The sequence below is a fragment of the Moschus berezovskii genome, chromosome 22, assembly GCF_049115385.1.
Source record: "Moschus berezovskii isolate FMDL1 chromosome 22, NW_MosBer_1.0, whole genome shotgun sequence".
Lineage (NCBI taxonomy): Eukaryota > Metazoa > Chordata > Mammalia > Artiodactyla > Moschidae > Moschus > Moschus berezovskii.
This window is the reverse complement of record NC_142481.1, coordinates 46,747,537-46,891,715: the sequence shown is the minus strand read 5'-3', so window position 1 is coordinate 46,891,715 and position 144,179 is coordinate 46,747,537. Positions and strand designations below refer to the sequence as shown.

At 44.0% G+C, this 144,179-nt stretch overlaps 1 protein-coding gene and 1 non-coding gene across 3 annotated transcripts; one reads left to right on the top strand and one right to left on the bottom strand.

Moving 5' to 3' along the window:
- Positions 1-33,098: 33,098 nt before the first annotated feature.
- On the bottom strand, positions 33,099-96,902 carry N4BP1 (NEDD4 binding protein 1). 2 transcript variants are annotated; one of them, XM_055412820.2, is made up of 7 exons: positions 96,529-96,902; positions 53,184-54,877; positions 46,349-46,479; positions 44,693-44,789; positions 41,829-41,936; positions 39,845-39,952; positions 33,099-37,951 (listed from the first exon to the last, which is right to left on the bottom strand). In XM_055412820.2, exons 1-7 carry the CDS (start codon positions 96,724-96,726, stop codon positions 37,594-37,596), a joined length of 2,694 nt encoding a protein of 897 aa, XP_055268795.1. In that variant the 5' UTR covers positions 96,727-96,902; the 3' UTR covers positions 33,099-37,593. The 2 variants fall into 2 exon arrangements, with proteins under 2 accessions (XP_055268795.1, XP_055268796.1); XM_055412821.2 differs by lacking the exon at positions 96,529-96,902 and adding an exon at positions 95,096-95,272.
- On the top strand, positions 66,964-67,036 carry TRNAV-CAC (transfer RNA valine (anticodon CAC)). The gene has a single exon. It is a non-coding gene; the product is annotated as a tRNA-Val (tRNA).
- Positions 96,903-144,179: the final 47,277 nt, after the last annotated feature.

Genomic DNA, 144,179 nt, shown 5'->3' with positions numbered 1-144,179 from the left:
AAGGAGATCCAACCAGTCCATTCTAGAGGAGATCAGTCCTGAATATTCACTGGAAGGACAGATGCTGAAACTGAAACTCCAATACTTTGGCCACCTGATGGGAAGAGCTGACTCATTTGAAATGACCCTGATGCTGGGAAAGATTGAAGGCAGGATGAGAAGGGGACGACAGAGGGTGAGATGGTTGGATGGCAACACCGACTCAATGGACATGAGTTTGGGTAGGCTCCGGCAGTTGGTGGTGGACAGGGAGGGCTGGCATGCTGCGGTTCACGGGGTCGCAAAGAGTCAGACACGACTGAGCGACTGAACTGAACTGAGTGAAATTTAAATTTGGACTGTAGTTTCGATGATAGTAAAGTTTCGATATCAAATTCCCTTAGTTAGTATTTAAATTGTGATTACATAAGAGAATTTCTGCTCTCAGTAGATACAGCTGAAGTATTTCAGGATGGTGGGTCATGATGGCTCTAACTTCCTCTCCAACGGTTCAGCAAATACTAGTAGTATCTGAGATAATACTACTATAATACATATATAATACATATAATACTATAATACATGTAGAGATAAAGCAAAGAGGCAAAATGTTAGCGGTTGGTGAATTTAGATGAAAGGTATAAGGGTATTCACTGTACTCTTCTTGCCACTTTTCTGTAGACTTGAAATTCTTCCAAATGAAAAGTTAAAGAAAAGAAGGGGGAATAGCAAGAGGAGGCAGCAAAGGAGGAGAGCAGCAGGGCGAGGGCCAGCTCCTGGCAGCCAAGAGGGGATGTGAGTCCACAAAGGCAGCAGACGCTGCAGGAAGGTGGGAAGGTGGGGGGCAACTGAAGAGCAGTCCGAGGGACTGTGGAAAGGATGCTGCAGTCTCGGAGCTTAGGGAATGTAGGAGAACCGGAGGTGCCAGGAGTCGGGAGCATGTTCTCAAGGGTTTCTCCAGAGATGGGATGGTGGATGGCTGGGCAGGCAGGATTGGGCAAAGAACTTCTTAGATTGGGAGAGTCTTAAGACATTTGTTCAGGAGAGGCTAAAGGGCTGATGGGGAGAGAAGTGATGAAGAGCCAAAGGAGTCCACGTTTTATTGCCTTCAGAGCTTTTATCAGTGTGGAATTATTTCATTTTAGGATTGTATTATCTTCCTGTGTAAGCCTCGTGAAATGTAAGCCCCTTTTGTTATCTATCATCTGCCCCTTATGTTAATCCTCACTGCTTGATCCCCTGCACACGGCAGCGGCTCAGTGTTTTTGAATAAATGAATGACAAGGTGTCTTTGTGTTCTGGGGTTACCATAACAAGGACAACAGACTGGGAGCTTAAACAGCAAAAATATATTCCACTCCTGGAGGCTGGAAGCCTGAGATCAAGTCTGAGTCGGAGGGTTGGTTCCTTCTAAGGCCAGTGAGGAAGCACTGCTCTGGGCCTCTCTCCTTGGCTCACAGATTGGCATCTTCCTCCTGTGAATCTTCGCAGCCCCTTTCGTCTATGTGTGTTCTCCTCTGGGTCCAAATCTCCCCTTTATATAAGGGCACCAGTCATATTGGATTAGGACCACCCTAATGATTTTGCCTTAACTCACTTTATCTGCTACCACCCTATTCCCAAATAAGGTCACGCTCTGAGGTACTGGTGGTTGGGACATCACTGTATCAGTTATGTGTTAGTCGCTCAGTCATGTCTGACTCTTTGTGACCCCATGGACTGTAGCCCGCCAGGCTCCTCTGTCCGTGGAATTCCCCAGGCAAGAACACTGGAGTGGGTTGCCATTCCTTTCTCCAGGGGATCTTCCTGACCCAGGGAATGAGCTGGGACCTCCCGTATTGCAGGCAGATTCTTTACTGTTTGAGCCACCTGGGGAGCCCAAACAGCTAACAGAGGATGGTTATGGGAGGATGCAATTCAACCTCTAAAGGGGAACGGGAAGGAGTAGGGAGGGAGGTGGAAGTGCGATAGGGTGAGGACGTGGGAAGGCGGGGCCTGGAGGGGAGGTGGGGCCTGGGGCGGGGCCTGGAGGGGAAGCCAGGGAAGCTGAGGGTGAGGCTAGGGCACCCACCTGAGCGTTAAAAGAAAAGACCTTTTTGTTGTGTGTGGCTCCAGAAAGTTGAACTAAAGCCAAAGGGAGGGTGTTTGGGTTCACTTAAAGGGAAATCTGTAAGTTAAGAGGTGTGTGTGTGTGAGCTCAGTCGTGCCCGACTCTGCTACTCCAAGGACTGTAGTCCGCCAGGCTCCCCTGCCCATGGAATTTTCCAGGCAAGAATACTGGAGCTGCTGGCTACTTCCTTCTCCAAGGATGTTCCCGACCCAGGAATCAATGTCTCTTATGTCTCCTGCATTGGCAGGTGGGTTCTTTACCACTAGCGCCACCTGGGAAGCCCAAGTTAAGAGAGAGGACCGTGCAAACAGAGGCAGGTGCTCTGAGAGTGGGAAGCGAGCACCCCATCTCTGAGAAGGAGGGACTGGTGGCACACCGGGGCCAGTGAGGCTGGCATTCCAGCCTGCAGGCAGTGGACTGACTTGCTCACACCTCAGTACTGTGTGAGCACTGCTTTGTGCTAGGCTTGGGCTGTGCTGAGGGAGCAACTGTGGACTGATGCCCCCAGGCTCTCCGGGGTCTGGGGAGAGGTGACTGCAAAGGTCCTTTCTGGTTCCTTTGCTGCTGAGGTGTGGCTGGGAACGCTGACCACACTTGGGCAGCTCTGCAGGGAGCAGAGGGACAGGACCACCAACCTAATGAGGCTCCACTCCCACATGCCTTGCCCATGAATGCCACCTGGTGGGCCGCTTGCCAGTTGCCCCTCAGACCACACCCTAGGGCCCCAACGCTGACCCTGGGTGGATCAGGACACCTGGACTCTGTCCAGGTGCATTGGTAAGGCTGGTCTGGGCCACTGTGAGCCTGGGTTTCTTCATCTGTATACATGAGACCAGTGGTTGTAAGTTAATATGCATAGGGGGCTGTGTAATAGAGAAAGCCTGGAACTGAGTCAGATCAGGTCTGGATTCTGAATCTCCATTTTCTCACTTCTCAACCTTGTGACTGCACGAGTCACTTAGCGTCAGTAAGCCTGTTTCTCATCTGTGAAATGGGCATGTATTGGCCTGCTCCAGGGCTACTCACAATAGCTGCTTGACTTCAGTCCTGGGCTCTGGGGCAGCTTTTCTAGTGATTCATTTTGTTATTAATAAGAATCCTTTGTAAGCTCTGAAGGGCTGCACACATGCCATTCATCATTATTAATAATCAACTTAAGGTCATGAACTTGAGTTGCTTGGGAAGGAAGTGTAGGGGGCAGACGTTGCCCTGGGGGACCTCCAGTCTGGCTGCATCCTTTTTCCTCTTCTCTGCTGGTCTGGGAACTCAGCCGGTACCAGGAGTGTCAATAGGAACCAGACAAGCTCCTCTTAAAGGAAATCCCAGTTCTTGGTTTTCCTCTACCTACTAGATGCTGCCTCTTCCAGAGGGGCTCAACCCCCACCCCATAGCCTCAGACTCATCGTGAGAAAAACTTGAGGCAAATCCCAGCTGATGGACATTGTATAATAAATACGGCCAGTTCTCAGAACTCTCAAGTTAATTAAAAACAAGGGAAGTCTTGAGAAACTATCATAGCCAAGAGGGCCTAAGGAAACATGGCAGGTAAATCCTGGATAGGATCCTAGAATGAAAAAGACGTTAGGGAAAACTAATGTGAATCTGAGGGAAGTATAGGCTTTAGTTAATGATGCATTGGCTCGTTAGTTGTAACAAATGTGTCAAACATACCTTCAGTCAGTTAGTCAGTTCAGTCACTCAGTCCTGTCCGACTCTTTGCAACCCCATGAATCACAGCACGCCAGGCCTCCCTGTCCATCACCAACTCCCGGAGTTCACTCAAACTCATGTCCATCGAGTCAGTGATGCCATCCAGCCATCTCATTCTCTGTCGTCCCCTTCTCCTCCCACCCCCAACCTTTCCCAGCATCAGAGTCTTTTCCAGTGAGTCAACTCGTTGCATGAGGTGGCCAAAGTATTGGAGTTTCAGCTTTAGCATCAATCCCTTAGATGTTAACAATAATAGGAGAAATTGCTTGTGGGGTGTATGGACTGAATATTTGTGTCCTCCCCAGATGGGATGATATTAGAAGGTGGGGCCTTTGAGGGGATTAGGTCATGGGGGTGGAGCCCTCCTGAAGAGGATTAGTGCCTCATAAGAAGACACAACTTGTTTATGGTCTCTGCTCTCCTCCAGGGGAGGCTACAAGGGGAAGACAGCTGTCTGCAACCTGGAAGAGGGCCCTCGCCAAGACACTAGATCTGCCAGTACCTTGCTCTCGAACTCTTCAGCCTCTGGAACTGTAAGATATAAATGTTTATTCATTAAGCCATTGGTCTATTGTATTTTTGTTATACCATCCCAAAATAAGACAGGGGCAATATATAGGAACTCTCTGGATTATCATTGCGGACTTTCTGAATATCTAAATCCATTTTTGAACCATTTACTTAAAAAATGCTGGTTTTTAAAAGAATAAGACATCACCAGAATGGTAATTATCTCAGGGAGGGTGGGTGTTAAGAGATTTTTATTTTCTTCCTTATTCTTTTGGGTATTTTTCTTTTTTTTTTGTATTTGTTATACTAAAGTTTTAAAATTTAAAGAAACGGAGGGAGGGAGAAAGAGAGCAAGGGAAGCAGAGGGAGAGAAAGAGAGGAGGCGGGAAGGAAGAAAGAGAAGGAGGGGGCGGATGAAGGAAGACAGAAGGGAGGAGGGAAATCTAAAGTAAATGCAGTAGCAGACACCAGCTAGCTCAGCCATCAGCTGTCTCAGGTGAGAGGCAGGGAGGAGGCCTGGGTCCCTTCCTGCCAGATGAGTCCTCAGAGATTCAGAGGTGCCCCAGCTGTCCTGATCCTGGGCTCACACCCCAGTGTGGGTTTTCTCAGGGGCCTGATGAGGCCTTAACTCAGTATGTCCATCCTAACTACAGCAGCATCTGGGCATTCTCCTTCACCTTGCCTGGGAAAGCTGCACCCCCAGTGCCCAGGGGGCTGGGGGTCCAGCCAGTGCAGGTAGATGACTCAGGAGTGCTGAGAGGACCAAACACTCCATCACTCTGGCCCCAGGGCTTTTCAAGTTTCCCTCAATCCCTCTCCCAGCCAGTGACTCACCCTCAACCCCCACCTACCGACAGGTAGCTCAGAGCTGTGTCATGGACAGTGAGCGGGGAGGGGCATCGACCTCCGAGGTCCAGACAGGCCAGCTCACACCCCCACCGTGCTCTGGGGAGTCCAGTGTTCTTGAGTTTGGGGCAGATTCCCAGAGGCCTCACTTTCTTGTGCTTGGTTTTGGCTTTGGCTGTCCCTTCTGTCTGCTGTCTCTGTTCTGCACTTTGGGGACCTCAGAGAGAAGCCCTTTGTCAGTTTTTGTGTGAAAAGATAAAAGGACAGTCTTACCCAGAGCTCAGGAGTGAGAGCTTGTCTGAGACATCAAGAGAAAGGATCACACATGGGCCACAGACCAAGCCCTTAAAGTGATCAAGGGCCTTTTGGGCCCTCTCCCTGCTCCTCCCCTTCGCCTCCTCCAGGTCTGCCCTCTTCGTGCTCTGATGTCTTCCCCTCGCTCTGCTGGTCTGGGGCTCTCCTGCACCCCACTTCTCCTATTACTGTCCCATCCTCTCAAAGCACACTGCAGACAGCCTGGCTGCTGTTGAGCTCACACCATGCGCCCCTTTACAGGTTTTGTCCTCCATACTGTTTGAGGAACAACACTGCATTTGCAGTGGCTGGTGTGGTCTGGCCCTGCCTCGCCTCACATCGGGCAGTCCCAGCTCTGCCTGTGGCTGCCATGTCCCTCTTCTATGGCCCCTCCTGTCACAGGGTGTTTCTTTATGCTGCAGCCATCTTCACTTCTCTACTTCCTGGTGAATCCTCTCACCCTTCAGATTGCTGCGTCTGTGTGGTTTCCTCAGAAACCGTCCATCGTCCACCCTCTGGGCACATTTGTACTTCTCACTTCCGTGCGTGCTTTTCTCATTGTTTCTTGTCTCCACCAGACCGGAAGCTTCAGGAGGGAAGGGGCTGCATGCAGTTCTACTTTGTTTTATCTCCAGTGCAGAGTCCTAAGTCTGGTGCGTAAATGGCTCTCATGTCAACTAGGATTGGGTTTAACAGTGAGTGTCACAAAATCCAGAATAATAGTGACTTAAAGAAATACACACCATTCTTGTCTCATGTGATCAAAGGCTGCTGGTAAGGAGTCCCATTGCTTACACCACGATTGTGGAATGGTGACCCCATGATGGTCAGGAACCCAGGCACCTTCTCCCTTGACTTCAGTGCCATGGTTCATGATGGCCACTCTAGCTATCGCTGCCAAATTCTAGCCAGCAAGGAGGAGGGAATGCAAATCATGCTCTCTTGTCAGGCTTCTCAGAAGTTTACACCACTTCCACTTACCTTCCTAAGTCTCATCACCACACATGCAAGGGAAATGTAATCTATGCCAGGTGGCTGTGTTCTAGCTAAAAGAGGGGTTCTGTTTCCAATAAGGGAGAATAACTAGCAGAATCTGCCATAGCCCTCAGTAAATACTTATTGAATGGAGGAATCATTTAATACAGCAGTCCTCTACGGTAGGTATTATTATTCCCATCTTATAGATAAGTGCACTGAGGCTCAGAGAGTTTAGGGCAACCTTCTAAAGATAGTAAGTGGGTGGCCCTGGTGTCCTGGGACATTGGTCCCAGGCTCAGATCACCTGCTGCCTTCCTATGGCACCCTGGACATTGTCTTACTCACTCGAGGCCCGTTTTCGCATCTATACATTAAGCCTGTGGGTCTCTGGGCTTCTGTGTTGCCACAACAAATCTGAGGTCTCATACATGGGAAGAGCCAGAACCTTGCAGTCCATAGCATGGGGCTCCATCCATGGGCTGGCAGAAGTCTAAGACTAGCTCCATGAGAGCCTGGCCTCCATTACTCCCACTGAGGGCTCTGACCACCCAAGGAGGACCTGTTCCTGACATCAGCCTCCCCCACCAGGATCCTAAGGCTCCCATGAGCCTTCATCATCCTATTAACGTTTGTTTCCTACAGCCAACTAGGATATGAAACTCCCCACCAAAGCAGGGCCCCAGGCGCTGGGTTTGGAGGGCCCATTTCTCCCCCTTGCCTAGAGGCTGCCCATGAGTCAGTGGCTGCTGGGAACACTGACTGGTTTCTCGGTGTTTGGTCCCAACAAGCTTTCTTCCCACCCGGGCTTACCTGCTCTCCCCCTGCCTGCCTTTGACATGAGCTGCAGACTGGGATAAAATACTTCCTTTCTCCACCACCCCAACACATCCACCAGAAAATGCTTTTGCATAATCCACAAGGTATTTGGCCTCCAGGTGCAAGCTTGTCTTGCTGACAGTCTCCCCAGAACACCAGTGAGTTCATCCCCAAACAGGGCTTTCCCACTCCTGCATGTTTGTGACATCGCCTCCCAAACACGTTTAAACCCCTCTGTTCAGTGAGGGCTCAGTTTATCTCTCATCATTTATCCACCCATCCATTCATGAACTATTTGTTGATTAACTACTATTAATACATACCACATTGGGCTAAATGTAGGGAGTTCAATGATGAAAAAATAAATCCTCATGGCCTAAAGGGAAAGATGGACATTATATATAATAACCTCAATGAATGTTTGATTACAGCAGGAACTACACCCACTGAAGGAAGGAAACACAGTTCTATGCACTCATTTCTACCGCAAAGAATTTCTTTTAATATTTATTTATTTAGGCTGTGTCAGGTCTTAGTTGAGCTTTCCTAGTAGTTCAACTGGTAAAGAATCTGCCTGCAATATGGGAGGTCCAAGTTCAATTCCTGGGCTATGAAGAACCCCTGGAGAAGGGATAGGCTACCCACTCCAGTATTCTTGGGTTTCCCTGGTGGTTCAGATGATAAAGGATCCAACCGCAATGTGGGAGACCTGGGTTCAAAAGATCTCTTGGAGGAGGGTATGGCAACCCACTCCAGTACTCTTGTCTGGAGAATCCCTTGGACAGAGGAGCGTGGCGGGCTATGGGGTTGCAAAGAGGTGGACATGACTGAGCGACAGCACAGCACAGCAGGTCTCAGTTGCGGTACATGGGATCTTCATTGTGGCAGGCGGGCTCCAGAGCGCATGGGCTCTGTAGTTTGAGACACATGGATTCTCATGCTGAGGCCTGGGCTCAGAAGTTGTGGTACGTGGACTTACTTACCCTTCCACAAGTGGAATCTTAGTTCCCCGACCAGAGATCGAACCCATGTTCCTTGCATTGCAAAGTGGATTCTTAACCACTGGACCACCAGTGAAGTCCCTCTGCCACAAAGATTTATTGAAGGCCTTCTACAGTCAGGCTTTGTTCCCTGACAGTGTATCAGAAAATCCCAAACTAGACTGGGGCCCAATCTGAGTTATTCTGGAGGCTGAGTCAGAGCTAATTAGGAAAGTTAGGAGGGAGCCTGGGGTGGGTGAGTGTGTGTGGAGAGTACTTTAAACTGAGCATGCACAGGTCCTGGAACTTAGTTACCTCCCAGAGGAAGGCAGTGGGGCCCAAGGATGGAGAGTGGACTGGAACTGGGCGTGGTTCTTCTTCTGTGTACCACCTGCTGGTCCATCTCCCTGGTCAAAAGTCATCTCCCCAGCAAGTGCTCTTCTCTTTTACCCTTGATGCCCCAAAGATTCACCTGCCTGGGCCTGTCCATGTGTGGGGAGGAGTTGATGGAGGGCAGGCATTGGAAAATTCTGAAAGAGATGGGAATACCAGACCACCTGACCTGCCTCCTGAGAAACCTGTGTGCATTTCAAGAAGCAGCAGTTAGAATCAGACATGGAACAATGGACTGGTTCAAAATTGGGAAAGGAGTACGTCAAAGCCATATATTGTCACCCAGCTTATTTAACTTATATGCAGAGTACATCATGCAAAATACCAGGCTGGATGAAGCTCAAGCTGGAATCCAGATTGCTGGGAGAAATATCAATAACCTCAGATATGCAGATTAAACCACTCTAATGGCAGAAAGTGAAGAGGAACTAAAGAGCCTCTTGTTGAAGGTAAAAGAGAGGAGTGAAAAGGCTGGCTTAAAGCTCAACATTCAAAAAACTAAGATAATGTCATCTGGTCCCACTCCTTCATGGCAAATAGATGGGGAAACAACAGAAACAGTGACAGACTTTATTTTCTTGGGCTCCAAAATCACCACAGAGGGCATCTGCAGCCATGAAATTAAAAGATGCTTGCCCCTTTGAAGAAAAGCTATGACAAACTTAGACAGGATGTTAAAAAGCAGAGGCATTACTTTGCCAACAAAGGTCTTTGCCAGCAAAAGTCAAAACTATGGTTTTTCCAGTAGTCATGCATGGATGTTAGAGTTGGACCATAAAGAAGTCTGAGTACCAAGGAACTGATGCTTTCAAATTGTGCTGGAGAAGACTGTTGAGAGTCCCTTGGATGGCAAGGAGATCAAACCAGTCCATCCTAAAAAAAAAATGAACCCTGAATATTCATTTGAAGGACTGATGCTGAAGCTGAAGCACCAATATTTTGGCCACCTGATGTGAAGAACTGACTCATTGGGAAAGATCCTGATGCTGGGAAAGATTGAGGGCAGGAGGAGAAGGGGGTGACAGAGGATGAGATGGTTGGATGGCAGAATTGACTCAATGGACATGAATTTGAGCAAACTCTAGGAGATAGTGAAGGACAGGGAGCCTGGTGCGATGGGGTTGCAAAAAGTTGGACATGACTGAGTGACTGAACAGCAACAAAAGCACTGGAAAGCAGAGGAAGGAACTTTGGGTTTCTAGTCCGGCACAGAAGGAGCTTGGAAGTTGCCACTATGTCCTAACAACAAGTTAAACTAAACAAACTGAAAAGTCAGCAACTCTTCTTAAGACTATCAGAGAAGTGAGGTTGCAAAACTGGAGACTCATTTAGGTTGGATACAGAGAATTACAACTTATTAGAGCAGAAGTGTCTGCAAGAACCAGTGGCAAGGTAAGGAAACCTGAACTGAAATTAGTGAATTGTTGGAGGCTCAATGTGAACAACTCTGAGGGTTAAAAACTCCAGGGGGACCCTGTCATGGGGGTTCTACCACACTTTCGTGAATTTTATCTCCAGGAGCTCTATCAGGGTCTCACAGTGAATATTGGAGATAAAAATCCCCTTGTGCTTCTGGCAGGGGGAAGGGAAAAGACATCATTTTGAAACATACCACAGCACTCTGTTCTCAGCAGGCAAGGAGACTCTATTTGCCAGACCCTAAATTTGGGGTTTTATCAGAGCCTAAAGCCTTTGACTACATGGATCACAATAAACTGTGGAAAATTCTTCAAGAGATGGGAATACCAGACAACCTGAACTGCCTCTTGAGAAACCTGTATGCAGATCAGGAAGCAACAGTTAGAACTGGACATGGAACAAAAGACTGGTTCCAAATAGGAAAAGGAGTACGTCAAGGCTGTATATTGTCACTGTGCTTATTTAACTTCTATGCAGAGTACATCATGAGAAACGCTGGGCTGGAAGAAGCACAAGCTGGAATCAAGATTGCTGGCAGAAATATCAATAACCTCAGATATGCAGATGACCCCACCATTATGGCAGAAAGTGAAGAGGAACTCAAAAGCCTCTTGATGAAAGTGAAAGAGGAGAGTGAAAAGGTTGGCTTGAAGCTCAACATTCAGAAAACTAAGGTCATGGCATCTGGTCCCATCACTTCATGGGAAATTATGGGGAAACAGTGGAAACAGTGTCAGACTATTTTTTTGGGCTCCAAAATCACTGCAGATGCTGATTGCAGCCATGAAATTAAAAGACACTTACTCCTTGGAAGGAAAGTGATGACTAACCTAGATAGCATATTAAAAAGCAGAGACATTACTTTGCCAACCAAGATCCATCTAGTCAAGGCTATGGTTTTTCCTGTGGTCATGTATGGATGTGAGAGTTGGACTGTGAAGAAAGCTGATCGCCAAAGAATTGATGCTTTTGAACTGTGGTGCTGGAGAAGACTCTTGAGAGTCCCTTGGACTACAAGGAGGTCAACCAGTCCATTCTAAAGGAGATCAGTCCTGGGTGTTCATTGGAAGGACTGATGCTAAAGCTGAAACTCCAATAGTTTGGCCACCTCATGCGACTAGTTGACTCACTGGCAAAGACTGTGCTGCTGGGAGGGATTGGGGCAGGAGGAGAAGGGGACGACAGAGAATGAGATGGCTGGATGGCATCACCAACTCAATGGACTTGAGTTTGAGTGAACTCCGGGAGTTGGTGATGGACAGGGAGGTCTGGTGTGCTGTGATTCATGGGGTCGCAAAGAGTCGGACAGAACTGAGCAACTGAACTGTACTGAACTGAATCAACCTAATCAATCTATCCAGGAGATAGTGGAGGACGGAGAAGCCTGGTATGCTACAGTCCATGGTGTTGCAAAGAGTTGGACATGACTTAGCAACTGAACAACAACCACCAACCTGGGGGAAGGGAAATACCTATCTCTGGCCCACTCTAGCCTTCCATACGGGGGAAAGGAAACACACAATTCCAGCCCCTTCCAGCCATTGTGCCCCACCTAAGGCAGGAGGTGGGGGACAAATGAGAAGCACTGATAGTTCATAATTCAGGGCACAGGGTCACCAAAATCACAGGACTACAGAATGCTTCCCCTCCTGCATCTCACTGCTACATTACTAAAGGCCTATTTACCACGGTTCCTTTTACCCAATATATCATATCTGCCTTTCAACAAAGAAAATACAAGACACATTAACAGGCAGGAAGCACAGTTTGAAGATACTGACAAGCCTCGGAACCAGAGTCAGATATGGCAGGAATGTTAGAATTACTAGAACAGGAGGAATTAAAAAAAAAAAAAAAAAACTATGGTAAATATGGGAAAAGTAGACAACATGCCAGAACAGGTGGATAAAGTAAGCAGAAACATGTAGTTTTTAAGAAAGAACCAAAAAGAAATGCTAGAAGAAAAAAAAAAGTAACAGAAATGCTAAATGCCTTTGATGGGCTTGTAAGTTAAGGAAAGAATCTCTGAGCTAGAGAGCATGATAATGGAAACTTTCAAAATTAAAAAGCAAAGAGAAAAAAGACTGAAAAAAAAAACCCACAGAACAAAACATCCAAGAATTGTGGAACAACGTAAAAAGTGCAACGGGACCAGCAGGAGAGGAAACAGAGACAGGAGCAGAAGCAATATATGAAACAGCAGTGTCTGAGAATTTTCCAAAATTAATGTTAGACAATAAGCCATGGATCCAAGAAGCTCACAGAACAGCAAGCGTGATAAACGCCAAAGCAACACAAAAAAACTGCACCTAGGCTTGTCATATTTAATCTTCAGATAGTCAAAGATAAACACAAAATCTTGAAAGACACCAGAGGAAAAAAATCCTACTTACAGAAGAGCAATGATAAGAATTAATCTGACTTCTCTCCACGCAATCTAAAAGAAAGTAGAGTTAAATATTTAAAGTGTTGAGAGAGAAAAGACTCCAACCTAGAATTCTGTGTCCTGCAAAATTATTCTTCAAAAGTGAAAAAGAGATTAAGACTTTCTCAGATAAATAAAAATTGAGGAAACTAGTTATCATAGAACTGTCTTAAATATTAAAAGAAGTTTGTCATAAGAAGGAAAATGACATAGGTCAGAAGTTCTGACTTAACATAAATCAAGAGCATTAGAGAATGAGGAGGTGGAGGTAAAGAAACTTACTATTTAATTGATCTAAGAGACAACAACTTTCTCAAAATAATAACAACAATGCATTTGTATATATATATACACACACACACATATATTTTTGACAGCAATGGGGCTTCTCTGGTGGCTCAGTGGTAAAGAATCTGCCTACAACGCAGGAGACCCACTCCAGTATTCTTGCCTAGAGAATCCCAAGGACAGAGGAGCCTGGCTGGCTGCAGTCCATGGGGTTGCAAAGCATTGGACGTGACTGAGTGACTAGCAGAAGCAGCATGACAGCAATGATACAAGGGATGGAGAGAGAAATCAAAAACATTGTAATGCCCTTGCACTACCTTAGGTGAGGTGGTGTAGTGTTGTGGACTTGGATTAATTGTAATTAATTGTAAATATATGTTGCAAGCCCTAGGCCACCCATTAAAAAAAGAAGTATAATTGATATGCTAAGCAAGGAGAAAAAATAGAACTATCTAAAATGCTCAATTAAAACCACAAAAGGTAGAAAAAGTATAGAAGACAAAGACAGAAACAAAGAGCAAAGCAACAGAAATCAGTAACAAATATGGTAGATATTAATCCAATTATATCAGTAATCACTTTAAATATCAATGACTTAAATATAACACATCAATTATAAGACAGATTCTCAGAGTGAAGTGAAAAAACAAGACCCAACTATATGTTGTCTACAACAAACCCACATTAAATATAAAAATACATGTAAATTATAAGTAAAAGAATGGAGAATGTTATACCCTTCTAAAAGATGCTTACTCCTTGGGAGGAAAGTTATGACCAATCTAGATAGTATATTAAAAAGCAGAGACATTACTTTGCCAACAAAGGTCTGTCTAGTCAAGGCTATGGTTTTTCCAGTGGTCATGTATGGATGTGAGAGTTGGACTGTGAAGAAAGTTGATTGCCGAAGAATTGATGCTTTTGAACTGTGGTGTTGGAGAAGACTCTTGAGAGAGTCCCTTGGACTGCATGGATATCCAATCAGTCCATCCTAAAGGAGATCAGTCCTGGGAGTTCATTGGAAGGACTAATGTTGAAGCTGAAACTCCAATCCACCTGATGCAAAGAGCTGACTCATTTGAAAAGACCCTGATGCTGGGAAAGATTGAGGGCAGGAGGAGAAGGGGATGACAGAGGATGAGATGGTTGGATGGCATCACCGATTTGATGGACATGAGTTTGAGTGAACTCCGGGAGTTGGTGATGGACAGGGAGGCCTGGCATGCTGCAGTCCTTGGGGTTGCAAAGAGAGATGACAGAGCAAAAAAACTGAACTGAACAGTAATCAAAAGAAAGATTAGCTATATTAATTTCAGAAGGAGCACACTTCGGAGCAAGGAAAATTATCATGGATAGAGAGTATCACATAATGATAGAGGTCAGTTCTCCAAGAAGACACAGCTATCTTCTGGTGTATGAATCTAACAACAGATCACTGAAACATGTGAGGCAAAAACTGATAGAATTACAAGGAGCAAAGGATTATCCACTACTATAGTTGGAGACATTGCCACTCCCTAAGAGAAATATGCAGATTCAGCAGGAGGAAAATCAGTAAGGACATAGTTGAACTCAACAGCACCATCAGTCAACTGGATATAATTGACATCTATAGACTAATTCATCCAACAACAGCAGATTTTACATTCTTCTCAAGGTCACATGAGACATTAATCAAGATAGACCACATTCTGGGCCATAAAACACAACTTAACAAATTTAAAGGAGTATAAATCATGCAATGTTGGCTCTCAGACCATAATAGAATTAAACTAAAAATTAGTAACAGAAAGATAGTTGGAAAATCCCAAAGTATTTGGAGATTTAACAACACACTTCTAAATAGCACATGGGGCAAAAAGGAAATCTCAAGAGGAATTTTAAAACATTTTGGACTAAATGAAAATGAAGCCACAATTTATCACAATTTATGGGATGTAGCAAAGGTAGTATTTAGAGGAAAATTTATAGCATTGAATGTATGTTTTAAGAAAGAATAAAGATTTAAAATCAATAAGATAATCTTCCAACTCTTTGCCACCCTGTGGACTGTAGCCTTCCAGGCTCCTGTGTCCATGGGATTCTCCAAAGGCAAGAATACCGAATTGGGTTGCCATGCCCTCCTCCAGGGGATCTTCCCAACCCAGGGATCAAACCTGCATCTCTTATGTCTCCTGTCTTGGCAGGCAAGTTCTTTATAATTAATGCTTCCTGGCAACCCCAACAAGTCATTATATACTTGTCCAAACCCATGGAATGTCCAACAGCAAGAGTGAACTATGGACTTTGGTGATAATTTAGCGTCACTGATTGTAATAAATGTACGTCTCTGGTGGGGGCATAGGTAGGTGTGTAGGGAATGGGAGTATATGGGAAATCTCTGTGCTTCCTGCTCAGTTTTGCCTTGAACATAAGCTGCTCTAAGAAATGAAGTTTATTCATTGATAGAAGGAGGAAGAGGGGTCGGGGAGAGGGGAAAGGTGCAGGAGGAGAGAACAGGCAGTATTGTTCCCGTCTCAGGGCACTAGCAGCAGCCACCCCAACTCCCTGGACTGTGGGGGTCACCTCATTCATCCAATCAACGCTGAATGAGACTGAAGAGCTAGCCCTGGGACAGATCAATATGGATCAGCTCCAGTGCGCTGTAGCGGCTCTCAGTCCTGGCTGTATACTCTAGTCGTCTGAAGAGCTTTGAAGCTGCCCATGCCCAGGCCACACTCCTGAACAATTGGATCAGAATCTCTGGGGGTGGGATCTGAATATTTAAAGTTCCTCAGGTGTAATTGGGCTTCCCTGGTGGCTCAGATGGTAAAGCGTCTGCCTGCAATGCAGGAGACCCGGGTTCAATCCCTGGGTTGGGAAGATCCCCTGGAGAAGGAAATGGCAACCCACTCCAGTACTCTTGCCTGGAAAATTCCATGGACGGAGGATCCTGGTGGGCTACAGTCCATGGGGTTGCAAAGAGTTGGACACGACTGAGCGACTTCACTTTCACTTTCAGGTGTAATGACAGAAATGAACTTATTTACAGAACAGAGACAGGAAAGAGGCTTCGAAAACAAACACGGTTACCAAAGGGGAAACATGGGGGTGGGTTGGGGATAAATTAGGAGTTTGGGGTTAACATATACACGATATACACGTTCAGTTCAGTTCAGTTCAGTCGCTCAGTCGTGTCCGACTCTCCACGACCCTATACACGTTACGATATATAAAATGGGGCTTCCCAGGTGGCTAAGTGGTAAAGAATCCACCTGCCAGTGCAAGAGATGCAGGAGACTCGGGTTTGACCCCGGGTCAGGACCTCTCCATTATTCTTGCCCAGAGAATCCCATGGACAGAAGAGCTTGGTGGGCTACAGTACATGGGGTTGCAAAGAGTCAGACATGATTGCACGACTGAGCACGCACTCATAAATATATAAAATGGATAATCAACAAGGACCTTCTGTATAGCACGGGAGCCTCTACTCAATACTCTGTAAAAACCTATATAGGAAAAGAATCTCAAAAAGGATATATGTATATATGTAACTGAATCAGCTTGCTCTACACTCGAAACTAACACAACATTGTAAATCAACTATATTTCAATATAAAGTAAAAACTAAATTTAAAAAAAGAGATAAAAAAAAAAAGTAACAGGGACCCGGCAGGAAACTGGTTTCCAAATTTGAGGAAGGGAAGTCAGGAACAGAGTTTCGTGATGTACAAGGAATGAAGTGGGAGTCCGTTCCCCCTACACCAGCCTTTCCCAGGGGCAGGAAGGCAGGGCCCAGCAGCAGAGGGAACCAGAGCACATAGTGGAAAAGTCACTTGGAAGCCAGCAGGGCCTGGTGGCTGTAGATTATCTGGCTGACCGCTCTTCCTGGAGCCCTGTCCTAACCTACAGGGACACTGCTTTCTCCAAAGGAGGCACCTGGCCACTGCAGTAGCCAGGCTGGGGTGCAGAGGGCTAGGACTCAGGCTGGGGTGGGTTGAAGTGAGGAAAGTCTGTGCAGTAGAGAGAGGGAGAGGGAGCATGGCCTTTGGGGGTCAGACAGACCTGACCTGAATTCCCATTGTGTCTTCCTGGGAGAGACACTTAACCCCCCGAGCCAGGCTTTTTTCCCTGGTGAAACAAGAATTCGTAAGACATAAGTGGTCATCACTTTGATGATCATCAGACACATGAGAGGCACCTGAGACATGAGGAGCTGTTATTTGGTCCCAGGAGAGGGTTTGAGGGTGCTGGCATTGCCCTGAAAGCCAGGAGCACTTCCAAGGTCCCCAGTTGGAAAGACACCAGGGCTCCAGGCAGCAGCACTGGGTGGGAGGGTGACTTTTGGTTGAGGGTGGAGTGGGAGTTACATAGAGGGGCGATCAGTCCATCAAAGGAGAGGTGACAAGGATGAATGAAAGGTCAAGGGGAGAGAGGAGCCTTGGGCTCTAAATTGTTCAGAAGCTCGGAGCAGCTCAGGGCTCTGGGAGATCAGTCCTAGCAGTGAGGCTTGGCTAGGAGTCCAGAGCAGAACTCCAGCTCAGGGCCCGCCATGCTGAAGACAGACTGAGCCCTGGGAGGGTAGCCCCCGGGTCCTGGCTGTGGACTAAGCTCTCCTCTGTCTTAGGCAGGGAAATATTCAGGTAACCTTTGCTGCCAGGCTTCACCCAGCTTCAGGGATGCTGTTGGCTGGCCTGACTCCCACCAGCTTGGAGCCCTGACTCCCTGCTCCAGAGCAGCCTGACTGGATGCAGGTCTGCTGGGATCCCTAGGGACTCCAGGGAAGGCCGCCTTTTCTGGCATTCAGACAGGTGACTTGCAGGGGCAACCAGGTGGCTGGAAAGAGCGTGTTGGGTTTTGTTTTGGGATCGAGTGTGGGAAGACAAGAAAAGGCAGCCTTTGTTGGGGAGGCGAACCCTCCCTGGGCGGCGGCTGTCTGAGCTTTGGGAGCCTCTGGGGGGACTGTCTGCGGCCCTGCCCAGAGGCCTATAGGAGGGGCTCCCTCTGATGCCATGGCTGCTGCATGTGGCTCTATTGTCCCGGAATCTCAGAGCAGCTGGGCTGGAGGGGATCTCTGAGATCAGCTGGGCCAACAATTCCCTCCACCCTTGGAAAACTGAGGTCCCACCACGCTGTCCTCTTAAGGGCAAAGCAGCAGGAGGATTTACGTAAACATGCAGCCTGGGGTCTGCTCTCCACTGCTGTCAACACTGGAGGATGTCCAAGCATCCCCAGAATGCAGAGGTCAGGTCTGTGACTCACCTGAAGCCCAGGGGAGGAAATGAGTGGCTGTCTGATTTCCAGGCAGAGCTCCTCAGAGAGGCTTCATGGATGAATAGGGGGCTGTTTGGCAGGACTGCACTAGACAGCCAAGTAGGGGAGGGGCTGGACTGTGGGCTTTGAAGTAGGAGGAGGAGGGAGGGGTCCCAGAACAGGAAGTTGGACTTCTGGAGAACGGCGTATTCCCCGCCCCCCCATCCCGGAAAACCATCTCCAGGAAGCTGCTGGTCCTCTGTGGCCCTGCTGCGGGGCCACACTGTTTTTGGCATGCAGACCGGGGTCTAGAGATGTGGGTCTGTCTTTGAATGGCCCTCATCTTCCTAAACCAGGGCCCCCAGCAGGGAACACCCCAGCTGGGTAGTGGGACCTTGTCCCTGTGGATCCAGATGGCAACATTCTGCAGTTTTTGCACAACCAGAGGCAGGGGAAGACACCTTGAGTCATGGCAGATAATCTGGTCTCTGCAACCTTAGCAAATGAGGCCCCAAAAGGATTTTAAAAAGACCAAGAGATGTCATCACGAAGTGCCAAGAAATACAGTATTCCTTTTACCCAGGGGGCCTCGGGGGATTTGCACCTGTCAGAGGGATTTTACCAGGTTCTTTACCAGGTCCAGGTCAGGAGGTTTGTCAGGGCAGCTCTTAGCTCACTCTTAGCTTAGGTTCCCTTCTGGGATCTCCCTCTTTGCCTGGCACCACCTTGCCCGTCCCACCCCCTTCCTTCTCGGGGGCCTTTTTCACACCCCTGGGTGGGCTCGGTCCTCACCCCACTGCCTCTAGGCAGGTGGTTCTCAGACCAAGGGCCACTGATGCTTCTGTCTCCCTTCATCCACTCTTGCCCCATCCAGCCCATCTCCACTCAGCAGCAGATGAAGCCTGTTGGAACATCTGTTTGATTGGGTCACTTCCTGGCTTCACAGTGCCCTCAGGCTCAGAGCCCAAACCCGCACACATGACCCCAGAACCCCGTGTTCTCTGCCCCACCCACCTTCCTGGCCTCACTTTCTGACCCCGCACACCCTCGTTCTAGGAGCACAGGGCTTCTCCTTGGTGCTCACAGGCACTCGACTCCTTTCCACCTCAGGGTTGTCCCTATGCTCTCTCTCTGCCTGGAGTGTTCCTTCCTGGAATCTGGCTGACTCCAGAGCATCCTGCAAGGCTTGCTTCTGGTATGTATTGACTATTTTCCAAAGACGGCTGCGTCTATATATCATATATATATATCATATATATACATATACATATATATATAATAGGCTTCCCTGATGGCTCAGCTGGTAAAGAATCTGCCTTCTATGCAGGAGACACATTTTCAGTCCCTTGGTTGGGAAGATTTCCTGGAGGAGGAAAATGGCAACCCACTCCAGTCCTCTTGCCTGAAAAGTCGCATGGACAGGGAGCCAGGCAGGCTACTGTTCAAAGGGTTGCAAAGAGTCAGACTGAATAGCTAGGCATGAGCGTGATATATGTATTATCCCATCACTCGGGTTCTTACCAGATGCCACTGATGCTTCTTTTCCAAGGGGTCAGAGTCTCTGTCTCCTACACTTGGACCTGGCTCCATCTTTATAACTGCTTCAACCAGAAGAAAATGTCAAAGTGACACTCTATGATTTCTGAAGTCCTTTCAAAGCCATGCGGTTTCCTCCTGGCTCTTTCTCTCTTGGGCTGCTTGTTCTTAGAACTCAGGTATCATGCTGTAAGGAAGCCCAGGCCTCAGAGAAAGACCAGAGGAGTGTCCTAACCAACAAGACAGGCTCACATAGGAGTGAGTGAGCTTTCAGGTAGTTCCAGCACCCAGGCTTCAAGCCCTCCAGCTGAGTCCCCAGGCGTCATAGAGATAGGCCACCCCTACTGGGTCCTTTCTTTCTACATTTCTGATCCAAAGAAACCATGAAAGATAGTAAAAGATCATTGCTGTTTAAGCCACTGCATTTGAGGGTAATTTGTTACGTAGTAACAGATGCATTGCCCAACTCCGTGGTCCTGCCCTCCCCATGATATGCACACAGCAGCACTGTCATGTCTATTTGCATGTTTTTGTGAGCGATGTTTCATTTTCCCACTGGAATGTAGACTCCATGAGGCCAGCACCCTGTCTTCTTTGCCTGTTTAGTCCCTGCAGTGAGCATAGTGCTTGGCTCTGTGTTCACAGCATGATTCTTGAACGAAGCTGGTGAGAGGCAGGGGCCTGCTCCAGCAACCTCAGGGCAGAATTTGGATGCTTCCAGGAATTTCCTGGGCACTGGCAGGTGACAGTGAGTGAGGAGGTGCACCAGGATGGCTGGGGACCCTTGGGCGGCAGCAGACGGCAGACCCTGATGCCACTGGAGCTGATAGACTTCAGACTCTGGTCCACTTGGCAGCTCCCCTTCATGGCTGAGGATCCTTTGGTCTCTTCCCAGGGCATTGCACACAACTTTCTGATTTCTGCAGGGGCCTTGGTGCCCCCTCACCCTGGAGTGCTCTGTCCCTCTGCACGCTCCCACCGTCCGTGGCTGTCACAGCCTGGCCCATCCCACGTGTGTCTCCTCCAGGAAGCCTCCCACCATGGAGTCCCTTATATTTTGGATCACCCTTGTCACTTGTCACAGGATGGTTCACGCACCCAGTGGCCCCTGGTCAACACTAGGGGAAGACTGTGTAAAGTCCTCAGACCATTGTTGGGTACACAACAGAACAAGAAAATAGCCTCCCCCAGCATCTTCCCTTGAGAACTTTCCTCAGTCTCCTCTGCTCATTGGACCTTGCATGCACCCATCACCATGGCAACCTGCATCTCATGACAAGCAACAGCGGCATCGCAGGAGGCCTGGGAGTCACAGGCCTTTGCCTCCATCTTTCCTCAGAGGTTTTTGCCCCATCTCTTACCTCCAAGGTCTTCCGAATGGTTGGATGCCTGCTTGACATTTGTTTGGGACCAGGGAGAGCACGGTGACCCCTTCTCCTGCGTAGTCCCCATTTTCTTTCTTCTACTTTCCTAGCTTGATGAAGGCCACAGGAAAAAACAAACTTGAGATTTACTTTTCGTGATCGTTGCGACAGCTTTTGTGTCCTTTGGATATTTGAGGAGGAGTCATGGTCCCCACCCCACCCTGCTGCCGCCCACTGCCCATCGGGAAGCCAGCTAATCCTTCTATTCTGTTCTTTCAAGGCTGTGCTTATACAGACTTGACTGAATCACCAGCCTGGGAGAGACGGAGGCAGAGTGTTCTGAGAACCTTGGGGGCTTTGTCCATGAATGAAAAAACACAGGAGAGTGTTTGTTGGGGGGCTGTGTCAGGGACTGATCTGGGTAGATTAGCCAAAGCAGTGTAAAACTCAGCCCCTCTTAAATGGGGAGCCCAGCACCCTCTACCTAACTTTGGTTCCATAGGACCCTTTTGCTCTTCCCTGCACAAACGGTGACACTTGCTTGGCTCACGAGTTGTTCTCTTCAGTTACTTGAGTCCTCCCGTCTCCTGGGCCCTGCATCGCTCTTGCACACAGACCTGCTGCTGAATTCACTCCGCCCAGAGGCCCCTGGGAGCCGGCTGGCAGTGGTGACTCAGGGCTGCACTGCCTATTTCCCCAGAGCATCTTCTTAGAAAGGGCTGGCCCTGCTCTTCCCGGGTAGCTTTCTGTGCCATCCCCGCCCCAGCTCTAACCCCTGTCTCTGGGTCGCTTCCCAGCCTTTTCAGTGGGGTGTCCGGCAGCTGCAGCTCGCCTGAGCTTGCAGCGCAGCAGGAGTAAGGGCCTGGGGGAGGACCATGGGATCCCTGGCCTGTGTCCCTCTCCAGGGAACCTCAGAATGAGGGCACAAAGGGACTTAGGCACAGAGAAGTGTCTTTCTAATGAGACTGTCACAGCGTCTGCATCATCCAGTGTCCCTCCCGCGGCCCCACTGGAAGGGGGCAGTGGTTGGCTGAGCTCAAGGGTGGAAACTGAAAGAACTAGGGTGGCACTGAGCCAGGACTGTGCATCCATAGGTTGGTCAGTCACCTACGACGCAGCAAAGAACTCTGACCTGTCGGGGTGGTGTTAGCTAAACCGATCAGATTTGGACTAGATTAGAGAAAGCAGAAGGACTGGGCAGCTGGGAGCAAGAGGAGACCAGAGATGCCCCCAGAGAGACCCCAGGGCCGAAGCTGCTGCTATTCATGCCACCTGGGCAGCTCTGGACCTTGAGTCCTAGTGGGTCACAACTGTGCCTCCCTCCATCACTGCCTCTGCCCTGCCCTGTGGCTCCTACCTTGGCCACTGTCTGACCAAATATACCCGTGTTCAGTGTTTATCTGGAGGTTTTATGCTTTTGCATTGAGAGTTGACTTTTGTATATGATATGAGATTTAGGTAGAGGTTTTGTTTTTAAAAATGTATTTATCTTTGGCCATGCTGGGTCTTCACTGCTGCGCATGGGCTTTCTCTAGCTGCGGTGAGCAGGGGCCACTCTTCGTTGCGGTGAGCGAGCCTCTCATCGTGGTGGATTCTCTTGTTGCAGAGCGCAGGTTGAGGCACGCAGCTTCAGCAGTTGCAGCGTGTGGGCTCCGTAGTTATGGTTATGGGCTTAGCTGTTCTAAAACATGCTGGATCTTCCCAGACCAGGGACGGAACCCACGTCTTCAGCATTGGCAGGTAGATTCTTCACCACTGGACCACCAGGGAAGTCCAGAGGTTTTATTTTTTGGCTTATGGATTTTCTGTGTTGCATCATAAATTATCACAAACTTAGAGGCTTAAAACAAAACTCACTTATTCTCTCACAGTTTCTGTGGGTCAGGAGTCTGAGCACGGCTTAGCTGGGTCATCTTAGGGTCTCCTTGGGCTGTGTTCTCATCTGGAGGCTTGACTGGAAAGAATATGCTTCCACGCTCATCCAGATTGTTGGGGGAATTCATCTTGCTGGTGACTTTCAGCTCCTAAAGGCCACTTAGTTCCTAGAAGTCTCTCTCCTGCAGTTCCTTGCTTTGTGGGCTTTCCAAACACAGCTGCCTACTCCATCAAGTCACCAGGGAGAGTCTCTGGAGCCAGTGGCCAGCAAGGTGGAGCCTCATACAGCATGATGTAGCCATGGGAATGACATCCCATCACTTTGCCATTTTCCATTGGTTAGAAGCAAGTCACAGGTCCCACCTATGCTCAAGAGGATGGGTTTACACAGAGGTGTGAAGATGAGAAGGCAGGAGTCATGAGGGGCCACCTAAGAGTCCATCTGTCACACTGTCGTATCATTTAATGAAAAGCTGATCCTTTCTTCATTGGATTTTGTTTGCACTTTTGTCAAAAATCAGTTGACCATATTTGTGTGAGTCTATTTCTGGACACTCTTCTATTCCATTGATCTACACGTCTGTCTTTTGGCCAGAAACATAATGTCCTGAGACTGTAGATTTCTACTAAATCTGGAAATCAGGTAGCGAGATTCTTCCAACTTTGTTGTTCTTTTCCAAGATTGTTTTTGGATATTCTAGGTTCTTTTGCTTTTCAACATGTTTTAAAATCAGCTTGCAAATTTTTACCAAAAATATCCCGCTGGAAGTTTGATTGGAGCTGCTTTGAAGTGATTTATAGAAGTGATAAATCTATAAAAGTTATTTAAAAATGTGACACGAGTTGAAAACTGATTTGAGTTTACACTGAAAAAACTCCAGATTTCTAGGTTTTCTTGAAAAACAAAAATAGGAAGATGGGAGCACACCAGGCCTGTAACGATTGTCGCACGGCAGTGATGGCCTCTGCTTTGTCCCATGCTCTGCTCCTCCAGCAGTGCTGCTGCCTGCCTGGCCCCTTTGGCCTGGGGTCTGTGGTTCCTGCCTTAGGTTCTGGCTTTGGGGAAACATGCCCTCTTCGGTACTCTTCATCTGGTTAATATCTTGCAGTTGTTCAGAACTCAGCTCTAAGCTCAGGGTTCCTGAGTGACTTTTCTGGACCTGAACAGGGGGAGGACTCCAGGCTGGTAATCTGGGAGCTCCCTGTGCTTTCTCTCAGTCTCCAGTCCAGGGTGAGGGGCTTGTTGGTGTGATTCACGTGGTTCAAGGTCGCTTTCACTCACAGAGCTCCCTGAGGGCAGGGACCATGTCTTCTGGTCATGTCTTCAGTGCCCACCATGCTGTCTGCACAGCGGAGAGCTCAGTGAACGTCCAATTCAAGGGCAGATGAGCCCTTCTCCTGGGCTGCAGCTAATGAAACTTTAAGCTGCTCCTCATGCCCCTGCTTCCCCTGCACCGCCACCCTCTTGGTCTCACTTGGTGACGTTGTGCCTGTGACAATGGCCCACCAGGATCCTTGTGTCTCCAGCCTGTAAACTGTTAACTTCTAACAAGACAAACTGGACTCCCAGCCTCCCTGCCTGACCTAAAGGTTTTAGCTGCTTTTCCTTCTTTTCTTGTCCTGTTTTAATTAATTTTTAAATTAAGGCAATATTTATGTACATTAAAACGTAAAAAATCTTAATTGTTTAGTCAGTGTTTTGACAGTAGTATACACCCATATACCCACCACTCAAAACAAGATATAAAACCACTTCAGGGGACTTCCCTGGTGGTCCAGTGGCTTAGACTCCGAGCTCCCAATACAGGAGGCCTGGGTTCTACCCCTAGCCAGATCCTGCATGCCACAACTAAGATCCGGTGCAGCCAAAGAAATATTAATATTAAAAAAAGAGTTTCATTGCCCCAGAAAGTTCCCTCAGGGCTTCCCTTCACCACTACTTTCTGATTGCTACTCTCATAGAGTAGTCTTGCCTGTTCTAGAACTTTCTACACATAATTCATGCAGCATGTATGCTTCATCTGGCTTTCCTCACTCAGTGTACGACTGTGGGATTCACACATCCTGTTGCATCATCTGTACAGCCAGAATGGTGTTGTCTGAGTATCTGCTGGGTAATATTCTATCGTCCAGATGTTCCACAATTGGTTTGTCATGGCACCTCTTGGACACTTGAACTGCTTCCTGTTTGGGCGACTAGGAATCAGGCTGCTATAGGTGTTCTTGTACAAGTCTTTTTGTGGGCATATGTGTTCATTCTCTTCAGAAAATACCTAGGAGTGGAATTGCTGGGCCATCGGGTAGTTATTCATCTAGCTTTTAAGAAACTTCTGCTTGCTTTCTAAGAAGTCTCAAGTTTATTCTTCCTGCTCTCGGCCTCCTGTTCTCTGGACGAGAAAAACAGATTCCAAGAATCAGCAAAGATCAGAACTGGACGAGTTTTCAGAGGTCAGCACCCCACCCCTCACCCGGAAGTGGGGGAGGGGTGAAGTTTGTCCAGGGAAGCCTGGTGAGACCTGGAAGAGCCAGAACTGGACTGGTGCTTGCTTGCTAAGTAGCTTCAGTCATGTCCAACTCTTTGCGAAGCTATGCACTGTAGCCCTCTAGGCTCCTCTGTCCATGGGATTCTCCAGGCAAGAATACTTGAGTGGGTTGCTATGCCCTCCTCCAGAGGATCTTCTGGACCCAGCGGTTGAACCCAGGTCTCCTTAATCTCCTGCATTGGCATGTGGGTTCTTTACCACTAGTGCCAGCTGGGACTGGTGGCTCCTGCAAAATTTGCTCCTATTTTCAGCCAGGTTATGACCAACCTAGATAGCATATTAAAAAGCAGAGACGTTACTTTGCCAACCAAGGTCCATCTAGTCAAGTCCCATAGCCTTGGATGTGAGAGTTGGACTGTGAAGAAAGCTGATCGCCAAAGAATTGATGGTTTTGAACTGTGGTGCTGGAGAAGACTCTTGAGAGTCCCTTGGACTGCATGGAGATCCAACCAGTCCATCCTAAAGGAGATCAGTCCTGGGTGTTCATTGGAAGGACTGATGCTAAGGCTGAAACTCCAATACTTTGGCCACCTCATGAGAAGAGTTGACTCGCTGGAAAAGACTCTGATGCTGGGAGGGATTGGGGGTGGGAGGAGAAGGGGACGACAGAGAATGAGATGGCTGGATGGCATCACCGACTCGATGGAGGTGAGTTTGAGTGAACTCCGGGAGTTGGTGATGGACAGGGAGGCCTGGCGTGCTGTGATTCATGGGGTCGCAAAGAGTCGGACTGAGCGACTGAACTGAACTGAACTGAGTGCCTCTGTTCTTGGAACCAGGTTTCTTGAGAGAAATATATGAAGAGAATTGCAAGCTCAAGCCCCGGCCTACTACTCACATAACACTCACCCTGAAGGAGTAATGGGAGATGCCAGCCAGGTAAGAGACCCAAGTCACAGCTCAGTAGGACAGATGCCACACCGCCTTGTGCAGAGTTGCGTGCCCCTGCAGTGCATGCAGACCTGCTGAACACACGGGACTGGCTGCCAGACGCTGATGTGCTGGGGGACAGGGGCCTTCCTGGGAGACTTCCTGGGAGAGTGGGTGGGGAGCTGATGCCTGAACTATCCCTCCCAAATCTTGCAGCAGTCTTACTTCCGTGGGTCTGTCTCACAGAAGGTCAGTCCAATAGCAGGATGGGGGCTCACTTGTTTTACATATGGGGATATTGATACTCCAAGAGGGAAAGGGACAAGCCTGAGGGAGTTCACAGAAGAGCTGGAACCAGAACTGGTGGTGGTGGTGGGGGGAGTTCCTTGACCTGAGAGGAGATGGGCTTTGGGGTGGCAGGGGACTTCCGCCCTCACAGTCACCCAGAGAGCAGCCTGCATGGACCTGGAAGTGTGAATTTCCGCTCTGGACAGCTGGTTGCAATTAGCAACTGCAGGACGACAGGCAGGCGAGGGGCGCCCTGCCTTCAGAGAAGGGTGAGGGAAGGCAGGGTGCTGACAAAATGCCCTGGAATGTAAGCCAGCTGGACGGCTCTTCCTTGAATGTTCCAGCTTTTAAAAAAATGAAACTTTGCTACTTTTCTCTGGTCCACACCAACTAGGCAAGTGATTCTGAAGACCTCATACAATTTTTAAAGACAAGAAAAAAAGTTCTCTTTTTCTTGGAAAGCAACGGACAAGTGTTTTTCTGTAGATTCGCTTGCCAGAGGGTACTCCTGGGTACTCCTGGGCACGGCTGGCTGGAAAAGCCCCAGAGTCCATGAGGCCCCAACCAGCTCCAGGGCATGAGAGTGCACAGGAATCCTGGAAGCCGCCTTTCTGCTCTTTCTCTCCCCTTCTTTTTAAGGGTCCTGGTCCACCCTGTACAGAGGAAGAGGGTGATGCCTTCTTAAAGCCCATTGGAATTCACGGTCGTGTGGAATTCACGGTCGTGGTTACCTTGGTGGGGTACCTTGGTGGGGTGGGGAGGGCACTGGGGGCTCCTGGGAGCTCACATGTTCTGTTTTTTGTCTGCATGCTGGTGGCATGGTATGATGGTTTTGAGAACACTCAGTGAAGTGCCTGTTTATGACTTGTGTGCTTTTCTATATGTCAACCACACTTCAAACAGTTAAAAAAAGAAATAAAAAAAAAAACAAGGCCTGAGTTAAATCAATAAATGTTAGCTTCATTTAAAAGAAGTAAGAAAGTTTCTACATGAAAAAAATCAGATTTAAAATATTTTAACAATAGCTTATCTGAAATCACTTGGTTTGCAGATTTTGCAATGAAACTTTTATGAATTAGCGTGATCGCTTTCTTGAGCTTTTTATTTGTCTCATGAATTATATTGAATTTAGCAAAACATGCTGCTTGGCACATAATAAAAACCCAATAACTTAATAAACAAATGAATTTGGTTAAAACAAAAAAGTTTAAAAAAAGGACAAAGGAATTAAGTCTGTTTGATTAATCTAAGGCAGACAGCAGGCACTATCTTGTGAAACAGGGGTGACCAAAACTGAGGCTTGCAGGAGTTAGGGAGGTTATACACTGTCGTGATTAGGAACGAATCTCTGCCCCTGGAAAAGTCAACTTGCCCTTTTCCAAGAGAGGAGCCAGAGTGCCTTTCTTATACCAGGGAAGGCCCTGCAACTCTGCGGTCACAGGTGACTGGACAGCACACCCCTCGGTCCTGGCTCTTCAGGGAAGTGACATATGGAGGGCCCAAGGTGTTGCTGCCCAGCTGTCTTGGGGAAGATCTAGGGGTGACCATTTGGTCAAAGGCCACCACATGCTGCTAACAGGTGGGGCTCCCAGGGTGTCTCCTGGGAGCCCAGCTGGGATTCCTTGGGTGGAGCCCATCCTTAGCCACCCCCTCTACCCAGGAGCAGAGCTGGGTTAGCCAGAAACTTAGGCCGCCTTTATGTTCCAAGAGCCAGGAAGGGCTGGAGCAAGGGCTGTCTGCAAGGTGCGGGAACAGGCTTGGGAAAGGCTTTTCCAAAGAGCGGACTGTGTACCCCAGATGGCCCCCAATTCAGAGAAATAAGAAGGCAGAACACATCCCTTAGGACGAAGCAAGCCCTCTTCCCTGACGTCTCCAGCCTCCGCTATGGCCTTCCTCTCCAGCTCCTGTTCCTCTGCCCTGAACACTCTCTCATCCACTGCCCCACCCCCTCCACCAGGCTGACCCCCATCCACCACACTCACACTTCTGTCCCTGGTCTCCTTGCCCAGGTAGGCGGTCAGCCCCCTATCGTTGCCCATCCCAGCAGAAAAGTCGTACTCAGAAGGGACTAGAGACTGACATCAGTGAGTGGATGCATGGACACCCCGCTGTGGCTTCTGGAGTCATTCACTGGACAGAGTCATTCACTGGACAGTCATTCACAGGCGTATGGACACAAGGGTTCAAGTCTTGGCCCTGCAGGTCTCATCTCAGAACAGCCCTGCCTCTGTTTTCACATCTGTAGAATAGGGGAATCATTCTTGCCTGCCCCACCTGCCCAAGTAGGAAGATGGTGAATAGCTGTGGGTGGGACTGTGAAGGATGCCTGGAAAGACCAGACAAATGGGGTCCAGGTTCAGTCTGGATGGGGTGATGGGGAAGGGAGAGGGTCGAGGCTCATGTTGTCAAGTTATTTCCTGTTTGGAGGGCTCTCAACCCCAGGCCTCAGACTTTCCTGGAGTCACCTTGACAGTGATGGCGGATATGGAGGCCCCAAAGGTGGGTGAAGCTGGGACAGTAATTCTGACAGTAATTCTCAGATGGCAGCGACAGACAGCTTCGAGCTGGATGCTGAGACTTCTGAGGCAGGAAGCCCCTTGATGCCACCAGCACTGTGGTGGATGAGGGCCTCTTCCCACCAGTTGGCTTGTGCCATCAGCCAGTCACCTTCCACTATCCTCACACAGCACAACTTCCATCTGCTGGTGATGCTCAGGCTGATCCTCAATGCTCACGTTCAGGCCCTGGGCCAAGAAAGTTGCAAGTGTCAGATGACTAGAAACACTCTGAGGGAAGACACCGCCTCTCCCAGCGGGGCAGGAGATGAGATCTGGATGAAGGCTTGCTTCACCTAAAGGCTGGGGGCTGCCAGAGCCCAAGCCCACTGGCCTCTGCCTGTTGAAATAGGAGTCTTCATGTGGCAGACTCCTCCTGTCTTCAAGGCATGCACTGACCCCGCTGGGCTCCCAGGCCCTGTCAGCATGTGTGGGGCAGTGACAGGGATCTACAGTGTGGGTAACGGGTGGCAGGAAGGCCCTTGCTTGGTAGAAAAGAGGCCGATGTGCTAGGAGGTCACCAGGAGCTCCACGCTGTCCTTGTTCAAAACCGTCCCCAGGTGTGAGTAGAGCCGGGAAGCGAGGACACACAGCTGGGCTGGTGGGGGAGAAATGACCAAGCCAGCTCCAGCCACCGGTCACAGGAGAGAGGGCCCCATCCCTCCACCCCCTCTGCTCTCCTCCTGCCCTGAGTCTTGCCTCTGCGGGGCTGAGGATTTGTAAAACACCAGAAGTTGGATAAGACATTGAGGACAAGCCCTTACTGGAGCCACATGTGGGATGCAAGGTGGGTGTCAGGAAAGGGAAGGACTGTCAGGGGCCAGGCCCTTGTCTTGGGATTTCATCCCGGTGGGACCAACTCTTCATGGGATGTCGGTTTTCAGTCAGGGGCTCGCTGGGATCCCTGGGCTTCCAGTCACCCATCTCCCCAGTCTGGGGTGAGGCCTGGGCGCCAGCATATTTACAGCCCTTCCTCCAGGTGGCTCTGATGCACATCAGGGTTGAAAACCACCCGTTGTGAGGGTGGCACCTTCACTTTCACTCAGATATGAGGGGACTGGCCTCATCTGAGAGGGTAACTTCCTCTAGATCACACAGCGAGAAGGGCCAGAGCAGGGTCCACACTTTCACTGCCAGGGCTGGGGGAGCACGAGGCGCTTTGGAAAGGGCCCTTCTGGCTTTCTCCCCTCCCCTAGCACTGTCCCAGGCATGCAGTGGCTGCTCCGAACAGCTGGGGGATGGGGGAGAGGGGCTGGCAAGCAGAGCACACAGAGGATTTGGTGCTGGGGCTCCAGCCCTCCCCCCACCACTTACCACTGGGCCTCAGGTTCCTTAGCCTTAAAATGGGAGTAGGCACCAGGGCCCTGACCACCTCAGTGGGAAGGGGCTGAAAGTGGGTGGGGGGGACCTGCTGGTCTGGGAGGCCATGTGAGCCAGTGTCCGCAGCTTCTCCAGGCCAGCTGCAGGAGGCCCTCTCCTTCCTGCAGCCTTTTTTGGTGGCTGAAACCCTAGACTGATCCCGGAGCCAGACAGGCGGGCAGACAAGCGCATTCTTTTCAGGGGAGGCCCCCTCCTCCTCTCTCTGGGAGCCATGAGGGGAGAGGGCAGGGCCTGCCCAGGCCTGACCCCAGACTGGGTTTCAGGCTATGAGGCCAAGTCGGGCTCCCTGGGGACCTGTGGAGGGAGTGGGAAGGAAAGCCCCAAAGGCCACCATCTGCGGCGCGGAGTCATGTGGGAGGAGGTGGCAGGGGGCTGATTCCTGCAGCTCCAGGGCTTGCTCTGCGCACTGATGACCAGTTTCTGGGCAAACCCCCTGCCTGCCCAGGCTCCGTTTCCCCGATGACTGTCACCAGCCCTGGAACCACATATGACACGAGACTGGAACCCGAGGTGTAAAAAAGACTGCTTTCAGTTTCAAAAACAATCAAAGGTCATTCTACAGCTCTGCGTCCCCGTAAAGGAAAGGAAAGGAGGGTATGACGCACACAGAGGCGTACTCCGGATGGCGCTTCTACAGTGCTGGTCAACTTGAAAAACAAACAAACAAAAAACAACAATGTGCTCCCAGCACCTCCCACAGGAACCAGGCTGGACATGGGCCCCACTCCTCAGGAACGTGGGAGGCGGCTTCCTTCCACAGCCTCCCTCTGGCCAGGGGCTGACCACCCTGACCCTCCATCCTGTTCACTAGATGCAGGGAGGCAGCCCATCTCGGGTGCCCTTCTGGCTGCCAAGTCACCTTGGCGGGGTCTGCCTCTTAGGGAGGTGAAATGGCCTGTAGGAATTCAAGTCATGCATCCTGAACAAACACACACACACACACACACGTGCACTGAGACACACACACCAGCCTCCAAGATGGAGGCTTCAAAGAAGCGGTGGGAGGAGCGGATGAGTCACCCCAGCCTGGAGGGGGCTGTGTCAGCCAGGGGATCAGTGTTCCCTCACTGCGGCCAAGCAGTAGCTCTGCTGGCATCCCCCTGGGTCCCTCTCTGCCGTGATCCTGACAGGCACTCAAGGGCACCGAGCTTGTCAGAGGAGTGACGTCCTGCCCGGGGGACAGCAGGACCTCTGCGGCCCTGAGGAGGGTCTGGACCACCCTCAGGGTGAGTCGGCAGGAACAGAGAATATTCAGCATCCGGAAGACAAGGTCTCTGCCTCTGGGATGACCTACAGCGTGTGAACAGTTTCGTTAACTGGCCGCTGGGCTGCGGGGCAGAGCTGGTCGTGGCCATCACCGAGCAGGTTCTGTCAGGCACTGCTCTAGGCCTGTTTCTTCCTCATGACAGCCCTGGACTAGCAAGGCTGACCCCGTCATGACTGTCTTACCAGGGAGGACATGGCAGAATATGGAAGGTCTAACTCCCAAGAAGCTGGCCTGGCCTCTGTCTGGCTAGGGAACAGAGCAAGGAAACCCACATGAAGGCATTTGTAAGACACAACCTCAGGAGGATGAAGACGCCATGGAGGAAACAGCCTGTGTGAGGGTGGGGGTGGAGCCTCCTTAGAAACTGACTAGGGGGCCCTCCTGCAGCTCTGATGCACTGGTCTTGGTGTGTGTGTGGTCAGTCTCTCAGTTGTGTCTGACTCTTTCTGACCCCCATGGACGGTTGCCCGCCAGGTTCCTATGTCCATGGAATTTTCCAGGCAAGAATACTGGAGTGGGTGGCCATTTCCTCCCCCAGGGTATCTTCCCCACCCAGGATCAAACCCGGGTCTCCTGCTTGGCAAGCGGATTCGTTACCACTGAGCCACCTGGGGAGCACCGGTCTTTGGGATCTCCCTAAAGATGTGACGAGCCTCCCTTATTTAATCTGCCAAGTGTATGGACAGTGATATGTAATTCACTTAAGAGTCTCTGATTTCAAGGGATGTAAGCCCAACGTCGGAGAAGGCAATGGCAAGCCACTCCAGTACTCTCGCCTAGAAAATCCCATGGACGGAGGAGCCTGGTAGGCTGCAGTCCATGTGGTCACTAAGAGTCAGGCACGACTGAGTGACTTCACTTTTCACTTTCACACATTGGAGAAGGAAATGGAAACCCACTCCAGTGTTCTTGCCTGGAGAATCCCAGGGATGGGTGAGCCTAGTGTGCTGCCATCTATGGGGTCGCACAGAGTCAGACATGATTGAAGCAACTTAGCAGCAGCAAACCCAACGTAAACAAAAAGTGAAGCGTGTCAGGGTAATAGGCATCTGGGGAAGAGTGTGAATGCCATCAGGTTTCCATGACAAAGGAATCACACTGTCATGCTTCGACTTCTCTCCACCCCGCCTCCCACCCAGGGCAGAAAACAGCCTCCATCAGGTCTGAGCATGACACGTCTTAGCCCCCACCACCAGAGGGGGCAATCGCAAGGCGTACACTGACTGGCCTAGACTGGCTATCTCGTGGGCAGCGAGTCAGAGAGCACACTGCTTGGCTCAGCCGGGGGCAGGTGCCCATTCCCGGACCTGGTGGTGTTAGAGACCTGACAAGAAGGAAAAATGGAGAGTAGTGGGTTCCAGGGAGCAACTGCTGAGAATCTGATACTTGTAGGCCTTTCTGGCTGCTAGATGCCGCTGTCAAGAAGGCACCATCCTCCAGTTCAATTGAGCAGACTTTATTGAGCACCTATTAAGTGCAAGGCACTGTGCTAGGTGCTGTGGGAAATACAGAGAGTGAACACAGAAAGCCCTGCCCACGAGGAGCTCACAGTCTAGAAAAAGAGGTAAGACAGAGTACACAATCAGCCGCAGTGACACCAACCAGAGTGGCAAGTGCCAAAAGCAAGACACAAGTGCTGTGGGGCCACAGAACACCATGAGGCTGCTTCTGGTCAGAAGCTTTAGGCAAGGGTAGAGAGGACACAGGGCCGGGCCTCTGAGGGGGAAGCCATCTGGGAGGAAGGGCGTTTTCAGCAGAGAGTCACTCGGAGTGGGAGCCCACAGGTCTGAGGAAACTGTGCGGCTGCAGTGAGTGGGCAGATGGGCTATACAGAGTGGCCATCACGCACGACTGGGAGGCAGACAGCCAAGATACTAAGCTCAGGAAGTCTAAACTGACTCTGGTCAAGAGAGCCACTGGTCACTGAACAAGAAGAGGGGTGTGCAGAAGCGTATCTTCAGAAGACAAACCTAGCAGCTGTGCAGTCTCAGGGGGGTAGTTAGAGGGGGAAAGCTGTGAGGTGGGCTGACAGGTCAGAGGCTGATGCCCTCAGGGAGGCCCTGAGCACAAGATGCAGGGCGGGGGCAATGGCCACAAAGGGACAATGGTGGATGCGGGGGCCTTGCGGCAGGGTGGCTGGGAAAAGACAAGGCAGATGCAGGCAGATGGTCTGGGGATGTCTCAGGGCTTCTAGGTAGAGCTAAATATGCACTCATAAGGGGCAGGGCGGGAGCTGGGAGTCACTTCAGCCAAGAGGGGCGGTTCAAGTCAAGTAAGTGTACTGATCTCTAAGGGTGAGCGCGTCTCAAAATGTGGTCCACAGACCACCTGTGTGGGAACCATCCAGGGAATTTGCTGAAATGGCAGATTTCCAGGCTTTACGCCAGAGCTACTGAATAAACCTCTCTGGGGGTAGTGCCCAGTCATCTGCATTTTTATTAAGAACTGCCCTCCCCATCATGCGTCCCACAGCTGGTCCGAAGTATGGAAACCACCTGATGAGTTGGTCTTTCTGTTGAACTGGCCTTTAGGTAAAAGAAGGAAAAGGAATGAAGACTGTTTAGGAGTGAGGGAAATCTCAGAAAATGGACATGAATTTGAATGAACTCTGGGAGTTGGTGATGGACAGGGAGGTCTGGCGTGCTGTGATTCATGGGGTTGCAAAGAGTCAGACACGACTGAGTGACTGAACTGAAGGGTCAACAATGTCATGCTATAGTTACTGAACGTGGACATGGACATTCAGAACTGGGAAACGGCTTCCGAATTTGGAAACTGAGTGGTCTCCAATGACTTCCCTCGATTAATCCCATGTGATGGGATGGAGGCCCAGTTTGCAGACACAGACGTGAGAAGTGGGAAGGGGAAGGAAAGGAGCAGTGAACAGAGATCCTTAGGGAAATCAGGTTGTTTTAATCTCAGGATCTGAAATATGTGGGGAATAATGAGAGAAGAAATGGGGTGAGTCAGAGTAACCAACCAACCAAAGTACAGCTGGGAGATAAGAGGAGATGGACTGAGGACACAGGATGGAAGGGAGGACAGGTGGGGACGTAGAAGGGCTGCTGGGGAGGCAAAGGTGGGGAGAGATTCCTTAAGGAAGGCCGTGTCTCAGAGATGTGTGGGAGGCAAGCTGGGCCTGAGGTGGGAGTGGTGCCAAGGCCCAACTCCAGGGGGCCCAGTGCCACTTCCCATGGTGGGGGGAAGGGCGTGAGACTCAGTGGGGGTGGGGGTTCAGAGCATCATGGTTTCCAATGTGCGGATCATATTCCACAAATGCCACAATAAGCCTAAGCAATAAAGCAAGATTATCCCTCCTCTCACTGATACCAAAAGCTACAACAGGTCAACAGAGTCCCTGGTGACAGTCACGCCCTGCTAAGCCTGAAAGAATAATGCTGACCCTTCATCCAGGACGGCTGAGGCCTTCTTACTGTTTTTCTAGCCACCGGACTATAGGGTCTCAAACACTGGCTACTTGACAGAAAGACCAAACCAGTGTTTCTTCTCCCAGGTGGCAGTCTGGGGGGGAAGAATATAGGCCCAGAGACCATTCTGCATCACCGTCTGCTTGTTCTTTAACTCCGGACAACCTCTCCGAGACTACCGAACGAGGGTGGCGCCCTCTGCCCTGCCGCCCGCTCCCCAGGAATGCCGTGGAATACAGGGTGCAGAGGCACCGGGAGGAGTCACAGGAGACGCTGCTGCAGACACTCCCCAGGGAGGTTCAGAAAACCTGCCAGGGGAGGTAGACCCAGAGGATCAACACTGAGCCTGGTACTGAGAGGAGTCTGAGAGCAAGTGATGACTTCCTATTTAACATAATGGTTTGAGATGAGTCTTAAAATATTAAATTTAACTACACTTGATAGATTTCAGAAAGGATTGTGAATTCTGTTCCATGTTATGATTTACCAAGGTAAGTCAGTAATGCTTTTCTGCAACTCCTCCCACTTATCTTCTGCGCTCTTCCTTCCTGCACAAGAAAGAGGAAAGGGGCTGGTAGAGCTCTCAAGAGACAATACTAAGATCACAGAGGCTTATGTAATTCAAAGGTCAGGTCACTTCTAGAGCCTAGAAAACTCCTGACCTCTAGGCCTAGCCAGCTCTACCTAGCATCAGTGGAGCCTCAGTCCCCATTCCAGGAAGACCAGTGGCTAAGTCCTGGCAATCAAGGCATGCCCCTCGGGTCCTTCTCTGAACAGGAGCAGTGCTGGATTGGCAAGGCCACTTGACCTGGAAGGTAAAGTCACCGTGAGAGGGACCCAGCCCTCACACCTCTGCTGTTGTTTTTAAAAACCACCCGTTTGTGAAGCTGAGGCACGGGGGCGGTGACTGAAGTTGCCTTCCGGCCTCCACGTGCACAGCTGGACGACTTGGGTATCCTACCCCCAGCTGACAGCCAGCTCCACACCAGGATGCATCTTAAAGGCATCCAAGAGAAAACATGACTCAAGTCTGAATTTGGCCACCTGAGGACTCTGGACTTACCCCCGGAGGGATGCAGGATCATACATGCCTGGAGGGAGCACTGTGGGGAGCCACCCAGGTCTGCTCATGGCCAACTAAGTCCCTTCACCATGAAGAACGAATCTGCACTGAGTCCTCTGGAATTGTTTCTGGGGGCCACAAGAGATGTGATCTACAAGGCAGATATGAAACTGATCGTGAGCAGCCTGGGGAAAGAACAAGTATAAAATACAAAGCCCTTTGAAAGTCCAGAGAACAAGAGAGATGTTAACAGTTAATTATCCAGAAAAAGAATTTTCACTGACACAGAATTTAGGTAACACTGAAAACACAATACTAAGATATCAATTCTGAGAAAGACCCATAGGAAGGGCAGCTTTGGAGAACACTAGAGAGACTAACACAGGAAAAATAAACATGGGGCTCTGGGCCCCCACAGAAGCTACTAATGCTCTTTACTGGCTTGGGTCACTCTTGAGAATAGAAAACCAGTTTTTTGGCAAAGCTGCAGAAACTTCACATGGGGCGTCTCCCAAGGTTGTGGACACCAAACTACGACTATAATAATGACGCTCTTCACTAAACTTCCTCACACCCCACTAGTATCTTCAGAAGCTAAGATGTGACTTCTAGAGTCAGGCAGGGACTGAGTGCTGAGTGTCCCAGCCACGGACGAGGCATCCAGTTCATAGCTGTGGACTTGGGTGCGTCCAGAAAGAGGGCACTCGGAGCCTCAGTTCCCTCTCCTGCAGGGTGGGAAGGGAGGAAGGGCTGGACTACGTGGGCTCTCAAGCTTCTCCCAGCCGGATACTCCGTGCGTCTAACTCTGCCCTGGTCATTAACAATGGCTAGGCACAAAGTGCCATCTAGTGGCACCACTTGTCCACTCTCACAAATGGCTCCAATGAAAGACCCCAGAGGAGCAAAATTAACTCCTACGGACTCTTAATTCCAGGGGTGAGGGTAGAGGAGGCTGGGAGGGTGAGCACACTTCATGTCAGTGGACGTGACATAGTCATCTCAAGAAAATATACTTTAAGAGGTCTTGCTTTCCCTAAGAAAGCAACTCTTTTTTTTCTTTTTTTTTATTTAGAAAGGCTAATCATATCCATTTGTCAATATTTTCAGCATTAAGGAAAATAGTTTAAAAAACATAAAAATGTAAGTGCACTCAAGAGTAACTGCTATTAAACAGTTCTGAACAGGCAGAAAATGTAGACTTTCCTTTTACAGAAAATGTTAAATCCATAATAGCAGCATAATGTATATATATAAAAAAGCTGGTTTTGAAAACCCAGATTTTTTTTATACACAAAACATCTGTTTTTTTTTTTCTCCTATACACTACAACAGCATTTCCACTGGGAAATTGGTTTCTTCACATTATGTCACTTCCTGCCGCCACATGCAGATACTAGCTTGAGTGTGTGCGTCTTCAGCCCAGAGCCCCAGTTCCCAACAGCCTTCAGTCCAATACCATGGCGGAGAGAGCGTTCAGGTCTTTCATGTATGGATGAGCCGCCAAGATCTGGTCGATTTTCAGTTTTTGCTCCGAGTCAGGGAAGATCTTCAGAAGGGCTTCCCTCAGCTCGTTGGTTTCTGCAGGAGATCTCTGTGCTGGCATGGGCAGATTCTGCTGGATGTTGGGAAGGTTGGGCAAAAGTGGGAAGCGGGGTTGCTGAGGAAGCCAGTGGCTGGTTGGGGTGCCCTGAATCCGGGTCGGAGGCTGGTGGCTGGTGCTGGCTGCCTGGGCGCCAGGGACTCTGAAGCTGGGGTCAAACATGCCCACATTTGGCAGGGCGTTGAGTAGGGGCTGCATATCTCTGTGAATGGAAACAAACCCTGGTGAGCTAGGTTAGGAGACAAACAAGAAATCTGTCTAAAAATATGTGCCGCTGACTCCAAAGCTCAAGGAGCTGCTCCCTGGCCTCTGAAGGCAAGAGAAGACTGCAGCCATGGCAGGGAGAGCAACAACCCACAGACAGACCTGTGGGGATGCTGCTAACACCAATTCCAGCCCAGTCGTGACAGGGAATGCTGGCTCTTCATGAGCCACTCCACTTCCTGACCTGCTGCTATGAGGACTGACCCCATCCAGCTGCTTGGCTCTGAACCAGGGTGCACCAGGAAGCTTTCAAAAGATCTGGACACAGGACCATACTCTTTTGCAGATTCAGATTCTCTGTGGGGGCAGGCTGAAGGGGATCTTTGGGCAGAAAAGCTACCTCCCCAGCCCCTCAAGTCTGAGTGAGATGTTGGTGTCCACAACTTTGAATGCACATGAGTGTGTCTAGGGACTTCTACCATTAAAAAGCCCCCCTTGATTCTGCTTGCAGTAGAGAAATGGGGTTGACTGAACACTTTCCCCAACTTCAAAAGTTTAGTTCCTCCGTGGGGCAGTGGGGGGTGCAATCGTATTCAATGGCTCTTATGTGAGCAGGCAGGACTGACCCTGCTGCCAGGCTGCTGAGGCTGGAGAAGGAGACAGAACTCTCCTTCCATTAAGTGTGACCCATGGACCCTGATGCTTGCACACAGGCCTCAGGTCTTCAAGCCTAGCAGAGACTTTCCAAGTTAAGACTTTGGAAGGAAAATAAGATGTGTGGCCATTCAGCAGGTGTTAAAATGGCTACCATCCTCTTGGTGGAGGTAGGTAGAGAAGCAGGACCTTTGGGAACGGAGTCCTCATCTGTGTAATAAAACGCAAAGGCTCAAAAGAGAAATGATTCACAAGACTTGGGAGTGGAAATCATGCTGTTCTCGTGTGCTGCAGATAGTTCTGTGTGAGCCACCTGCCCTTTCCAATCCAAACCCAGAATCCCCCAAAGGCCCTATCATAAACGGAGAGGATCAGCTCTAAAGTCTGTCTTGAAACACTGGGGGAGCCATCTCTCATTCCTTTCAGCTTACACCCCTTTCAACTGAGAAATACACAGAAATGTAGCTTATTTCACTTTTTAAAAGGAGAAAAGGCCTATCACTGGGGAATACGATCTGCCACTTAGGTGCACTGAACTAACAATGTCCATACTTGAGAATTCTGAAAATGGAAACACGCCTTTAAACACAAACAAAAAGCCTCCAATCTACAAGAAAGAAAACCTAAGCTATCAAATTAATTTCAGACAAATACAATATAGAATATTTGCTTCTCTACTCAGTGAGGTAGATAGTAACCCAGGTAGTATTCCTGAATAGTAAATAAATTAATATAAGCATAAAATATTCAAAATAAAAGACTTGGGAAAATGAACTTATAAAGATACTCACACACACACACAAAGAACCTAATTAGCATTCACTAGTAAGTGACCTGGAGAAGGAAATGGCAACCCACTCCAGCGTTCTTGCCTGGAGAATCCCAGGGGCGGGGGAGCCCGGTGGGCTGCCGTCTATGGGGTCGCACAGAGTAGGGCACGACTGAAGCGACTTAGCAGCAGCACTAAGTGACCACTAGCAAAATCTGCTGTCTTCTTTGGCCTACAGAAAGTCTGGCTCCCCCTCCTCTCTTCTGGGATTAAAATCAAATGAACCACAAATGAAGATTTGGTCTCTGGGAGACACTCCACCTATATTTCGCCAGCACTAAATTTAAGGCTACTTTTTAAAATAAAATACCATTTATAATATTCAGGGAGAGCGTGCACTTGCACTTGAAGCACAGCAATTGAAACGAATCTGTAAGCACAAGACAATCTGGGAAAGGAGAGAAATACCTAAGGAAGACTTCCTTCCGAAGAAATTCTTCTAATCGAGGTCCACTTCTTCCCAGAGGGTCATCAGGAACCATAAATATGTCCCCCACAAAGGTATACTGGAGCAATCTACAACAGGGAGAATTACAGTGTGGGGGAAAAAGTAAATTAAAAGACAGCTTAACCGAATCCACCTGCAGTGCAAGGGACCCCGTTCAATTCCTGGGTCGGGAAGACCCACTGGAGAAGGGATAAGCTACCTATCCCTTCTTGGGGTATTCTTCTATCAGTATTCCCGGGCTTCCCTGTGGCTCAGCTGGTGAAGCATCTGCCTGCAACGCGGGAGACCTGGGTTTGATCCCTGGGTTGGGAAGATCCCCTGGAGAAGGGAAAGGCTACCCACTCCAGTATTCTGGCCTGTATGGACTATACAGTCCATAGTCACAAAGAGCTGGACATGACTCAGTGACTTTCACTTAACCGCTAAAGCAAAGAAAACCAAACACACCCCAGTGAAACCACTTTCTCTTTTGGATACAAATACAACAGAGTAAGAAACTTACACCTACTGGCTCTCATATTCTTATCAGGACTTTCAGATTTTTATCTGGGCTTGGGAAGCAGCTTCTTTTCCTAATATAACATTCAATATAACTTTGAAAAACAAGATGGAAAGACTGTCAGCTTAGGATAAAATGGGTGCTCAACAAATGTTTAACTTTTGAATAAATGAGCTCATAGGCAAACCTACTGATGTTCTTTTAAAAAAGGGAATTATATGAAGAAATACCGAAGGTCAGTTGAACATGATTTATCAAGCCTAGAAAAATTTTTAAAAAGTCCAAATGCCTGGTTTGCTGCCTGGATCTTGGTTTCTGCCTTGCTTTAGGACTTTTGAAAGCAATGGGTTGGTGTGTGAGTGAGTCTTCACTGCACTTAAACCTTCTATGCACACACAGATGAGTGTCCGATAAATACCGACAATGAGCTCAGGGCACAAATCCAACAGAAACATGTGCTAGAAGTTTACTGGCTTGTTAACTGTGCCCAGAAGGTCAAAGGCCAATTCTCACTTCAGCTATCAACAACAGTCTCTTAACAGCATATGGGTCAAATGCATAGAGTAACTAACTTTCACCTGGGTATCATTTTCTAAAACCTGCTAATGATTCAAAAAACATATAAATATCAGACAAGAGGCAACGATGAAACCCCCTAGACAGGTAAGTATGTAGTTACACTAGTTATACACCAGTTATACCAGATATACACCACCTCAAGGTATGGTTTTTAGATTTCCGGCATTTATGACTCATCCCTGGCACTACCATAAGACTACTGGTTTTCGGTAAGTATTTGTCAGATGATGCTTCTTTACAGAAAGTCCTGGAAGCCTGTGTTCACTGATCTTAATGCAGTTGAACACACTCAGGGTGTCATCACACAGAAAACTTACTTTGTTATTTTGGATCTTCAACGTACTTTCAATACAGATGACTAAACTTTGATGGTAAAATGCTCAAGAGAAGTATCAGATATTAAAAAGCAGAAATATTCTTTCCTTTCCCCAAAGTGAAAACCCAGTCAGTATATTGATTTTGGTACTATCCTCTTGCTGAATATTTCACTGTTGAGTAAAGTCTGGGGGAGGCCCAATGACTTGCTCAAGTGTCCCTTGGCATCAGGCCAAGGTCAAGCTACGTGGTCATTTCTGCTTCATCACACAGTTAACAGAGAGTTAACTGGGCCACAAAGATATGCCTCTTGCCAGGGGAAACTGGTCTAGAGAAGACACCTGTGGGCACCAGAGCATGTTCACACATCACCTGCTGGTGCTGTTGCTCTGTGCTCAGTCCTCCCGCTTACTGAGGGCCCAGCTACCCTGTGGATTGGAAGCACAGTCTTATGATGCCTCTGGTCTCCTAAACCGATTCCAACATGGACAAAAAACAAATAGTACACAACAAAAAACACCTCTGACCAAAGACAAAGAAAAAAGTATTACCTTTTTGTAATTATTTCTCTCCAGGAGACTGACTCAGTCACAAATTCTCTGAAGTTATCATTTGTTACAATTATGCCACCAGTTTTGTCCGCTAAGTGTAGCAGAAACCTGTGGTAATGTAAGAGTGGTTAACAGGCAAGCAGGCATCCCGGGCTCCGAGTAGCTTCATTATGAAAAACAAAAGAATTTCCTCTTCACAGGAAAATCAAAGAATTTAACCAAGGCTGGGATGCAGAAAAGTTAAGCCCCTGTCAACTGAACATCAACTTGAAATACTGAACACCTGAAATTACTAGAATGATAATAAACAAAGGTCTGGTTTTCATAAAATCTAACTTAAAAAAAATAATCTTAACTATAATTTATACATTTTTCTAGACAAACTGTATTATCAATAAAGAGTGGTAATATGATAATGCATGAGGACTAGAGAAGGAATGAATCAGAATTGATGCCTGTGAAATCACTATTCACTTTTCAGTTGCTAAGCTACAGTACTTTGGTTCTAAGATTAGCCTTGCCACAGTCAGCCTTGCATTTTTTTTTCAGCCTAAATTCACATTTTCTGCTCTGACTTAAGATGTCCAGAACTGCCATTAGGCTTAGTCCAAGTTACAGATCCACTCAAATGCAAATTATGAGAAGATATATGGTGATCATATGGGCTTTCCTGGTGGCTCAGAGGTTAAAGTGTCTGCCTGCAATGCGGGAGACCTGGGTTTGATCCCTGGGTCGGGAAGATCCCCTGGAGAAGGAAATGGCAACCCACTCCGGTATTCCTGCCTGGAGAAACCCATGGACGGAGGAGCCTGGTAGGCTACAGTCCACGAGGTCGCAAAGAGTTGGACACGACTGAGCAACTTCACTTTCACTTTTCACTTTCATATGGTGATCAAAAAGTGTAACAAGTAAACATTACAGAGAATTCTATTTCATTGTTTGAGATTATTCATGTTCAAGCCCTCTTAATGAGAGATTTGTGAGGATAATATGAGTTTCATCCCCTAGTTAGGATGACCACGTTTGTTTGAGGCAATGCAGGCAAAGATAATGAAACAAAATAAGTGAAATCACTGGAATTAAAGGTGCAAAACAACTGCTTTTATTATCAGTAGGGGGTACTTAAAAGGAGATCAAAAAACAAGCCTCATTAGTTTCAGAAATCTTAGGAAACCTTGATAAGTAAATATGATTTAGCACGAGTATCTTAAATTCTTTCTTTTTTGTGTGTGTGTAATAAAGTTTTATTAAAGCATAAAGGAGACAGAGAAAGCTTCTGACATAAGCATCAGAAGGGGGCAGAAAGAGTACCCCCTGCTAGTCTTCAGCTGGATGTTATATAGTCACTGCTGCTGCTGCTGCTAAGTCACTTCAGTCGTGTCCGACTCTGTGTGACCCCACAGACGGCAGCCCACTGGGCTACCCCGTCCCTGGGATTCTCCAGGCAAGAACACTGGAGTGGGTTGCCATTTCCTTCTCCAATGCGTGAAAGTGAAGAGTGAAAGTGAAGTCGCTCAGTCGTGTCCGACCCTTAGCAACCCCATGGACTGCAGCCTACCAGGCTCCTCCGTCCATGGGATTCTCCAGGCAAGAGTACTGGAGTGGCTTGCCATTGCCTTCTCCGCTTAAATTATTTCTAATTGGCATGAACAGTTAAGTAGTAATGTTTGTCCACAAGTATTAATGAAAATAGGCAGTAAAGCTTCTGGGTGTGTACTGTGAATCAGGACACATGTTCACATCCGCTGAAAACCCATAGAGCCATATAAATTAAGTGAAAACCTAGTTGACATACTTGTGTATGGATTCAAATTCTGTAGGTGTGAGAAGGAAGCTGCTGCGTTAAAAGCATCTGAGGGCTCTTCATGAGGCTGGCAGTCCAACCTGCCTTTTCATGTGAGCTCTCCAGGGTCCCTACCCAGTATCTCTGGAGCAAGGGTAGTCCCTCCATCCCAATCTCCCAATACTTTCTCACCTACGCCCCTACCCCCAGGGGCTTCCTCCCACACGCTTCTTTCATGCCATCTCGGATTCTCCCCAGATCTGGCCTCTCATACCAGCCTGGTAAGGGCAACGGGTTGTCAGTAAGAAGGCCCTTTGAACCTTTTGCTGAAATGTCTGCTATCACTCCAAGTTCTCTTCCCCTGCCAAGCTCCTCTTTTCATCTCTAACCCATCTGACCATCATTCACTACCTTGGGTTACAAGCTAAGCACGTCTTCAATGTGAGGGTACACTGTGTGGTAGAACAATGAGGCCAAACCACCAGGGTGCTTTAAGTGCTAGAGGTCAGAGTGAAAGAGGGTGAGGGCAGGAGAGGAAAGAACAGGAGGCCACCACTTCAGTTCCAAGACACTCGTCTCAGCACCTGCTGTCTGAGCAATGTACCAGCCTAAGAAATGCAGCTTATTCCTTTAACACGAGGGTCAGCTGAGACTATACTTCTATTACATGGAAGAAATACTGAGAGCTCAGGCATCATACTGACATCCTAAGTCACCAGCCAGATATAATCAGGAGGAGACAGAGAAAGTGTGGAAAGCACTCCTGAGGCCGCCACACCAAGACAAGACAAACATTGCTTCTAGGAAGTGTTTAAAAAGACTACAGCTCAACATGGGGTTTTACTTATGGATTCTCAGCCAGGTTTTATTAAAAAACTTTTTTTAACTCAATCGTTTCTTTGGTAATGTCCCTGAATGTATTAGTATAACCTTAAAGACTGAATGCTAAAATTCTCAAACTCGGGTCAAGCATGTCCTTTTAAGATGTGGATTCAGGTGCCTGATGAACTGTCTGGTGGAGCAGGTGACTGGCTCCTCACCACCCCACACCCACTTTAGAAAGGAAAACAGCCTTTCATACCTGTCATCATGAGAAGCAATTCTTTCTCCAAAGACCATCCGTGCAGGAGTTAAAGATAATATTCCAAGCTCCTGGAGCTGGGTTAGGAAGTGCTGTTCTGTTTATGGAATAAGTTAAATACACATTCAGAAAAAGGCTATCTTCCCAGATGTTTGAATAAATGAAAGCACCCCCAAATGTTTCACTTGGAGAGTTGTGGGTAACTTTTTTTCTATTGACTCACAAAGATTGCATTTTATGAACTTACTGGGAAGGGGGAAAAAAATCAAAGAATACATATTCCAAAACAAATGTAATGTAAAAATTGACTTTAGCTATTTTTTAAACTTAAAAATGTTCAACTTATTTGCTTCTTAAGAAGAACAAACCATAAACCTATACATAAAGGATCTTACTATTAAGAACTTTTTCTCAGCTACATTACAAGCAATAGAGGACAAAGAGAGTGAGGGCCAAAGTCCCTAAGAGAGGGCAGGGGTTGGAATAGAAGAGGGATGCCAGAGAGGCAGACAGACTGTTTTGTCCTGATCCCAAGAAAGGCCTGCTTGGTCCCTATTCCAAGAGTCTGTCAAATCTCCCTCTGATTGCTACCCTATCTAATCTCTTTTCTGTTATCGGTACAAATACTTACTGATTTTCATGGGAGTGGGTCATGACAGAGAATAAAAGAGGGCCAAACCACAAACAATAATAGGCAAACAGCACCTACAGGCTCGGGGTCTGAGATTCCCACTCCTGCATTCCCTGCAATGGCACTCACCACTGACTTAGGCTGAACTGTCCAAACACAGTGCTTTATGGCTCTAGAAATGCACAGCACATAAGGCTTACAAGACTCTTTCAGGGATCCTACTGCAAAAATGACTGAAATGAGTAGTTCTGCCTCATTCTCAAGTACCCTCTGCTAGGACAAATACACTTCCCCTGAGGGAGGGGAGTCGGGATACCTGGGAAATGTACTTTTACCATTTCTACCTCAACAGCGACTAAGTTTTACTACTTCCTGCTGAATGTGCTGGGTGGGTCCTGTTCTCACCCTTCCTCCTCCCAGTCTGCCTTTTATTTCCAGGTAGTCTGATGCATCACGCTGCTTGGCACAGCCCTTTCACCAATCTTCACCCAAGAAAGAAAAACCTTAAGTTTCTCCAGATATTTCAGAATCCATAAAAAGTTCAAATCTTTGTGTGTGGCCTGCAGGTCAGCCATGCAGTACCACACAGTGAACATAAATGACTTATATTAAGCTATTAAACAAACTGTTAAAAAGATATCCTATGTGAGGGTTCCAAATTTATCAAATGACCATTTTCAAAAATACTATTTAAAGAGGAAGAAACCCAGCCTAGTAGAAAGACATATTTAATCAACTTTTTAGAAAGTCAAAGAAACTTTTAGTGATATATAATGAAGACTAAAATAACTTTTTATATAACATCTATTAAACTTTCCATCCCTCCCCCAAGTATGTCTTATGCTATAACACTCTCTTCAACCGAATTTTTTTTTAAACTGGGTGCAACAAATTTACAGTTTTGTTTTCAAAGCTTTAAAGCTGCTGCCTACGGCACATGGCACTATTCTAAGTAGTGTGTGTTGCAATTAAGAGCCAACTGATTACCTAATTATTAGTAACCTGGAAAAATCAGTTTGTCTCACCTGTGACATTAGGATCACGCCTTGTTCTCCACTGTGGAACAAATACAGTGATGTTTCTGTTGCCGAGCTTCCAAAAATATTCAACCGCAATTGCAATTCCACGACAAGAAAAGAACTTTTTCAGACCATGGCTATATGAAAATAAGTAAAATTTATTTCAGTTGAAAGCATGTTTAAAGCATGTTAAGTTTTACCAGGATAAAGTGAAAGAGTAAAATCCACAAACAACAAAAACAATTAGGACAATATTTGCTTTAATAGTTTGCTGCTTTGCAAAGCAAAGTGAAACCACGACAGGAGATGTGACTCAGTAGCTTCGTGATTCCTGTTGTATTTTACTCAGCTGATTTGAGTGTGCTTCTGTGGCAGAGGGCAGTTTGAGCTTTGGGGCTATACTTGTTTACTACCCCTTATATGTTTGGTTTTAGATGAAGAGCTCATTCTAGAGAGTCCTAGTCCACTGGCCTCCAAGAATCTTTGATGAATGTTAGAAGGAATTTGTGGCTGCTGCAGAAGCAGCTATGATCAGAACGATCCCATGACATGTTCTCACCACCACAACTTCCAGGGGTTTCAAATGCATCTGCCTCCATCCAGGAGGGCTGCATCCCCTCTCTGGACAACTGGGAAACCGACTCAGTTTACAGCTTCCAGGAAACAAGCTGACGGCAAGACTCACATGAAACCACCTGGGGGCCATGGCATATGATTCTGCTGAAGGAAGCAGAAAGCAAGGGGAAAGTGATTAAACAAGGGGAAGTATTGAACATGAGTGAGCACCAGACACTGCTGCACCAAAGAACTGTCACCTCGAAGAGATGGACTGGAGCTAAGCTCCATGTTCACCAAAACAGGTGGTGGCCAGGTCGGGCCCTTACTTTGTAACTCATGGACAGAGGATTAAAAACTGCTTCCCCATCCCAAAACCAATTTCACAAGAAATGAAGAAAAATATTTAAAAATTATTCTCCAGCAATTAAAGAAAAGCTAACCCTTTCAACTATCCCCAGTGGTATTGTCCCCAACTAAATCTATGTTTTCATGGATCAAGAATGGGCTGGACCTAAAACAGGCATCTAACATCCAGAAGAGTGGCTCAGAAATGCCTCCTTTTAGAGGCTAAAACCCACTCTTCTCAGTGAATCATAAATCAGAGACTGCACAGGCATCAGCGCCACTCCAGGAAATGTACACAAGTAAACAAACCCATTCTTGATGAAATAACTTAGCAGTGGCTTGTTTATCTAAAAGCATTTAAATATGGCAGGAATGTAACAATATGACATTTGCTACTGGAAAATCAGCTTGGGGGGGGGAGTTTTTGTACAGAGGGTCTTACTCTTGAGAGACATGCACTAAAAAAGCTTATTAAGTGCCTTCTTAGCTGATTCATCAGACACAAATGTATATGAACTCTTTTTCCTCTTTTCCTTAAATGTTTCTGTTGATAGCAACAGCAGAAACTAAGTGGAAATAAAGTCTCAGTCCATTCCTTTGGGTCCTGGTGGTTCAGATGGTAAAGAATCTGCCTGCAATGCAGGAGACCTGGGTTCAATCCCTGGTCAGGAAGACCGCTGGAGAAGGGATGGCTACCATTCCAGTATTCTTGCGTGGACAATTTCATGGACAGAGGAGTCTGGCGGGCTACAATCCACAGGGTCATGAAGAGTTGGACACGATCAAGCGACTAACGTTTTTCAAGGAAAAGGAGGGAAATGACAGTAGATAAAATTCTACTGCCCTGGAACCCCTTGCAAGCTTAGAGGGGGAGAGTGGAGTTTCTAGAAACATTAGCACGAAAACAAAATTCCAGGGGCTTCCCTGGTGGCTCAGTGGTAAAGAATCCACCTACTAACGCAGGAGACACGGGTTTGATCACTGGTCTGGAAGATCCCACAAGCCTAGGGGCAACTAAGCCTGTGTGTCACAACTACTGACCCTGTGCTCTAGAGCCTGGAAGCCTCAACTACCCGAGCCCATGTGCCAAAACTGTTGGAGCCTGCGTGCCTGAGAGCCTGTGCTCGGCGCAACAAGAAAATCTACCACGAGAAGCCTGCACACTGCAACTAGAGAGTAGCCCCTGCTGTCCGCAACTAGAGAAAAGCCTGAGCAGCAACGAAGGACCAGCACAGATAAAAAATATATGAAAAAAAAAATTCAAAGGGTTAGTTTTCCTCAGTGATAAGAGCAAAACAGTTTTCAGTTCAGTTCAGTTCAGTCGCTCAGTCGTGTCCGACTCTCCGCGACCCCATGAATCACAGCACGCCAGGCCTCCCTGTCCATCACCAACTCCCGGAGCTCACTCAAACTCATGTCCACAGAGTCGGTGATGTCATCCAGCCATCTCATTCTCTGTCGTCCCCTTCTCCTCCCGCCCCCCTGAAAAACTTCTAGAGCTGACTCAGGAATAAACAGCAGTTCAAACTTCTGGTAAAGAACATATGGACTAATCCAGAAGACAAAACAACTGAAATAAAATCAAGTAGAGCCAAATTACTGAGTTTAAAATAATAATGTCCCACTTTTATTTTCATATCATGACCAAGTAAAAAATGTGCTGTCTCCTAGCCTCTCTGCAATCACAGAAAAACAACTTGGTGACAGGTAAACACAGACCAACTGTCTTTTTTGACTCAGAGACAAAGGGTCCATGTACAATAATACCTCTCTACCTTGGTGAAGGCCAAAGCTCTGGGGCTCCCAAATGCAAAGGGAGAATTAACAGATATTAAGCCTGAGAAGCCAGATGTGCAGGCTCTCAAGGGAGATTTAAACTTCTGTTTCCACATACCTGGAAATAAGTTACACTATTATGTTGTTTTCCTTTTCTGTATTGCAGCAGACAGTCAACTAGAAAGAAGAGGATTCAAAGCAGAGAGGAGATGGGTGATAAATACCTGATAAAACTGATGAAAACTCAGAGCCATCACAGAACCAGGCAGGGCAGTGTGAGGAAAGAGAGAAGAACCCTTTCTGAGTTACCCAGGAAAGAGTAATTCTTTTCTATAGCCTCCATTTAATAATAACAAGAGCCATGGAACCCTGACATACAAGACTACCATGAAAAAAATGGTTAAAATACATAGGCAAGTGGAGGGACAAACCTCGTCTACATGGAAAATTATCTATTCAGATAAGTCAGGTGCTCTCTGCTAAAGTCTCAGGCTGACACAGACCAAACGCTACCTGGCCACTGCGGTGCTGTCTAGCCATACACCACATACAATCTCCATTTACTCACCGCTTGACTCATTCACGGTGACAAAGGGGAAAAACCAAGCAGAGATATGCATGATCAGCAGCATTAAGTAGGGTATTTCGGAATTTCTCACGGTGTGTTATAAACTGCAGACATCACACTGGCCTGGCAAATAAATAAGGCTCTGCAGAAACCCAGGGATGGGTGGGCCTGAGTGGCTTTAAGGAAGGGTTCAAACCTATTGCTCAAATACTCAAGTTTCCTTTTTAACTACTTCCCCAACTAGCTGGGTCAAGTTAGTGAGGTTTACTCAGCAGTGCCTAAGCAACTCAGGAGTAATGTATGCAATGGTGCTAAGGCCTAAAAATTCAATCTCAACTTCTGTGGGAAGAGGTGGGGTGCTCTGGAGAACTGTATCATGGGTCAAAATTTTGTTAGCTGCATAATCTTGGACAAGATTTTCAAGCCATTTCATGTTTGTATATTACAGATAATTTTTACCTCACAAAACTGGTGTAAAGGTTATGTTTTAAAAGATAAAGTACAGTACCTGACATATAACAAGTGTTTCAGTTTTAAGATTCCAAATATTTGTTGAAATGTAATCCAAATTGATTTACTACAGCAACTGGAAAAGCAAGCTACAAATAGGTGGTGAAAAGTCATTTAGACAATCCTGACCTTCATTAAGTCTTTAATTCATTCATTCATTCAACATATTGTCACTGAGTGGTTACTGCGTGCCAGGCACCATGGACCTTGGGAATAGTTCAGTGAGCCGAACACACATGAGTCACTTCCTTTATGGAATTCATAGTTTATAATTCCCATTTAAACTGAAGCAGCTGATTTAGAATGATAATTTTTTTTCTGACTCAAAAAAATTGAGGTGAAATTCACACAATGTAAAACAATCATTTTTAAAGTGAATTTAGTATATTCACAATGTTGTGCAACCACCATTTGTATCTTGTTCCAAAACATTTCCATCACTCCAAAAAATAAAACCCTGTACACATTAAACAGTTTCTTCCCAGAATAAGAGTTAATTTTAATTACTGACAGTTTCAGATCAATCTCCATCAAATTAAGTATAAGTCTGTCTGCCTAGGATAGTACATCCTTTGTAAAAGAGTTGCTTTTAATTGAGGCATCTATGAATTCAAAGAAAATTAAAATCCTCTCAATCAGCCAGTGGTTTCCCTTAGTGCACTAATTCAGTGGTTTTCAAAAGAAATGGTACTGTACTGAAGGATGTTAGGAATTATGTAACTGTGCTTTGGGGTGTCACAATGGCTTGGGGGCATTATGGGCAAAGTAGGAGGGACCAGATATGCAAAAACATCCTGTTCTGTACAACCAGTGTGACTCTCAATTCCAACAGTAACTCCTCTGAGAAACACACTAGTTACTACAAAAGGCTTTCTAAAAGCATCATTATCACTGCTCATTCTATCTTAATTTGCATTTCTTAGTCTTTGAACACCAAGTTGGGAAATCTCTCCACATACAGAAAAATGAAAAAGGATTAATATTACTCATAATCGTGACCTAAATTTTATATCATCATTAGGCTCAAGAAATTGTAACAATGAGGAACTGCTGTGGGGCTTGGACTGTGAGTAATTGAAATTGCACTTTACATTTTTACTTAGATAATGCCATACAGTTGTGGGCCATTTGCTGGGTTTTCCCCAAAAGAACTGCCAAAAAACAAAGTGAAATGACAATAAACAGCATTATTTGGAAATGAAGACAACCATATTACATATTTTTACTGCCAATATTCACTTTTACATGTGAAATGCTGGCATTTTCTTTTCTTATTTTTGACAGCAAAGAACAGCACCATTCAAAAAATAAAAATCAAAAGAATCTTTATATTTAAAAAATAGGTACTAAAATATTAAAATATTTATCGATGGAAATGAGAATCTGAAAATTCCTTCAAAATGGGTGAAAAGCAGCAGGTGGGGTGCAGATGAAACAAAGTCTGAAATGACGAAACAAGACAGGCCATGAGTTGGTAATTATTGAAGTCAGGTGATGGGTACATGTGAATCTCAAATGAATGGAATCTCGAATGTGAATCCCAACATGGATGGAATTCATCATATTATCTTCTTGTGAATATCTCTGAAAATTATAACAAAAAATAACAAATATGTAATAAATGCATAATTTAATAATAGTTTTCAATTCATTTTTCAATTTTATCAAGTATTCCTGAAAAATCAGGGGATTAATTGATGTTTTAGAATTCCTAGGAAAGAGGTCATATAAGCATGCAGCAATTCAGGAAAGTACATATGACCCTTAAACAACACAAGTTTGAACACAGGGTCCACTTAAACATGGACCTTTTTCAATAGTAAATACTTTAGTACTGTAAGATACAGAACAGCTTTATGGAGGGCTGACAATAAAGTTAATTCTGACCATGCAGAGGGGCAACAGCCCCCAACCCCACAGCATTAGAGGGCCAACTGTATTTCAACTTCTCCTTCATTCCATGTCCAGGTGCCCCTTTTCTTGAATTGCAGCTACTTAAAATGCCAATCCCTTGGACTGCAAGGAGATCCAACCAGTCCATCCTAAAGGAGATCAGTCCTGAGTATTCATTGGAAAGACTGATGTTGAAGCTGAAATTCCAATACTTTGGCCACCATATGTGAAGAGCTGACTCATCTGAAAAGACCCTGATGCTGGGAGAGATTGAAGGCAAGAGGAGAAGGGGACGACAGAGGATGAGATGGTTGGATGGCATCACCGACTCAATGGACATGAGCTTGAATAAGCTCAGGGAGCTGGTGATGGACAGGGAGGCCTGGCATGCTGCGGTTCATGGGGTCGCAAAGAGTCAGACACGATTTAGCGACTGAACTGAAGTGAACTGAAGACATCTTCAAAATCAGTGGAGTGACTGGTTTTGAAAACCAGAGAGAGATTTTACCTAGCAGTTGTTGAAATAGCATGATAAAGAAGTCCTTTAGCTCAGGGCAAAAGGTTGTAGCAAGTGAAACAAAGCAGGCTGAAACCCAGCTGAGGTCAAATAGCTGGTTCCCAGTGGGCGGAGACTCTGACCCCTACACTCTCCTTATATCAAACTGCCCCTTAAAGTTCTGAGACAGGCTAAATAGAAACAATCATTTAACTTCTCTTACTATACAAACTTTCAGTAAGAGCAGAGGCCCATAAAGAAACTCAAACTGAAGAATTCCTTTGAAAGGAAACTGCTGTCACTCTTATCAATGAAAGTATAACAGAAGTACATCACGCCTATTATCACTGCACATTCCAGGGTAAAGACCTGGCATGTTGTACAGAAAAAGAAAAAGAAATCTCATTTTTGTCTTAAGCTTCATCCTTGTATTCAGAATCCAGTGGTGTTAAGATAGCATTAAGAATCTGAGGATTTAAGTCTCTACACTACTTATCACTGGGAAATGCAATGTGAAAGCCAAGTTTTCTATCATTCCCTGTCCTCAGAAATATAGGTTCAGCAGAGTGAAGAAAGAAGTCTACAATGCCAGAGAATGGGGTCAACTACACACAGGATAGATCCTATAAACACTGCAATCTGAGACATGGCTAAGAGCCCTACTGAAAGCTACAATTTGAAGAGAGTGGACTTACGTAATCGCAACATTGCTTCCATCTATAACAATGTGCTTCAAATCCGTCCTCCCTGGTTCATTTTTTAATTCCAGCTTGTAGGGCACTTTCAGAGTATCTCGAAATCTTTGAACCCCTGTAACTGAGCAATCAACGTGCTCAGAAGGTCCCGCCAACCTAGCATCAGTAACTGAAGGTAGCAGCTGGGAGAGCGGCATTGGTGGAGAAAGGGGTGGACAGCCGGGCTTAGACTGAGGAGAGCCACAACACCTTGAGCGGTTTTCACAGGCAGACTTCATACTGTTTGGAAGCAAAGGTTCTGCTTGCTGCTGCAAACCATTTTCAGGAAAAACTGGAATTCTGGGCTGGTGACTTGAAGCTCCTCTTGAAACAAAACTGACAACTTCTTTGGGACTTGAAGGGACAACAGAGGGCAAAAGGCCATCGGTTTCAAGGTCTATGTTACAAATGTAGCTCTGATTTGAACTCCAGACTTCTTGTTTCTGTTCTGTTGGCACTGTTCTGAAAGTATTAATTTTGCAATTTGAGGTACATGGTTTTGATTCAACTCTGAATGGTAACTGAGAAAAATTTTCCACCATATTTTGCTGTGTGTGAGTTTGTGTTTTCTTTGGAGTGGAATCTGCTGTAAGCTCATTTATGCTGCTACAAACACCTTTATTTTTGGTTCTGTTGGTCTCTGGATACACAGTACCAGGCGAAAATTCTCTGTCTCCTTGGAATCTCTTATTTTCTTTTTCAATTTCCTCCAAGAGTAGTAATGGTTCAGTAGATGGTCCATACTCCCTAATGACCTTTTCAACAATTTCTTGGGAATAGCCCATGGTTTTAAAAAAATTCACGAGAATGTTGTATTCCATTTCCTCAGTAGTGTCTTTTACCTCTGGACTTAAATTTTCGGCCTCAGTAGAAGAATCAGAGACATCAATGATTACATTTCCAGCTACTGTCTTACCATCATGTAGAAGCTCTCCCTCTTGAACATTTTCCAAAGAAAACTGTTTCTTGGTATGCCTTTCTTCAGAATCAGAAAACCTCCTCTTGTGACAAACTCTGTCTTTGGAAAGTGCCTCTTCATCTGGGGTTACACCATTTATTGGAACAAAAAGTACATCTTGTGAACTAGAAAAGACTGTGTCCATTTGTTTTGTAAGCTCAGAAACGGGAGTCCCCGCTTTATTTCTTGCATCTTCCTGCAAAACAATTTCATCTCTGGAAGTAGTCAGCCCTGTGGCAGCATTCTGTGTAAACTCTGCTTGTGTAGAATCTCTAATTTCAATAACATCATCATCTCCTGTTTCAAATAGATTCTCCTCACCTTGGGTGAGTGCCAAGAGTTCTTTTTTCAAGGAAGTGGGTAAAATTAACAAATCCATTGTGTAACTGTCTGCGCGAGCTTCAACAAATTGTTTAAATTCCCTTTTTACCTCTGATTCTTTCTGGCTGTTGGGTAGGTTCTCATTATTCTCAAAGAGCTTTACAAACTGCTGAATGTGACTCCGAGCCATGACCACAGCTTCGGCACTTCCTCTGATGCCAAGGAGACCGATGTCGAGAATGCAGAGATCAGCACAGGTGTCCTGAATCAAGCTCTTCAGAAATAGGCTCTGTGCCCCAACAAAAATGCAGTGCATGGCCTTGGGGTAACATTCTCTTTCTTCCAGTTCAGGTTCACAGATTCCTTTAATATATTCCTGTAAAGAGAAGACAAGAAATTAGATCAATTTATAAAAGCACTTTACAGCACATATTATGTTACATGTGAAACACAAACTTTACAAAAGTCAAAAGCCTGCTAATTATCTTTGAAAAAAATACCATGTTTTTAAAATAAAAGATATAAATTGTTTAATTGTCTTCAGAGGAACTGAAAACTCTGCATCTAAGCGTAAAAGGCAGGTATGTGTAACATTTTCAATAGTGTATCTTGCAATGCAATCTTTAGGAGTTTGCCTAGCTGCACAGTTGATAATGACCAGACTGGATTTATTTAGTCCTATAAAGAATAAACATCTTTGCGTGCTACTAGTTGTCATTTATTACTACTATGACATAATTCAGAGAGGAGTTAAGTCAAAGGATTTACTCTAAAACAAACCTTGGCTTTTTCTTTGCAACTATTGTTTCCAGATAAAACAGACTGATTTTTGAAGGCATTTATTTATTTTTTTTTTTTGAACCATCACAAAAATCTTTAATCCAACACATCATCATTCCTAACAGTGGCCTAGTCATAAGAGGAGTCGTCTCCCCATTCCACACTGGAATTTAAAACAAGATCAGTTTAACAACAAAAATTTTTCTAGTTGGCTGGAACAATGTATATACCCTATGTAATTTTATGTCTGTTTTCTAAGAATGACCAGACTACTTAAATGTAGATCTAAATATAAAGAACCAGAGAATGCTGAATGGTACCACCATTCTCAGATATAAAGCTATAGTTTCTGTGAAATCTGGTACTGAAAAAGGCCTGTGCGAGGTACAAAAGGGAACTGGGTTCTTGAGCAACTTGGTTGCCACTGGAGGCAGAAGTGTGAATCAAGTAAACATGTGAGCCCTCATACCCACAGTGGAACATAGTTGTTAATAACTTGGGCGCTGGAGTCAGTTCCCAGGCTCAAATTGCAGCCATACAACTGGTGACCTTGCTCAAGTTACCTAACCCTTCTCAGCCCGGTTTCTGCAGCTATGAGAGAGAGAGAGAGAGAGGCTAGTGCAATTTCAGAGGTGCTGTGAAGAAATTCAATTAAATAATGAATGTAAAGTTCTAACAACAGGGTGTCATAAGTGCTTTCCAAATAATAGAAACTGTTACTTTAAATTATCAGTGAAACCTTCTGGACAGACAGCCTGGGGATACCCAATCTAAACTTTAAACTAAAATTAGAATGGTGTTATCCAAAATGATGCTATTTAAAAGTTCAACCTATGTAGTTATGAGACTTTACAATCCTGCACCTAATATGTATATGTATTACAATGGCCACATAACTTCCATTATAATTTATACACAAATGTGTACATATTCCATGTTTACACAATTAGAATACAAAATTCCTGATGAGGAGATGAAACATAAGGAATACAAGGAAAACAACAAGGGGGAAAGCTCGACCCAAGTAGTATAATGTTCAGTCATGAGTTCTTTACTTCCTTAGGTTCCTTTGGATAAACCTGGAATATCTGTGGGCTTGTTAGTAAAGAATAAAGATAACTGATGCTGGACAGAGGAGTCTTAAAAAAAAAAAAGAACAATTTATTAGAGCTACTTTTGTGAGAGTTGGACTACAAAGAAAGCTGAGCGCTGAAGAATTGATACTTTTGAACTGTGGTGTTGGAGAATACTCTTGAGAGTCCCTTGGACTGCAAGGAGATCCAACCAGTCCATCCTAAAGGAGATCAGTCCTGAATATTCATTGGAAGGATTGATGCTGAAGATGAAACTCTGATACTTTGGCCACCTGATGTGAAGAGCTGACTCCTTGGAAAAGACCCTGATGCTGGGAAAGACTGAGAGCAGGAGGAGAAGGGGACGACAGAGGATGAGATGGTTGGATGGCATCACTGACTCAATGGACATGAGTTTGGGTGGACTCTGGGAGTTGGTGATGGGAAGGGAGGCCTGGAGTGCTGCAGTCCATGGGGTCGCAAAGAGTCGGACATGACTGAGTGAATGAACTGAACTGATTTTTGTACCATGGTAATTGTGTTAAACACAAAATACAGTTATCAACTGTCCTTTTTCCCTAGATGTACAAGCAGTGTTAAATATTAATGTGAGCATCTTTTTAAGATTTCCAAATGGGCAACATTTTACTATCACTTGTTTGAACTTATGCTGCATGTAGACTGTGGTCTGAAGTTCTTTATTTTGAAATTGCAAAGGAAGTTGTAAAGATAGTACATAAAAAGTTCTGTGTACTCTTTACCCAGTTTCCTCCAACCATTACATAATACACATTAATAATTGCAGAACAAAATCAAAACCAGGACATTTACGTTTATACAGTGAGTGCATACAGTTCTATGCCATTTCATCACAAGTATTGTTGTTCAGTCACTCAGTCATGTCTGACTCTTTGCGACCCCATAGACTGCAGCACGCCAGGTTTCCCTGTCCTTCACTATCTCCCAGAGTTTGCTCAAATTCATGTCCATTGAGTTGGTGATGCCATTTAACCATCTCATCTTCTGTTGTCACCTTCTCCTCCCACCTTCAATCTTTCCCAGCATCAGGGTTTTTTCCCCTACTGAGTCAGCTCTTCACATCAGGTGGCCAAAGTACTGGAGCTTCAGCTTCAGCATCAGTCTTTTCAATGAATATTTGAGATTGATTTCCTTTAGAATTGACTGGTTTGATCTTCTTGCAGTCCAAGGGACACTCAAGAGTCTTCTCCAACACCACAGTTCGAAAGCATCAATTCTTTGACACTTAGCCTTCTTTACGTAAAGGTCCAACTCTCATATCCATACATGACTACTAGAAAAGCCATAGCTTTGACTATACGGACCTTTGTCAGCATAGTAATGTCTCTGCTTTTTAATACACTGTCTAGGTTTGTCACAGCTTTTCCTCCAAGGAGCAAGCGTCTTTTAATTCACAAGTATAGATTCTTGAAAACACCACCTCAATCAAGATACAGAATTATCACTACAAAGATTTCCTTCATGTTACCCTTTTATAATCACACTTTACTGCACTTCCATCTACTATCCCTACCCTTGGCAACCACTAATCTGTGATTTTGAGAATGTTATATAAACAGACTTATACCATATGTGACTTTTGAGACTGGCTTTTTCACTCAACGTAACTTTAAAATCCATCCAAGTTGGTGCATGTATCACCAGTTCATTTCTTGTTTCCACTGAGTACTACTCTACAACATAGATTATTTATTTGGCTGCATCGGGTCTCAGCTGTGGGACATGGGATCGTCGTGTCATGTGGGATCTTTTGCTTCAGGCAGCACACAGACTCTCCAGTTGCAATATGCAGGGCTTAGCTGCTCTGTGGACCTCCCCTGCATTGCAAGGCAGATTCTTAACTAACAGACCCACCAGGGAAGTCTCTTAACCAGTTTTCTAATCATCTGTCTATTGAGGGACATTTTGGTTGCTCCTGTTTGGGGATATTACAAATAAAGACGCTCTCAACAATCATGTACAGGTTTTAATGTGGACCTACATTTTCATTTCTCTGAAATAAATGCCCAGGAGTGTAACTGTTGGGTGGTATGTTAAGTACATGTTTAGTTTTTCAAGGAACTGCCAGAGTATGTTCCAGAATAACTAAACCATTTTATGTTCCCTTTAGCAATGTATAAAAGACCCACTTTCTCTGCATCCTTCCCAGAATTTGGTATTGCCACTAGCTTTTATTTTAGAAATTCTAGTAAGAGTTTTTCCCTCATAGTTCAGTTAGTAAAGAATCTGACTGCAACACAGGAGACCCGGGTTCGATCCCTGGATTGGGAAGATCCTCTTGAGGAGGGCATGGCAACCCACTCCAGTATTCTCACCTGCAGAATCCCATGGACAGAGGAGCCTCACAGTCTACAGTCCACGGGGTCACAAAGAGTCAGACACAACTTAGCAACTAGACCAAACCAGTAAGAGTGCAGTGTATCTCATCATGGTCTTTGCCATTTCCCTAATGGCAAGTGATGTTGAACATTTTGTATATTCTATTTACCATCTATAGTCCCTCTTGGGTGAACTGTTTGCTCATTTCTTTTAGTTCACTTTCTAAAAACGGACTGTGTAGATTCTACTACTGAACTTTGTTCTTCGTGTATTCTAGACATGAATACTTTGTGAAGTAAGAGGCTGGCAACTTTTTCTCCTATAGCTTGTGTTTCATCCTCTTAACAGGATCTTTTGTGACGGTAAACATTTTTCATATTAATGAAGTCCGTTTATTGGTTTTTTCCTTTACCAAGCCTTAGGTCCCAAAGACTTCTTGTGTGTTAGCATCTAAAAGTTTTACGTTTCAATCTAGAATCCATTTTGAGTTAATTTTAGTATCAAACTCAAGGTTTAAGCCAAGGTTCATGTTTTTGGTTGTGGATATCTAGCTGCTCTAGCATCATTTCCTGAGAAGACTATCTTTTCTCTATTAAGTTGCTTTTGCGTGTTCATCAAATATCAGCTGGCCATACTTGTGTGGGGTTATTTCTGGGTTCCTGATTCTGTTCCATCAACTTATGAATTTATCCCTTCACCAACACCACACCAATACCACACAGTATCAACTACTATAATTATACAATGTCTTGAAATTGGATAGTGACTGCTCCCACATTTTTCTTTTAAAAATTATTTTCAGCTATTCTAGTTCCTTTGCCTTTTCATATCAAATTTTAACTTAATCTTATTTAGCAAGTATGCTAAATTTGCACTTTGATTTGAGGATAAATTACTTCTGCAGACTCTTGCATGAACATGCTGTCTCTTCATTTCTCTAGATCTTTGCTTTCTTTCAGCACTGTTTCATAGTTTTGAGCATACAAGTCCTATTCATGTTTTGTGAGGTTTACACCCAAGTTTTTCATAATTTTGAGTAACTGAACATGGTGCTGCATTTTAATTTTGGTTCCTATGTGTTCACTGCTCATAAACAGAAGTACAACTGATTTTTGTACGTTGACCCTATATCCTGTGACCCTGCTGGTCCGATTTCTAATTCCAGGAGTTTTCTATATTCTGTGGGGTTTTCCAGTTAGTTACATCATTTAGATTTTTTTCCCCTCATCTATATGCCTTTTACTTCCCCACCTTGCTGTACTAGCTAGAACTTTCAGTACTGTGCCAAAGAGCAGGAGTGAGAGATGGCGAGCTTCTTTTGATCACAATCTATAAAGAAAACATGCAGTCTTTCACCACTCAGTTAGATTTTGTACATATTCTTTATCACATTAAGGACCGTTGTTCAGTTGCTATGTTCTGCGTGACATTCTTTGACCCCATGGACTGCAGCACACCAGGCTTCCCTGTCGTTCACTGTCTCCCAGTTTGCATGTCCATTGAGCTGGTGATGCCATCTAACCATTTCATTCTCTGCCGTCCTCTTCTCCTTTTGCCGTCAATCTTTCCTATAATCAGGGTCTTTCCAATGTCAGCTCTTTGAAGGTGGCCAAAGTAATGGAGCTTCAGCATCAGAACTTGCAATGAGAATTCAGGGTTGATTTCCTTTAGGATTGACTGGTTTGATCTTGTAGTCCAAGGGACTCTGAAGAGTCGGGTCTCCAACACCACAGTTCAAAAGCGTCAATTCTTTGGCACTCAGCCTTCTTTATGATGCTCCAACTCTCACATCCGTATACGACTACTGGAAAAACCATAGCTTTGACTAGAGGGACCTGTGTCAGCAAAGTGATGTCCCTGCTTTTTAAAACACTGTCTACATTTGTCATAGCTTTCCTTCCAATGAGCAAGTGCCTTTTAATTCCATAGCTATAGTCACCATCCACAGTGATTTTGGAGCCTAAGAAAGTAAAATCTGTCACTGTTTGCACTTTTCACCCCATCTATTTGCCATTAAGTGATGGGACCAGATGGTACCATCTTACTTTTCTGAATGCCGAGTTTTAAGCCAGTTTTTTCACTCTCCTCTTTTGCCCTCACCAGGAAGCACTTTAGCTTTTCTTCACTTTCTGCCATTAGAGTAGTACCATCTGCATACGCAAGGTTGCTGATATTTCTCCCAGCAATAGTGACTCCACCTTGCGGTTCATCCAGCCCAGCATGTCGTGTGATACACTCTGCACAGAAGTTAAACAAGCAGGGTAATAATTACAGCCTTGTTGGACATCTTTCCCAATATGGAACCAGTCAGTTGTTCCATGTAGGGTTCTAACTGTTGCTTCTTGACCTGCATCAAGTTTCTAAGGAGGCAGGTAAGGTGATCTGGTATTCCATCTCTTTCAGAATTTTCCAGTTTGTTGTGATCCACAGAGTCAAAGACTTTAGTGAAGTCAATGAAGCAGATGTTACTCTGCAATTCCCTTGCTTTCTCTATGATCCAGAGAATGTTGGCAATTTGATCTCTGATTCCTCTGCCTTTTCTAAATCCAGCCTGTACACCTGGAAGTTCTTGGTTCATGTACTGTTGAAGCCTAGCTTGAAGGATTGAGTATAACCTTACTAGCATGCAAAGTGAGCGCAACTCTACAATAGTTAGAACATTCTTTGGCATTACCCTTCTTTGGGATTGGAATAAAAACTGACCTTTTCCAGTCCGGTGGTCACTGCTGAGTTTTCCAAATTTGCTGGCATGTTGAGTGCAGCAATTTAACAGCATCATCCTTTAGGATTAGAAATAGCTCATCTGGAATTCCATTATCTCCACTAGCTTTGTTTGTAATTATGCTTCCTAAGGCCCTCTTGACTTCACACTCCAGAAGGCCTGGCTCTATCTGACTGACCACACCACTGTGGTTATCCCAGTCATTAAGACCTTTCTTGTATAGTTTTTCTGTGTTTTCTTGCTACCTCTTCTTTTTCTTGGGGACAGTTTTAGTCATCACCTCCTGTAATGCTACGAGCCTCCGTCCATAGTTCTCAGGCACTCTGTCTAGCTCCTTAGGCACTCTGTCTACTAGACCTAATCCCTCGAATCTATTCATCACCTCCACTGTATAATCCAGGGTGCCATCTGCTTCTGGGCAGCAGATTGGTCCTAAAGCAGCAGGAGGCAGTGAAGAGGTGAGGTGCCCTCCACTCCTGGGGAGCATATTGGCCCGAGGCGGCCAGCAGCAGTTGTGGGGCCGGAGAGCCCTCTGTTCCTGGGCGTCCTCCAACATCGGCTCCAGCCTTCTCCAGATCCCTTCCCAGCGACTACAGCAGGGCCTCTGCCTTGGCCCCTAGGCAGCACGCTGACCAACACCGAACGCCCAGTGAAGGTTTACACACTCAATAAGGACCAGCAGTGGGACAACCAGGGTGCCAGGCATGCCATCTAGCTACGTGGAGTAGCTGAAAGGCATGTCCCTGCTAGTCAGGGCTTGATAAAACGTGGTCCACTGGAGAAGGGAATGGCAACCACTTCAGTATTCTTGCCTTAAAACCCTATGAACAGTATGAAAAGGCAAAAAGATATGACACTGAAAGATGAACTCCCCAGGTTGGTAGGTGTCCAATATGCTACTGGATGAAGCTGCTGGGGAAGAGTGAGCAAACAGCTCCAAAAACAACTGAGAGGCTGAGCCAAAGTTATGACAGTGCCCAGTTGTGGATGTGTTTGGTGGTGAAAGTAAAAGTTTGATGTTGTAAAGAACAATACCGCATAGGAACCTGGAATGTTAGGTCCACGAATCAAGGTAAACTGGAAGTGGTCAAACAGACTATGACAAGAGTGAACATCAACATTTTACGAATAAGCGAACTAAAATGGACAGGAATGAGCAAATTCAGATAACTATTATATCTACTACCGTGGGCAAGAATAGCTTAGAAGAAATGGACTAGCCTTTATAGTCAACGAAGAGAGTCCAAAATGCAGTTCCTGGATGCAGTCTCAAAAACAACAGAATGATCTCAGTTCATTTCCAATGCAAACTATCCAACATCACAGTAATCCAAGTCTATCCCCCAGTAATGCCAAGGAAGCTGAAGTTGAACAATTCTATGAGACCTACAAAACCTCCTAGATCTAACACCATTAAAAAAAAAAAAAAGTCCTTTTCATCATGGAGGACTGGAATACAAAAGTAGGAAGTCAAGAGATACCTGTAGTAACAGGCAAATTTAGCCTTGGAGTTACAAAATGAAGCAGGGCGAAGGCTAACAGTTTTGCCAACAGAATGCACCAGTCACAGCAAACATCTTCTAATAACATAAGAGACGACTCTACACATGGACATCATCAGATGGTCAATACCAAAATCAGACTGATTATATTCTTTGCAGCCAAACATGGAGAAGCTCTATACAGTCAGCAAAAACAAGACCTGGAGTTGACTGTGGCTCAGATTATCAGCTCCCTATTGCAAAATTTAGGCTCAAATTGAAGAAGTAGGGAAAACCACTAGGCCATTCAGGTATGACCTAAATCAAATCCCTTATGATTATTCGGTGGAGGTAACAAATAGATTCAAGGGACTAGATCTGGTAGACAGAGTGCTGAAGAACTATGGATGGAGGTTTGTACCACTGTATAGGAGGTGGTGACTAAAACCATCTCCAAGTAAAAGAAATGCAAGAAGGTCAAGTGGTTTTCTAAGGAGGCTTTACAAACAGTTGAGAAAAGAAAAGTGAAAGGCAAAGGAGAAAGGGAAAGATATACCCAATTGAATGCAGCAGAGTTCCAGAGAATAGCAAAAAGAGATAAAAAAGGCTTTCATGAGCAAAGCAAAGAAATAGAGGGAAACAATAGAATGGGAAAGACTAGAGATCTCTTCAAGAAAACTGGAAATACCCAGGAAACAGTTTATGCAAAGATCAGCACAATAAAGGACAGAAATATGGCAAGGACCTGAGAGAAGCAAAAGACATTAAGAAAAGGTGGCAAGAATACACAGAAGAAACTGTACAAAAAAGGTCTTAATGAACCAGATAACCACAATGGTGTGATCACTCACCTAGAGCCAGACATCCTGGAATGTGAAGTGAAGTGGGCCTTAGGAAGCCTCACTACGAACAAAGCTCATGGAGATGATGGAATTCCAGCTGAGCTATTTCTAATCCTAAAAGATGCTGCTGCTAATGTGCTGCACTCAATATATCAAAAAATTTGGAAAACTCAGCAGTGGCCACAGGACTGGAAAAGGTCAGCTTTCATTGAAATCCCAAAGAAGGGCAATGCCAAAGAATGCTCAAACTACCACACAACTGTGCTCATTTCACATGCTAGAAAGGTAATGCTCAAAATCCTTCAAGCTAGGCTTCAACAATACACGAATCAAGAACTTCCAGATGTACGAGTTAGATATAGAAAAGGCAGGGTAAGCAGATCAAACTCCCAAGTTCAAAACAATATCTACTTTTGCTTCACTGACTACGCTACAGAGTCTTTGACTCTGTGGATTGCAACAAACTGGAAAATTCTGAAAGAGATGGGAATACCAAACCACCTTACCTGCCTCCTGAGAAACCTGTATGCAGGTCAAAAAGCAACAGTTAGAACTGGACATGGAACAATGACTTTATTCAAAATCGAGAGGAGTAATCAAGACTGTATATTGTCAGCCTGCTTACTTAACTTCTGTGCAGAGTACAGAATGTGAAGTGCAGGACTGACTGAAGCACACACTGGAATCAAGACTGCCGGGAGAAAGATCAGCAGCCTCAGACACAGAGATTGCTGGCACATTACTGGCAGCAAGAGAAGAGGAGCTAAAGAGCCTCTCGATGAAGGTAAAAGATGAGTGTGCAAAAGCTGGCTTAAAACTCAACATTCAAAACACTAGGTCGTCATCTGGTCCCATCGCTTCATGGCAAACAGACTGGGGAAAGAGAAAACAGTGACAGCTTTCATTTTCTTGGGCTCCAAAATCACTGCGGACAGTGACTGCAGCCACAAAATTAACAGATGCTTGTTCCTTGGAAGAAAAGCTATGACAAACCTGGTGGCTTCCCTGGTGGCTCAGTGGGTAAAGCATCTGCCTGCCATGTGGGAGACCGGTGTTCAATCCCCGGGTCAGGAAGTTCCCTTGGAGAAGGAAATGGCAAGCCATTCCACTACTCTTGCCTGGAAAATTCCATGGACGGAGGAGCCTCGTAAACTACAGTCCATGGGATTGCAAATAGTTGCACACGACTGACAAACCTAGATAGTGTATTAAAAAGCAGAGACATCACTCTGCCAACAAAGATCTGTGTAGTCAAAGCTATGGTTTTTCCCATAGTCATGTACAGATTTGAGAGCTGGACCGTAAGGAAGGTTGAGTGCCAAAGGACTGATGCTTTTGAATTGTGGTGCTGGAGAAGACTTGCGAGTCCCTTGGACAGTAAGGAGACCAAACCAGTCAATCCCAAAGAAAATCAACCCTGAATATTCACGGGAAAGACTGATGCTGAAGCTCCAATACTGTGGACACCTGATGCGAAGAGACGACTCACTGGAAAAGACCCTGATTCTGGAAAGACTGAGTGCGAGAGGAGAAGGGGGTGACAGAGGATGAGATGGTTGGATGGCAGCACCGACTCAATGGACACGAGTCTGAGCAAATTCAGGGAGACAGTGAAGGACAGGGAAGCCTGGTGTGCTGCAGTCCATGGGGTCGCAAAAAGTCAGACACTGTTAGCACCTGAACAACAACTACTGTATAATCACAAGGGGTTTGTTTTAGGCTGAATGGCTGTAGTTTCCCCCACTTTCTTCAATGCAAGCCTGAATTTTGCAGTAAGGAGCTGATGATCTGAGCCAGAGTCAGCTCCACGTCTTGTTTTAGCTGACTGTATAGAACTTTTTCATCTTTGGCTACAAACAACAAAATCAATCTGATTTCGGGATTGGCTATTTGATTATGGTAAAGTCATCTGTAAAGGGATCTCCTGTGTTGCTGGGAAAGGGTTTTTGCTACAACCAATGTGTTCTCTTGACAAAACTGTTAGCTTTTGCCCTGCTACATTTTGTACTCCAAGGCCTGGTATCTCTTGACTTCCTATTTTAGAATTCCAATTTCCTATGACATGAAAAGGACATCTTTTTTTAGTATTAGTTCTAGGAGGTCTTGTAGGTATTTATAGAACTAGTCAACTTCAGCTTCCTCGACATTAGTGGTTGGGGAATAGACTTGGATTACTGTGATGAACGGTTTGTCTTGGAAATGAACCGAGATTATTCTGTCACTTTTGAGATTTGCACCCAAGTACTGCATTTTGGACTCTCTTGTTGCCTATGTGGGCTACTCCATTTCTCCTAAGGGATTCTTGCCCCTGGTAGTAGATATAACAGTATTCTATATTCCTACTTGGCTGTGAGTATGAACATGAAACTGAAGTGTTGAAACTTGTTAAATGCTTTACTAAATGCACCGATGTAATCATGTCCTGATTTATTTTTTCAGCCTGTTAGCATGATAGATTGCATTAACTGATTTTTCAATACTGAACCAGCCTTGCATCCCTGGGATAATCACCACTGGGTCATGATGTTTAATTCTTTTATAGACTGATGGATTCTACTTGCTATTATTTTGCACCACCTTTGTCTGGTTTGGGCACTGAGAAAATACAGATTACAAATGAATAGTCTTTACTCCCCTTGTATTTTCTGCACGAGATGACACAGAGTTGATGTTAACTCTTAAAAACACCTTGCAGATTTCTCTGCTACAACTTGGGCCCAGTAATTTCTTTTATGAGAATTTTTATATTATTAATTCAATTTCCCTAATAGTTGTAAGTCTATTCAAATGATCTATTTCATATTGGGTAAGTTATGGTAGTTTATACATTTTTAGGAATTGGCTGATATCATCTAAGTTGTCAAGTTTATGTGTGTAAAGTTATAGGATTTCCTTATCTCTGATGTTTGCAGGGACTGTAGTTGATATTCTGGTATTAGTAATTTATGTCTTCTTCGGTGTTGCTGAAGTCTGTCAGTTTCATTGATTTTTTTTCCCAAGAACAAGTTTGTTAATCAAGTTTATCTATTATTTTCAACTTCATTGATCTCCACTCTTTATTTCATTCCATTTGCTTACTTTGGGTTTATTCTACTCATTTTTTCCAGTTCCTAGAGGTGAAAGTTAAGATTATTGATTTGAGACTTTTCTTCTTTTCTAATTATGTGTTATATTTCTTTCATCACTGCTTTAGCTACATAGACCTTGTCTCCACAGTGTAGTGGTTATCACATTTGCCTCACATGCAAAAGGTCCCCAGTTTGAAACTGGGTGGAAACAGACTTTCTCTTTGGGCTTCCCTGGTGACTCAGAAGGTACAGAATCTGCCTGAAATGCAGGAGACCTGGATTCAGTCCCTGGGTTGGGAAGATCCTCCGGAGAAGGGAACAGCTACCCACTCCAGTAATCTGGGCTGGAGAATTCCATGGCCAGAGAAAGCGTGGGACACGACTGACTGATTTTCACTTTAGCTACATCTCACAAATTTTGATACATATTATTTTCATTTTTTCTTCAGTTCAATGTATTTTAAAATTTCTCTTCAAATTATCCAATATTTAGAGGTCTGTTATTGAGTTTCTAAGTATCTGGATATTTTCTTATTATCTTTCTGTTATTCTAATTTGATTCCTTTGTGATCAGAGAACACATTCCATATGATTTGGTTCTTTCAAATTTGTTAGTTGTTTATGCCCAGGTTAGGTCTATCTTGATATACATTCTATAGGCCTTGAAAAGAATGTGTACTGTGCTGTTGCTGGGCAGAATGTTCTATAAACACTGATTAGAACCTTGTTGGTTAATGGTGTTGAGTTCTCCTATTTTCTTGCTGATTTTCTGTCTAATGGTTCTATCATTTGTTAACAGAAACATGTTGAAGCCTCCAACTATAACTGTGAATATGTCAATTTCTCCTTTCAGTTCTACCAGTTTTTCATCTTTATTTTGCAGTTATATTATTAGGAATATACAAATTTAGCATTGCTATGTATTCTCAGTGAACTGACTCTTCACTCTGAAGGGTATTTTGCCTGAATATTTTATCTGCGTGGTGCCACTCCAGCTTTCTTTTGATTAATGTTTACACAGTATATTTTCCCTTCTTCTTAATTTTAACTCACCTATAGCAATGCAACAAGTTTCTTCAAGACACCACATAATTTGGTCGTTTTTTAAATCCATTCTGACAATCTCTTTTTGAATTGGTGTGTTTAGACTATTTTAATGAAATTATTGGTAAGTTTGGGTTTAAGCCTACCATTAGTTTGTTTTCAGCTTGTTCTCTATTTTTAATTCCTTTCCCCCTCTCTGGACTTCTTGTGCCTTATACAAATATTTTTTAGTATTACAATTTAATTTACTGCATTCTTTTAACTGTGTCTTTTTATGTAGTTTTTATAACTGTCATGCTATCAACTATAATATACACTTAATTTTCAGTCCACTTAAAATCAATATTCTACCATTTCAAGAAGAATGTATAAGCCTTACCACCCATACTATTGTGTTTTTTATTTCCTAGATCTTTATATGTTTTGACATCTTGGGAGTCCTTTCAGACATGGGGATAGATTCCCCCACCTCCAGCCAGGGTTAGTTGATTCCTTGGAACTGGGGGCAGCCAGTTTAGAGCTTCCCTTTCACATACACAGGCCCATTTTCCTTATTGAATTCACATACCAAGCCTTTTAACAATCCAAGGCCAAGTACCAAAGAACTAAGAACAGCCCCGATGCCCCAAAGCCAGCAGGAGTTATCCAAACTAGCCAGTCTGAAACTGCTACACCCTGCCCTGCTTTGTCTTTCCCCTTACTCCTGCTTCTGCATGTGTGCTCAGTTCTACCCAACTCTGTGCCTCCATGAGCGCAGCCTGCCAGGATCCTCTGTCCATGGGACTTTCCAGTAAAGAATACAGAAGTGGATTGCCATTTCCTTCTCCAGAAGATCTTTCCGACCTAGGGATCAAACCTGCATCTCCTACATTGGCAGGCAGGTTCTTTACCGCTGTGGCCCCTGGGATTCTGTCTCCTGTATATTGTCACTCTGCTTATTTAACTTATATGCAGAGTACACCATGTAAAATGCTGGGCTGGATGGCTCACAAGCTGGAATCAAGATTGCCAGGAGAAATATCAACAACCTCAGATATACACGATACCACTCTAATGGCAGAAAGTGAAACTGAAAGAGGAGAGTGAAAAGGTTGGCTTGAAGCTCAACATTCAGAAAGCAAAGATCATGGCATCTGGTCCCATCACTTCATGGGAAATAGATGGAAAAACAGTGGAAACAGTGTCAGACTTTGTTTTTTGGGGCTCCAAAATCACTGCAGATGCTGATTGCAGCCATGAAATTAAAAGACGCTTACTCCTTGGAAGGAAAGTTATGACCATCCTAGATAGTATATTAAAAAGCAGAGACATTACTTTGCCAACAAAGGTCCGTCTAGTCAAGGCTATGGTTTTTCCACTGGTCATGTATGGATGTGAGAGTTGGACTGTGAAGAAAGCTGAGCGCCGAAGAATTGATGCTTTTGAACTATGGTGCTGGAGAAGACTCTTGAGAGTCCCTTGGACTGCAAGGAGATCCAACCAGTCCATTCTAAAGGAGATCAGTCCTGGGTGTTCGTTGGAAGAACTGATGCTGAGACTGAACCTCCAATACTTTGGCCACCTCTTGCGACGAGTTGACTCACTGGAAAAGACTCTGATGCTGGGAAGGATTGGGGGTGGGAGGAGAAGGGGATGACAGAGAATGAGATGGCTGGATGGCATCACCAACTCTATGGACATGAGTTTGAGTGAACTCCGGGAGTTGGTGATGAACAAGGAGGCCTGGTGTACTGTGATTCATGGGGTCGCAAAGAGTCGGACACAACTGAGCGACTGAACTGAACTGAAGGGAACTAAAGAGCTTCTTGATGAGGGTGGAAAAGGCTGGCTTAAAACTCAACATTCAAAAAAACAAAGATCATGGCATACGGTCCCATCATTTCATGGCAAATAGATGGGGAAAAAGTGGAAACAGTGACAGATTTTCTTCGGTTTCAAAATCACTGAGAATGGTGACTGCAGTAATGAAATTAAAAGATATTTACTCCTTGGAAGAAAAGCTATGACAAACCTAGACAGTGTATTAAAAAGCAGAGACATCATTTTGTTGACTAAGGTCCATATAGCCAAAGCTTTGGTTTTTCCACTAGCCATGTATGGATATGAGAGTTGGACCATAAAAGCTGAGTGCCAACAAACTGATGCTTTCGAACTGTGGTATTGGAGAAGACTCTTGACAGTCCTTGGACTGCAAGGAGATCAAACTAGTCAATCCTAAAGGAAATCAATCCCAAATATTCAGTGGAAGGACTGATGCTGAAGCTGAAGCTCCAATACTTTGACCACCTGATGTGAAGAGCTGACTCAATAGGAAAAAATCCCTGATGCTGGGAAAGACTGAAGGCAGGAGGAGAAGGTGACGACAGAGGATGAGACGGTTTCATGGCATCACCAACTCAATGGACATGAGTTTGAGCAAAGTCCAGGAGATAGTGAAGGACAGGGAAGCCTGGTATGTTGGAGTTGCATGGAGTTGCAAAGAGTCAGACATGGCTCAGCAACTGAACAATAACAACCAAAAACCCAATGGCCTGGCAAGGGGAGGCATGCTCTCTTTTCTTGGAAAATGTAAGTAATCAAAATCTTCTTTTAACGGCATTGACTTCTCCATGCCATCACTCTGTCACCTCCATAACTATAACTCCTATAGGAACTCATTATATGGGTTCCTTTACCCTTGGTCTGTTCTCCTTCTCTCATATGCTATAGCTATCTCATAAATCACACAAGTATAAAGCTGAAATCCTATCAGACAATGTCATAAATGTCACTTTCAACCACTGACTCACTTGAAAGAGCTCAAGAGGAGACAGTAATCTATTATATTTACCAGATACAATGTTATCATTTCTGTCTGAAAAGCTTCCTTTAGCAATTCTTTTGTAGCAGGCTACTGGCAAAGATTTCTCTTTAGTTTTTTCCTCAGCCAAGAATGCTTTATCATGCTTTATTTTACTTTCATTCTCAAAGACTAATTTCACTGAACAGAGAATTTTTGGTCCTTTTCTTTCACCACTTAAATAATACTGTGCTACTTCTCTGGCCTCCATAGTTTCTGATCACTCACTATAGTTGTTCCCTGAACTTTTCTGTCTCGATGCTTTTATGATTTTTAATATGTTTTCAGTTTTCAGCAGTGTGGTTATGACATGGCTGGGTGTGGAATTCTTTTGAGTTTATTATGCTTGCATTCACAACTTCTTGAATCATTATGTTTACGTCTTCTGCCAAATTTGGGAAGTCTTCAGCTATTATTTCTCCAAATATTTTTTTTAGAACCACACTTTGTCTTCTAACTCATCTTGTTCAGATTTCAAAGTTCACTGAACTCCTCTGTCATCTCCACTTAAAATCTAAGTTCATCCAGAGAGGTGCTTGCAGCTTTCAGTTCTAACCTTTCTTCTTTATGTTTTCTACTTCTTTGCTGAAACTTTCTATTTTTCTAATAGCTTTAAGAGTACTTGTGATTAGCCTGTTGAAGCACTTTTATAATACATGTTTTAAATTCTTTGTTAGATACTTTCAACACCTGTGTTGTTGTGGCACTGATGTCCTCTGTCTTTTTTCATGCTGCTGCTGCTGCTAAGTCGCTTCAGTCGTGTCCGACTCTGTGCGACCCCACAGATGGCAGCCCACCAGGCTTCCTTGTCCCTAAGATTCTCCAGGCAAGAACACTGGAGTGGGTTGCCATTTCCTTCTCCAATGCATGAAAGTGAAAAGTGAAAGTGAAGTTGCTCAGTCATGTCCAACTCTTTGTGACCCCATGGACTGCAGCCTACCAGGCTCCTCCATCCATGGAATTTTCCAGGCAAGAGTACTGGAGTGGGCTGCCATTTCCTTCTCTGCTTTTCTCATGAGAGTTGACATTTTCGTGGTTCTTCATATGCCAAGTAATTTTGTATTGTATTCCATTTTCAATACTGAGTTCTGGCTCACTTAAATAAATCTGTGATGAAAGTCAGCACTTCTGTTCTAGCAGGTATTCAATCTAGTTAGATTCAGGTTGCAAGATGTACCCAGTCTTCTGTGAGCTGTGGTTCCAACATCAGTTCATGTTATAAAGCCTTTGCAGTGCTATTTGTATCAGTCCCACAGGTGTGGTACCCAGTGTCCAATCTGGGACCTGGCTGGTGGTTTTCCTATTAGTTCAGTACTCGAAAGTCTTTGTTGTGCTGACAAGGAGTAGATCCATGCATGTGTGTAGCTTGGGGATGAGCCTGGGTGATCAAAAACAACTATTAGGGGAGTCATTTTTCTGAGCTCCTCCCTCTCTGCCATCTTTCTAGTGCTTTCTGGTTCCCTGGGCTACTCTTTTCAGTCTTCCAGTCAGAAAGCTGGGGCTTTGGTTACCCCATTTTGCTGCACTTCTGCAACTGTGCCTGGGTCCAGCCAAAGGACAGAGAGGGAGAGAAAGCAACAAGATTGGCCCTATCCTCTCAGGACGACAGCCCCACCAATCAGAGGGGAAGGTTCTCCTCCCTCAGAATTTTGGCTTCTGCAAGCTACTGCCACCATCATGGCTGTTCAGAACCTGGTATCCAATGGAATGAAGAAAAACAAAAACAGATCTTCACATTCTATCATAGATACTCCATTTTCTGTCCCTTGAGTCAAAAGTGGAGGGCTTGATTAAAACACTCCTTCCGGAGAGACGCCCGGCTCCCGGCGGCGCAGACGCGAGAGACGCCCGGCTCCCGGCGGCACAGACGCGAGAGACGCCCGGCTCCCGGCGCAACCGACCACGTGCAGAATCGTGGCTGAGAGGAGCTGCCCCGCGCCCAGGGTTGGGGCGGTGGCCGAGAGGAGCTATACCACGTCCAGGAGGTGGTGGCTGCTTGGGCACCGGAGGGCCGAGAGGAGCTGATCCACATTCAAAGCAGGAGGGGCGGCCTTGAGGAGATACCCCTCATCCAAGGTAGGGTACAGCGGCTGCGCCTTGCTGGAGCGGCTGGGAAGGGATACTCCACGACCAGGTGGAATATAGGAATCCAGTGTTCTGGGGAGGAAGGAACAAGACGGCGAGACCACTTTCTTCCCCACAAATTCATCAAAAGAACATTTGAACGTGGAGTAAAGTCCACAAAACCACTTCTGAATACTGGCAGAGGACATCAGGCTCCCAGAAAAGCAGCCCATTGTCTTCTAAAGGAAAGAGAAGAAATCCAGCTCCACCTACCAGAACACTGACACATGCTTCCCTAACCAGGGAACCCGGACAAGTCACCTGTCCAACCCCACACACAGCGAAGAAACTACATAATAAAGAGAACTCCACAAACTGCAAGAAGAGGGAAAGGACACCCCAAGCAAAGCAATATAAGCAAGATGAAGAGGCGGAGAAATACCCAGCAAGTAAAGGAACAAGATAATTGCCCACCAACACAAACAAAAGAAAAAGATATAGGGAATCTACCTGATAAAGAATTTCGAATTTTGATGGTGAAAATGATTCAAAATCTTGAAAGTAAAATGGAGTTACAGATAAATAACCTGGAGAAAAGGATTGAGAAGATGGAAGAAAGATTTAATAAGGACTTAGAAGAAATAAAAAAGAGTCAATATACAATGAATAATGCAATAGATGAGATCAGAAACACTCTGGAGGGAACAAACAGTAGAATAACAGAGGCAGAAGACAGGATAAGCGAACTAGAAGATAGAATTGTAGAAATAAATGAAACAGAGAGGAAAAAAGAAAAACGAATTAAAAGAAATGAGGACAATATTAGAGACCTCTGGGACAACGTTAAACGCTCCAACATTCGAATCATAGGAGTCCCAGAAGAAGAAGACAAAAAGAAAGACCATGAGAGAATACTTGAGGAGATAATAGTTGAAAACTTCCCTAAAATAGGGAAAGAAATAATCACCCAAGTCCAAGAAATCCAGAGAGTCCCCAACAGGATAAACCCAAGGCGAAATACTCCAAGACACATATTAATCAAATTAACAAAGATCAAACACAAAGAACAAATATTAAAAGCAGCAAGGGAAAAGCAGCAAATAACACTCAAGGGGATTCCCATAAGGATAACAGCTGATCTTTCAACAGAAACTCTTCAGGCCAGAAGGGAGTGGCAAGATATACTTAAAGTGATGAAAGAAAATAACCTACAGCCCAGATTACTATACCCAGCAAGGATCTCATTCAAATATGAAGGAGAAATCAAAAGCTTTACAGACAAGCAAAAGCTGAGGGAATTCAGCATCACCAAACCAGCTCTCCAACAAATGCTAAAGGATCTTCTATAGACAGGAATCACAGAAAGAGTGTATAAACTTGAACCCAAAGCAATAAAGAAAATGGCTACGGGATCGTACTTTTCAATAATTACCTTAAACGTAAATGGGTTGAATGCCCCAACCAAAAGACAAAGGCTGGCTGAATGGATACAAAAACAAGACCCCCATATATGTTGTCTGCAAGAGACCCACCTCAAAACGAGGGATGCATACAGACTGAAAGTGAAGGGCTGGAAAAAGATAGTCCATGCAAATAGAGACCAAAAGAAAGCAGGAGTAGCAATACTCATATCAGATAAAATAGACTTTAAAACAAAGGCTGTGAAACGAGACAAAGAAGGAAACTACATAATGATCAAAGGATCAATCCAAGAAGAAGATATAACAATTATAAATATTTATGCACCTAACATAGGAGCACCGCAATATGTAAGACAATTACTAACAAGTATGAAAGGGGAAATTAACAATAACACAATAATAGTGGGAGATTTTAACACCCCACTTACATCTATGGATAGATCAACTAAACAGAAAATTAACAAGGAAACACAATCTTTAAATGATACAATAGAACAGTTAGACCTAATAGATATCTATAGGACATTTCACCCCAAAACAATGAATTTCACCTTTTTCTCAAGCGCACACGGAACCTTTTCCAGGATAGATCACATCCTGGGACATAAATCTAGCCTAGGTAAATTCAAAAAAATTGAAATCATTCCAAGCATCTTTTCTGACCACAATGCAGTAAGATTAGATCTCAATTACAGGAGAATAACTATTAAAAGTGCCAACATATGGAGACTGAACAACACGCTGCTGAATAATGAACAAATCATAGAAGAAATCAAAAGAGACATCAAAATATGCATAGAAACTAATGAAAATGAAAACACAACAACCCAAAACCTCTGGGACACTGTAAAAGCAGTGCTAAGGGGGAAGTTCATAGCAATACAGGCACACCTCAAGAAACAAGAAAAAAGTCAACTAAATAACCTAACTCTACATCTAAAGCAACTAGAAAAGGAAGAAATGAAGAAGCCCAGGGTCAGTAAAAGGAAAGAAATCATAAAAATTAGGGCAGAGATAAATGCAAAAGAAACAAAAGAGACCATAGCAAAAATCAACAAAGCCAAAAGCTGGTTCTTTGAGAAGGTGAATAAAATTGACAAACCACTAGCCAGACTCATCAAGAAACAAAGGGAGAAGAACCAAATCAATAAAATTAGAAATGAAAATGGAGAGATCACAACTGACAACACAGAAATACAAAGGATTATTAGAGAATACTATCAGCAATTATATGGCAATAAAATGAATAACCTGGAAGAAATGGACAAATTCCTAGAAAAGTACAACTTTCCAAAACTGAACCAGGAAGAAATAGAAAATCTGAACAAACCCATCACAAGCACGGAAATTGAAACTGTAATCAAAAATCTCCCAGCAAACAAAAGCCCAGGTCCAGACGGCTTCACAGCTGAATTCTACCAAAAATTTAGAGAAGAGCTAACACCTATTCTACTCAAACTCTTCCAGAAAATAGCTGAGGAAGGGAAACTTCCAAACTCATTCTATGAGGCCACCATCACCCTAATCCCAAAACCTGGTAAAGACCCCACAAAAAAAGAAAACTATAGGCCAATATCACTGATGAACATAGATGCAAAAATCCTTAACAAAATTCTAGCAATCAGAATCCAACAACACATTAAGAAGATCATACATCATGACCGAGTGGGCTTTATCCCAGGAATGCAAGGATTCTTCAATATCCGCAAATCAATCAACGTAATACACCACATTAACAAACTGAAAAATAAAAATCATATGATTATCTCAATAGATGCAGAGAAAGCCTTCGACAAAATTCAACATCCATTTTTGATAAAAACCCTCCAGAAAGTGGGAATTGAAGGGACATACCTCAACATAATAAAAGCTATATATGACAAACCCACAGCAAACATTATCCTCAATGGTGAAAAACTGAAAGCATTTCCCCTAAAGTCAGGAACAAGACAAGGGTGCCCACTCTCACCACTACTATTCAACATAGTTCTGGAAGTTTTGGCCACAGCAATCAGAGCAGAAAAAGACATAAAAGGAATACAAATTGGAAAAGAAGAAGTAAAGCTTTCACTGTTCGCTGATGACATGATCCTCTACACAGAAAACCCTAAAGACTCTACCAGAAAACTACTAGAGCTAATCAATGATTACAGTAAAGTTGCAGGATATAAAATCAACACACAGAAATCCCTTGCATTCCTATACACTAATAATGAGAAAATAGAAAGAGAAATTAAGGAAACTATTCCATTCACTGTTGCAACGAAAACAATTAAATACTTAGGAATATATCTACCTAAGGAAACAAAAGACTTGTACATAGAAAACTATAAAACACTAGTGAAAGTAATCAAAAAGGACACTAATAGATGCAGAAATATACCGTGTTCGTGGATTGGAAGAATAAATATTGTAAAAATGAGTATACTACCCAAAGTAATTTATACATTCAATGCAATCCCTATCAAGCTACCAACAATATTTTTCACAGAACTAGAACAAATAATCTCACAATTCGTATGGAAATACAAAAAACCTCGAATAGCTAAAGCAATTTTGAGGAAGAAGAATGGAACTGGGGGAATTAACCTGCCAGACTTCAGGCTCTATTACAAAGCCACAGTCATCAAGACAGTATGGTACTGGCATAAAGACAGAAATATAGATCAATGGAACAAAATAGAAAGCCCAGAGATAAACCCACGCTCCTATGGACACCTTATCTTCGACAAAGGAGGCAAGAATATAAAATGGAGAAAAGACAGTCTCTTTAACAAGTGGTGCTGGGAAAACTGGTCAGCCACTTGTAAAAGAATGAAACTAGAACACTTCCTAACACCATACACCAAAATAAACTCAAAATGGATTAGAGAGCTAAATGTAAGACCAGATACTATAAAACTCCTAGAGGAGAACGTAGGCAAAACACTCTCCGACATAAATCACAGCAGGATCCTCCAAGACCCACCTCCCAGAATATTGGAAATAAAAGCAAAAATAAACAAATGGGACCTAATTAAAATCAAAAGCTTCTGCACAGCAAAGGAAACTCTAAGCAAGGTGAAAAGACAGCCTTCAGAATGGGAGAAAATAATAGCAAATGAAGCAACTGATAAAGGATTAATCTCCAAATTATACAAGCAGCTCCTGCAGCTTAATTCCAGAAAACTAAGTGACCCAATCAAAAAATGGGCCAAAGAACTAAACAGACATTTCTCCAAAGAAGACATAAAGATGGCTAACAAACACATGAAAAAATGCTCAACATCCCTCATCATCAGAGAAATGCAAATCAAAACCACAATGAGATACCATTTCACACCAGTCAGAATGGCTGCTATCCAAAAGTCTACATGCAATAAATGCTGGAGAGGGTGTGGAGAGAAGGGAACCCTCTTACACTGTCGGTGGGAATGCAAACTAGTACAGCCACTATGGAGAACAGTGTGGAGATTCCTCAGAAAACTGGAAATAGAACTGCCATATGATCCAGCGATTGCACTCCTGGGCATACACACCGAGGAAACCAGAATTGAAAGAGACACATGTACTCCAATGTTCATTGCAGCACTGTTTATAATAGCCAGGACATGGAAGCAACCTAGATGTCCATCTGCAGATGAATGGATAAGAAAGCTTTGGTACATATACACAATGGAGTATTTCTCAGCCATCAAAAAGAATGCATTTGAATCAGTTTTAATGAGGTGGATGAAATTGGAGCCAATTATACAGAGTGAAGTAAGCCAGAAAGAAGAACATCAATACTGTATATTAACGCATATATATGGAATTTAGAAAAATGGTAACCTGAACCCTGTATAAGAGACTGCAAAAGAGACATAGGCATTTAGAACAGTCTTTGGGACTCTGTGGGAGAGGGTGTAGGTGGAATGATTGGGGAGAATGGAATTGTAGCATGTATATTATCGTAAGTGACCAGTCCAGGTTCGACGCATAAATTTTCCTCTGTTCATTTCTTTGCATTTTTGCTTTTTTAATAAAAATACTTTTAACTGTAAAAAAATAAAATAAAATAAAAAAAAAAAAGTGGAGGGCTTCTCCTGGTGCTCTTTTTGTGCCCTAGTGCCCATTTCCGCTTCCAGGTTAGGCCGTACTGAGTGCAGGCTGCGGCATAACAGAGGGTAAAACTGGTAAACTCACCACTGGTTTGCTTGTACTGTGAACCCTGGTCTTCTTTCCCACTCTGCCTGCTGTTACTTTTCAGAGTTCTCAAGTAGCTGCTCAGTGCATTTTGTCCAAGTTTTATCACTGTATCACTATGAGTGGCAGGGTGGAGTCTTACTCAGAACTGGAGTTGCTCCCTGCTGCCTGCTAATATGTAAATGATGCTGCCTGTTCAGCATAAGTAAGGCTGAATTCACAGGAGTCAAATATGCTGAGACTACTATGCAGCTGTTGGATAAGAAAAAATTGGTTACATCCACTCAGCAACAGTGAGCCAACCTGGAGAGAAGTTTCTTCTCCAGATAACAGACTTCTAAAACAAATACCCTCTTAAACAAGGGCTGATTCTCTACTCGATCTAAAATAAAGGCCACCGATCAACAGATCCTGCCCAGACACAAAGCTTCCAATCGGCTTTTCCGATTTAATATGAAATATTAAAAAAAAACAAAACACAACAACCCTGTCAGAAGAAAGTTTGGCAAATATGAAGACAGAAACCAATAAAGTAGAACACAAACTAGAGGGAAAGTAGGTAACTCAGGGTAGAAAACAAAACTCCAACAAAATTTTAATTTGTGCTTTCAAACAGATGTAAGACGATAATGAATTCACAAAACAGGAATCAAATGTTAAAAAAAAGAAAAACAATCAGAAAAAGAGCATTAGCAAATTAAGAAAGTGATGGCCAGGGACTTTCCTGATCGTCTAGTGGTTAAGAATCCACTTTCCAAAGCAGGGGACGTGGTTTGATCCCTGGCTGGGGAACTAAGACCCCACCTGCTGAGGGGCGACTAAACCTGTGTCACCATTGGAGAGCCCACACGCTGCAGCGACCGGGCCTGTACGCTCCGGAGCTTGTGTCACAAAGAAGGCCCAGTGCAGCCCAATTAACTAGTAAAACTTTTTTTAAAAGAGTATAATGGTCAAAATATTAACAGAATCAATAGGAGAACTGAAAGGCAAAGTGGAAGAGAACCCTCCAGAAGTATCAGAAAATAATGAGAGAAAAGAAACTTTAAAGGTCTAGCAAGGATATCCTAAATCTGAAAAACTGGCATCCCAAAAAGACAGGGTGACACTTAATACAGAAATAACACAAATCATTTCCTTGAACTAAAATATAGAAGACCTTAGGCATAATTAGTCAAAAAATTACATTAAGTCTTTTTTGGAAGCCAATGCACCCAAATCCCACTTTGAAAGGGTCCACAGAATATCCAAACATGATGAGATTTTAAAGGTTCACTAGAGAAAAATCCTGGGTGCAGGGTGGGAACAGGACACACATAAGAGAATGACAATCAGAATGCCAAATTCTCAATAGCAATTTTGGAAAATTAGGGTGAAAAGGTTAACAATGCATTCAAAACTCTAAGCAAAAATGATTTTCAATCTATAATGTCCACATTACATACCAAATATAAAGCAGAATAACATTTCTAGCATGCTACAGGCTGAAAAATTACTCCCACAGATTCTTTTCTTGAGAAACTATTTTAAGATGAAGGCCACCAAAAATATGGGAGATGAAGGAATTAGTAAATTCCATCCAAGAGTAGAATAGAAGTCCACAGATTATAGCCGTGCAGCAGATAAGACGAGTAACCAGCTGACTGGAGGAGGGAAGAGGGCTCTAGGGGGTGTTCTGGAAAAAGAGACTCAAAGAATAGTTGATATAAAGGAATAAACTATTAGAGATGCGCTTAGAGCAAATTTCCTAAGTAGATGAGAAAGGGGCAGATAAAAATCCTAGGAAAAAAGGCTAAATCAGAAAGAAAACATAATGTAATATATATAGAACTTAACCTTGCAACGAGCAGTATTTATATATCATAATTATATAAGCTTGCTTTAAGTGAAAAAAAAGAAAAAAAAAGTTGGGTGTCTTAGTCTGTTTGAGCTGCTGTAACAAATACCACAGATTGGGTGGCTTATGGAAATCTATTTCTCTCAGTTCTGGAGGAGGCTGGAAGTCCAAAACCAGGGTGCCAGCATGGTCAGGCGAGGGCTCTCTTTCAGACTGTGGACTGCGTGTCCTCATGCGGCGAAGGGGCAGTGGAGCTCTCTCAGGCCTATTGTCTAAGGATATTAATCTCATCCATGTCCTCATGACCCAATCACCCGCCAAAAGCCTACTCTCCTAATACCATCACAGTGGGCATTAGAATTTCAACATTCATTAATTCTAAGGAGACACAAATATTCAGACCATAGCAACTGAGCAAATGGATCTGGTTTTTGCCTCATCACTTTTCTTAAAGAAAGTGAATAATGTCCAATATTGATAAGAAATAGCAGTATATTATTCATAACTAGGTAAACATCAGAACAAATAACTAAAAACAGTCGATGCCTTTAGGAAGTTGGGGATGGGGAAGAAACAAAGGGACTGCTATTCTTCACCATAAAAACTTTCAGTAATATCTGATTTATTTTACCCATGTGCAAATATTATTTTATTACCCTCCCTTCTTCCTAATTTTATTTAAAAAAATTAAAAGTGGATGTATAACATGCTCTGATGCTGTATGACAAGATTATAGAGGGCCTCAGGAGAACTCCAGTTGTGTAAGCGCTAGGAAGACTGGCAGAGACATGGCCAATACAAGTAGAGCTGTCTGACATTATCCCCAAATAACCAAAACTATTAATGCAAGACTGACTGCATAGGCTTGAGGAAGAACTGTATTAGGAGCTAGTGTTATAGCTTCACCTACCCAAAACTCCTTTCTGTTTGTGTTTCCCAAGAGGAATGAGTAATTATCCCTTGAGATTCAGACTCAATCTTTTTTCACAAATAATTTACTCTTGGGAAATTACTAAGTAGCAACAATTGATTTTTATACTCCAGTTCAGGAGTGAGAAATAATGTATACAGGCATACAGTGTTATTACATTCTACATGCTTGGCCATCAGTCGTACTGATGAGAAAGATTCTGCGGATCCAAGCAGTCATCATTTGCATTTGACTGTATTTGGCATGTGAACATTTCAGTGTTAGTCAGAAACTGTTTTCTTCCATCCTGTAGTGTTAATACTGTTTTACATGACTCAGGCTTTTAAGGAAAAAAGGTGGGGGGGAGTATGTAACATACACAACAGTAACTTCCCTTGCACATGGCAAAATGGATTTCTATTATTCTACTTTCTACAAGTTCAGTTCTTCTTAACTTGATCGTAACCATTCATGTATCGGAGAAGCTCCTGGCAACCCCTGCTACTCACAACAGCTAAAAACAGAAAGGATCAAAGTGGCTGCTGCACAGTATGTGTGCTCTGGGGAAAGGGTTCTTGGCACCACTGTTCACCAGCTACCATCTCTTATTATGGGCACACACTTGAAGGACTTTATCAGCTTGTCTCCCAAATCACATATGGTTTGAAGCAGCTGAATAAAAGTATAAAAGGAACAGCATAGGGTGCTACCTGCAGAGCACGCAACAGCAAATTAATTGACAGCACAGGTGCAAAAATAAGGCAGACACAATGGTTGAAAAACATAGCAATGTGGGATCATCTATCATGAGTGCAGAGCTGACACACTCTGGTAGGTGCCAGGAGTGTACCTGTGCCCTGGCACAACATAACAGAAGATACACAAGTCAACCACACATCAATGAGGAAGGCGAAACTACGCAGGCAAGGAAGCTTTAATATACTGCAGGCAGAGCTCTAAAATCGTTCCAATCAGTAGTTCTCTACTTTGGCTGTACACTTAAGGATTCTAAAGATTTCTTGTAACTCAGGATGCTCTTGCATAAATGGTGCTGTATGTTATCTCTAAGAGAAAAGAAAGGAGGAAGATTAATATTTTTAGACATTGACACATGAGTCCTACAGAATGTATGTAAATTAGAAGCATTACAACGCCATGCAGAAAACAAACATTTAATATAAATACCTACAAATCTGTAATGGGTCATGATGGAGCGTTCTGACGAAACGTGGTCCACTGGAGAAGGAAATGGCAAACTATTTCAGCATTCTGGCCTGGAGAATTCCATGGACTATATAGCAGTCCATAGGGTCACAAAGAGTTGGACACGACTGAATGACTTTCACTTTCTTCCAACAACACAAGAGATGACTCTACACATGGACACCACCAGATAGTCAATATCAAAATCAGATTGATTATATTCTTTGCATTCAAAGATGGAGAAGCCCTATACAGTCAGCAAACACAAGACCAGGAGCTGACTGTGGCTCAGATAACAAACACCTTATTGCAAAATTCAGACTTAAACTGAAGAAAGCAGGGGAAACCACTAGACCACTCAGGTATGACCTAAATCAAACCCCTTATGATTATACAGTGGAAGTGACAAATAGATTCAAGGGATTAGATCTGATAGAGTGCCTGAAGAACTGTGGACAGACGTTCGTGACACTGCAGGAGGCAGTGATCAAGAACCCAAGAAAAAGAAATGCAAAGAGGCAAAATGGTTGTCTGAGGAGCCCTTACAAATAGCTGAGAAAAGAAGAGAAGCTAAATGCAAAGAAGAAAAGGAAAGCTATACCCATCTGAATGCAGAGTTCCAAAAAATAGCAAGGAGAGATAAGAAAGCCTTCCTGAGTGATCAATGCAAAGAAATAGAGGAAAACAATATAATGGGAAAGACGAGATCTCTTCAAGAAAAGCAGATACCAAGGGAACATTTCATGCAAAGATGGGCACAGTAAAGGACAGAAACGGTAAGGATCTAACAGGATCTAACAGAAGCAGAAGGTATTAAGAAAAGGTGGCAAGACACAGAAGACTACACAAGAAAAGACCTTAATGACCCAGATAACCACGACAGTGTGATCACTCATCTAAAGCCAGATATCCTGGAGTCCAAAGTCAAGTGGGCCTTAGGAAGCATCACTACGAACAAAGCTAGATGGAATTCTGCTGCTGCTGCTGCTAAGTTGCTTCAGTCGTGTCCAACTCTGTGTGACCCCATAGACGGAAGCCCACCAGGCTCCCCCATCCCTGGGATTCTCCAGGCAAGAACACTGGAGTGGGTTGCCATTTCCTTCTCCAATGTGTGAAAGTGAAAAGTGAAAGTGAAGTCGCTCAGTCGTGTCCGACCCTTAGCGACCCCACGGACTGCAGCCTACCAGGCTCCTCCATCCATGGGATTTTCTAGGCAAGAGTACTGGAGTGGCGTACCATTGCCTTCTCCTAGCTGAGGTATTTCAGATCCTAAAAGACGATGCTGTTAAAGTGCTGCACTCAGTATGCCAGCAAATTTGGAAAACTCAGCAGTGGCCACAGGACTGGAAAAGGTCAGTTTTCATTCCAATCCCAAGGAAAGTCAATGTCAAAGAACGTTCAAACTACCACACAACTGTACTCATGTCACACGCTAGCAAAGTAATACTCACAATTCTCCAATCGAGGCTTCAACACTATGTTAACCGAGAACTTCCAGATGTTCAAAGTGGATTTAGAAAAGGCAGAGGAACCAGAGATCAAATTGATCTGCTGGATCATTGAAAAAGCAAGAGAGTTAAAGCTTCTGAATGTGTGCATCACAACAAACTGTGGAAAATTCTCAAAGAGATAGGAATATCATACTACTTTACCTACGTTCAAGAAACAACACTTAGAACTGGACATGGAACAATGGACTGGTTCAAAATTGGGAAAGGTGTATGTCAAGGCTGTATATTGTCACCCTGCTTATTCTAGCTATATGCAGAGTACATCATGCAAAATGTCAGGCTGGATGAAGCACAAGCTGGAATGAAGACTGCCGGGAGAAACATTGATAACCTCAGATATGCAGATGACACCACTCTTATGGCAGAAAGCGAAGAGGAAATGAAGAGCCTCTTGATGAAAGTGAAAGAGGAGAGTGAAAAAACTGCCTTAAAACTCAACTCAAAAAACTAGGATCATGGCATCTAGTCCCATCACTTTATGGCACATAATTGGGGAAATAATGGAAACAGTGACAGACTTTATTTTCTTGGGCTTCAAAATCATTGCAGATGGTGACGGCAGCCATGAAATTAAAAGACACTTGCTCCTTGAAAGAAAAGCTATGACAAACCTAGACAGCGTATTAAAAAGCAGAGACATTTCCTTGCCGACAAAGGTCCATCTAGTCAAAGCTATGGTTTTTCCAGTAGTCATGTATGGATGTGAGAGTTGGACCATAAAGAAAGCTTAGCACTGAAGAACTGATGCTTTTGAACTGTGGTGTTGGAGAAGACTCAAGAGTCCCTCAGACTGCAAGGAAATCAATCCTAAATATTCATTGGAAGGGACTGATGCTGAAGCTGAAGCTCCAATACTTTGGCCACCTGATGTAAAGAGCTAACTCACTGGAAAAGACCCTGATGCTGGGAAAGACTGAAGGCAGGAGGAGAAGGGGACAACAGAGGATGAGATGGTTGGATGACATCACTGACTCGATGGACATGCATTTAATCAAGCTCTGCGAATTGGTGATGGACAGGGAGGCCTGGCGTGCTGCAGTCCATGGGGTCGCGAAGAGTTGGACAAGACTGAGCGACTGAACTGAACTGAAGATAACAGGTCTCTATCTGACCAGCAACATTAATAATATTGCTAGAGAATTAAAATAACCATTTTAACCATTTTTCCAGTGCATGTCCAACATTTGCTTTCCGTTCCATCTTTCTTCTCAATCTTGTTTCTGAAATGCCTATAAGTTCTTCTTCAGGAGGAGCACCTGAATTGCCCTGCAGGAACTTACCTGCATGCTCACTTTGAGTGTACTTCTGGGGACAGTACGAGGAGCTACACTCACCCTAGACTTCACCCCCATTACAACTGTAAGTCTCTGAAATCCTACAGCTTCCAAAACTTTCAGTTCTCCTGAGCAATTTAATCTTCACTCTTAACCAAGTAAGCTCTTTGAGTCTCCAATGTCATTTCTGTCACTCTCCTTACTCTTAGTAAATGAGCCGGGAATGTACGAATTCCTTTGACTGCCTGCCTCTCCGCTTTCATCTAAACAAACTACCTTTCACAAACCCTTCTCCTTTTTTCTCCTTCAAAGCCATGCCATTTTCTTAGACCTTGATTCATCACTCCCCTTCATCCACCCACCCATGTTCCTCTGTCTACAAACCAGCGTGGGTCTCCTTGATCCTAAAAAAAACACTTCCTTCAGCCCAACTGCGTATGCATAGAACCACTCTGTCTTTTCTTCTTCATGCTTTTTGAAAAAGTATCCCAAACCCCATTCCCTGTCAACCCCTTGAAATCTGGATTCTGCCCCCATTCAAACTGAAACCACTTTCCTGAATGACAGCTGAAGTCTATCTTTCTGCCTATCCCCCCAAACCCTTTGCTGCCTTTCCCTACTGTACCTTAAGTGCAGACATTCCACAAGGTTCTGTCTTGGTCCTCTCCCTCAATTATACTCTAACAGGCTCTTTAAGTTCCACAGATAACTTTTACTTCTCTGGCTGCTGCTGCTGCTGCTGCTAACTCACTTCAGTCGTGTCCGACTCTGTGTGACCCCACAGACGGAAGCCCACCAGGCTCCCCTGTCCCTGGGATTCTCCAGGCAATAACACTGGAGTGGGTTGCCATTTCCTTCTCCAACTTCTCTGGCAGTAACTCCAAATGTCCATGTCTAGCCTTTAATACTGTTAGGCTGCAGACTATCCCCTGGGCATTTCCACCTATTCAGTTTCACACATGAATCTAGTCTGTAGGAATCTGATTTTACAGTCTGATCTTGCGGCAACCTGTCAACAGGGAGCCACTTTTTGTGGCTTGAAAGACTACAGGAATATCTGGTTTTAGCTGTTTCTGCTCTTCTGTGTGTGCAAGAATGTGTTTCAGGCCTACTGTGACCCAAGGACTATACAGCCCATGGAATTCTCCAGGCCAGAATACTGGAGTGGGCAGCCTTTCCCTTCTCCAGGGCATCTTCCCAACCCAGGGATCGAACCCAGGCCTCCCGCATTGCAGGCGGATTCCTTACCAGCTCAGCCGCAAGGGAAGCCCAACTGACAGAACAGCCCTTATGAAACCTGGACCAGTTTTGTGGTTTTGGATTACTTTTCAACCTGTGGCCAAGATTAGGGAACCAAAGCTAAAAGTTTTCTGTGTCTCTAAACGGGAAAAAGCATTTATTTCTTCATACTGTGAATGTGAAATATATTCCTATTTCCAGGGGTTATTAATAAAGTAGATAATAAAGTTTCCTAAAGAACTTCTATTCAAGTTGGTTTATAGAGAACAACAAGCTTTCACATAAATCTATGTTACTCCTAGAAAATAAAGAAACTAAACATCTGAATTTATAATGAGTTAACTTCTTAATGACAAAAACAACCTAAAAGGCACAAAAGCTGAAACTCCAAAGGCACTTGTTTTTAGAATATAAATTCATGTAAGAAAAGCAAACCCTGGTGGTCCAGTGATTAGGACTCAGCGCTTTTACTGCCGTGGCCTGGGTTCAGTCCCTGGAAGAAAACTAAGATAATCCAGGTCACACAGCATGGCTAAAAAAATCCTTATACAAATCTATCTCATTTGATCATTTTAATGCTAACTTAAAAACAGATGTCCCTTTCTCTGATTTTACCAGTGCAGAGTACAATGCATGCATAAGATTTTTTTTTTTTTACTTTAAGGTTTTCCTTTCATGAAAAGACTGATTATGCAGAAGAAAAATGTACACATTTAACTACACTGAATTATAACTTTTTAAAAATATATCAGAAGTTATATGTTGCTCAGTACTTGTCAGTTTAAGCATAATTTCCAATATCCTTACTTAACTTTAAGACCCTGGTTAGACTAACACTAAATGGTTCCCTAATGGACATTCTTTGGATACATGGCTAATTTCCAAGTGAGAGACGCCAAGCATAGTTTAAACGCACAAACTACATGTTTTCTTTTTAATATAAGCACAATGTCATTATTGTACCCAACAAAATGAACAATAATTCCTTAGCATCACCTAATACCCAGTCTGTACTTAATGTCTTTTTCCAGTTGTTCTGCTCTAAATTAGTCTGATTTTTTCCCCCACCATAATTACACAATTAAGTCTTGCCTTGCCTAGTACGTCACTCATTTAGAATTAGCGTGCACTGTTTTGTGTCAGACTGTTTTCACGTGACATAATATTTCTGAGATTCATCCATGTTACTGAATGTCTGAGTAATTTGTTCTTTTCTATTACTTTGTAGTATACCACTCTGAAAGTCTTCTACACCTAAACTATCTTTGATGTTTTGCAAAGGTCACCAGGTAATCAATCACAAAGATTTCTCTTTCACCTTATAAGGATGCTAAAACTATTCCTTTCTTTGGGGTACTCGGAATTTCTTAAATTGCGAACATTTAGTAACTGTGTCAAATCAAAAGGGAAACTTAGTCCACTTTTAGTGAGTCTCCTCACCTTTCATGGCAATGTAGTTATTTGCATAGAACTGTGAAGAATCTGTCCTTCCTTTTACTAGGGCAAAATTAGACAAATTCATCATGCAACTCAGGCCTTAACTGTTACAAGGTCATATTTAAGACTAAATTTCATTTAATCAGGTATGGCAAGGTTACCATTAAACACAAGGTCTGTGGGATACATGCAATAGAAAAACAAAAATCCCTTCCTGGCAAGCCAGAAATTCTAGCATATTTTGGGAATCTTGAGAGAAGAATTCATCCAAATGTATAAATGCTACAGCTGAAACATGTAGAAACGATTTTCTTGATTTTTTTTTTTTTTTGGTGAGGTTTGCTTCCTAGCTTTAAAACATAAGAGCCAAAAGAGGCAATTAAAAACAAAAATAAGTACTCGGCTAATGAAAAGGCAAACTAAGGTTCCTTATGAAATTTCCAGAGAGGATAATTCTCTAGTTTTAGTTGTTGCTAATATCTCCTGCCATACTCTACGTACAATCAGGCTAATCTGTAAGTATATGCATTCACGTGTGTGATCAAGAGTAATCCTTGAGGATATTTATGACTAAAAGGGGCACAAATAACATAAATTACAGAAACTCTGGAATTAAAGTAAAAGAATAGCTGCAAGCTCCTTCAATGCCATACTAGAGAACTAGCTAGCAGTTCTGTCCAACCAAGGGTTACTTAATAGCTAGAGCGGCACCAACCAACAGAACTTACTGTAATGACATATGTTCTACATATGGACTGTCTAAATCGGTATTCCACTAGCTATGTATGGCCACTGAGCACCTGAAATACAATGAGAAAATGAATATTTAATTTCATTAATTAAACAGCCGAATGTGGTAATGGCCACATATATTGGACAGTGGAAGTCCAGACTTCAAACTATTTTTGTACAGGCCCAAAGAATTGTTTCTACCTCTTAAAGGGTTGTAAAAAGCAAAAACAAAGAAAAATATGAGACAGAGACCCTGTTTGGTTTACAAAGTCTGAAAATTTATTATCTGGCTCTTTATGGAAAAAGTTTGCTCATGTATGTATGCTCTAGGAGTATGTTTTTTTTTTTTTTTGACATACTGTTTTATATTGAAAGAAAGCAAGAACACATTAACTTGCAGATTTTTTGTCCAGTAAAGACGCAGATGATTTCTGAGATAACCTCCAAAATTATGGTTTCATTATCCTGTACGATATGAATGAGTTTTGTATCCAGTCTAGCAGTCTTATTCCAACATTCTTTTTTCAGTACCCCTGATCATACCTTCTGCTTCTTGAGTCAGTTTTCCTATGCAGCTAGTTACCTCACAGACGAGTTAAATAAATGTTTGATGCGTGCTCATTTTGTATCTTTAGAAATTACAATTTTTAAAAAAATGAAACTGAAGTGCTCATTTAAAAAATTCCTATTCATGAAAACAAAACTAAAAAAACAGTGGGGATTCAGGGCATATTTTAAGTAGATGACATGATGCAGCAGTCCTTCCTATTGTCTACCAATATCCATGTTCTGCTTCTTTAACAACAGAATCCAGATTTTGTTCAGAGTAGTAATGTATCTAGTTAAAACTGAACATTTCCTAGCTCCTTTTCCATATAGGACATATGATATCATTCTGGTCAACAAGACATAAGGAAAAGTCTGCTGGGATGTTGCTGAAAGTTACTGTGTCTTCTTTCTTTCTTCTTGAAATAGAGACATGGTAGCTGGAGCTGCATCAGTTATTTTGTGACCATAAGGGAAAGGACAAAAGAACTGCAGAGACCTTGATCCTGATACTTCCTAGCCACTACTCAGCTTTGGACTGTTGTTTATCTTAAGACTTCTTGTTGAAAGAAAACTAAACTATTTTGTATAGATTTCTGTCACTTCAGCCAAATCTTGATCTATCAGCCTATTAGAAATAATATCATCAGCATTAACCTAAACTATCTTAATTTTAAAAATGCCCTAAAAATAGCGTTAATAATGAAACACATTGTGAACTAAACATGCAGGTTCAAGAATGGATATAGAACCCAGGTGACTGGAAGACAGTTTCGAAGAAAAGGTGCCATAATCACAACTGACATTTACACAGAAAATTCAGATGTGAATCTACACAGCTCTTCAGTCATCAATTAATGTAACTAATTCTGTCAACACTAAAACTGAACAAAATTTTCTCTAAGTTGAAAGGAAATTCTTAAATTAACAATTAAAAGAACTTATTCTGGACTTCCCTGGTGGTGCAGTGGATAGAAATCTTCTCCAAGGCAGAGGACACAGGTTCGATACCTGTTCTGGGAAGATTCCACATGCCAAGAAGCAAATAAGCCTGTGCACCACTAAGCCAGCGAGTCACAAATACTGAAGCCCGAGCACCCAGAGTCTGTGTTCCACAAAAGAAGCCACCGCAATGAGAAGCCAGCACATCACAGCGACAGTGAAGAGCAGCCACCACTAACTGCAACTAGAGAAAGCACATACAATGTAACAAAGACCAAAAAAAGGAGAAATAATGTGATTTCTTTAAACAAAAGGATTTTCCTAGGTTGTTTCCATAAGACATAACTGATTTTTTAAAAAGCAGATTTTACTTAATTACTGTAAGGATCTTCCCCCTATAATTGTTTTTGAAATGCAAGATTTCTAACTTCATACTATTATATTTAGTAGAAAGTCAACACCGAACAAGATGTCCCTGATTTAATTAAAACCCTACAATACTAGGTGGTAAACAAATCGGGAAGAGGAAACTATAGTCATAAGCAATCACTTTGACCCTAGTACGAGCAGTGTGAGTATCCCTTATTTCAACATTCTGGCAAAACCCCAAAATATTAACCATTAAAAAGAGACTGAACAAATCACTTTTTCTTAAGAAGATGATTTTCACAACCATAGTCAGTTAAAAATTATCATTCCAGGAAATGCAAAAAGGCCTCCAACCTCTTTTCTGGTAAAATCAAAACAAAAACTGTCACTACCCAGTATTACATCTATAGATTATTTCCTCCATGAACAAATCTACTGTTTAAGAATCTGTTCATGAAACCAGATACAGAATTCTAACAAAAAAGAAAATTAAACAACAAATACTAACAAAAAAGGAAATTAAACAACAAATTCTAACAAAAAAAGGAAATTAAACAACACGGGGTCTATTTTAACCCTCTGAAGTCAGTGAAGTAATATACACCACTTCTACCGGAATTGCATTTTCTTTATCCTTATCTTTCTCCTCTCTTACTCCACAAATATGTAAGCAAAAACTCAGGTAAAGACATCACCAACTCTCCTTAAGACCCTCTCTTTTCTTCCTCCCAAATTAAAAGCAGGTTGGGTGTTAAGTTTACTTTACCACAGCTTCTCAGGTGTATTGAGTAATAATTTCAGTGTTTAAGATTGATAAGTCCTCCAAATTACCCTCCTTATAAGTCCTCCAGATTGATGGTTTTGGTAGGTCACTGGCTATGCTTCATGGTGACTATTCACTGCCATGAAGTAATGTCTGAAATAACACCAACTTATGGGCAGCTCTAGGTAGCAAATTCAGTACCGTAAAGGCTTATGGAGAAGCCATACAACAAGCAGCCATGCTGTTTACCCAATCACTCCTCGTTCGTTAACCTCCAGGGCAGGCTCCTAGCTCACGAACTAACTCGAGCAGCCAACTCCCTGCTATGGACCTCAGTGACCTCAGCACTGCATTCTCTCTAGATGTCACACTCTATCATCCTTTAGCCTCTCATTTCTTTCTCTAAGTTAGAAAGAATGCTTTCGTTTTACCCATGACACTGAGGCACCACCCCTTGGTCCTCAGAAATCTTCCATATCCAAGATTCTTATCTCTGAACTGCCTAACGACCACCTCTAGAATTCTTCCACACTGACTGAACTTGTCCTCTGACTGCAGGGTCCCCTGAATCTAGGAGGGGACACAGTTGAAGGTCCTGTCCCTTCCTTGATTCTTACGGTTCTTTATGTCCTTTCTGCCTTCACCTCCCTTCTCTCTGCTCTAAATCTCTCAAGCTATTAGCTCACTGATAATAGAAGGTAAGTCTTACGTATTCTTGGACTGTCCTAGATGACCATTCAGAAACATTTCCTGGGCCCCATTCTGCCTTTCTCAACTGCACCTTAGATTCCTGCAGTCTTCATGTGCTGGCTTCGTCAACATTCTGAGTGCCGGAAATCATTACCTACTTGAGAATTTCTAGATCAAGTGATACAATAAATTCAAACCATCTAATCTTCCCTGGTCCTTCCTTCAACTCCAGTACTTTTTTTGTTCCTTTCCAATGCACTTCCAACAGTTCCACTGCATCTATGCAGACTTACTGCACTGTGTTCAAGTTCTTTCCCTCCATCTTTGGGTGTAAACTGGCATCCTATTTTACTAAGACAGTACTATAGGCCTTCAAATGCCCTCTTCCCCAAATGGAAAAAAATGTGTATCTTTATTCATCTTGTCTCCTATTATCTAAAGCAGAAGTCCTAAAAATGTAATCCCAAAGCTGAACCTGGTCCACTGACATGTTCTGTTTAGTATGCGTGATTGATTTTTATTTTTCAAAATATGTACTTAAAAAATATAGCGGTGTAGAACTTTTATTGAGCTGTAATTCACAGCATGCATGGTTTTCAAAACATAAACTAGTTGTCTCTTAAAACATTTCCCATTATGAAATGCAGACGCCTGGCTTCCTTTGGGTGAGAAGATCAGACATCACCAGGCCCACACTGTGCAGGAGCACCCTGGTTCACCAGTTCCTTCCTACCAACCAGCCACTTCCCCACGCAGTCTCCTCACTTGGTCCCAGGGGCTCTTTGATCTAAAGGAAGGACCTAACTCTTCTCACTCTCGGGAGCTGAGATGTCTTCAGCCTCATCTCTCCCCACCAATGCCAGACTCCAAGGATCCCACCCTCGCTTTGCATCTTTGATTTCTTTGCAAATTGGGCAGCTCCTATCAGTGCCTCCACTTCCTCTCTGAAAGTCAGTCTCCTTTGTTTCCATGATGTCTGCCACCTTGGACTTCAGTCCCCTCCCACGGGTCCCTTACGCACAATGCCCCCTTCTGGTTTCCCTCTCACTTTCAGACACTGCTTCTCTAGCCCTTGCAGTAATGTAACATTTCTGTAAAAGTTGCTAAACACTTATCCCCAATTTCTGTAATCATATCATCACTAACCAGCAAGTAGTACTAAGCGGCATAAGACAAGCGGCATAAACCCTGAGGATGCAGGCAATGCTTAGAAATGAAATCTGACGGCCTTACACCCCCTTGGGCAGAGTAACCCTTCCTCTCCCCTATTAATGTAACACACTGCACATCAACTCTTTAATAATGTTGTTTCCAACTCTGTCTCCCTTATTAGGTTTATTAGGCTGTGGGTTCCTTGAGGTAAAGAGGCAACAGTAACATTTTTCCTGGCACAGAAGTTTTAAGTATGGGAAAGCTGATCCCACCAACCTACAGGTCAAACAATGTATCCACCATCCATCCTACCTGCAGTGGGGCTTCAAATCTCTCCCTCAGTCCCTACATATACTTAGTTGCCAGTCCTAGTGAAAACCTCCTCACCTATTCATGTCTGGTTCTAAATTGGAACAATGTTCCCTCCACAGTTGGGTCTTAACTGTCTTCAAATACAGTTTCAAGCAAATCCTTCCTTTCCCTAAATCCTCACTGACTCCCTACTGATAAGGCCAACTGGCCTACATTTGGGTCCCTGGAGGCTTCACCTCTCACCTTGACACTTCCTACCCAAACACTCCATGTTTTTCTGGCTTCTAGGTCCTTGCATGCAACCATTTCTACCTGGGAATGTCCTGGTTCTTCAAAGACCAGCTCAAGTGCTACTTCCTCCAACAAATTCCCCTTTGACAAAAGTGGTCACTCCTAGAGCATGTGCCTTTATAAAAAAAAAAAACTTCCCAGAATATTATCACTTTCTACCAGAGGCCACACCTCACCTCTCCACGGAGCCCTAACTAAACCTCCACATTCTCCTCTACATGAGCATTTTCTTAAGAGCAGTGAATTAACATTTTTAAAGCAGGAAAACAACATGAACCATTTGATGAGACCCAGAAAGTTGCAATTAATCAGAGACTCTACTTCCCTGGTGGCTCAGTGGTAAAAAATCCGCCCTCAAATGCAAAGGAGACGCAGGAGACATGGGTTCACTCCCTGGGTTGGGAAAAGCCCCTGGAGAAGGAAATGGCAACCTATTCCAGTATTCTTGCCTGGAGAATCCCATGGACAGAGGAGCCTGGTGGGCTACAGTTCATATGGTGACAAAGAGACAGACACAGCTAACCACATACACGTATCAGCTAAAAAAGCTTTAAAAAGTCCTTCCCCTGAATCTTCCTTCCCCCAAATCTTTTCCTCCACAGCTTAACTTAAAATATTGTAGATGTTGAAGTTTATTCTCCTATTTTTAAATTTTTTTGGCTGCACTGCATAACATGCAGGATCTAAGCTCCCTGGCAAGGAATGAACCCATGCCCCCTTCCTGCAGTGGACACATGGAGTGCTACCCACTGAAACGCCAGGGAAGTCCCTCCTGTTCTTAGTTTTTGGAAATCAAGTGAATTTTTAAAAATCAAGTTTTCTCTTCTCAAAAGAAGGTAAAGCAAATTCCAAAACAAATTAATGAGACCAAAGCCTTTGAGTATGGCATTCAACTCTTACCTATAACTCTCAAGGGGGAAAAAAAAGGGTTTCTTACAAGTGGGAAGGTTGGATTTTGCACAACACACATAACAAAGATAAATGGGCAGGTGACACAAACTACCAAGATAAAGTAAGACACACCTTTTCCAATTAACTTATGCTGAGTTGCACAGCAGGGACAGGCAAGGACTGGAGCTGGGAGGGTCTGGCAGGGTTTTTCTCCAGAGCAAAAGCAGCACTTTCCACACTTTGCAGTGAGCCATGAGTGAAGCTGAACTTGGAGCAGGCAGAGTACACAGTAAAAGCTGTGTAGCAGTCAAACTACAGCTGAGTTTTAAGCTGAGAGATGCTAAGGCAGAAAACTGCAAAAATAAAGTGGGCTTGGATTAATAAGTGTTTTGTAAATCAGAAAAGTTTAGAGTGAATGAGCCAGGCAATAGGAGACTTCTTTCAGAGAAGGCAATGGCAAGCCACTCCAGTACTATTGCCTAGAAAATCCCATGGATGGAGGAGCCTGGCAGGCTGCAGTCCGTGGGGTCGCTAAGGGTCGGACACGACTGAGCGGCTTCACTTTCACTTTGTGGGAGGATTAGTCTCATGCAAGTTGTAGTGGGGAGAGAGGGAAGGCAACGAAATAGAAAGGGCACATACCAAGAAGGAAGGTCTTAATTGCTGCAAAAGTAATGGAAAAGAAAGGAATGAACGCATGGAAGACACTTCAGAAGCCATTATAGGACTTAGTCATGTCAAACTCTTCAGCCCTGGTGAGTGGAAAGAAACTGGGGAGCTGGAGGGCTGGAAGAGGAGAGGACTCCCAGGAGAGGATTGGGAAGAAGTGAAGACCAGCTGTCTGAAATCAGAAAATTAAAAAAAAAAAAAAAATCAAGAACAGGAAAGTAAACTTGATTCAACATCTGCACTGCTTTAAGCTTGGAGAAGAATCATACAGTTAAATGTCCTATCTTCTCTAAACACATTAAAAGCAAGCAACCAGGTTTTTTTTTTTTTTTTTCTTTAAGCTAAGAAAAGTCAAGAGTTACAGCTAATCAGATTCTTCAAGGGTATTGTGAAATTTCTGAAGTAGGACGCGAACAAAGGATCCCCCCACCCCCAGTGCTCATCATTTCGAAGATTGGTATCAAGAACAAGGTCTCTGGAAACAAACTGCCTCTGTGTGAGTTTTGACTCTCCCACTTACTTGATGGGAAAAACTGGAGAAACTTGGCTGGTGGGGGTGGGGTGAGGGTGAGGGGAGGCTGTACTCTTGCAGTATTTTGGCTTGCTGAGGGAAGGGAGTAGCTGAAGACGTCTCAAGTAGGTATAAGTCTGAAATGCTGATTTAGACAGAAGGTGAGTCACCTCTCCGAAAGTTTCAGTTTCCCCAGCTGTTACAGACAGGAAGATAATAAAATCTACCTCACTGGATTTTTTTTAAGGGCTGCAACTGATAATCCTTCCGATGTATTGCACATAACGTCTGATGTGCTATAACCATTCGATGTTAGTGGCACACAAAATCAATACGAGGAATGATGCTATTTTTAGCACCATTATTAAACATTCCCTTCTCTTCTTGATGTTCTCTGAGTACTGCACTACTACGAGGGTTTTGTCAGATTCCCAGAGGGGCTGACATCCCTCGAAGGGTCAGAATCCCTGTAGCGGAGGCCTGGGAAGAGAAGAGTGGCTGAGGTGGCGGGCCCGGAGGTCGCGCGCCCAGCCAGCAGGCCCCACGCACCAGCCCGCGGGCTGAACAACAGGCAACACTCTCGACGCCTTCACTCCGGGCCAGCCTCTGCACATCACCTAGGCGAATCCTCGCCACAGCCCTCCGAGTCAGGCGCTTTCGTCAACGCCACCTTACACACGGGGAAACTGAGGCGCCCGGGATGAAACCGCTAGCCAAGGTCACATGGTTCGAGAGCCGAGGCTCGGAACGGCGCTCTCACCACCGCGCCTGGCTGCGGTCGCGCGGGGAAGAAGGCGGTGGGGGCGCCCGGGGACCCCCGATTAACCCAAGGCCGCGCGCGCGGCCGGGGGCCGGGCCGGGAAGGCGATCTCGCGGGGGCGGCGGCCGGACTCACCTTGGCGCTGTGCACCGCCTCCTGCGCCCCGCGGAGCTGCAGCCAGATGCGCGCGGGCAGCGGCTCCTCAGCTCCGAGCGCGCCGAGTACGGCCAGGCCCACGCCGAACAGGCCCTCGATGCGGCCGCGGCTCCTCTCCAGCAGCGCCGCCTTCTCGGCCGGCGCCGTGAACTCGTCCAGCACGGCCCGGGCCGCCATGGCGGGCGCGGCCTCCCGCGGCGGCGCCGGGGGCCGGCGGCGGCGACGCCCCCTCAGCGTGCTGCCGCTGCACCCGAGCCCGTCGGGCGGCGTCGGCCGCTTCGGCCGCCTCGCCCCGGCCCGCGCCCCGCCGCCTGGCCGTTAAGCCAGCTACACCATCCCGCCGCGGCCGCCGCAGCTGGGCAACTGAGGGCACAAGCCCCTTCGCCGCCGCCGCCGCCGCCGCGGGCCGGGCCCCGCCGCCGCGCATGCGCCCCGCCCGCCGCCGTCCTTGAGCGTCGCCTCCCCCGAGGCTGGGGGAGGGGGTGGGGGCGGAGGCGGTAGAAGCCGACGTCACGCGCAGTCGCCATGTTCGTTGTTGGCACGACCCTGGCGCTCGAGAGGGCCCCGGATGGACCTTGGTGAGGGTCCTGAGGCCCTTGAGTGGCCTGGTGGCTGGTGAATTAATGGTTTCAAAGATGGGGAAATTGAAGCCCCGAGCCAGTACGCGAGACTGACCCAGTGTCACGCTAGGGATTTGGCTTGCTTTCAGACATTTTGAAGCCCAACCTAGGGCTCTAGCAAACTGAGTTACCCAGCTGCTTGTGAGTTGATAGATGGTTCTCTCTCTTCCTCCGTCCTCCTCTCACTCTCCTCTCTCCTCCTCTCCTACCCCCTCCTCCCCGCTTCCTTTGTTTTCCCTCTTTCCGTTGTTATCTCAGTAAAAATGGTGACAGGAAGAGAAGAAAATGGGAATAATGTGTATGGGAAATTGAAAAACAAGGGAATGATTAAGGAAAAGTCAAAACAGTGTTTTCTTCTGGGAGAGGAGAAGGATGTGTTATAGGAGGGGTACAAGACGTGGGGGATTAGGGGCCCCTGTGTGATTTTTTAACGTGGGACGTGGACAAGTACCCTCTAAACCCTCTTTGGGTTTAGATACCTGGGTTGCTCCCGGGTATCTCCGAAGTCTTTTCCGGATTTTATGTTCTCTGACTCCATGAAAACAGATTGTGGAAGATAAAGTGGCTTCCTTTCTGTGTCCTAAATGTTGTCGTATAATAGATACTTCGGGACCCTGAGCATATTGTCTAAGCCCACATTTTCTCATCTTTCAATTGTGGATGGCAACAGTACTTCCTGTTGCTGTGAAAATCAATATAGTACCTAGACACACAAGTGAGCATGCAATATTAGCTATTATTGTTGTTAAATTAGCGATATATTTAGGGCTCTATTTTCACAGAAAAGCTTTGTGTGGATTATGCAGCCATACTGAATTAGTGAGCCTGGGGGCCCCCTTGCTCTGTATGGATTACCCCGTGAGGAGAAAGAAGGCGATCTAAAAATGTTGCAGTTGGAAAGGCCAAAGGGGAAAGGTCTTGGTGAGAGGGATTACCCAAGGTAAAACCTCTCAAGAATCCTGGCTGCTGGGGTTTTCCATATGCCTCAGAAGTTAAGACAGGTGTGGTCCCCTGGTGCCCCACCGAAAGATGACTCAGCACAGGGAAGAGAACCACTAGGTTTACAGACACAAAACTTCCTGCTCCCCTGGGCTTTTCCATAGGTGTCCGCATAACCAGCCACCTTCATCTATCAGGTAGATGACCTGAGATTGGCTGAGGCAGGTCAGGTGGAGAACAGTGGCCTCCCAGATAGACTGCACTCAGAGCAGGAGTCAGCACAGCATGTTATTTCCTGTCTTCTCAGTGCCCTCACCTTAAATGGAGTTGCTCTTGTTCAGTGATCTGACAGGGCTTTCCCTGGGTGGTTCCTGTTTGCTCCCAACAACTTCCCTGCTGATGAGTCTTAATTGCTTAATTATTAGGACTGAGAGAGACACTGCTTTGAAAAGCACACCATAGCTTCTTACCCTTTCCCCACCAAAACTCACCCTGAAACAACATAAGTAGTGTGTACACACAACCATAAAAGAAAACTGGGCATTTGGACTCTGTTCAGAAGTCATTGGGTTAGTGTATCACCAGAGATACAGCTTTGGGTTTTTTTTCCCCTGGTTAGAAGACTTGCCAGTTCCTATCCTGGTCAGCATTTCCCTTTAGGGAACTCTCAAGGTTTCCTGAGTATAGGGAACAAGGAGAGAGAGAAATCCCCTTTTAAGAAACTCCCTTGCTTCCTGCAGTTTCTGAACCACAACTTCCATCTGTTGGTCAGCCTTGACTACCTGGCTGGTTTCTATCACCCACGACAACTGGCGCCGGGGAAGAGACCTTCATGGAGTCTATATTCTACATTACAGATGCTGCACCAGTTTTTCTCTAGTCTCCATAGCAACCAATGAGAGGGTGTTGAGGGAATCACTTTTTTTCCCCTTGTCACGTTTTCATGGGGAGGGGAGGGGGTGTATTCCTCTTTTCTCCAGCAGGGTTGACTGTGGAAGAACAGGTGTAGTGCCCCTTGGCCACGCTCCGCCAGGGCAGGAGCAGAACATGTCAGTGACTGGGTGAAGTACTGTCACCTCAGCCACATCCTCCAGTCCAGGTTTGTCAGTGATAAAGATGACACTTTGATCTCTATCTGTCTGACCCTGGCTTTTATTTCTCAGTTCTGAACGCAGGAGGGGCAGAAAGAGTGTTTATTGGTTTCCGAAAACTCCAGCGGTGGTTGCTATTTTTATCATGCCTATTTTAAAGATGAGGAAAGAGAAGCATAGAGAGATTCTGGAATGTTCCACAGAGCTGGTAAGTGAAGTGGTAGGAATAGGCATTTGAATCTAGGCAGTCTGACTCTGTGCTGAGTGCTCGTATGTGCAATGGGCCCCCTTTTCTGCCCTTATGCAAAAGTAATGAGAAATGAAGTATTTCCTGTCATATCAGTAAACAACGATATCAGTCTTCAGTGATTGCGGCCACCACTGATGGTGAGCCCTGAGGGAACTCAGGAAGGAAAGAATACCTGCCACCTAGTAGCCATCAGACCTGATGAAATTCAGGATGTGAAAACATAGGATACTGACCCCAGATAGGTGAGGTGCATGTCACAGGAATGATTCCAGTGAGCCTCGACTCTTGCATCTTCCTTTAATTAACAATCTTTTGATGTTCACCTTACCTGCCCTTTGTTGCAGAACTTCTGTGTAACTTGGTTCCTGCCTTCGCCTCCTCAGAGCAGTTCTCTCAGTGCTACTTGAGATGCTGCCTGTCCTAAATATTCCTGCCAAGTGAAACATAACTCTCATCTTTTAGGTTGTAAATATTTTTTACGTTGACAGTAAACAGGAGAAGACAATATAATCTCATGTGTGTGTGTGAGTCGCTCAGTCATGTCTGACTGTGTGACCCCACTGACTGTAACCTGCCAGGCTACTCTGTCCATGGAATTCTCCAAGCAAGAATATTGGAGTGGGATGCCATTCCCTTCTCCAGGGGATCATCCCAACCCAAGGATTGAACTTGGGTCTCTGCATTGCAGGCAGATTCTTTACCGTCTGAGCCACCAGGGAAGCCCACCAAACCCCTAATGTTATCATCCTCCTTACCTTGAGATGCTGTCAAAACTAGACAGACTTGCACCTGTCATATTGCTTGGTTCACCCACTAATCTGATAAACAGACTCAAGATGACAGGTCTTCCTGGGTTCTTTGTAATAACACCTAGGACTTTAGAGTAAGAAACAGGAATACAACTGTGCTTAGCCACACACAAATTTTAATACATTGGCAAATTGTTCAGTGTTTCTGGTTTCCCTTGTCACTAGTCCAAGTCATGTCATCTCTCCCATTGACAGTTGTGGGGTCTCCTTCACAATTCTTCCTGGCCTGTCTCTGAATTTCAGGAGCGACGACTGCTATAAGATTGGGAGAAATTATTTACAAGTATTGATGCTGTGTCTAGAGTTCTCTTCTAAAATTGCGAATTTTGTCAGTTAATCTCATGCTTAAGACCTTACAAGAGCTTTGCAGTATGCTCAGAATAAAATTCAAATTCTTTACCTTGATTTGCAGCACTTGCAAGATCCATCTGCTTACTTCCCTGCTCCTCTCTCCACTTGGCCTAGCTTACACTGCCTGTGGGTATTTGCACAAGCCATTACTTGCTCCAGCTTTTTTTTCCCCACTGAGTTAACTCCTGCCAGTCCATCAGATCTCAGTTCTGGAGTGATTTGTTCAAGAATTCATTCACTGTTCTCTCTAATGAGTCAAGTCTCCTGGTCCCAGGCTCTGACCAGTTTTCATATGTATTTGTGTGATATGACTGGTCCATGCCCATCTCCAGATATCATCAGACCTTCACTTTCATGGGGGCAGTGACCTGAGACTGGATTGAGCTGGAAATATTCCAGGAATGGTGAGTAGCCCTTCACAGCTGGAGTGTGCTGTGAGGCAGGGGGCACCCACAGGTAAAATAAGGTTGTGCTATGCTGTGCTTAGTTGCTGAATCATTCAGTTGCATCCAACTCTTTGTGACCCCATGCACTGTAGCCCACCAGGCTCCTCTGTCCATGGGGATTCTCCAGGCAAGAATACTGGAGTGGGTTGCCATGCCCTCCCCCAGGGTATCTTCCCAACCCAGGGATTGAACCCAGGTCTCCTGCATTGCAGGTAGATTCTTTACCAGCTGAACCACTAGGGAAGCCCCAAATAAGTTTGGATCCTTCAGAACCGGGTGGGCCAGTTACAGATTGTGTTTCATTTTAAGTGCGGTGGGAAGCCTTCCCAGGTTTTTAAACAGCAAGTGCATTTGCTTTATGTTCCACGATCTCCTTTCCTTGGGGGAGGAAGCCTGGGGGAAAAGGGGGCAGGGTGAGCCTGGGAAGAGCATTCAGGGGATATGGGTCTAGGCATGCTAGGTCACTTCAGTGTCGGACTCTGTACAACCCTATTGACTGTAGCCTGCCAGGCTCCTCTGTCCATGGGATTCTCCAGGCAAGAATACTGGAGTGGGTTGCCAATGCCTTTCTCCAGGGGATCTTCCTAGGGATCAAACCCGTGTCTCCTGTGGCTCCTGCATTGCAAGCTGAGTCAGCAGGGAAACCAGGGGTCTAGGAGGGAGATGACATTGGCTTGGACCAGGAACACTGGAATGGAGACAGAGAGGGGGAATTTGAGTGGGATTTTGATGGTGGAATCTTGACATTAAAATGAAAGGACTTCAGGACTTCCCTGGTTGTCCAGGGACTAAGACTCCAGTTCCCAGTGTAGAGGCCTGTGTTCGAACCCTGATCATGGAACTAGATCCCACATGCCGCAATTGAGAGTTTGTATGCCAAAGCCAAAGGATTCCAGAAGTGAAGTGAAACTCGCTCAGTTGTGTCCGACACTTTGTGACCCCTTGGACTATACTGTCCATGGAATTCTCCAGGCCAGAATACTGGAGTGGGTAGCCTTTTCCTTCTCCAGGGGATTTTCCCAACCCAGGGATTGAACCCAGGTCTCCCATATTGCAAGCAGATTCTTTACTGGCTGAACCACAAGGGAAGTCCCCAAAAGATTCAAGTGTCACAATAAAGATTGAAGATCCCCTGTGCCAAATCTAAGACCCAGTGCAACCAAATAAATCAGTTCAGTTCAGTTGCTCAGTCATGTCTGACTCTTTGCAACCCCATGGACTGCAGCATGCCGGTCTTCCTTGTCCATCACCAACTCCCAGAGCTTGCCCAAACTCATGTCCATTGAGTCAGTGATGCCATCCAACCATCTCATCCTCTGTCGTCCCCTTTGCCTCCTGCCTTCAATCTTTCCCAGCATCAGGGTCTTTTCCAGTGAATCAGTTCATTGCATCAGGTGGCCAAAATATTGGAGCTTCAGCTTCAGCATCAGTCCTTCCAATAAATAAATAAAAATAAATATTTTTTTAAAGGGCAAGGGGCTCTTTCCTTCACTGCAGGAAAAACCTTGCTGCTTCTGCTACTTCTCATCATGTGTTTTTCTGCCTCTATAACTCCTTTGCATTTTTATTCTCCATGCTATTGAACTCCCTTAACATCAATTTAATGTGCTACAACCACTACAATATTGAGGAGGAGTTATTTATAAAACTCAGTCATCTTAAGTGGGAACACAATTTCTGGACCAAATGCTACTATATATTGCCTGCCAGCTCCCAGATGCTCCTAATTCACAGTATTTCCCCATCATTCTTTTTTTTTTTTTTCCCCATCATTCTTTACAGCAGGGTTTCTCAACAATGACACAGTCAATATTTAGGGCGGTTAATTCTTTGTTGCAGGGGCCTATCCTTTCAATTATTAGATGTTTGGCAGCATCCCTGGCCTCATTCACTGGATGACAGTAGCACCATCCCACCCCACTTGTGACCACAACAAAAATGTCTCCAGATATATTGCCTGAGGAAGTGTGTGTGTGTGTGTGGGGGTGCTGCTAATCCCACCAGTACCTCTAATGAGAATGACTGGGCTACACAACAAGTTCTGGGAAAGCCCTGTTTCTGGGGTTGAGCTAATGGAAATTCAGATTCCATCTCCTCCTGCCTTCTGCATACTCCCTGTGGCACACACACACACACACACACACACCCTGAGTGTAATCAAAGCTCCTGCCTTCTGCATACACACACACACACACACACACACACACACACACACACACACACCCCCGAGTGTAATGAAAGCTCCCCGAGTTCCTTTTAATTTGCTCTCCTGTCTGTATAAAATGTGAAACAGCAGGGTTCAAGAGAGTCCTGGTCAGTCGTGTGTCCACCAGGCAAGTGACTGAGCAACTCTGCTCCCATCACTGCTTCTCCTCAACTTGTCTGTAGAACATGCTCTTGCCAGGACTACCTGCCTTTAAATGCAAGCTTAAATCGCACTTCTTTCATGAATTCTTGTTGGCCTGTTCAACTTCCTGCAGTTGGTGAGGGCAGTTGAATAACTGTTTAATTCATTCATTCCGCAAATATTTACTGAGCTCCTACAATGTGTCAGGCATTGTTCTGAGTCCTGGGATTACAGCGATCAACAAAGCAATGTGTCTGCTCTCATGAACTTAGAAGGGAAGAGACAATGAATGAATGAATTATTGAATGATACAGTGTGGGGAAGTAACTGTAGGAGTTTGAAGGGCTCAATATTCCATCCCCCATCTGTGGTAAATAGTCTTCAATTCTGGCTCTTCCCTCCCTCCTTGATGCTCTTCACATCAAGACTCTGGGCTGGCTCTGTGACTGCACTGACCCATAGAATTCAGTAGGAGTGATAATCCAGGGCTTCTGGACCAATTCTTAAGAAAAGTGTTGGCAGACTTCCCTGGTGGTGCAGTGGATAGGAGTCTGCCTGCAAATGAAGGGGACATGGGTTCGATCCCTGGGCCAGGAAGATTCCACATGCTGTGGGACAGCTAAGCCCATGCATCACAACAAGAGAAGCCACCACAATAGGAAGCTCGAGCACTGCAATGAAGAGGAGCCCCTGCTCACCGCAACTAGAGAAAGCCTGCTTGCAGCAACAAAGACACAGTGCAACCAAAACTAAAAACAAGTAAATATGTAAATAAATAAAAATTAAAAAACAACAAGAAGAAGATCGTCGGCTTCTACTTCCTTCCTGTTGGAACACTTGCTTGTGAAACAGTCCTACTTGGAACCGAGTTACCATGCTGAGAGGAAGCCCAAGCAGCTATATGGAGGAAAGCCAAGACCGTACCCCCCCAGCCCCGCTTCCAGGCCCAGCAGACAGCGCCAGATGAGTTCCAGCTAGCGGCTAGCACCAAATACCAACCATGCCAGTGAGGCCATTTTGGACTTTCCAGCTGGTCCATCATTTCAGTTAACAACCTGGGAAGCAAAAGAACTGTCTGGTCAACCCACAGACTCATGAAAAATAGTACATTCTTAATTTAAGCTACTGAGTTGGGGTGATTTGTTGTGCAGCTTATTTAACTTATATGCAGAGTACATCATGAGGAACGCTGGGCTGGAAGAAGCACAAGCTGGAATCAAGATTGCCAGGAGAAATATCAATAACCTCAGATATGCAGATGACACCACCCTTATGGCAGAAAGTTAAGAGGAACTAAAAAGCCTCTTGCTGAAAGTGAAAGAGGAGAGTGAAAAAGTTGGCTTGAAGCTCAACATTCAGAAAACTAAGATCATGGCATCTGGTCCCATCACTTCATGGCAAATAGATGGGGACACAGTGGCAGACTTTATCTTTTTGGGCTCCAAAATCACTGCGGCTGGTGATTGTAGTCGTGAAATTAAAAGACGCTTACTCCTTGGAAGGAAAGTTATGACAAACCCAGACAGCATATTGAAAAGCAGAGATATTCCTTTGCCAACAAAGGTCCATCTAGTCAAGGCTATGGTTTTTCCAATGGTCATGTATGGATGTGAGAGTTGGACTGTGTAGAAATCTGAGCATCAAAGAATTGATGCTTTTGAACTGTGGTGTTGGAGAAGACTCTTGAGAGTCCCTTGGACTGCAAGGAGATCCAACCAGTCCATCCTAAAGGAGATCAGTCCTGGGTGTTCATTGGAAGGACTGATGCTGAGGCTGAACCTCCAACACTTTGGCCACCTCATACGACGAGATGACTCACTGGAAAAGACTCTGATGCTGGGAGGGATTGGGGGCAGGAGGAGAAGGGGACAACATCACCTGGCTGGATGGCATCACCGACTCGATGTACATGAGTTTGAGTGAACTCTGGGAGTTGGTGATGGACAAGGAGGCCTGGCATGCTGTGATTCATGGGGTCGCAGAGAGTAGGACATGACTGAGCGACTGGACTGAACTGAACTGAGGTAAAAGAAACACATCTGAATCCATAACCAATTGACAGGTCAACATAAGAGCAATAGATATTTAAGCTTATAACTAGCAATGTTGACTGAAGGATATGTCCAGATAACGCTTTACTCATGAACTACATAGAGTGCAGTGACTGGCACAGCTAGATACCCTCGGCCTTCTCTTCCTCCCCCTCCATCCAGGGCAGGTGGGAGGCCTCTTTTGTGAGACAGAGAACAGAGAAGAGGACTTGCTTTCTGCAGAAAGGCTGGCTTCCCAAGAAGGGGGCGAAGCTGAGCTAGCTCAGTGTCTTCCCCCAAACTCATCCATCAGACAACTCAATCCTCCCGCAGAGAACAGGGAGTGATGGGTAGGGAGACCAGCCAGGAGAGGTGGTCTGCTGGTCTCCCTCCACATGCAAGTATGAAAAATGGAGAAAAAGAGGGTCCCAACAGTGACAAGGATTCTGCAAAGGAGAAGTTGTGTTTGCGCTACTTTACACAGCTGTGGTTTTTCCAGTAGTCATGTACGGATGCGAGATTTGGACCATAAAGAAGGCTAAGCACCAAAGAATTGATACTTTTGAACTGTGACGCTAAAGAAGACTCTTGAGAGTCCCTTGGATACCAATGAGATCAAATCAGTCCATCCTGGAGGAAATTAGTCCTGAATATTGATTGGAAGGACTGATGCTGAAGCTGAAGCTCTGATACTTGGCCACCCAATGCGAAGAATGGACTCATTGGAAAAGACCCTGATGCTGGGAAAGATTGAAGGCAGGAGGCAAAGGGGACGACAGAGGATGAGATGGTTGGATGGCATCACCGACTCAATGGACATGAGTTTGAGCAAACTCAGGGAGATAGTGAAGGACAGGGAAGACTGGCGTGTCGCAGTTCATGGGGTCGCAAAGAGTTGGACACGACTTAATGACAGAACAACAACAACAGCACACAGGCTGCACAGGGAAGGCCTCTTGGAGCGGCTGACATTTGAGCAGAAATCTGGATGGGGGTAAAGTGGGGACATCTGGAGAAGAGCTGCTAGGCAGAGAGTGGTTAGTGTGTTTGCAAGCAACAAGAAGACCCGTGGCCTGAAGCTGGAGGGTAAGGGTGCAAAGAGAAGGGATTGAAGCTGAGAGGTGGGCAGTGGCCGGAGCATGGGGGCCAAATGAACCGGGGAAGGATGTCGGATTTTATTTTACATGTGATAGGAAGTCATCAGATGATCAATCTTTCTTGTAAATGAGGTCTCCAAATCACAGAGGCAAGGACTTCAGCATCCTGGTAATTAGATTTTCTGTTTGTGGGAGGCATGGTTGAGCCGGGGAGATGGGAGGTGGGAGGAGCTGTAGGGTTCAAGTGCTGGGGAAGCCACCAAATTTGGGGTTGGATGGGGCGCCTCTGGGTGCTCAACCTTAATCAGGTTTAACCCCTGGCTGGTTAGGCATTCAGAACAAAATGGCCCAACAAAAGGTGTTTGCTTTGTGGGACCTCTGGTCTGAGCTATGTGGGCAGTGGAATTTCAGACAACAAACTTCACATGAGTGCCTATCATGTTCAGGGTGTTCTATAGAGGCTGGGTGGGAGGGAGGAGGTAGCGATGACTAAAGTGGGCTCTGCTTGTCTTCTGGAGGAGAGGGAAGTTGATGTCTCCATAGTGGAAAGGAGGATGCTGTCACCACCATGAGGGTGTGCTGAGGGACACTCAGAGGATGCAGACCACATATGAGGAGGGGATTGGCCGAAATTGCTGTGGCGTGGAAGATATACTATACGAACATATGTATATTATATAAGCTATTTTTCCAAATACTTCTTGCATGCTTAACCCTACATGAGGAACTGACCTGTGCACTCAGCACTTAAAATAGTAGGTGTTTCGGAAATCGTTGATTGGCTGACTCTACACAAACAATCCTATTTAGCCCCCACAAACAACTCTAAGAATCAGGCATCATGCCCATTTTACAGATGAGGAAACTGAGACTTAGGGAGGTGAAGGAACTTGTCTGGTTTCCATCACGAGGAAGGGATAGAGGCAGAACTGGTGGAGCAGGTCTGGAATATTGAAGACTTCTCTGCAGAAGCGGAAGGGTGGAGGCCTGCCTTCATTCCACTCAAACACTCTGGCTGGGCGACTCTAAGGATCTCTACCCTGAGATGTTATCTTGCTTTCCATAAGAGCTCCAGGGTGGGGCAAGCGCACAGGAAGCTAAGCCTCCACCCTTTTCCTCCAGCTTTCCAGAGTAAAAAATAACTTGCAGTTTCCGGAAATATGTGCATACAGCAGGAAGGACATGGGCTATCCGTCAAGGCTCTCTTTGTTCTGCATCCGGGTAAAAAGTGTAGCTGCCTCTCTCTGCAGCTCCCCCTGCCCCTCCCCCCATCCCTACTTCTGTCTCCTCTCATTCAGAATTCCTGGGAGAGCTTGTGCTGGAATCCCAGTTTTTCCTAAAGTGTGGAAAACACGACACTGCTGCTATGGCAAACAATTTTCATTGGGAAACAGCCAGACCTCTAAGGAATCATAATTGTTAAGTATTTATTTTTACAGTCCTGTTTTGGCAAGAAATATCGGGCTTCTAGTTATTATAGCAATAAAATGTTTCCTGTATAATTATATTTAACTTTAAAAAGTGAGTTGATTTTAAGACAGATGTTAACCAGATAATAACTTGGGTGATGTGGAGATAATGGCCAGAATCACGAAGAGGGATGTAAAGGGCTGGATGTGGGAACTGCTCATCTTAGGTAAGAATCCAGCACACTGGCCGGTAAGCAGGGATGGGCGAATAGTGGAAATCTTTGGGATGAGCCCAGTCGGTGGGTCTTAGAGCCAGCTCCAGAACTGGAATCTGGGCTCTGCCCTTCCTCTTGGGGGCCTACGTGAGCCTCCCTGCCCTGTGCTGCGTTCCCCTTTTCTGCAATGAGGAGGTTGCCGCCCTTCCAGCGACGCCTCCTTCTTTCCCTCTCCTGCCAGCTCTAGAGCTTAGACCAGGAGACGGTGTAACGGGAACCGAGTTCACGTTTCACTTGCACACTGGGTTCCTTTATCAGGTCCCTCCGCACCGGGCAGCTCTCTCTAGGAAAGTCTCGTACTCAAGGCCTCCTAAAGCCCAGGGCGCCACCTGCTGTCTCTATGGCGCAGTGCAGCCGCCAATTTCGAGCGCCCTTCCTATGGAGGCAGAGGATGAGAATCTCAAGGAAATTCTGAGGCGCAGAACTTTTGAGAGCCGGTGGCAAGGCCGAAAGGGAATGCAAAGTAAACAGATCCGGGTGATAGGCGAAAAAGCCTCCCACGGCGGGAAGGGCCTCGGAGGGAACCGAAGAAAAGTGGGCAGCAGTAGCCCCGTGCCGCCCTACTTTTCTCTGACATAAGCGCTTACACCTGGCACCGGCAGGCAAGCAAGGGGCATGGGTCTGTTCCGCACCACATCCACCGTGTGGAGAGAGAAGCTGGGGAGCTGCACCAGAAGCTCAGTAAGTGGATGATGAAAGAATTTAACTGGGACAGTGCATTCTTTTTGCTACTTTTAGTGGAGAGGAAGGCCATGCAAAATCCAAGGTGCAGAAAGGGCAACACCCCCTATCCCCTCCCCCCGCAAAACACATGGAAATTGCTCCCCAAAGCTCTCTTTCATAGCAACCTCAGCTAGGAGGCTGGAACTTTTCTGCGTCCAGAATGACATCTCTATGTCAGTCCGCCTGGGCCTGCCACCTCTTGACCCACCTCCTCCGGACCCCACAGCGTGCCACCTCCTCCAGTTAGTGGAAGCTTGAGCAAACAGCTCAAAGTCCAGTTAGGTTTTGCAGCTGTAGGCCGGGATGCCCCCAGGAGCACAGGCTTTTCACCTTAACTGTTGTCTCGATTTGGTCTGAGTTGTGGTGGGAGTGGGAGGGTGGGGGATTTCAGTGGGACAAGGCTGGCGGGGGCAGCGGACGTTAGAATTGAAGTGTTCTGGTCTCACCTGTAGATTCTGGGGCAGCGGGTTTGGATTGGGGTCCAGGAAGTCACCCCCGCAGTGATTCTTGTCCTCCAAAGTTTGCACACCACTGCACTGGCCTGAAAGGCACCCCTTTATCCAGGCTGCTTCTAGGTGCAGGGAAAAAATAACCAATTGTGGATGGGAAACTTACTTCCTGCTAGGTAGTACACGTGGACATTATGAGAAATTCTCATTTAAAACTCACCACTGCCCTTTGAAGGGGCTTCCCAGGTGGCTCAGTGATAATCTGCCTGTCAATGCAGAAGATGTGTGTTCGACCCCTGGGTAGGGAAGCTCCCCTGGAAAAGGAAATGTCAACCCACTTCGGTATTCTTGCCTAGAGAATCACCATGGACAGAGGAGCCTGGTGGGCTGCAGTCCACAGGGTCACAAAAGAGTCTGACACGGCTTAGCAACTAAACAACAACTGCCCTTTGTGTGGGCACCTTCTTTCTGTACATTTTAAAGAAAGAGGAGATCTAAGGCTTAGAGGATTACTTGATTTGCCCCAGACCAGTAAATGGCAGGGGGAGGCTTGGAATTCAGTTCATTCTGATTTCAAGGCACATGTTCTTTTCCCTCAACTTGTCCCAACACAGTGATTTTCTTTATTCATATTATTTGGGTATAATAATTTTAAAGTTAGTTTTTAAAACAGGCAATACAGGTATGTGGTTCAACAATGTTTTAAAAGGTTTGTTTATTCATTTATTTATGGCTGTGCTGAGTTTTCACTGCCGCACCGGCTTTTCTCTGGTTGCAGTGAGAGGGCCTGCTCAGGCTGCTCTCTAATTGTGGTGTGTGGGCTTCTCATTTGTTGTGGAGCACGGGCTCTTTGGCGCATGGGCTTCAGTGGTTACAGTTCCTGGGGCTCTAGAGCGCAGGCGCAGTAGTTGTGGCACACGGGCTTACTTGCTTCCAGGCTTGTGGGATCTTCCAAGACCTGGGATCGAACCCATGTCGCCTGCATTGGCAGGAGGATTTTTACCACTGAGCCACCAGGGAAGCCTTCTGCAATTTTCTGACGTATTAATACTAAAACATATTCAGCAGATTGCAAAGCAATGTCAATACACTTAACAGTCCTAACCACTGTGCTTTAAAATTATATATGTGTTTTTTAAATTTATTCCTTTTCATGTATTTATTTTTTAATATGTATTTTTTTTAAACCACAATTTTTAAAAAGAAGCATTCTGTGGAAGGATTTTCTCTTGCCATTGTCCCCTGTTGTCTAGGGACCCCTCACCATGGGTAAGCATTGCTGTTAGTTTCATATGAATCTTTCCTTTTTAAAACACACAGGAGTAAGTACAAATACATCCCATTCCTTTCCTTTTTGCACAAGCAGTAACAAACTATCCACACCAATCTGCATCTTGTTATTGTCCCGGGACACTACGTCTTGGAGATCTGTGTATATCAGAACAGCAAGGCCCCTCATTCCTTTTTAAAATTAATTAATAATGAAAAATTTAAAATTGAGGTATAACCAACATATAACATTATATTAGCTTCAAGTGTATAACATAATGATTCAACATCTGTATACATTAGCTACAATAAGTCTAGTTAACATCCGTCACCTTATAGAAATTACTTCCCGTGATGAGGACTTTTAATATAAATTCTCTTAGCGACTTTCATATATGTTCAGTACAGTATTAAGTAGAGTTGCCATGCTGTACATTATATCCCTGTGAAAAGTGAAAGTGTTAATCGCTCAGTTGTGTCTGATTCTTTTCGACCCCATGGACTGTAGCCCACCTGGCTCTTCTGTCCATGGAGTTCTCCAGGCAAGAATACTGGAATGGGTTGCCATTCCCTTCTCCAGGGGATCTTCCTGACCCAGTAATCAAACCTGGGACTCCTGCATTGCAGGCAGATTCTTCACTGTCTGAGCCACCAGGGAAGCCCCATATTCCCATGGCATCTATTTTATAACTGGAAGTTTGTACCTTTTAACCCCCCTTTGCCTGTATTTTCCACCCTCCCACTCCCTGCTCTGCAGCTATGGGTGTGGTTTTTGTTTTTGTTTTAGATTTCACATATAAGTGAGATCATATGATGTTTGTCTTTCTCTGACTTCTTTCACTTAGCCCAATACCCTCAAGGTCCACCCATGTCAAATGGCAGGATTTCCTTCTTTTTTTAAATGACTGAACAGTGTTCCATTGTGTACATACAAATTCACATCTCCTTTTTCCATTCATCCATGGACACTTGAGTTGTTTCCACATCTTGGCTATTGTATAATAAATAATGCCACACCTTCTTGCCTTTGTTAGCTGCTAGAGTTGCTCATTGTACAGACACCATAGAAGCACTCACCACTCCCCTGCTGATGGGCGTTAAGGTTGTTTCCAGTTTCTTGAAGACACAAGAAACTAATTACCCAAAGGAGCCCATTCAACTTACTCAAAGTTTAAACCATGACATCAGAATAAAATGTACTGTTTAGATTCACCCTTGAAAATGGACAGGCCCACGTTCAAGCCTTGACCCCTTCCCTCAGTAAATCCCAGGTTGGTTTTCCTCCAGTACTGGAATGGATCACGTGCCATATAGGGTATCAGCTGTGCTTTTGTGGTCCAAACCTAGTGACTTTACATGGTGCAGTCACCCCACACCATGAGAGGCTTATGCCACAGAGGGTCCTGCAGATTCACAGTCCCCATCTCAGGCTCTCTCTGGGCTTGTTGTGAGGCTGGAAACAGACGGGTCCTAGGCTGAGCACCAGAATTCATCCCCTGTGGACAGATTCTCTAAAATAGCAGGAGGGAGGAAAAGCTCAACCCTGCCCAGATAAGAGATAAAAGACCACATATTCTTCATTCAAGGAGACCTTCCTGACCACACAAGCACAGAAAGACTCCTTGAAGATCAAAAAGGGAGGAGGTGTCACCCCATAGTAGGTGATGTCAACCTACTCATAGGCCTCTTTCCTAGAATCCATCTTGGCCAAGAGATGACCATGCTCACATGGGAGGAGCCTGCGTGTGTTAGTCACTCAGTCGTGTCTGACTCTTTGCGACCCCACGGACTGTAGTCCCTCAGGCTCCTCTGTTCTTGGAATTCTCCAGGCAAGAATAGTGGAATGGGTTGCTATTCCCTTCTCCAGGAGATCTTCCCTAACCAGGGATCAAACCCGGGTCTTCTGCATTGCAGGCAGATTCCTTATTGTCTGAACCACCAGGGATAGACCAAATACAGGCTCAGAACCAGGCAAAGCAAGATGATTGGCCAGAGGAAACTGGAAGGAATGCCCATATACGTGATTCAAACTATTGCGAGGGTGTGGCAATTCTCTTTCTCTGAGCCCACCCCTGTGAGTCTATCCACAGGTACGCTTTTTCCTCCTAATAAACGCTTGTTTCACTACTTTGCATCTCTACGTGGAAATTCATTTCTACACAGCTAATGGGTCACGGTCTTGTCCCTGGCCATGGATCCCTGGTGTTGTCGTGGTTAGGATTCAGTGCTCTCACTGCCTTGACCTGACTTCAGTCTCTGGCCAGGAATCGAAATCCTGCTTTAAGCCACTGCAGGCCAGGGCTGCCAGAGGTCAGCGGGGTGGGGTGGTGGGTGGAGTTACTCAAGGTATGAAACGCTTTTGTGGGGGAGGATGCACACAGGTGCATTAACATAAATTGCACGCAGATGTGCTGGGGTGCCACCTCTTTCAGTTCCACATGGGGTCACTCCATGAGTGTGCTGATGGCCCTTCCACTAGCACTTTCTTCCACTGCTCCCACTGAACTGTGAGCTCCTGAAAACCTGAAGTGGAGACTTCGTTGTCCTTGCTGTTCTCTCAGCCTTGAAGGAACCACCTGGGCACAGGCAACACGGAGCCCTGATCGTGTCCCAGGTGCCTACTCAGCACTTTATTCAAGAGCCTCCCTTTGTCCTTGTAATGACTCCCTGAAATCAGTGCTCTCGTTAGCCTCCGTGGTGAAATGAAGAAAACGGGGCACAGAGAGGTCAGGCCACCTGGCAAAGTCACACAGCTCCTAAGTGGTAGAGCTGAGGTTGTGAGTCTGGGGAGTTTGACTCCAGAATCTGTGCTCTTCACTGCTCTGCTGCCTCTGTGGCCTTTCCTGTTTGTCCTGGAAAGTGAAGGAGGAAAGCTGGGCCATGTTTAACCATTGCTTCAGCAAAAGTGTATTGTGAACCTTGGATCTGGGGCTAATTAGCAGTTATGACTCTGGGATAGTTACCATTTTTGTTTCTCACCCATAAAGGAGGGACAATAGTACTGATGGCATGGTGCTACCGAGAGGCCTTGATGAATCAGTACCCATAAGGAGCTCACACATAGTAAATGCTCAGAGTGTATGCTGCGTCTCTTCTCCAGGCAAAGGGCAGGCCCTTTAGGGTCTTGGTACTCAAGGTACAGCAGTGCAAAGACCAGTAACATAGGCATGCCCGGATAGCTTGTTGTTCAGTCACTCAGTCATGTCTGATTCTTTGAGACCCCGTGGACTGCAGCACGCCAGGCCTCCCTGTCCTTCACCGTCTCCTGACACTTGCTCAAACTCATGTCCATGGAGTTGGTGATGCCATCCAACCATCCCATCCTCTGTCATCCCCTTCTCCTCCTGCCCTCAATCTTTCCCAGCATCAGGGTCTTTTCTAATGAGTCAGCTCTTCACATCAGGTGGCCAAAGTCTTGGAGTTTCAGCATCAGCATCAGTCCTTCCAAAGAATATTCAGGGTTGATTTCCTTTAGGAATGACTGGTTTGATTTCCTTGCAGTCCAAGGGACTCTCAAGAATCTTCTCCAACACCGCAGTTCAAAAGCATCAATTCTTTGACACTCAGCCTTCTTCAGGGTCCAACTCTCACATCCATACATGACTACTGGAAAAACCATAGCTTTGACTAGATGGACCTTTGTTGGCAAAGGAATGGCTCTGCTTTTTAATATGCTGTCTAGATTTGTCATTGCTTTTCTTCCAAGGAGCAAGTGTCTTTTAATTTCATGGCTGCAGTCATCAACTGCAGTGATTTTGGAACCCAGGAAAATAAAGTCTGTCACTGATGGGCTTGTTAGAAATGCAGAATTCCAGGTCCCCATCCCCAGACTAGCTGAATCAGAACCTGCATTTTATCAGGGTCCCCAGGTGATTTGCATATGCATTAATGTTTGTGAGAGGGGCTTCCCTGCTGGTCCAGTGGGGACCTGCTCCCAGTGTGGGGACCTGAGTCCAATCCCTGGTCAAGGAACTAGATCCTGCATGCTGAACTAAGTCACATGCCACAACTAAAGATTCCACAAGGAAGATCTTGCATGGCACAACAAAGATCCATGTGCCATGGCTAAGACCCAACCTGGCACAGCCAAATAAATAAAGGTAAATATTAAAAGGAAAAAAGAAGAGGAAAAGTCTGAGAGTCTGCTCTGCGGCAGTGTCTTTCAGTCACCCTTTTCCCTCAGACTCCTTCCAGGCCAGACTCCTGACCCCTCACCATGGTGCATGTGTGTGTGTGGTGGGGGGGGCGGGCCTGGACCATCCAGTTTTACCAACTGCTTCAGCCTTTTCTGGAGCTTGGGGACCAGCCAGGCTTGGGAACATAGTTGTAAGAGCCAGCAGAGAGAAATGAATGAAGCAGTTTCTGCACTTTTGATGTGAGAGGGTGGACACCCTTTTGGCTGTAATACCCAGACTTTTTCATCTTTTTCCCTGTCTGTCTTTCACCCCTGCCCAAGTTGGCATTTTGAGAAATGAAGCTCTCCTGTGACTCAGGAAAGAACGGAGGCCCAGACAAGAGTGCCACTGTGTGGCAAGAGCCTGGCATTACCATTCAGAATGGCACTGGGGAGAATGAAGTCGGTCTGTGGTAACAGGATAATTGATAGCTACATCCTACTGAGCCTTTCTTATACGTCATTCTCTGTTCCAAGTCCTCCTTATGGATTAGTTTATTTGAAGCAGGTACTGTTGGTATCTCCATGTTGCAGGGCTTGGGGATCAGAGATGAAGAGGGATGAAGTGATTTGCTCAGGCTTTCTGGGAGGTGAAGGCTGGATCTAGGAGGGAACTCAGGGTAGCCGGTCTCCAGAGCAAACAATTCTTACAGTTGTTTTTTTTTTTTTTTGAATGCTTATGTATTTATTTGTGTGGGGTCTTAGTTGTGGCACACAGGATCTTCAATCTTCTTTGCAGCATGCAGGATCTTTTTTTTTTTTTCTTTTCGTCAGTTGCTACACGTGATCTTTAGTTGAGACGTGTGGGATCAAGTTCTCTGACCAGGGATAGAACCCTGGCCCCTGCATTGGGAGTATGGAATCTTAGCCTCTGGACCCCTATGGAAGTGCCCAATTCTAACAGTTTTTGATATATTTCCTCTGTAACAAGAGAAGGAGGCCTTTCTGGTGTAGACCCCCACATTTTAGACTGTCATTAGACCTGTGCTATTCTATTTACTGGAGCCATTCAGTGAGCACTGGGCCAGGAGTCAGAGACCTGGGTTCTGGCATGAGTGTCCTTCTCTCCTACCCAGAGAGTTGCAGGCAAGTCATTCACTTAATCTTTCTGAGTGTGTAGGACAGCGGGTAATACTATTTGAGCTTTTGACCTCATAGAATCTCTGTCTGTTCCGCAGGAAGGCAGCATCTACACACCAAAGCGAGAGGCCTCAGGAGAGATTAGCACTGCCAACAAGTTGATCTCAGACTTACAGAACTGTGAGGAAATACAATTCTGTTGTTTAAGCCTTCCAGGCTGTGGTAATTGGTATGGCAGCCCTAGCAAACTAATGCAAGCCCCCAAAGCAAAAACCTCAGTCCAGACAGAGCATATACAGTGGAAGCTCTATTTGAAAAATGGGAAAATGTATTATTAACACCTATACCCATGATTTTGTAGTTATTATTGTTTAGAGTGCACTAAGTTAAAAACTAATAAACTGGAGACTTCTCTGGTTGTCCAAATGGCTAAGACTCTGTGTTCCCAAGGCAGATGGCCTGGGTTTGACCCCTGGGTTTGACTCCTGGTCAGAGAACTAAATCCCACATGCTGCAACTAAAGACCCTTGCATGCTGCAACTAACACCTGGTGCGGTCAAATAAATAGATATTTAAAAAATAATAAATTGATGTGAAGTTGATTTAAAGAAAATTAGGTTAGTTGGAGTCTGAAGTCAAGTGGGTCTTAGTAAGTACCACTATGAACAAAGCCAGTGGAGGTGATGGCATTCCAGCTGAGCTATTTCTAATCCTAAAAGATGATGCTGTAAAAGTGCTACATTCAACATGTCAGCAAATTTGGTGGCTCAGACAGTAAAGAGTCTGCTTGTATTATGGGAGACCTGGGTTTGATCCCTGGGTTGGGAAGTTTCCCTGGAGAAGGAAGTGGCAACCCACTCCAGTATTCTTGCCTGGAAAATCCCATGGACAGAGGAGCCTGGTGGGCTACAGTCCATGGGATTGCAAGGAGTTAGATATGACTGAGCGACTTCACTTTCTCTTAGCAGTGGCTGCCAAGACTGGAAAAGGTCAGTTTTCATTCCAATCCCAAAGAAAGGCAGTGCCAAAGAATGTTCAAACTACCATACAATTGCACTCATTTCACATGCCAGCAAAGCAATGCTCAAAATTCTTCAAGCTAGGCTTCCACAGTACATGAATCAAGAACTTTCAGATATTCAAGCTGGATTTAGAAAAGGCAGAGGAACCAGAGATTCAATTGCCAACATCCGTAGGATCACAGAAAAAGCAAGAGAATTCCAGAAAAACATCTACTTCTGCTTCATTGACTACACTAAAACCTTTGACTGTGTGTATCACAACAAACTGGAAAATTCTTCAAGAGATGGGAATACCAGACCACTTTACCTGCCTCCTGAGAAATCTGTATGTAGGTCAAGAAACAACAGTTAGAACTGAGTATGGAACGGTGGACTAGTTCAAAATTGGGAAAGGAGTATGTCAAAGCTGTATATTGTCACCCTGCCTATTTAACTTATATACAGAGTACATCATGCAAAATGCAGGACTGGATGAAGCACAAGCTGTAATCAAGATTGCCGGGAGAAATATCAGTAAGCTCAGATATGCAGATGACATCACCCTTATGGCAGAAAGCAAGGAGGAACTAAAGAGCCTCTTGATGAAAGTGAAAGAGGAGAGTGAAAAAATTGGCTTAAAACTCAACATTCATAAAACTAAGGTCATGGCATCTGGTCCCATCACTTCATGGCAAATAGATGGGGAAACAATGGAAACAGAGGCAGACTTTATTTTCTTGGGCTCCAAAATCACTGCAGATGGTGACTGCAGCCATGAAATTAAAAGACGCTTACTCCTTGGAAGAAAAGCTATGACAAACCTACATAACATATTACAAAGCAGAGCCATTCCTTTGCCAACAAAGGTCCATCTAGTAAAAGCTATGGTTTTTCCAGTGGTCATGTATGGACATGAGAGCTGGACCCTAAAGAAGGCTGAGTGTCAAAGAATTGATGCTTTTGAACTGTAGTGTTGGAGAAGACTCTTGAGAGTCCTTTGGACTGCGAGGAGATCAAACCAGTGAATGCTAAAGGAAATCAACCCTGAATATTCTTTGAAAGGACTGATGCTAATGCTGAAGCTCCAATACTTTGGCCACCTGATGCAAAGAGCTGACTCATTAGAAAAGACCCTGATGCTGGGAAAGATTGAGGGCAGGAGGAGAAGGGGACGACAGAGGGTGAGATGGTTGGATGGCACCACTGACTCAGTGGACAAGTTTGAACAAGCTCTGGGAGGTGGTGAAGGACAGGGAGGCCTGGCGTGCTGCAGTCCCTGGGGTCTCAAAGGACTGAGCGATGAAGTGCATCACAAGGGAATCTGTTCCGTCCCGTCGCTCAGTCGTGCCCGACTCTTTGCGACCCCGTGGACTGCAGCCCACCAGGCTTCTCTGTCCATGGGATTCTCCAGGCAAGAATACTGGAGTGGGTTACCGTTTCCTTCTCCAGGGGATCTTCCCGACCCAGGGATCGAACCCGGGTCTCCCGCATTGGAGGCAGACGCTTTAACCTCTGAGCCACCATGCAGTAGCAATTCAGCAGAACAAGGAAGGTATATTCACATGACTGCCGCTGGGGAAACGTTGAGCTGAGGACCGGCTGTTTCTCTGAGAGGCTTAGTGTTGAGTTGTGCCCTCCCCCACAAAGGGCTCCATCTCTGCTTATGGGTCTGAATGAACTTGAATATTAAAATGATTGAATACAATGAATGTATCGAAGCTCCTTCAAACTGCCAGTTCCACCAAAGACTGAATTATACAGAAAAGAGGAAACAGGGCCCAGGAAAAGAACTTGGAGTGTTAAGAAAGGGAATTCCTGTGAAATAAGGTGCCTGCTCCTTGTGCAGGCACACGCACTGAGGGGAGAGAAAACTGTCCTGTCAAGATCCGTTGAGGAAATGAGCTAAGAGAGAAGATGCAGGAGGAGTGGCACAAACTGCCAATCTCTTACAATTGCTTGTGTTAGTCACCCAGTCGTGTCCGACTCTTTGTGACCCCGTGGACGGCAGCCCACCAGGCTCCTCTGTCTGTGGGATTCTCCAGGCAAGAATACTGTATTGGGTCACCATTCCCTTCTCCAGGGAATCTTCCCGACCCAGAGACTGAACCTGGGTCTCCCGCTTTGCAAGCAGATTCTGTACCATTTGAGCCACTAGGCTCTTCACAGTTGACAAAGGGCCCACAGGTCTGTTTTCTTTCTTTTCTTTATTTAAAAGAAAATTGACTTATTTATTTAATTTATTTGGTTGTGCCAGGTCTTAACCGCAGCATGTGGAATCTAATTCCCTGACCAGGGATCAAACCCCAGGTCCCTGCATTAGGAGCCAGAAGAGTCTTAGCCACTGGCCCATCACAGAAGTCCCAGGCCTGTTTTCTTGACTGGATTCATCGGTATTAATCCACTGAATTAAGAACTGTGAGTTCTGTGGTTAAGCTGGATGAGACGGGAACACAGAGCACTGTGCTCTCCTGCACCTCCCTTCTCAGTCCCCTTGGTCCAGCTCCAGCCTCGTCACTCCAGCAAGCTGCCCTCTCCAAGTCACCAGGGCTTTTACAGGCGAGAAACCAAGGGCCACAGAGTAAAGCGTCTTCCTTGACTAAGGCTGCCCAGCTGGGGGTGGGAGTGGGTGGGTGGCAATGCTGAGGGGCTTTTGGTTCCTCACTCTAGGTCTTGTTACAACCTAGTATTTTCCTTTCTTTACATATTTGCAAGACTATTTTTTTTTTTGGTTGTGCCACTGGAATTGTATGACTTTAATTCTCTGACTGGAGAAGGCAATGGCAAGCCACTCCAGTACTCTTGCCTAGAAAATCCCATGTATGGAGGAGCCTGGTAGGCTGCAGTCCATGGGGTTGCTGAGGGTCGGACACAACTGAGCGACTTCACTTTCACTTTTCACTTTCACACATTGGAGAAGGAAATGGCAACCCACTCCAGTGTTCTTGCCTGGAGAATCCCAGGGAAGGGGGAGCCTGGTGGGCTTCTATGGGGTCACACAGAGTCGGACATGACTGAAGTGACTCAGCAGCTTAGCAGCAGGGATTCAACCCATGCCCTCAGTTGAGATAGTACAGAGTCCTAACCACTGGACTATTGGAGAATTCTCTGCAGGACTATTGTATGGATGAGACATTACTCTGTCAGGGCAGCTGGAAAATCTGGACTCACTGGGAGAAAAGGCCAGCAGAGGGTGGAGCTGGCAGGAGAAGGTAGGGCCAGAGGCAAGTTTCAACTCTCTTATTTCACCAAGAAAATTCTCCTGCCTTCCTTATCTCAGTGGCATCATGCTTTAAGTTTCCAAGCCTGAGGTATTTTTAAAGCCAGCTTTATTGAGGTATAGTGTTCATACAAAAACCTGCATCCCCTTTCTGTGTGCAGTTCCATGAGTGTTGGCCAATGTTTACACCCAGGCGTCCTCTGCCACCGTGTTCAGATATAGAACAATGACATCACTCCACATTTCCTTGTGTTCACAGATCTCCTTTCTGCCACTGAAGATGTGATTTGCCATTTCCAGAGCTTTCTGTAAACAGAATCCTGCATAAAGTACTCTTTCATGGCTGGCTTTACTCACCCAGCGTGTTTTGAGACTCATATAGATCATGTGTATTCATTTTGTTTCTGACTGGATTCCATTGTATGTATTTTTTCTAATTTGTTTATTCATTTATTTCTTGGTAGACATTTAGGTTGTTTCCAGTTTTTAGATAATATGAGTGAAGCTGTCATGAACATTCCTTGTTTAAGATTTTGCGTGGACATGTACTTCCATTTCTCTTAGGTAGGTACCGAGGAGACGTATGATAACAGGTAGCCTTTAAGGAAAATGCCAAACTACTTTTCAAGGAGAATTTTTTACTTTTCCATTAGCAGTGTATAAGAATCTTGGGTTGCTCCACATCCATACTGATGATGCATGATGTTCGTCTTCCCTCCCGCGGCCCCCCCCCCCCCACCGTTCACCCCTGCTTTTATTTATTTGGTTTTGGCCATGCTGCACTGGCATGTGACATCTTAGTTCCCAGACCAGGAATTGAACCGGCCCCACCGTCCCCACCCCCCGCCCCACACCCTTCCCCCTACCCTGCCCATCCCCTGCCAGTGGAAGTTCAGAAGTCCCCAGTCTTTTTAGTATTAGCTGTTTTATTGAATGTTCACTGGTATCTTTCCATTTTGATTTTAATTCGGAGTATCTTTTTGTGGGCTTATTGGTTATTTTTATGTCTTCTTTTGTGGTGTGTCTACTCACATTTTTTTTTTTTGGCTCAGTTTTTATTAGGCATTGTTTTATGATTGAGTTGTAGGAATTTTTTAAAACATTATCTGGGCACTAATCCTTTTTCAAATATATGTATTGTATTTTCTCTCACTCTGTGGCTTGTGCTTTCATTTAAAAAAAAATATCTTTAGAAGAGCAGGAGTTGAAAGGTTTATTTTCTTTTGCTAAGTGGAGTCTCAAGGTTTTAATTTCACATTTTCTTTTGGTGCTTAAGAAGCGGGAAGGCTATTTCTCACATAGCACGCCCTGGCCCCCAGTCTTCCTTTGGCCAAGTCCCTTTTGCTGTAACTGTTTCACCGCACTGGGTGGGAGGCAGCCATCTGTCCCCCGACTCCCCCAGTCAATAATGCCAGCTAGGAAGTGCCTTGGCCCAGACATCTTGGCCACGGAGGAGAGGGACCAGAGATGAGTCCTGGGTCAGCAGGCTAGTCTCCTTCCCTGCTGGGGCCCTACCTTTGCAGCGTCTGACACTGTGAATCAAAATAGAAACATCCTCTTCCTTTTCTCTGTAGCACTTGCGCTGATTTTGTAATCTTATCTTGGCAGGTTTATACATCTGTCTTTCCCGCTTGGCTGTCTCTGAGGGCAGGGACCTTGTCTATTTTTGTTTATTTAGTTACTTGGCTGTACCAGGTCTTAGTTGCAGCATGTGGGATCTTCTGTCTTCATTGTGGTGTATGGACTCTCTAGTGCAGCATGTGGGATCTAGTTCTCTGACCAGGGATCACACTCTGGCCCCCTGCATTGGGAGTGCAAAGTCTTAGACACTGGACAACCAGGGAAGCCCTCCTTGTCTGTTTTAATGTCCAAGAATTTGAAGAATAGTAGTGAGTTTCACTGGAGAAGGCAATGGCACCCCACTCCAGTATTCTTGCCTGGAAAATCCCACGGATGGAGGAGCCTGGTAGGCTGCAGTCCATGGGGTCGCTAAGAGTCGGATGCGACTGAGCGAATTTACTTTCACTTTTCACTTTCATGCACTGGAGAAGGAAATGGCAACCCACTCCAGTGTTCTTGCCTGGAGAATCCCAGGGACGTGGGAGCCTGGTGGGCTGCCGTCTATGGGGTCGCACAGAGTCGGACACGACTGAGGCGACTTAGCAGCAGCAGCAGTGAGTTTCAGTCCTACTTGCCTAGCACTGTGGTAAGCAGGCTGACAGTTCCCATTCTCAAAGTCCACAAGGAGTTCTGACTTGTGACTGAGAAGGCTCCCTCATGGGTCTCTGTCCTTAGACTGGGGCACACATGCTCACATGCTTGTCATTTATAAGCAGGAGTCAGGGAGAACCCCACCTCTTGGCCATGTGCCTGGGGTCCTTTCCTTGGGAAACATTGATTTTCATCTTCCCCTTTTCCCCTTGTGGATCCCCTGCTGGTCTGTTAGGTGATGAAGGGTCTCATCACACCTATTTGCTCTTTCCCCCTGTCTTCTGTCTCCACTTTTCTTTCCATCTTCCTTCTGGGGTCTTTTCCTGCCTGCAGCAACTCCCCGCTTCCCTCTTTCCAGCTATAAAATGTGAGGAAGACCTCAAAGACCCACCAGTAGACAAATTGATTTGTGAAGACAATAAACGTAAGCATGGATGACTATATGTACAAATTCCAAAAGGATTATTCATTCTTTTCAAAGCAAACAGCAGTCCTTGCGTGCATTATTAACTTCCTTAAAATTTATTGCCATCTGTTATAGTGCAAATGTCAGCCTCAAATTTCACATCAAGTGCGCGGGGCTGAGACTGACTTTCTGGGTGGGTTAACCTCAAGTAATTCCAAAGAACTTCAGAAATGGAAAGTGAAGGCACATCTAAGGAATTTTTCATGACCCTGGAGGAGTTTTTAATTTTGATGAAGTTTAATTTTATCTTATTTTTCTTTTAAGATTTGTGCTGTTTGTATCCTATTGAAAAAAATTTTGCCAACTTACTTCAAAATTATCCATGTCTTCTTTTAGAGCTAATGATCTGTTTCAGGTTAATTTTTTGTGAATTTTGTGAGGCTGCCTTTTCATCTTGTTGATTGTTTCCTTTGTTTACAGAAACTTTTTAGTTTCATGTAGTTCCACTTGTTTATTTTTGCTTTGGTTTGCTGTGCTTTTGGTGCCATATCCAATAAAGCATTGTTAAGACCCATATCAAGGAGATTTTCCCCTGTGTTCTTCTAGGAGTTTTGTGGTTTCAGGTCTTACATTTAAGTCTTTAAATTATTTTGGGTTACTTTTTGTGTATTATAAAGGTCCAGTTGCATTCTTTTGCATGTGGGTATCTAGGTTTTTTTTTAAACATCATCTACTGCATAGACTGTTTTCCCCCATTATTGTTCTTGGCCCCTTGGTCATAAATTTGTTGACCATATATGTGTGAGTTTATTTCTGGGCTCTCTATTTTGTTTCATTGATTTCTGTGACTACTTTTATGCAAGTACCACACTGTTTTGATTAGTATAGTTTGTAATATAGTTTTGAAATCAGGACGTGTTATACTTCCAGATTTGTTCTTCTTTGTTTATTCAGGGTCTTTTATGGTTTTCTTATGCATTTGGGGACTTTTTTGTGTGTGAAAAATGCCCTTGGAATTTTGATAGGGATTGCATTGACTCTGTAGATTGCTTTGGGTGGTATGGACATTTTATCAATATTAATTCTTCCAGTTCATGAACATAGAATATTTTTCTATTTATTGTGTCTTTTTCAGTTTCTTTTATTAATGTCTTACAGTTTTCAATGTATCGGTCTTTCAAATCCTTGATTAAATTTATTCCAAATATTTATTCTTTGATGAAACTATAAGTGGGATTATTTTATTAATTCCTCTTTCTGATGCTTTGTTGTTAGTATATCAAAACACAACTGATTTTTTTATATTAATTTTGTATCATGCAACTTTACTGAACTCATTTATTAACTCCAACGGTTTTAAAGTGGAGTCTTTAGGGTTTTCTGTGTCATATCATCTGCAAATAAAGACAGCTTTGTTTCTTCCTTTTTCATTTTGATGCCTTTTATTTATTTATTTTTATTTTTTATAGCCTACTTGTTCTGGCTAGGACTTACAGTACTATGTTGAATAAAAGTGGTGAGAGTGGGCAACCCATTTTATTCTTGATTTTAGAGGTAACTCTTTGAACATTTTCATTATCGAGTGTGATGTTAGCTATATGGGCTTATCATACTGGCCTTTAACATGTTAAGGCACATCCATTTCCATCTGTACTCAGTTTGTTGAGGTTTGCTTTATATCATAAATGGATATTGAATTTCATCAAATACTTTTTGTGCATCTAGTGAGATGAATGGCAAGCCACTCCAGTACTCTTGCCTAGAAAATCCCATGGATGGAGGAGCCTGGTAGGCTGCAGTCCGTGGGGTCGCTAAGGGTCAGACACAACTGGGCGACTTCACTTTCACACATTGGAGAAGGAAATGGCAACCCACTCCAGTGTTCTTGCCTGGAGAATCCCAGGGACGGGGGAGCCTGGTGGGCTGCCGTCTATGGGGTCACACAGAGTCGGACACGACTGAAGTGACTTAGCAGCAGCAGCAGCAGTGAGATGATAATGTGATTCTGCTTTCTAAGCATATTAGTTATACTTCTTTTTCAATAATTTGTAGTGATTACCCTAGAGTTTAATATATACATTTACAGTCAATCCAAGTCTACTTTCAAATAATAATTTATCACCTCACAGGTAGTATAAGTACTTAAAATAATAATAAATTAATCTTAATTTCCCTCTTCCCTTCCTTTATTATTGCCTTCAATGATTTCACTTATGACTAAGTATACATAGCATGCATATGTTAAATATATGTTCAGTTCAGTTCAGTCACTCAGTCGTGTCCGACTCTCCACGACCCCATGAATCACAGCACGCCAGGTCTCCCTGTCCATCACCAACTCCCGGAGTATACTCAAACTCATGTCCACAGAGTCGGTGATGCCATCCAGCCATCTCATTCTCTGTCGTCCCCTTCTGCTCCCGCCCCCAACCTTTCCCAGCATCAGAGTCTTTTCCAGTGAGTCAACTCGTCGTAAGCATCCATAATTGAATACATTTTTGTTATTATCATTTTAAATTTTTTTCATAAATCAATTAAATAAGAAAAATGATTTAAAAATTACCTTCACTAATCCCTTCTTTGATGCTCTTTCTTAGTTTACGCAGATTTGAGTTTCTGACATATAGTATTTCCTTTTTCTCAAAAGAATTTCTTTTACTATTTCTTGCAAAGCATGTCAACTGTCAACAAATCCTCTTAATTTTTGTTTGTCTGAGAAAGTCTTTATTTTCCCTTCACTTTTGAAGAATAGTTTTGCAGAGTACAAAATTCTAGCTCTAGATTTTTTTTTTCCTGTCAACACTTAGTATTTCACTTCACTCTTTTCTTGGTTGCCTGCTTTCTGAGGAGAAGTTGGATGTCATGATTATCTTCGTAAGGTAAGTTTCCCCCTCACCCCCAGGTTCTTTCTTTGATTTTCTGTGGTTTGAAAATGATATGCTCATGTGTAGTTTTTTTGTTTGTTAGCTTTGTTTTGGGCATGTACCCTGTTTGGTTCAGAGCTCTCTGAATCTATGGTTTGCTGCCTGACATTAATTTTAAGAAAGTCTCAATTACTATTCTTTCATTCCTTTTTCCTCTTTCTCCTTCTTCTGGTATTCTTATTACATGTCATGCTATAACTTTTGTAGTTGTCCCACTGCTGCTGCTGCTGCTGTCACTTCAGTCGTGTCTGACTCTCTGCGACCCCATGAATCACAGCACGCCAGGCCTCCCTGTCCATCACCAACTCCCAGAGTTCACTCAGACTCATGTCCATCGAGTTGGTGATGCCATCCAGACATCTCATTCTTTGTCATCCGCTTCTCCTCCCGCCCCCAATCCCTCCCAGCATCAGAGTCTTTTCCAGTGAGTCAACTCGTCGCATGAGGTGGCCAAAGTATTGGAGTTTCAGCTTCAGCATCAGTTCTTCCAATGAACACCCAGGACTGATCTCCTTTAGAATGGACTGGTTGGATCTCCTTGCAGTCCAAGGGACTCTCAAGAGTCTTCTCCAGCACCGCAGTTCAAAAGAATCAATTCTTCAGCAATCAGCTTTCTTCACAGTCCAACTCTCACATCCATACATGACCACTGGAAAAACCATAGCCTTGACTAGATGGACCTTTGCTGGCAAAGTAATGTCTCTGCTTTTTAATATACTATCTAGGTTGGTCATAACTTTTCTTCCAAAGAGTAAGCGTCTTTTAATTTCACAGCTGCAATCAGCATCCGCAGGGATTTTGGAGCCCCCCAAAATAAAGTCTGACACTGTTTCCACTGTTTCCCCATCTATTTCCCATGAAGTGATGGGACCAGATGCCATTATCTTTGTTTTCTGAATGTTGAGCTTCAAGCCAACCTTTTCACTCTCCTCTTTCACTTTCGTCAAGAGGCTTTTGAGTTCCTCTTCACTTTCTGCCATAAAGGTGGTGTCATCTGCATATCTGAGGTTATTGATCATTTGTTGGCAAAGTAATGTCTCTGCTTTTTAATATGTTACCTAGGTTGGTCCTAACTTTCCTTCCAAGGAGTAAGCGTCTTTTAATTTCATGGCTGCAGTCAGCATCTGCAGTGATTTTGGAGCCCCAAAAAATAAAGTCTGACACTGTTTCTACTGTTTCCCCATCTATTTGCCATGAAGTGATGGGACCACATGCCATGATCTTAGTTTTCTGAATGTTGAGCTTTAAGCCAACTTTTTCACTCTCCTCTTTCACTTTCATCAAGAGGCTTTTTAGTTCCACTTCACGTTCTGCCGTAAGGGTGGTATTATCTGCATATCTGAGGTTATTGATATTTCTCCCAGCAATCTTGATTCCAGCTTGTGCTTCTTCCAGCCCAGTGTTCCTCATGATGTACTCTGCATATAAGGTAAATAAGCAGGGTGACAATATACAGCCTTGACATACTCCTTTTCCTATTTCGAACCAGCCTGTTGTTCCATGTCCAGTTCTAACTGTTGCTTCCTGACCTGCATACAGGTTTCTCAAGAGGCAGATCAGGTGGTCTGGTACTCCAGTCTCTTACAGAATTTTCTACAGTTTATTGTTATCCACATAGTCAAAGGCTTTGGCATAGTCAATGAAGCAGATATAGATGTTTTTCTGGAACTCTCTTGCTTTCTCCATGATCCAGCGGATGTTGGCAATTTGATCTCTGGTTCCTCTGCCTTTTCTAAAACCAGCTTGAACATCTGGAAGTTCATGGTTCACGTGTTGCTGAAGCCTGGCTTGCAGAATTTTGAGCATGACTTTACTAGCGTGTGAGATGAGTGCAACTGTGCGGTAGTTTGACCATTCTTTGTCATTGCCTTTCTTTGGGATTTGAATGAAAACTGACCTTTTCCAGTCCTGTGGCCACTGCTGAGTTTTCCAAATTTGCTGACATATTGAGTGCAGCACTTTCACAGCATCATCTTTTAGGATTTGAAATAGCTCAATTGGAATTCCATCACTTCCACTGACTTTGTTCGTAGTGATGCTTTCTAAGGCCAGCTTGACTTCACATTCCAGGATGTCTGGCTCTAGGTGAGTGATCACACCATCATGATTATCTGGGTTGTGAAGATCTTTTTTGTACAGTTCTTCTGTGTATTCTTGCCACCTCTTCTTAATATCTTCTGCTTCTCTTAGGTCCATACAGTCTCTGTCCTTTATCGAGCCCATCTTTGCATTAAATGTTCCCTTGGTATCTCTAATTTTCTTGACGAGGTCTCTAGTCTTCCCCATTCTGTTGTTTTCCTCTATTTCTTTGCACTGATCGCTGAGGAAGGCTTTGTTATCTCTCCTTGCTATTCTTTGGAACTGCATTCAGATGCTTATATCTTTCCTCTTTTCCTTTGCTCTTCACGTCTCTTCTTTTCACAGCTATTTTTAAGGCCTCTTCAGACAGCTATTTTGCTTTTTTGCATTTCTTTTCCATGGGGATGGTGTTGATCCCTGTCTCCTGTGCAATGTCACAAACCTCTATCCATAGTTCATTAGGCACTCTGTCTATTAGATCTAGTCCCTTAAATCTATTTCTCACTTCCACTGTATAATCATAAGGGATTTGATTTAGGTCATACCTGAATGGTCTAGTGGTTTTCCCTACTTTCTTCAATTTAAGTCTGAATTTGGCAATAAGGAGTTCATGATCTGAACCACAGTCAGCTCCTGGTCTTGTTTTTGCTGACTGTATAGAGCTTCTCCATCTTTGGCTGCAAAGAATATAATCAATCTGATTTCGGTGTTGACCATCTGGTGATGTCCATGTGTAGAGTCTTCTCTTGTGTTGTTGGAAGAGGGTGTTTGCTATGACCAGTGCATTCTCTTGGCAAAACTCTATTAACCTTTGCCTCTTATTTGGGATAGAATGGGTCAAATGGTCTGGAGTTGGGTGTTTCTCTTCCTCCAGGTCCCTTGAGCTCTGCTAAACCCCAGCAGGTTCAACTATGGCTAACTTGTTTATCCTGAGGGTAGGTTTTATTAAGGCATCTCCTGCTGGAAGCATGAAAGAATTTCTCTCCTTTATTTACTGTAAGAACCTGGAGGTTTTCCTGGAGGTAAAACTCCCAAGTGTGGGGGCCCCCTATGACTGGATCCCCCTGAAGTTTATAACTCCAGAGTTGTCCACACCAAGTCTGTAGCAATTAACTAATTATAGCACAGGTTTCTGTTCCTGTCCCTGCCCTTCTTCACCCCGGATTCTCACCACAGTTTCCATTTGTGAGTTTCTGATGCAGTTCACCTTGATTCCTTGTATCTGCCTATCTCTCTAGTTTTGGGGACAGAGTTTATCTTTGAACCCATCTCTCTTGTGGATCCAAAGAGAGTTGCTAATTTTTCAATTAGCACTGAAATTAATTGAAAAATTTCAATTAACACTGGAAGTCTCCTTTCTCCAATTTTTAGTGGGATATTTTGTGGTTGTTTTTGACTTGTACTTCTTTATGTGTTCTGGATTCTGACCTCTTATAAGGTATATGATTTGCAAATATTTTCTCTCATTCCATGAGTTGCTTTTCCGCTCTGTGGGCAGTGCCCTCTGATGCACAAAGTTTTTAATTTTGATGAAGTCCACCTTATGTATTTTTTCTTTTGTTGTCAGTGCTTATGGTGTCATTTCCAATAAATCATTGCTAAATGTTATGACACTTTATTCTTATGTAAAAACTCTGATATGGGTTTTATAGTTTTAGCTCTTATATTTAAGTTTGATTCACTTTGAGTTCATTTTTGTCTATTGTGTAAGGTACAGACGGGTCCATCGTTGTTCTTTTGCATGTGGATATTCAGATTTCCCAGGACCATTTATTGAAGATACAGTTATTTCCCCATTGTGTAGTCCTGGCTCCCTTTTTGAAATTAATTTGACCACACATATGAGGGTTTATTTCTGGGATCTCTGTTATATTCCATTGGTCTGCTATTATGCCAGTACTACAGTTTTGATTACTATAGTTATAATATGTATTGCAATCAGGAAGTGTGAGGTTTATAACTTTATTCTTTTTTTAAAGATTTTTTTAAAAGATTGTTTTGACTACTTGGGGTTCCTTGAGACTTTGGATAGACATTTCCATTTTTGCAAAAAAAGTGTTAGGATTTTGATAGACTTTGCATTGAATCTGTAGATTTCTTTGGGTGGTAAGGATATTTTTAACAATATTAAGTTTTCCAATCTATGAACGTACATTTTCATTTGTTCGTATATTTAATTTCTTTCAGCAGTGTTTTGTAATTTTCAGTGTGTAAATCTTTCACCTTTTTTATTAAGTTTATTCCTAATTATTTTACTCTTTTTGGTGCTATTTTAAATGAGATTGTTTTATTAATTTTCCTTTCATATTGCTCATTGTTCATGTATAGAAATAAAACTGATTTTGTATATTGATTTTGTGTCCTGCAACTCTGCTGAATTTGTGTATAAGTTCAAACAGCATGGGTGTGTAATATTTAGACTTTTCTACTATAAGGTTATGTCATCTGTGAACAGAGATAATTGTACTTTCACCCTACTTCCTTTAGATGCCTTGTATTTCATTTCCTTATGTGATTGCTCTGGTTAGTATTTCCAATACTTCTATAGGTATTTCCAATACTATGTTGAATAGAAGTTATGAAAGTGGGAATCTTTGCTTTGTTTCTGTATCTTAGAGGAAAATCTTTTCATCTTTCACCATTGAATATGACATTAGCTGTACTGAAGAGGAACTAAAAAGCTTCTTGATGAAAGTGAAAGAGGAGAGTGAAAAGGTTGGCTTGAAGCTCAACATTCAGAAAACAAAGATCATGGCATCTGGTCCCAACACTTCATGGGAAATAGATGGAAAAACAGTGAAAACTGTGTCAGACTTTATTTTTTTGGGCTCCAAAATCACTGCAGATGCTGATTGAAGCCATGAAATTAAAAGACACTTACTCATTGGAAGGAAAGTTATGACCAACCTTGATAGTATATTAAAAAGCAGAGACATTACTTTGCCAAAAAGGTCCGTCTAGTCAAGGCTATGGTTTTTCCCATAGTTATGTATGGATGTGAGAGTTGGACTGTGAAGAAAGCTGATCGCCGTAGAATTGATGCTTTTGAACTGTGGTGTTGGAGAAGACTCTTGAGAGTCCCTTGTACTGCAAGGAGATCCAACCAGTCCATTCTAAAGGAGATCAATCCTGGGTGTTCATTGGAAGGACTGATGCTAAAGCTGAAACTGCAATACTTTGGCCACCTCATGCGACGAGTTGACTCACTGGAAAAGACTCTGATGCTGGGAAAGGTTGGGGGCGGGAGAAGGGGACGACCAAGAATGAGATGGCTGGATGGCATCACCGACTCTGTGGACATGAGTTTGAGTGAACTCCGGGAGTTGGTGGTAGACAGGGAGGCCTGGCGTGCTGTGATTCATGAGGTTGTGAAGAGTCGGACACGACTGAGCGACTGAACTGAACTGAACTGATATGACCTTTTTGATACTGAAGTAATTTTCTTCTATTCTGAGTTTGTTGATTTTTTTTTTCATACAAGGGTACTGGATTTGCCAAATACTTTATCTGTCACTGTTGAGAGGATTGTTGTGTGATATTTTTCCAACTTTATTCATTGTTTTTCATATGTTAAACCATCCTTGCATTTCAGGAATAAATCCCACTTGGTCATGTAATCTTTTTTAATCATTTCAACATGTTGATGAATTTGGTTTGCTAGTGTTTTGTTGAGGATTTTCTTATCAGTATTTATAAAATATACTATTTATTTATTTTTTGTGGTAGTGTCTTTGTCTTTGGTATCATGGTAATGCTGGCCTCATAGAATGATTGAGGACGTGTTCCCTTCTCTTAAATTTTTTGGTAGAATTTGAAAACAATTGTCAGTTCTTTAAATATTTCATAGAACTTACCATTAAAGCCACTTGGCTCAGGGGTTTTATTTGCTGAGAAGTTTTAAATTATACATTCAACTTCCTTAGTAGGTGTAGATCTGTTCAGATTCTCTTGTTCTTTAATATTCAGTTTTGGTAGGGTGTGTGTTGCTAGGCATTTGTCCTTTACATTGAGATTGTTCATTTCTTTGGTGTACAGTTTTTTACTTTTTCGTCATACTGTGTGGCTTGTGGGATCTTAGTTTCCTGATTAGGTCTCAAACCCAAGCCCTCTTCAGTAACAGCATGGAGTCTAAACTACTGGTGTACGTATGTGCTAAGTTGCTTCAGTTGTGTCCAACTCTGAGCGACCCTATGGGTGTAGCCTGCCAGGCTTCCCTAACTACTGGACCATGCAGAGAATTCCTTGGTATACAATTTTTCATGCTACTCTTTTATAGTCCTTTTTATTTCTGTAAAATTTATAATAATGACTCCATTTTTACTTATGATTTTAGTAATTTGAGACCTCTCTTTGTTTCTGTTTAATCTAGCCAAAGAGCTGTCAATTTTGTTGATATTTTTGAAGAACCAGCTTTTGGTACCATTTATTTTCTTTATTGTTTTCCTGTTCTCTATTTTATTTATCTCTGTTTTGTTTATCCTTATTATTTCCCTTTTGCTTCTTTTGGCTTAATTTGCTCTTTTCTTTATTCGTTCCTCAAGGTATAACTTATATTCTTGATTTGAGATCGTTTTGTCTTTGGTACAGCTATAAAGATTCCCCTTAGCACTGTTTTCATCACATTCTGTGTTTTGGTATATTGTGTTTCCACTTTCATTTGAATCGAGATATTTTCTAATTTGCCTTTTGATTTCCTCTTTAGGCTATTGGTTGTTTAAAAATGTGTTGTTTAATTTCCACATGTTTGTGAAATTTTTAGTTTTCCTTTTGCTATTGATTTCTAGGTTCATTCCTCTGTAATCAGTAAAAAATACTTGGTAGTATTTCAATCTTTTAAATTTTAAGACTTTTTGGGCATAATGTATTGTCTATTGTGGAGAATGTTCCATGTGTACTTGAGAAAAATATATATTCTTCTACTATTGGGGGGAGTATCCTGTATATGTCTATTAGGTTCAGTTGGTTTATAGTCCTCTATTTCTTTATTCATTTTCTGTCAGCTGTTATATCCATTATTAAAAGTGGGGGTATTGAAATCTCTTCTATTGTAGAATGTCTATTTCTCCTTTCAGTTCTTAACGTTTGCTTCAAATATTTTTGAGCTCTCATGTTTGGTTAATTGTGATATCTTCTTGGGAAATTGACCCTTTTATCTGTAAATGATGTCCTTCCTTGATTCTTATAATAATTGTAAGGTCAAAACGGCCCATGACGTTAAATAAAAGAACCCAGACGCCAAATAATGTAACAGGCTTTAATGGCCAGGCCCCCGGGCAGGATTTCCGGACCTAACAGGGTGAGGTCGGGGAAGTCTGCGCGGAACAAAGGCAGAGAGCAACTTATATAACTTAAGGCAAGATTTGGAGTAGTGGTTTCTCATAGGTCGGTTGGTCGAGGTGACGAGACCCGGATGGTCGCTCCGGAGGTGAAGAGGGAGGGTTGATTCCGGTGGAGAGCTGTTGCGTCAGAGACTCTTCAGCGGTTTGGCGGGACTTTCTCCCGCCCGCGGAAAATGAAGAGGAGAAGAAGAGGCCAAGATAGCCACCGGGGTCCGGCCTTACGATAATATTTTGACTTAAAGTGTATTTTCTTCATGGGGTCGCAAAGAGTCAGACACGACTGAGCGACTGAACTGAACTGAATGTGGGCATCGCTACTCTCCTTTAGTTATTAATTGTACGAAGTATCTTTTTCTACCTTTTTCCCCTTCAGTCTATGTCTAAAGTGAGTCTCTTGTAGATATCAGGGAATGGATCATTTTTCAATCAGTTATTCATTCTATCACTTTTGGTTGAAGAGTGTAATTCATCTACATTTAAAGTAATTGCTGATGGGAAAGGACTTACTTTTGCCACTTTATTATGCTTTCTGTATGTCTTATAACTTTCCATCCCTCTTTTTCTCATTATTGTTTTCTTTTGTGTTTAGTTTATTTTTTATTTTTTCTATTTTCTGGCCACAGTGCATGGCATGTGGGATCTTAATTCCCTGACCAGGGATCAAACTTGTGCCCCTGTAGTGGAAGCATGGTGTGTTCACCACTGGACCACCAAGGAAGCCCCTAGTTTATTTTTTTATAATGAAACATTTGATTTTCTTATTTCCTTTGTGTATATTCTATAGATACATTCTTTGAATTACTGTGGAGATTACAAATAACATCCTAAATTTATAACAATCGATTTTAAATTGGTACAAATTTAATTTCAGTTGTAGTACAAAGACTACTCCTTTACAGTTCTGCCTGCTACTTTATATTATTGATGTCACAAATTATATCTTTGTATATTGTGTACCTATCACATATATTTATAATTTTTTAATGCATTTGTCTTTTAAGTCTTGTAGCAAATAAGAAGTGGGGTTCCAAATTCTTAAAGTAGAATCTTAGATTGTTAACTTTAAAGCATTTAAAACCATAAATTTCCTTCACAGTACTGGTTTAGCTGTACCCTCCACATTTTCATATGTTGTGGTTTTATTTTCATTAGATCCAAAATTTTATTACTATTTTGATTTCTTTTTTACTCATATGTTATTGAGAAATCTGTTCTTTAATTTTAAAATATTTTGGGAATTTTCCACATATTGTTATTGATTTCAGATTTAATTTCATTGTTGTTAGAGAACATATTTTGTATAATGTCAATACATTTAAGTTTATTGAAATTTGTTTTATGACCTAGTACATGTTGCTTCTGTGCTGTGCTTAGTCATGTCCAACTCTTTGTGACCTCATGGACTGTAGCCCACCAGGCTTCTCTGTTCAGGTAGAAATACTGGAGTGGGTTGCCATGCCATCCTTCAGGGGATCTTCCCAACCCAGGGATCAAAACCAGGTCTCCCTCATTGCAAGTGGATTCTTTACTGTTTGAGCCAACAGGAAAGCCCAAGAATACTGGAGTGGGTAGCCTATCCCTTCTCCAGGAGATCTTCCTGACCCAGGAGTTGAACCAGAGTCTCTTGCATTGCAGGTGTATTCTTTACCAGCTGAGGTACCAGGAAAGCCCCTAGTACTTGTTATCTTGTTGCAAATTTCATATGCCCTTGAAAAGACTGTATTCCATAGCTGTTGGGTGATTGTTGTTCAGTCGCTCAGTCCTGTGTGGCTCTTTATAACCCAGTGGACTGCAGCATGCCATGCTTTCCTGTCCTTCACTATCTCTCAGAATTTGCTCAAATTCATGTCCACTGAGTCACTGATGCTATCTAACCATCTCATCCTCTGCCACTCTCTTCTCCTTTGCCTTCAACTTTTCCCAGCACTGGTGTCTTTTCCAGTCATTTGGCTCTTCACATCAGGGCCAACGTATTGGCACTTCAGCTTCAGCATTAGTCCTTCCAATGAATAATCAGGGTTGATTTCCTTTAGGATTGACTGGTTTGATGTCCTTGCAGTACAAGGGACTCTCAAGAGTCTTCTCCAACACCACAGTTCAAAAGCATCAGTTCTTTGGTGCTCAGCCTTCTTTATGGTCCAACCCTCACATCCGTACATGACTACTGGAAAAACCATAGCTTTGACTAGATGGACCTTTGTTGGCAAAATGATGTCTCTGCATTTTAATACACTATGTATGTTTGTCATCACGGTACATCATAAGAAATGCCAGGCCAGATGAATCACAAGTTTGAATGAAGACTGCCAAGAGAAATACCAACAACCTTGGATATGCAGGTGATATCACTCCAGTGGCAGAAAGCAAACAGGACCTAAAGTTTCTCTTAAGTTCAGTCACTCAGGAGTGTCCAACTCTTTGTGACCCCATGTTCTACAGCATGCCAGGCCTTCTTGTCCATCACCAACTCCTGGACTTTACTCAAACTCATGTCCTTTGAGTTAGTGATGCCATCCAACCATCTCATCCTCTGTCATCTCCTTCTCTTCCTGCCTTCAATCTTTCCCAGCATCAGGGTATTTTCCAAGTAGTCAGTTCTTCGCATCAGGTGGGCAAAGTTTTGGGAGCTTCAGCTTCAGCATCAGTCCTTCCAATGAATATTCAGGGCTGATTTCCTTTAGGATGGACTGGTTTCATCTCCTTGCTGTCCAAGGGACTCTCAAGAGTCTTATCCAACACCACAGTTCAAAAGCATCAGTTCGTCAGCACTCAGCTTTCTTTATAGTCCAACTCTCATATCCATACATGGAAAAGCCATAGCCTTGACTAGATGGACCTTTGTTGGTAAAGTGATGTCTCTGCTTTTAATATGCTTTCTAGGTTAGTCATAACTTTTCTTCCAAAGAGCAAGCATCTTTTAATTTCATGGCTGCAGTCACTATCTGCAGTGATTTTGGAGCCTCCAAAAATAAAGTCTGTCACTTTTTCCACTGTTTCCCCATCTATTTGCCATGAAGAGATGAGACCAGATGCCATGATCTTTGTTTTCTAAATGTAAAGTTTTTTAAAAATTAATTAATTTATTTTAATTGGGGGCTAATTGCTTTACAATATTGAGTGTAATTAATTTATTTTAATTGGGGGCTAATTGCTTTACAATATTGAGTGGGTTTTGCCATACATTGACATGAATCTGCCCCGGGTGTACATGTGTTCCCCATCCTGAACCCCCCTCCCACCTCCCTCCCCATTCCATCCCTCTGGGTCATCCCAGTGCACCAGCCCTGAGCACCCTGTCTCATGCATCAAACCTGGACTAGTGATCTATTTCACATATGATAATATACATGTTTCAATGCTATTCTCTCAAATCATCCCACCCTTGCCTTCTCCCACAGAGTCCAAAAGATTGTTCTTTACTTCTGTGTCTCTTTTGCTGTCTCCCATATAGGGTTATCATTACCATCTTTCTAAATTCTATATATATGAATTAATATACTCTATTGGTGTTTTTCTTTCTGACTTACTTCAGTTCAGTCGCTCAGTTGTGTCCAGCTCTTTGCAACCCCATGAGTCACAGCACGCCAGGCCTCCCTGTCCATCACCAACTCCCGGAGTTCACTCAAACCCATGTCCATCGAGTCAGTGATGCCATCCAACCATTTCATTCTTTGTCGTCCCCTTCTCCTCCTGCCTCCAATCCCTCCCAGCATCAGAGTCTTTTCCAGTGAGTCAACTCTTTGCATGAGGTGGCCAAAGTATTGGAGTTTCAGCTTTAGCATCAGTCCTTCCAATGAACACCCAGGACTGATCTCCTTTAGAATGGACTGGTTGATCTCCTTGCAGTCCAAGGGACTCTCAAGAGTCTTCTCCAACACCACAGTTCAAAAGCATCAGTTTTTCGGTGATCAGTTTTCTTCAGTTTTCTCTCACATCCATGCATGACCACTGGAAAAACCATAGCCTTGACTAGATGGACCTTGGTTGGCAAAGTAATGTCTCTGCTTTTCAATATGCTATCTAGGTTGGTCATAACTTTCCTTTCAAGGAGTAAGTGTATTTTAATTTCATGGCTGCAATTAACATCCGCAGTGATTTTGGAGCCCAAAATAATGAAGTCTGACACTGTTTCCACTGTTTCCCCATCTATTTCCCATGAAGTGATGGGACCAGATGCCATGATCTTTGTTTCTGAATGTTGAGCTTCAAGCCAACTTTTTCACTCTCCTCTTTCACTTTCATCAAGAGGCTTTTGAGTTCCTCTTCACTTTCTGCCATAAGGGTGGTGTCATCTGCATATCTGAGGTTATTGATATTTCTCCCGGAAATCTTGATTCCAGCTTGTGCTTCTTCCAGCCCAGTGTTCCTCATGATGTACTCTGCATATAAGTTAAATAAGCAGGGTGACAATATACAACCTTGATGTACTCCTTTTCCTATTTGGAACCAGTCTGTTGTTCCATATCCAGTTCTAACTGTTGCTTCCTGACCTGCATACAGGTTTCTCAAGAGGCAGGTCAGGTGGTCTGGGATTCCCATCTCTTTCAAAATTTTCCACAGTTTATTGTGATTCACACAATCAAAGGCTTTGGCATAGTATAATAGGCTCCAGTTTCGTCCACCTCATTAGAACTGATTCAGATGCATTCTTTTTTTAATAGCTGAGTAATACTGCATTCTGTATATGTACTACAGCTTTCCTATACATTCATCTGCTGATGGACATCTTGGTTGCTTCCATGTCCTGGCTATTATAAACAGTGCTGCGATAAACACTGGGGTACATGTGTCTCTTTCAATTCTGGTTTCCTTTGTGTGTATGCCCATCAGTGGGATTGTGGGTCATATGACAGTTCTATTTCCAGTTTTTTAAGGAATCTCCACAATGTTCTGCATAGTGGCTATATTAGTATGCATTCCCACTGACAGTATAAGAGGGTTCCCTTTTCTCTGCACCCTCTCCAGCATTTATATTTGTAGACTTTTTGATAGCAGCCATTCTGACTGGTGTGAGATGGTACCTCTTTGTGGTTTTGACTTGCATTTCTCTGATTATGAGGGATGTTGAGCATCTTTTCATGTATTTGTTAGCCATCTGTATGTCTTCTTTGGAGAAATGTCCGTTTAGTTATTTGGCCCATTTTTTGATTGGGTTATTTATTTTTCTGGAATTGAGCTACAGGAGTTACTTGCTTTTATATTTTTGAGATTAATTCTTTGTCAGTTGCTTTGTTTGCTATTTTTTTTACCCATTCTGAAGGCTATTTTTTCACCTTGCTTATAGTTTCCTTCATTGTTCAAAAGCTTTTAAGTTTAATTAGGTCCCATTTGTTTATTTTTGCTTTTATTTTCATTACTTTGGAGGTGGGACATAGAGGATCCTGCTGTGATTTATGTCGGAGAGTGTTTTGCCTATGTTTTCCTCTAGGAGTTTTATAGTTTCTGGTCTTACGTTTAGATCTTTAATCCATTTTGAGTTTATTTTTGTGTATGGTGTTAGAAAGTGTTTTAGTTTCATTATTTTAGAAGTCGTTGACCAGTTTTCCAAGCACCACTTGTTAAAGAGATTGTCTTTTCTCCATTGTATATCCTTGCCTCTTTTGTCAAAGATTAGATGTCCATAGGTGCGTGGATTTATCTCTGAGCTTACTATATTGTTCCATTGATCTATATTTCTGTCTTTGTGCCAGTATCCTACTGTCTTGATGAGTGTAGCTTTGTAGTATAGCCTGAAGTCAGGCAGGTTGATTCCTCCAGTTCTATTCTTTTTTCTCAAGATTGCTTTGGTATTCGAGGTTTTTTGTATTTCCATGCAAATTGTGAAATTCTTTGTTCTAGTTCGGTGAAAAATACTGTTGGTAGCTTGGTAGGGATTGCGTTGGATCTATAGATTGCTTTGGGTAGTATACTCATTTTCACTATATTGATTCTTCTGATCCATGAACATGGTATATTTCTCCATCTATTTGTGTCCTCTTTGATTTCTTTAATCAATGTTTTATAGTTTTCTATATATAGTTCTTTTGTTTCTTTAGGTAGATTTATTCCTAAGTATTTTATTCTTTTAATTACAATGGTGAATGGAATTGTTTCCTTAATTTCTCTTTCTGTTTTCTCATTGTTAGTGTATAGAAATGCAAGGGATTTCTGTGTGTTAATTTTATATCCCACAACTTTACTATACTCTTTGATTAGCTCTAGTACTTTTCTGGTGGAGTCTTTAGGGTTTTCTATGTAGAGGATCATGTCATCTGCAAACAATGCGAGTTTTACTTATTTTCCAATCTGAATTCCTTTTATTTCTTTTTCTTCTGATTGCTGTGGCAAAAACTACCAAAACTATGTTGAATAGTAGTGGTGAGAGTGGGCATCCTTGTCTGTTCCTGACTTTAAGGAAATTGCTCTCAATTTTTCACCATTGAGGATGATGATTGCTGTGGGTTTGTCATATATAGCTTTTATTATGTTGAGGTATGTCCCTTCTATTCCTGCTTTCTGGAGGGTTTTTGTCACAAATGGATGTTGAATTTTGTCAAAGGCTTTCTCTGCATCTATTGAGACAATCATATGGTTTCTCTCTTTCAATTTGTTAATGTGGTGTATTACATTGATTGATTTGCAAATATGAAGAATCTTTGCATCCCTAGGATGAAGTCCACTTGGTCATGATGTATGATCTTTTTAATATATTGTTGGATTATGTTTGCTAGAATTTTGTTGAGGATTTTTGCATCTATGTCCATCAGTGTTATTGGCCTGTAGTTTTCTTTTTTTGTGGCATCTTTTTCTAGTTTTTATATTATGGTGATGGTGGCCTCATAGAATGGGTTTGGGAGTTTACCTTCCTCTGCAATTTTTTGGAAGAGTTTGAGTAGGATAGATGTTAGCGCTTCTCTAAAATTTTGGTAAAATTCACCTGGGCTTTTGATTTTTGGAAGATTTCTGATTGCAGTTTCGATTTCTGTGGTTGTGATGGGTCTATTAAGATTTTCTATTTCTTCCTGGTTCAGTTTTGGAAAGTTACACTTTTCTAAGAATTCATCCATTTCTTCCAAGTTGTCCATTTTATTGGCATATAGTTGCTGATAGTAGTCTCTTATGATCCTTTGTATTTCTGTGTTGTCTACGGTGATTTCTCCATTTTCATTTCTACTTTTGTTGATTTGATTCTTCTCCCTTTTTTTATTTCTTGATGAGTCGGGGTAATGGTTTGTGTATTTTCTTTATTTTCTCTAAGAACCGGCTTTTAGTTTTGTTGATTTTTGCTGTGGTTACCTTTGTTTCTTTTTCACTTATTTCTGCCCTAACTTTTATGATTTCTTTCCTTCTACTATCCCTGGGGTTCTTCGTTTCTTCTCTTTCTAGTTGCTTTAGGTGTAGGGTTAAGTTATTTATTTGATTTTTCTCTTGTTTCTTGAGGTAAGCTTGTATTGCTATGAACCTTCCCCTTAGCACTGCTTTTACTGAATCCCATAGGTTTTGGGTTGTTGTGTTTTCATTTTCATTCATTTCTATGCATATTTTGATGTCGTTTTTTATTTCTTCTGTGATTTGTTGGATATTCAGAAGCATGTTGTTTAGCCTGCATATGTTTGTATTTTTAATATATTTTTTTTCTGTAGTTGACATCTAATCTTACTGCACTGTGATCAGAAAAGAGCCTTGAAATTATTTCAGTTTTTTAAATTTTAATTTACCAAGGCTAAATATATGGCCCAGGATGTGATCTATCCTGGAGAATGTTTTGTGTGCACTTGGAAAAAGGTGAAATTCATTGTTTTGCGGTGAAATGTCCTATAGCTATCAATTAGGTCTAAGTGGTCCATTGTATCATTTAAAGTTTGTGTTTCCTTGCTAATTTTATGTTTAGTTGATTTATCCATAGGTGTGAGTGGGTTATTAAAGTCTCCCACTATTATTGTTTTACTGTTAATTTCCCCTTTCATACTTGTTAGTATTTGCCTTACATATTGTGGTACTTCTATGTTGGGTGCATATATATTTATAATTATTATATCTTCTTCTTGGATTGATCCTTTGATCATTATGTAGTGTCCTCCTTTGTCTCTTTTCACAGCTTTTATTTCAAAGTCTATTTTATCTGATATGAGTATTGCTACTCCTGCATTTTTTTGATCTCCATTTGCATGAAATATCTTTTTCCAGCCCTTCACTTTCAGTCTGTATGTGTCCCTTGCTTTGAGATGGGACGCTTGTTGACAACATATATAGGGATCTTGTTTTTATATCCTTTCAGCCAGTCTTTGTCTTTTGATTGGGGCATTCAGCCCATTTACATTTAAGGTAATCATTGATAAGTATGATCCTGTTGCCATTTACTTTGTTGTTTTGGGTTTGAGCTTATAAACCTTTTCTGTGCTTCCTGTCTAGAGAAGATCCTTTAGCATCTATTGAAGAGCTGGTTTGGTGGTGCTGAATTCTCTCAGCTTTTGCTTGTCTGTAAAGCTTTTGATTTCTCCTTCATATTTGAGTGAGATCCTTGCTGGGTATAGTAATCTGGGTTGTACGTTTTTCTCTTTCACCACTTTAGGTATGTCCTGCCATTCCCTTCTTGCTTGAAGAGTTTCTATTGAAAGATCAGCTGTATCCTTATGGGAATCCCCTTGTGTGTTATTTGTTGCTTTTCCCTTGCTGCTCTTAATATTTGCTCTTTGTGTTTGATCTTCATTAATTTGATTAATATGTGTCTTAGGGTGTTTTGCTTGTGTTTATCCTGTTTGGGGCTCTCTGGGTTTCTTGGACTTGGGTGGCTATTTCCTTCCCCATTTTAGGGAAGTTTTCAACTATTATCTCCTCAAGCATTTTCTCATGGCCTTTCTTTTTGTCTTTTTCTTCTGGGACTCCTATGATTCAAATGTTGGGGCATTTAACATTGTCCCAGAGGTCTCTGAGGTTGTCCTCATTTAATTCTTTTTTTCTGTTTTCCTCTCTGCTTCATTTATTTCCACAATTCTATTTTCCACCTCACTTATCCTATCTTCTGCTGCAGTTATTCTACTGTTGATTCCCTCCAGAGTGCTTTTGATCTCAGTTATTGCATTATTAATTATTGATTGACTCTTTTTTATTTCTCTAGGTCCTTGTTAAACATTTCTTGCATCTTCTCAATCTTTGTCTCTAGTCTATTTATCTGTAACTCCATTTTGTTTTCAAGATTTTAGATCATCTTTACTATCATTATTCTGAATTGCTTTTCAGGTAGACTCCCTATCTCCTCCTCTTTTGTTAGGTTTGGTGGGCATTTATCATGTTTACCTGCTGAATATTTCTCTGCCTTTTCATCTTGTTTAGATTGCTGTGTTTGGGGTGGCATTTCTGTATGCTGGAATTTTGTGGTTCCTTTTTATCGTGGAGGTTCCTCTCTGTGGGTGGGGTTGAATGAGTGACTTGTCAAGATTTCCCAGTTAGGGAAGCTTGTGTCAGTGTTCTGGTGGGTGAAGCTGGAGCTCTTCTGTCTGGAGTGCAATGAAGTGTCTAGTAGTGAGTTTTGGACTGTCTATGTGTGTGTGTCTTTTGGTATGACTTTTGGCCACCTGTATTTTAATGCTCAGTGTTATAGTCCTGCGTTGCTGGAGGATTAGCTTGGTATGTCTTGCTCTGAAACTTGTTGGCTCTTGGGTGGAGCTTGGTTTCAGTGTAGGTATGGAGGCTTTTGGATGAGCTCTTTTCGATTAATAGTCCGTAGCATCAGGAGTTCTCTGATGTTCTCAAGTTTTGGAGTTAAGCCTCCTGCCTCTGACTTTCAGTCTTATTCTTACAGTAGCCTTAAGACTTCTCCATCCATACAGCACAGATGATAAAACATCTAGGTTAATTGTGAACAAATTCTCCACAGTGAGGGACACCCAGAGAGGTTCATGGATTTACACAGAGAAGAGAAGAGGGAGGAGGGAGACAGAGGTGACCAGGAGGAGAAGAGGGGGAGTCAGAAGCAGAGAGACAGGTCCAGCCTATGATCAGTTCCCTGAGTGTTCTCCACAGCCCAGAACACCCAGAGATTCACAGAGTTAGGTAGAGAAGAGAAGGGGGAGGGAGGAGATAGAGGTGACCTGGAGGGGAGAAAAGGGAGAGTCAAAGGGGAGAGAGCAATCAAGCCAGTAATCACACCCCTAAGTGAAAATGGGTACTGAAGATTGGATTCTTAAAGGTACAAAATTGATAAAAAATACCAAAAATCAAAGATTAAAAATCTAGAGTAGAGGTTAGACTTGAAAATACAATATTAAAAAAACAAAGCAAAATTACAAAAATTATAAAAACTATATATGCAAAATTTGCTTTAAAAATAGGGTGTTTTTTTGGCAAGGTAATTGTTCAGTTCAGTTCAGTCGCTCAGTCGTGTCCGACTCTCCGCGACCCCATGAATCACAGCACGCCAGGCCTCCCTGTCCATCACCAACTCCCGGAGTTCATTCAAACTCATGTCGGTGATGCCATCCAGCCATCTCATTCTCAGTCCTCCCCTTCTCCTCCCGCCCCCAACCCTTCCCAGCATCAGAGTCTTTTCCAGTGAGTCAACTCGTCGCATGAGGTGGCCAAAGTATTGGAGTTTCAGCTTTAGCATCGTCCTTCCAATGAACACCCAGGATCGATCTCCCTTAGAATGGACTGGTTGGATCTCCTTGCAGTCCAAGGGACTCTCAAGAGTCTTCTCCAACACCACAGTTCAAAAGCATCAATTCTTTGGCGATCAGCTTTCTTCACAGTCCAACTCTCACATCCATACATGAACACTGGAAAAACCATAGCCTTGACTAGACGGACCTTGGTTGGCAAAGTAATGTCTCTGCTTTTTAATATATTATCAAGGTTGGTCATAACTTTCCTTCCAAGGAGTAAGCGCCTTTTAATTTCATGGCTGCAATCAGCATCTGCAGTGATTTTGGAGCCCAAAAAAATAAAGTCTGACACTGTTTTCACTGTTTTTCCATCTATTTCCCATAAAGTGATGGGACCAGATGCCACGATATTAGGTTATAAAAATGAAAATTAAAGGAGTAATAAAGAACTTAAAAATAAAAAAATTAAAAATGATAATAGCAAAATATATCTAGGAATTTCTCTGGAGCTGTT

Excerpts from the sequence above, each read along its gene's own strand:
- N4BP1 (XM_055412820.2), bottom strand. The coding sequence starts at position 96,726 with ATGGCGGCCCGGGCCGTGCTGGACGAGTTCACGGCGCCGGCCGAGAAG. Across the intron at positions 54,878-96,528 it reads AGGCGGTGCACAGCGCCAAG|GAATATATTAAAGGAATCTG; the intron begins GTGAGTCCGGCC and ends TTCTCTTTACAG. Across the intron at positions 41,937-44,692 it reads ATTGCTTCTCATGATGACAG|GTTTCTGCTACACTTAGCGG; the intron begins GTATGAAAGGCT and ends ACATTACCACAG.